Raw genomic sequence first — 144,179 nt, 5'->3', positions numbered from 1 at the left:
CCCTTAACATGTTCTCCATCTTCAATAGATCTTGTGTCGAGTGTACTTTTCGTGTCTGGAATGGGTGTTTGTACTGATTAATGTGGGGGAAAAGTGTAGAAATACACGGAGCCGAAAGCTTTTTTGAAAGGTTTTCCAAGCATTGCTTTTACTTAGACCTAGCTGCAGAACTGTAGCTCTCTGGAAAAAAAAAAATATTGTGACACACTGTTCCGTCACAATATTTTTTTTTAGAGAGCTACAGTTCTGCAGCTAACATACACCCTCTCCAACAGTTCTGTAGAATAACAACTAACTTATTTGATAAAGAACAATATGCTTTTTAAAAAATCATGTCATGTATACCCGGGGTGTTTTGACACTGCATAAGTAAGTGGAGCTCTGACTCTCGAGTTACGAAATCGGACTCGACTATATAACGTGTGAATGTACATATCTAGCCTCCACTCGCTCTCTTATTTTTATATGGGATGCGTGTTTTGAATAACTTCGTTCTCAAGAATGATTTATTCAAATGTAAAATAATTGACAGCCCTGATTTCTCATGTGGGAAATCCGAAGATAACAACCACTTCATTTTTGTATGGAACACAATTAAAGCATATAAAAGCAAGACTGGGTATTCTGAATATATTTTTACACTTAAATACCAACTAACTATTATCGATTGTTTCAGTTTATTTATTTCTTCAGAACAAATATTTTATCAATGACAATATTTTATTCTCATAAAATTGAAACAACAAACATGCATTTGTAGGGAATATTACTTGAATAATTACAGATACAAAATATATGATTGGGTTTACATACGCAATGATAATTGGCATGTGTAAAACTGCACTTGGTAATCGGTGATATATTTGTTAACGCGTGCATAAACGGATAATACATGTATAGCAATGCCACTAAATACTATTTGCATGTAGAATTGCAGCTTAGCACATACATTTTCCAAAATTAATTTTATACTTTATTGCAGAATACACCCATATGGGTCAAGCAAACAAATGAACAAATGAGGAACAATAACATTCAGATAATATATGCACATACATATGCTCCCACAATACTTATATATACATAGACATACACTCGCATGTAATATGCAATAGATGTAAGAAATTTACTCATTTATTAAACCGACGTGGAACTTTTATTTCTAGTGATTGTTTTATGAAAGTACAAACCGCCGATATAACTTTGAGTGTTGGGCTAAGTATATATTTAAGTTTCTGTATTTAAGAAGAAATGTGGAACAATGGTCTAACATGGTTTTCATAAGTGTATTCCTTGGCTGTATATTTATATTGCATTGCAAAAAGAAATGAAATTCATCACCAATGGCATCACATAAAGTGTATAATCTTTGTTGTCGAGGCATATTCTTATGTCTACCAGTTTCTATCAGAAGGCAGTGGTCACTTGTTCGAAATTTAGTTAACAATTGTCTATTCTTAAAACTAATTTCAAGCATAAGGCACTCTTCCACGTTCATGTTATGTTTTAGTTTATTCCATAAGTATATAGTTTGGAGTTTTCTGTGAATTTAGATACTTTTTCAATAGTTTTGTCTTCATAATTATCTAGTACTATTTTCTTCAACTGCTTTTTAACTGGATTTCGAATGCTGTCAAATATTTTTTCTTTGTTCTTAAAGTTATTACTATTTAAATTGTTTTCTTTAAATACAGACAGTGCGATAGGGTGCCATGAGTAAAATCCCCCTTCATGCAAAGACATATTAATATCATATGTTTCTTCAATCAAGGGGATCAAATTCTAAGAATTTAGTCGTACAAAGTACATCATAACTTGAGTTTTGATAAAAGAAGAAATTGGAAGTCTACCTAGTTCACACAATGATGAAATATTGCATGCTGATTTGTTGAGTCCTCGAATTGTTTTACAATATCTAACATGTACTTTTTCATACACATATTTTTCTTGTAAAGCTAGATTATCACACGAGTTATTATTTTTTTTTTATTGCTCTAAGCATCGCTCTGTATGAGGAAGATAATCACCCATAAACCAAACTTCACTATTAAAGCATGATATAGGGTGAACAAGAGTGTCAAATGGTTTACAAGACAAATTTACGGATAACTGAGTGAGATTAGAGAAAAATTTTCTTAAGGAGAATATTACTTTTAAGCCCTTCTTAGACAGCTCTTGTATTCCTTTATTTAAACTTCATTTGTGGTCAATTATTGTTCCAAGGAAATTATATTCTTTTACTTCTTCAAGAGGGTGATTATCATATTAGAACACAGGGTTTGGTTTATATATTTTTTGAAAAGTTAAAACTTTTGTTTTTGTAGTATTAACAGTTACTTGCCAGTTTAAACAGTAATCCTGTAATTTGTTCAGAGCATTCTGTAAACCACTATGAGACTCAGAGAGTAGGACAAGGTCATCTGTAAAGCTTAAAATAGATAATTGTGTATGTTTGAGTATAAGTGGGTCACATGATTGATCAAATGTACCATGTAAGTCATTAATAAAACAGTTGAATAGTGTTGGACTTAGACTACCCCCTTGTTTTACTCCTCTATCAAATTTAAAGTAATTGGAATGCATGTTTTTAAATTTAATAGCTGATTCACATGAACTGTACATATTGTGAATAACATTTTTAAAACATTTGGCCAATTTGATTGTTTATTAATTTATATAAAGGGCCATTATGCCAAAGAGTGTCAAATGCTTTGCGTAGATCTACAAAGCATACATATATTTTTGTCTTATTTCGAACAATATATTTTGTGATTAAAGTTTTAAGAACAAAAAGGCTGTCTGTTGTTCTGTGATCTGCTCTAAAGCCAAATTGTTGTTTTGAGTACTGTATATTTGATCATAATGTAACACTAATCTTCTAATAAGTATAGCACTGAAAAGTTTTGCTATACAGTTTTGAAATGAAATACCTCTATAATTATTTAGGTCGTTCTTATTTCCAGATTTATATATGAGAATAATGAATGATTTTCTCCATGCAGATGGGTATTGACCAGTATTCAATATTAGGTTAAATAGCTTAACTATAGATTTACAAGTAACCACTGAACTATGTTTTAATATTTCGTTTGGAATAAGATGTGGTCCTGCACTTTTATTAGTTTTAAGCTTATGAATTAATTTCTTAACTTCAGTGATGGTAAATTTATGGTCAGTAATAAGGTTTTCTTTTAGAAATTTTTTATATTGAGTTGCATGATCTTTTTTAAAATCTTTATTGGTGTTTTTACATAAACCTTGAGTTTTACAATGGTTTATAACTTTATCGATGTTTACTAATATATCCGATGTGCTATTAGGGCTATTACCTCTTTTGAAAGAATTAAGCATTTCCCAGTATTGTTTGGGGTTTGTTTCTTTCCAATTCAGTAATTTATCATATAGTTCTTTCTGAAACAAATACTGTTTTGTTCTACCATTTTTTTTTTACAGTAGGTAAAATAATCGGATCTAATTTTTAAATTAAAGGGTTAATTTTTCATTCTAGTTCCTAACATCAAAACAGTTTGTTTCAAATCTTTAAGCTGAGAGTCAAACCATGGTTTTTTTTTTTTTTGGTTTTTTTTTTTTTTGGGTGAACCTTTTTCTTTTTACAAGTTATTATTTTGCAGGATTTCACTGCTAAATCCTGTAGAATTGAGGTTAGGTCTTCAGTAGCTTTATCTATACCTTCTGCACTGGGTTCAAAGTTTGTATCTTCATAGGATAAAATTTGTTCTAGTAATTTGGGATCTGATATAGCATCTAATAATTTAGATTTTGAATGTTTTCCCATATATAAGAGCATTTCAAAAACTTGGATTGTGATGCCGTTGAATTAAAAGTAGTCTCACTATCAGAGTTATTGTACCGAATATATACAGTTATTTGTGCATGATCTGATAAATAGGTAGGTTCAGACACTTGAAAAAAGTTTATATTATTTAAAAATTCCACGTCGGCTAAAGCATAGTCTACAGAACTAGCTCCATTAGGTTTATAACAAGTAAAATTACCTACAGAATCACCAACAAATCGACCATTCAAACTACGAACCCGGGAGACAATGCAAAAATCTAGTAATTGTCTACTTTGAGCATTAATGACTGTATCTACTGAGTATCTAGGAATATCATGATCGATATTATAGTTATCTGGTAATAAGTCTTCCAAGTTTGTGGTTAAGCAATTATCATTAACAATACAGTCATTATGATCTGAAATTCTTGCATTTAAATCGCCAACAATAAGGATATTACACGTGTTTTTAGACATCATTCTAGATACTTTAATTTCAAGTTCAGAGAAATCAGCATTGTAGTAGACAGAATTCACGGGTGGAATACGCTCACACGTATAGATCTTTTGAAAAATTGAAAAAAATTTCATCTAGTTTCAACCATAATCTATTTTCTGAAGATGTTGCGTCTTTGATTTCAGTTATTCCTTTATGTAATACAGTTTTATATGTAATGATGATTCCACCGCTTAATCTCTTGGATTTTTTTCCTTCTTTCTACATTTTTGTAAAATATTATATTGTGGTATAGAAATATCAAGATCAGTACCTTTCCATGTTTCAAGAAGTATATTAATATCATGTATCAGAAATGATAGAAAAAAATCCTCATTGCATTTGTCTCCCAAACCTTGAACATTCTAAGATGAAATTGATAAATCATCTATATGCATTACGTATCTCAAGTATTCTTTAAAACCGTATGACATAATCATGGTACACTGGTGCATCTATCAAAACTATGTAATAAGCAATGATACACTTCAAGTCTCGAGATTAAAGAATACTAAGATTGATATACTTGTAGAACATGTCATATTGCTCGTCCTTGTGAACAAATGTTGCACATAAAAAAAGCAATTTTACATATGGAGGATAAGAATACATTTTAAAATTATGATCAATACTCTGGTATGTGAAAAAAACAACAACCAACAACAAATAATCAAAGTACATGCCCTATGTATGAGTAAACAGAAAAACGCGGGGTAATTTGCATAACTGGCATGGCAAAGTATACAGTAGGCTATACTGGTAGATAAAAAATGGATCACGCCTCCATTCACAAAATATCCTTATAATACAAGCGACCCAGACATCATTCATTAAACAGGTATCTATATTTCGAAATTTAATTTGTTGATATCAAACTAAAACTTCACTCAGAAATATAATGCATTGAAAATTCACACGGTTATCTGTAACGTCAGATTAGCAAAATAAATACACGATAATCATGTATATGTATAATAAACGAAGAGGTAAAGTTCAGGGCCGTAAGTAGGGTTCTAAATCAGGGGAGGCAGGGGATTGGGGGCCGCCGATTGACTTTACGACTGAAAATGACACTTTTTAAATCCCAATTTATCATGTTTGTGTTTCATTTGTACTATGTAAAGAATCGTAATATGGTGTCAAAGACAAAGGTGCTTGTCTTCATTTTAAACATATATCCTATAATATAACATTTATATAATTTTATTTTCTTTTTTGCCAAAAAATCAGACGAGGCAGTTGCCTCGTCTGCCTCATCGGCAGTTACGGCCCTGAAGTTCCCTATATATTAAGAATTTTTTTAATAAAAACCTTTTGTATATTTATTATACAAAAAAAAAAAAATCTTCAAAAGAAGGTTGTCAGTGGACTTGGGATCACATCGCTTACTAATCAATAAATACATGTATGTTCCACCGCGTTCCGTCTTCTCCGCGCGGTCCATTCTGGTTTTGTTCGTGGGTGGAAGCTTCAGTTTCACTTTCTGCGTTAGAAGTCGAGAGCCTTGGTGATGGAGATCCTGTAAGGAATTTCGGGATTCAGTTGATTGCAGGAAGTGAAAGAGTGTTTGGAAACATAAAGATATAAAGGGGAAAAAAATAAACTAAAACATTAAGATATTGGGAAACATTTTTGCTCAACAACAATGTACAAATGTTTGAATTTCCTGTAGTTCGTTACACAGGTACCCGAAGTACGGTTACTACTACCCTCCTGACGGAGATATAACAGTCCAAAGGTTAATAAAGCTTCATATACCCCGAAAATTCACGCAATATATACCCGGCATTGTTATACCGAATCTACGTTCATTTCCATTGCTTCCATTCACAAGTTAACAGAATTTTAGACTTTGATATTCTTTGTTTCTTCATACCTCCCTAGTCACATGAGCAAATAAACCAATCAGATTATTTCTGTAACAAAATCATACAATAATGATATCTCAATTCATTCTTAAAGTCTAAACTATATGAGATTGTGTGCATCTGAATTGGTTTGCTTGCATATCAGCATGGCATACTGTACCCGTGCTATTCTTGAGATTTTTAAAATATTTTGTGTGTATCGCTATTGTGACCTTGGATTTATGGTTTGAAAAAATCAGAATTTTTATTATACGTGTATTTAAAAAAAACACCCTTTCAATAAAATTTTAGTTTCTCTTGAACAGTGAAGATTTTTATTAAACATTACTAAGGATATATACTTTCGACCAAGTATGGTTGAAATTGCTCCATTTGTTTATGGGAAGAGGTTGAAGATGTGAGATATACTTCGATCAGAGGAAATCACATTAATTAAATTCTGAATGTGCATGTATACATGTCCGTAACCAGGAGTTTCTAGAGGGCGTTATACTTGCTGTTAGAGTAGAGAGGATCATCTGAGTATAAAGGAGCAAAATAGCCCAGAGCCACGTCATATCTCTGTAATCTGTTTGATTGTAAAGGGGCAATTAGCGGTAATTTTGTCACCAAAAGTTTAAAACAGGCACATGAATATGTGATTTTTGTGATTAAATAATTATTGTCTTGCAAGATAACAATTCTTCCTTATATATTTCTTTACACTAAAAGCGGTTATCTAACGTAGTTTTGTTAGGTTTCTCTTGTTTTTGTACAAAATATATCGTTTATTAGCCATTACTATACATTCCTATGTCATTGAGAGATTTCGAGAGAAAAGAGGTTGCCATCACATTCACAGCTAATGTCCCTTTAATGATGGGTGCTTCATGATCACTTTATGAATTATTCAAAGTTCTCCTTAAATATTGTAATTTGAATGTGATTTTATAAGTACTTAATAGCTGTCCAAGGGAGTTCGTGCCCCCCCCCCCCCCCCCCCCCCCCCCGACACGACTACATGTTTGACGTTCCTTAATTACACATGTAAAAAATGGGGAAAGTAACAAACAGTGATCAATTTTACAATCCTAGGTAAAATACCAAATTTAGAGCAAGGCAAACAAGGACCTCTGGAACACATGAGGTGAGATCAGGTGCCTAGAAAGAGTAAGCACCTCTTTTGACCAGTCACACCCGCTGTGAGTCCTATATCTTGATTAGGTAAAGAGCGATCTAAATATTGAGTTGAAAGTTTTCTCTCCATATGTAGATGCGTTTGAATTACTAGTGATTCTGTTTCATAAGAATACAAAATAGGCCATTTAATAAAGGATCACAATTTGTGCCCATGGAAATTCCAGGAGACTGTAGGAAGACCTGATACATAGTACTTACCTCTGACGACTCGTTTGCAACAAATACGACATATTCTGTAGAATGCATACATGACCATCAACATTGCAATCCCTCCAATTGTAACCTAAAGGGAGAAATAAGAATGTGTGCATTTAGATCCGCTCATTTTATCACTGTCTTTCGGAATCAACTGTCCCAGTATTCACCAAAGGGGATAAAATAATACCCGACAGTCATAACACAATACCGTAAATATTGATCTGGGCGGATCCAGCAAATATCAAGGGGGCGTAATAAGTTTCTAAGACACGAGTATTCTGGGTTGGGAGTTATTGTCTAAAGAGAAGTGGACAGGCATAACCTACATCCATTCATACATACATTTCTGTTGGCAAACCTTTATGTTTTATTTCTTGAAAATGTTTAAATGCCGGAAGCTGTGACGGTTTGCGCTTGAACGTTTTGACTAATATGCCTAGATTTTCGTAATAGAAGTTATTTCCATAACTTTAATATTAATGTGTGCATCTGTCACAAGGAAGTTAACGATTACTTGCTGTTAATCAATTTTCAAATGTTCCCTGTCCCTGGTGAGTTTAGTAAAAAAAAAAAAAAATACTCCCCCCCCCCAACCCCCCAACCCCCCACAAAAAACAATCGAGAATCGAAACAAAAAATCAAAAAATTTGGAAATTTGTTTCTCGAAAAGCTTTCTGACATTGTTAAAATAAGTATCCTTGTTGATATCAAAAGAAGCATATGTTTAATCTTGAAATGATTTTTAAAAAATGCATGTTTACTAATTTTTTTTCAAATTTTCCGACTTTTTTTCTACCATCAATCGAGATAAAAATGGGGTTCCTCAAATAGGGATAAACAACATGTGAAAATGGATGAACAGCCAGTAAGTGATAGATGATAGATACATGTATTGTGGAAAAAAAGAGTTTATTACTACTATTAGTTGATTCAGGCACATTTGAGTAGAAACATTGATCGAAGCGTAAACCGTCACCGATTCTGGTATTTACACGTTTTGCAGAGGGAAAAAAAAAAAAAGGTTTGCAAAGGGATTTGCTTGTCCACTTCGATAAAGAGAATGGGCTGGTGACATACATCTAGCTAAGGGATTTCGATCTACTCCGCTTCCACAAACCTTTGGCAAATTAGGCCACTATTACTGTAGCCCGCGATGGTGAAGTGGGTGTTTATAATCTAGCTAATCGAGTAATTACTGTTAGTTACATGTAGTAAACGTAAACAAATTTCAGTTAATGTTGCGAATGTCGATGTTTATTTCGAATGATGTAAATTATATTCACCACGCTAGTTTTGCAATATGGATGCCATATCTGCTTTATGTGCCTAAGGTTTGTTTTCGAGATCATAGTAAATTTTATCTAACTTGTGAAGTATGCGCATAACTGACATACTGGGACGTAATATTACACTTCAGTGTGTGCGTGTGTGTGTGTGTGTGGGGGGGGGGGGGGTGAATCAACAATAACTGTCTAAAATTTTCAATAACAAAACAATTTTGTTTATAAAATCTAAATGACCTTTGCCCATTCAAAATCCTAAATCGCGGGGTCGAGTGCGAGAGGTGGTTGAAGGAGAAGTGTGTGTGTGTGTGTGTGTGGGGGGGGGGGGGGGGTTCATCCTGGGTGTCCGGGTAACATAGTGGTTAACGCACTCGCTTCTCACCGCTGCGACCCCAGTTTAATCCCCGTGATCGGCAGTGGTTGTATGTGAGAGGTTAGGTGGTCGCCCACTCGGACACGTGGGTTTCCTCCGGGTACTCTGGATTCCTTCCACAAAAAGACACCCTGGCGCAAACATCCGTGTAAGTCGGGAAATAGCCAGTATATAGCCAATGTTCATTGTTGATTATGTATGTCCGACTTTAAAAATAAAGATTTTTTTAATTTTTTTTTTTTAAATCAGTACAAAAGTTCAGTTCAGCAGTTCAATCTTGCATTCTTACCATTCAATAATGCTATCATAAAATGAGGGCAGACAATATATCTTACTTTGCATGTGAAAATGAACGTTATCAAGAAAAGGGAGGGGATGTATGTTCTCGATAGCGTTAGTAACTGTCCCACACACAACTGATACGGATTGATCATACCCATGTTTCTGGTGAATGAAAGCTACCCTTTCATAGGATCTAAGATCGAACCACGAAGCCAATGGACACAGTATTGGTGGCTTAATCTGCCAAGGGTTTGTCGATTACGGAGTGAACCCCCCCCCCCCCCCCCCTCCAAAGGATTCTGATACAAAACAATCGTTTACCTTGTGGAATGACAGGCAGAAAGGGCAAAATTGACATTTACATGTATGAATAATTGTGTATAAGTATGGAAGAATCAGAAAGAAAATTTGATTCTTAAAATATTTTATATGTATCAATATATAAATAACTAAACAAAATATTAAATCTGTTTAAAGTTAGGTAAATATTGTACGCCATATATATTTTTTAATTTTGGAGAATTCCTGAAAGTGATGGTTCTATTGAATTTCAACTCTGACGGAAATGGCCGGCGTGTGCTCTGTCGTCGATTGAACTGGCGATTGTATTCTTGAAGAAGCTGTTTATATCAAATTATTACATGTATATCTAATAGTTAATATATAATTATATATAGCTTGGCATGGTATACTATTAATGCATATTATGCTACGCTCTATCAACAAATGGAGGGGCGTGCGTCTCTCCTTAGATCCGCCACTGTTGTTTACAAGTTCTGTATAAATTGAAATATACATACCAGTATGGTGATTTCATTAGTCGTTGGACACACTTTATCAGGGGGCTCTTGGAAGCCTAAATATTGGAGAATGCTCTCCCAAAACGAGGGTTCTGGTTCATAGCTGTCAAGAAAGTTTGATTTGATTTAATTAAAGTTATTATATCATTCATTGGAGTTTCAAATGCAAAAAAGGAGTTGATTTTATATAGGCCTACAGTGATTTATTCCGGAGTACAACACCATTTTAATTTCATATAAGAAATCAGTGCAACTTGAAAGATCCATAACAAATGTATTTTACCAATTGAAGTATTCTGTCACTCTTTGAACACCAGTCACGACAGCATCACGCCCGGATTCAAAAAATTTCTTAGGCTCGTACTAAAACCATCCATTTCAGATAAACATACCGAAATACCGTTCTGCATTTGTGACGTCATAATGCTGTTTCATTATGACGTCATGCAACAATAACTTATTAATCACGCGTAGTTATTTCTCTCACTTACGGAAATGGCTGAGTAGAACGATTGAGGCACACATAATACATGGAGTAAGTTAGTTATTCTCATGAAATCAGTAATGATATTAAATTATTTGGCAAATATAAAGGAACAGCCTGTGGATAAATCATACATCCGAAGCTACATGTACTATCTACAGGTACAAATTTAGTACTTGGTGTAAGTACCACACCCAAATGAATTTGGTATGCTTTATGTGGTCTGTATTTTGTTTATTATGTTGTCTTATACAATAATATGTAGACCTAGTTTACGTTGCGATATATTGGACACCAGGCAAATGTATACATAACTTTACTTTTGCAGTGTAGATAGTATCGTACTTTTAGAAAATAATTTTGATTATTAATTTATTCAAAGAAAAGGTGCCTTAAAGACACAGTTCAGATATTATAGAACGCGCTCAAAAATCCTAAAAATACAAAACACCTTTCGCCCAAAATTAGAAAAACTGCTTATAGGAGTTAAGAGATTGATCACTGTTCGTTATCTTAACCTTTCATTAAGTGACCCCCCCCCCCCGCCCCCATATTTTTGATAGTAGCATTGCAGGAGAAGAATATCAATTCTTAGGAATTTTTTAAAGCTTAAGAATTCGCAAAGCACCCCTTTTTGATTTAGGATTTTAATGACCGTATATGTAAAAAAAAAAAAAAAAAAAAAAAAAAAAAAGGGGGGGGGGTTGCTAGTGAACAAAACAGAGCAGACGATTTTAATAAAGAAGGAAGTAAACATTGGATTATGGGATTGGTACTAACTGATCATAGCTTGCTTTACATTTATCGTATTTATCTAATGTCACATTAACTAATGAGAGTTTAATAAAGTTCTCATACTACGGTATTTAATTAATCCATTAACTGGTGTCACATTAAGGATTGAAAATCTCGTTAGAGTTAATATCACATTTAAAAATTTAATGACTCTTTCATTCAACCGGGTCCAGAATATTTGCTATTCTTTATTCTATTTTGTTAACATATACAAATATATATATTCAATTTTTTACAAAAAAATGATGTATTGAAAACATTGTACATTTTATTGCTAAAAGTTGCATATACAGAGAACCCATTTGCTTCTAAATTGGGTAACGTTGGTTTAATATAGTCATATATCTAAAATTGGATTAAACATTGACATATTGAATTGCAACATGTATAAATCTATTATTATACTTCATGGATTAATACTAGAACATCAAATCATGTGAAAACAATGAGAGTTAAAACTGTTCTGAAGTCTGATTTGCGAATAATAATATGACGTGTATTTTTTTTTCTTTTACTGTTGTTTAACTTGTTTTGTCATTAAGTATGGTACCGTTTATTCGTATCACTTGCTCGTTATATGATAAGTGCTTTACTTGGAATTAATATGCTGTTTAAAAAGTTTGAATACCTGCACATTTCAGTGAATGTTGTCATGCAAAACGAAACCCATGAATAATTACTTGTCTGGTCTGAATTCCGATGGACAAATTCTTAAGAACCAACTTTTTCTTGAGAATGGCTCGGTACTTAACCTGAAACCCGCCTACATGTACTTGAGCACTACGATATAGCATTGTTATATTCAAATATCAGATCTTGATTTAAAACTTGTGTGAACACTTTTTAAACAGTCATTTAGCTAAAAAGAATTACAGACCAAGCTTCCCTATTCCACCCACGTGTATTTAACGGAAATAAAATTCATAATCTTATTGTTTTCGAACATTGAAAGCGTGCGAAGATAAAACTAAATCTCTATTCTAAACATGTGCCTCAAACAGAATTTTAAGATTGTCAGACTGGAATCTGATTACTTGACACCTTGCTACACATTTTTATGACATTTATTCCATGAGTATTACGTGGATTAGTCGTTCATACCTATTGTGCGTGGCGAATTGCACGATTCTCCCCCAAAGGAGGACGGTAAGTACGGTTATTGCAAGGTGCGACTCTAAATAACATGGTGAGCCCCGCCTTTTAACACTTCGGTAGTAGTAGACGGTGATGATGGAATTCGATGTCCAGTACAAAATTTAGGGATGCCGCATGATTATTTTTACATAGACAGCCGTCACTCTATGTAATTCTGGCTCATTACATGTGATTTTGTATACGACTCAACAAAACAGGAATGACCAGAATACCGTCGTCTCAAGCCAGTGTCAGATTAGGTACGTGAACAATTGTGGCTGGCCGAGGCAGGCTACTGACGAATAAGTTAATGTTGTAGGAGTATCAACAATCTTGTTTAAAGTCAGCATTCACCTTTATCACAGCTTGACAGCTCTTGTCCCGCAAGATGTCTGCCAAGATGTCCTCCTGACATTCACTGAACTGTAGCAGGTCTATATCTGGAAGTTAGATGATTGGCACCACGCTCTACGCCTCCACCAATGCTTCAGGTGTCCTCTTCAGAGGGTCATCAGAGGGAACAATCTGTTGCTCCTCCTGATTCTAGACTGATTGGTGATAGGATCCTCCTGGTCGACAGGCTCCTGCTCAGCAGATCCACCAACGGTGTTCCTCTCAGATCCAGTCGGTCTCAGCCTCGAGAGCCATACCAGTTGACTCTCGTCTGCATTCAGCTGCCTCATGTAGTCGTCTCCTACCATCTTAGGCTCTAGGTTCTTGTGAGTATAACCGCCAGCCACCTCCTTTAAGTTTTAAACCATTGTCTGCTGATGAGGCTTGTACGTTTTTCTATACTTGGTGGTGTCTCTCTCGCATTCAGTCATGTGGTGACACAAGGACTAGTAGTATGAAACCTCATCTAAGGCCAGGTGATACTCTTCTCTCCTCCGAACTTATTCCCACACTTCCTACATTCATGGTACCGTGGGGATCCGGATTAGAATAGGTCCTCAGTAACCCCTTGCTTATCGTAAAAGGCGACTAAATGGATCGGTCCTTCGGATGAGACCGCAAAAAGTGAGGTTCCGTGTCACAGCAGGTGTTGCACGATAAAGACCCCTCACTGCTCAAAAGCATAGGCCTGAATTTTGCAGCCCTTCACCGGCAATGTTGACGTCTCCATATGAGTGAAAGATTCTCGAAAGAGACGTTAAACAATATACAATAAATCAATCAACCTATATTCATAAGCATACCCTCTCTTTGCCCGCAGGTCTGGCGGAATGATAGAGTCCACAGTAAAGTCAGCTCTACATTGATAGTAAAGCTCATTTTTAAGACATTTAAATAGATACAATGCCTATCTCTCCTATCTAATGCAGACGTAGCATCTCTATTTAGTTTATTTGCTTGTTTATATTTCCAGGTATCCTATTTTGACATAGCTTTTTGTGTTTATTCTTTTGAGGGTTTTCTCGTAGCTACATTGTATCTCTTTCTGACTGTAAAGGGGTTTGGGATATTATATTTTGTGATGAAAGCAGTTTTGGTACGTATACTCTGATGATATCCGCTAGTCAGGTAAAGAATTTAAAATGTCCTAGCCCCATTTACTGTGTCTAAGCAATCGTGAATTCTGGGGGTACAGGGTGGGGGTTTAAATGCATCCTTTTGTGCAACTTCGTGTAATCGACGCAAGGTCTTATCTTCCTGTTCTTCTTCATGACAAGCACTATAGGTGATGGCCACAGTGAACTAGATTCTTGTATTATGCTGTTGTAATTTGTATATTGCCTGTTTTTCATCCTCTGTCAATGCCATAGGAACTCTTCGGTGGATATTTAATTGGCTTAGTATCTCCAGTATTAATAGCATGTTAATAAGGCTCATTACTACAACTGTATTTTAAACGAACTTTGCATAAACTCCACTTTTGGTAATCATACTTATACTCCGACTGCTCTTTCAAAAGATGAATTTTTTGAAAACCATGCTTCAGTTTTAGGCACATTTCGTATCCCAGTCGGTGGGTCGAATGAATATGAGTTACCGTATCTATACTGAATTCCTAAACTACATAAAAACCCTTACAAAGATACATCGCTGGATCCAGTAAGTGCTCTACCAAGCCCCTATTTTTGCTCCTCACAAAAATATTAACAGGTGTAAATTAAATGTGGATTCTAAAAAATTCTAAAGAACTTTTAGTAAACTTGAAATCGCAACATTTTTCTCAGATCAACAACATCAAAACCTATGACTCTTCAACACTTTACACGATCATTCCTCACGATAAATTAAAGACTAGACTTTTTGACATCATAGACAGTTGCTTCTTCAACAAACAAATGCAAAAAAGCGGAAATATTCCTATCTAGTGATCAGTCATTCAAAAATTTACTTTGTTAAACACCACTTTGATTCCACGCACAAGTACTCTGAAGTTGAAATAAAAAATGTTACAGTTCCTCACTGACAATATTTTCGTGGTATTTGGTGATCAGGTCTTCCAAAAGTCTTATGGAGTTCCCATGGGCAAGAATTGTGCTCCTTTGTTAGCTGACCTGTTTTTATATTCATATGAAGCAGAATTTATTCAAAAACTTCTACGTGAGAAGAAAAAAATCTCTCGATGTGGCATTCAATTCGACATTTAGATATATCGACCACGTTTTATCTATTAACAATAATAACTTTCATTCATATGTCGATTAGATATATCCCTGCGAGCTCGAAATAAAAGACATCACAGAGTCGTCCACTTCTGCTTCATACTTAGATATTTTATTGAAAGTAGATATCAACGGCAAACTAACAACTCAACTTTATGATTTCAGCTTCTCCATCGTCAACTTCCCATATTTATGTAGCAATATTCCATTATCACCTGCATATGGTGTTTTTATCTCTCAACTGATTCGATACGCAAGAGCTTTTTCTGCATATGGTCAGTTTTTAAATCGAGGCAAGCTACTGATATACAAGTTGATGGTACATTTCGCTAATTCTATGGTCTTTATAATGATTTAGTTTGCCAATACAACCTATCAATGGGTCAAATGCTGTTTGACGTGTTTCATACCGATTGTTAGGCCGTTCGTGGCACATTGATTTTGACTACGGAGAACTCCGTTTACCTGATCAAGATATAGAGCTCACGGCGGGTGTGACCGGTCGTCAGGGGATGCATACTCCTCCTAGACACCTGATCCAACTTCTGGTGTGTCCAGGGGCCCGTGTTTGCCTAACTATATCTATTTTGTATCGCTTATGAGATTGATCACTGTTCGTTATCTTCGCCTTCCATGTTGAACCAAATGTGTCCTACCTAAACCTTTCATCTTTTGAGAAGGTATCCGCATATTTATACAAAGTACCTCTTACAATTTCTCTCTCAGCTTCATCTGATAAACCTTGGATAGTCTTCTGGTATAGTTCTTCCAAATGTTCAGATACATTATTCTGTTTAATTCCCATAGAAGTTGTTATATTTGAAGAGACATTTTGGGATCCATTAGTCTATCCTAACTTATCATATATTTGCCTTATACTTGAATATTCTATATCGTCATCCTTGTTTTTATTCTTGAATAATACTCCAATAAGTTAAACTTCTTCTGCATTAGCCACTGTTTCAGTCTGTTTAATTGTTGCTGTAGTTGGGTTGGGGTTCATCAACCCGACTTTCATACTTTGCCTGTTGTTGATATCTATTATTTCGTGTGCCATAAATAATGGACTTCTCTCCAAAAAATGTGGAGTTGGTTATTAAAGTAGTATCTCACTAATACCAGCTAATTATCCTCCAGCATCACAATTCATATCTACTGTTACTTCACAGTAAGGGGGTACGTGGTACTCTTTATGAGCTGTGACTTTTAAAATCCTTTCAGGCATTCCAACTCGTATCCAGGAATATCTGATCCCTTCCATTTAATAACATCTTAAGAAAGTGAAATACCAGTTGGACCATATGGACTATTCTGTAATTATCCATCCCCAGACGCCCTTCATCTGATATGTCTGCAACAACAATCTCGTGACTAATTTGAACATCTAGTTCAATTCTAAATACACCTCGACCACTCTCCCTCAATTTTGTGTCGCTTGCACCTAACAACATGCTGGTAGGTCTAAAACCTGATCTTCTCTCCACTGGTATACTCTGAAATACTATATTTGATATCAGGGTCCGTGTTGCTCCTATATCAGTAATGAACATCACTTTCACCCCCTTTTTACTGCCCCCTACGTGTATCCCGTCTTCAATTAGTTTTTCCCTTTTTAATGTTTCTTTATTTTCTTCTAATTTATCTTCTGAAGGCAATATATTTTTTATCCCGGTTGATGACATTTGTAAATAATCTTTCTTCTCGATCCTTCATGGTCATCCAATTGTTTTCTCCTTGTTTGGATATCGATCTGGATGGTACTGATAATTATTGTCACCTTTACTTTGGTTCTGTGACCTTGTGTTGCTCTGGTTCCTTTCTTTCTTGTTGCCCTGACATTGATCATTTTGTCTAATCTAATTTCTGTTTTCCCATATTGTTTTTGTTTGGTTTTTGTTTGACGAGTTGATCCTCTCCTTCCTTTCCTATGACTCCTCAGTTTGTTTGGTTTTTGTTTGACGAGTTGATCCTCTCCTTCCTTTCCTATGACTCCTCAGTTTGTTTGGTTTTTGTTTGACGAGTTGATCCTCTCCTTCCTTTCCTATGACTCCTCAGTTTGTTTGGTTTTTGTTTGACGAGTTGATCCTCTCCTTCCTTTCCTATGACTCCTCAGTTTGTTTGGTTTTTGTTTGACGAGTTGATCCTCTCCTTCCTTTCCTATGACTCCTCAGTTTGTTTGGTTTTTGTTTGACGAGTTAATCCTCTCCTTCCTTTCCTATGACTCCTCAGTTTTGGGATAGTTTATTGCTTCGTTGTAGTGTGCAACATGCAATATAGCCTCTTCAATAGTTTTAGGGTCCTTACATAACTCAACATGTATTCTGTAGAGTCCCATCAAGAAGTGAGAAACTAAATCTTCCTGTTTGGTACTTATATCTCTGTCTGGGTGAACTTTGTCGTATAATCTTTTAAGATCTGCAGCATAATCTTCAGTTGATTCTCCTTTGTTTTGAACCCGACGGTTAAATGGTCAGGTTTCATTGTTTTTCTGGTTTCAATAATACCAAATCTAGATTTCATTTCCTTCACAAGTAGTTTGTAATCTGTAGCTGCAATGGGTTTTAGTTGACCATAGACATATTCTGCTGCGGCTCCTTATAGTTTGGGTAACATCTACCTTAGTTTTTGTTTCTCATTCCATCCATATAAATCTCCTACCGCTTCTTGTCGTTAATGCAAAACTTGCCATTTCTCAGTGCCAGTGTAAACTGGCAATTTACAAGTTCCACCGTTGTCGTTTTTATTCTTGTTAAAAAGTCGGCTGGTTGCCATGGAAACTGCTTTTACACTTATCGTTTGTAGTACTTTCACATGTACTGTTGCCAGCTTCTGGACCACTTTGACAATTTGGTAGGGTCTTGAACTTTGAATTGGGATTTTTAATATTTTCTTTACTTCTACTATGAATGTTGGTTGCATTTGACATAACATCTTCTCCAGACTGAATCATTGTATTCGACCGTTCAAGTCTAAAAGGCATTTTCTCCTGAATCATGCGCTTCGTAGATGTATAAGCATACCCTGCATTGTCGTAATGGTATTCATGAAGACGTCCATGAAACTTTTCATAGCCTTCCTTGCCTGCGTTAAACTTGTGGTGAGCTGATATCCCGTTTCCAGTACTGATTCTTCGTCAGTGTGTAGGTTGACTTCACCATCTATGTTCCTAACATGGTTAGATTTCCTCTTTGTTATTCGCTGTCTGGGCCTGGATTTAGATGTTGATATAGCTACCATGGTAACATCACTGTCCATGTCAGTCTGTGACATCTCTGCGATTTCATGTACTGGCAGTCTTCGTCGTGCACTGAGCACTTTTCTCTTCATTACACTGTGACCCTGCACGAGAGGAGAGCTAGCCTGTTTAAGTTCAAGTCTTCCTCTGTTTCTGAATTTGACTGTAAGGCTTCTTGCCTGGCTTTTCCCCTGGTGTACATATTGATATGTAGCGTGTCTTCTTTTTCCAATTGCTGTCTGTTGTGTCACGTAAGAAAACATCTCTGCAAGTCTGCTTGACTTCTGTTGAGGTTTAGATTCGTCTCACTTGATCCGCCTCTGTTAACTGACGGATCCCACCGCTGCCACCATGTGTATTTTATGTGACGACCATGTACTGGGGTTAATCTCCTCCAGCGGAGGTACAGTTGGAAATTCCTAGAACATCGGCGATAAAAAAAAAAGAGAAAGAAATAACGAAAAATGTTCACACAAAGAACATATACAAAAAGGCAAAAGCAAATCCCAAAGCCTAAAAAAATTAACCAAACAAATGCCTCCAAAACAATACAACAAAAACATATAAAATCACTTAACTGTTGATTTCTTCATCACTTAGCAAAGGATCTAAAGCTAACAAAAGTATATTTTAAAACTGGCTATTGATGACTTGAAACCATTGACTTTTCTGTCATTTACATGCAAGGCTTATAGTGTTGTCATCACGAAATGTGATAAAACGTGATGTGAATATGACAGCAAATTTTCGCTCCAGGAATTAATGGGTAAGTACTACAATATACTTGCAATATGATAATATATACATGGACTGTTACAATTATCCTTTCCAACAGAGAAAACTCATTATGCTGTCAAAGGTATCTGCTGTCTAGGAGTTTCTGTAAGTAGTTTATCGGAATACACCTTTCTCGGTTTGGAATGTAATCAGGATAATGAAGGTTCGAACGTCTCCGTTCGAGGATTATTACAGAAATTCTCCTTAATGACATATTCATTGGTGGTTGTGCTGTCATAAACTTGATTAAACATTGAGAGTTGTTCCATACACTCTTGTTACACTGTGTTAGGAATGATAAAGTGTACGTAAGAAGATTTTAACCAGTTCTATCATCAAAGAGTTGGAAATAATCATTGATGTGGAGGCCGGAATGAAGAAAATGCCGTCGCAAAATCTTTCAGTTAGAATCATTTTTTTTTTTCGAAAATAGTTTCTGAAACTATGGTCGCATATTGACCTGAAATTCTCCTAAATGACGCAATCATGATATTAATATTTTTTTGCATAAGGGTAATTACCGATTTGAAATTTTTCACAATGAGCGAGACTGAAAATGCATCTTGAGCTAAATATCTACGTGCTTGAGTAAGCGCATTTAGTTTTATTTTCATTTTGTACGTAATATCACGTCTATCTAGTCTAAATGTCAAATACTGGTACTATATATAGGATATTTAACATGTTAATAATACGCTTTGTTTAACTGATTTCTATAAATGAATGGTACATGTAACGTTCATTGACTACCCATAGTGTCAGGAAAATAAATACAAAAAACTATAAAAACGAATATTGGATATCGTAATGTTATGTTTCCTTTTGGTCAGGTTCAGTACCATTTTTTTTCTTGCACCCAAATATCATAACAAGAAAAAAGCAAATAATTATCATTTGTATTTAATCAAAGGAGAATAATTCATGTTTAGTTGGAACTGGGAGAACTATTAATGGCCACTTCAGTACTTTTTAGAGCTATTAAGCGAAATAATAAATTATAACTTAATCACCCAACTTCATACTTTATTCAATATCACTGTCTACATTTTCACATTTGTTACAATAATTATTTTAAAATTTGACATGTCATTGCTTACGTGTTCTATAGGTAAGGCCAGATGTGAATCTCTTGTTTTCATTATCTATCGGCTATAAAATTAATGTGAGTACTTTGGTGTATGATTAAGCACGCATTATATCCCTCGATGATAATTATTGAATTACATAGAATTTCTCTCTCTCTCTCTCTCTCTCTCTCTCTCTCTCTCTCTCTCTCTCTCTGTGTGTGTGTTTTTTAATTAGTAAACAATACTGCAGCAGAATGTTCTCCCTCTTTACGGACAACAACAGATGATATGTATAATACTGGCAGACATAAACAACGAGCATGCATCTCATAAAATTTATCCTGCAACGAAAACGCGAATTTATTTCTTAAATATGCTCAGCATGAAATGCACAATCAAATATTCAGTCTGGAATGCATACTTAAAACGCATACTTTAAAAAAAATGTAAAATTGTAGTAGCATTACTTCCTCAATAATATCAATTCTAATATGTACGTGGCATTTTAACTAGATTGTTCTGATATATCAACTTTGACCACGCATGCGCCGGATAAATCTCGTCTGAAGTATGATTGACAAACCCTGAAGCATCTATATTTAGGATTTCTATGTGAAGATTCATTCAAGATTATCATTTACTATCATTACATAAGAGGGATATTCATCGACTTCCTATAACGATCCCAGAAGACATTGATGTTACGTCAAAATCCATTAATTTGAAGACGCGTTTCACTTCAAATGTTTCCGCTGCTCCTGTTTTTGATACTGAATTTATTTCTCTGAGGACGGGGATCTGTGGTTTGGTTTGACGTGACTTTTAGCTTTACTTCATTAGGGTTACGACAGAATTTAGAAATTAATGAATGTGTTGTGACTCATAAGGAGTGCTCTAAGTCTCTTGGCCTAGAAACAAAAAATATAGTTCTAGTGATTCTTAACTCAGTTCCGAAGAAATGTTAAATTTTTCAGTGTTATAGATATTCTAAGAAAGTTCATAATTCTTCAAAGAGAGTTCTCTAACAAATCTCTTCTTTTGTAAGAGTTATGACCCCTTATAGAACGACTGTCACTCGTAATGACTGATATTGATACTGATCGCTTTTCGTGATGTCTACCGAGTCTGTGAATTAATATAATGTTCTCTTCCGTTCTGTAGGAATCAAATTATTCGGAATTTTTACCCTTTACTATTTTTGAAAAAATATCCCCTTTTTTAAAGAAACAAAATGTGAAAAGTATAACTATTTCCTAAATTGACCGGAAGTTTACTGTTTTCTTAAAAATACATAAAAGTAACAACTACAACAATTTTTATCAAGGAAAATAATGAGGTGATTTTCAACAATTACAACCTCAGAAGGATGGCGCAGGTAGAAGACATTATTCTGCGCGGAAAAGTCATTATCAGTGGTTCAAATTAATGATTGGTATTATTATTCGACCTATTATTCATGACCAGGACTTAAATTACACGATACCGAAACATCATCTACATGTATTCCGTTTTGGAGTACACTACAGATAAACACTCTCGTCCATCTTCATTAACACCCCATAAACTAGTGAAGTATTGATCACTATGACCAATACAGAGGTGACCATTAGCGAGACGACAATCGAACACGAGAATGTGTGAGTTGCTGTACTGGGAAATAGAGACTTCGTGACAGCAATGCAATACGCAGAGGGACATTCCTATCCGATATGACACTTAGATGTCCGCCTGTAGTCATTTCACTGGCCAAAGTAAGTTAATTAGACGGACTTCGTGTTATTTACATATCAAATTTTCATCGTAATGATGAAAAGAAATTGCCTCTGCGAACTATTACGTCGCATGTCGTCCCGTGTCAGTTCTCCCAGAATTTCTCTTATTCTGAGAAGCCTCAGCGACCAGTGTCGTTTAACAATTTTACGTTTCATCAGAACTGTTTGGAAACAAGCACAGAGATTAAGAACAATGACTATAATTGGTTTCTCGTGAAAGAAGGGTGTTCGATCGCTTCTCTTACGCTTTTAACTGAACATCTATTTAAAAAAAAGTGCTTTGTCATATCAAATATAACTATGCATTCTGTATGAGAGGTAAATATATATAAATATATATATATGTTAGACTGTACATCTGTAAGATACTAATTAATATGTTGCAAAGGGGGAGGGTTGGAAACTAGGCTATAATATATAATAGAAATCAAGCCAGCTTAATTGACTTCGACGAAACTTTAAAATTTTGAGTTCCATGATTTATCTTTGGGATGGCATGAACACATTGGTATGAAGTATGTCTTAGAGTTGAACCTAAATGACGTATGCACCCGTTCCGATGTACGAACGTTCTGATATTTCTATTATCTGAGAGACGAATATTTGTCATTACTGAAGCTAATTGACTTGCATGCTAATTGCAATTTCCACGTGCTTATCATAGGACATTTTATTATTCGTCTAACGACGATGTTCTACTATTGGATAAAGAATCTATGATATTAAGTAATATTGTAACAGATTTACTTTGGTAGTAAGCAAAAAAAAAAAAAACCAAAAAAAACAAAACAAAAATAAACCGAAGGGTTATCAGTTCGAAACGCTCAATTTCTTCGGAACAATAGTAAGGTAATTGCCTATGAAATACTGTCTATGTTAAGTATTTCGTCAATGTGGCGGATGTGAAAGCTACACCTGATGTTACTGGGTATCTTGTCTTCATTTAGAACTGCAAAAAATATGAATATTTGCTTAATTAAAACCTTTCAGAACGACATTGATTCATGGAAAAAAAATCTGATCTTTAATTTTTCACGTGGCCAGTTTTACTGAATGCGAAGATAAAATGTATCCGAAACGTTGAATATATACACAGTACATACATTTTTTTCATAGAAAATGAAATTAGATCAATTTTCACGTAGGTATATGTAACCTTAGTTCAGATTTGAGATGGATTTACACCAAGCGCTAAATGGTAGATCATATTTTTAAGGTGTAGATGAAATCCGTCTTAAAGGGAGAGTGCTGCAATCCACGTTACAAATCCGTCCCAATGATAGGTTTTATCATGACTTACTGTTGCTAGGAAGTCCAGTAATCTACTTCTAGTCTTTTATCGCTCTACTGGAACATCAACCTTTCAATATACCCTGGTATTAGGAAAGAAATTCACTTACTAAATAATAAATCAATTTGCACAGAGAGCGAGAGAGAGAGAGAGAGAGAGAGAGAGAGAGAGAGAGAGAAATTGAGATTCATCAGACGGTGTGCATGTACACATCCTTTTGTTTATAAACTTTGACACGAAAGGTCCCACCTCCAGGGAGAAAAGTCGTGTTTTGTAAATGAATAAAAATCTCCACAGAATTGAAAGAATACCAAAAGAAAAACAACAGGACCATTATCAGAAACGACTAGCTAATGAACAAAATAATTGCTTTCTCAAGTTCAGTCTGTAAAACCTGAATGGCGAGTGAAAGAATTATGAGACAAACTCGCATTGTTTTATTATCTGTAAGTTTCGTACAACATGTTTAAAATGTCAGATAGATACGTTAAAACCGCAATGAAATTGAGTGAAACAGCTTTCGCTTTCGGGAGATGAACCTCTTCTGTACAACCTGGTATGTGAAACTTTACAAACAAAACAAAATTAGCCAAAGTCATGCAATTTCTCTCTCCAGAGTTGAACATATAGGAGATAATAGCAAAGTATAGCATATTAGATACTGGTCTTAAAAAGAGAAAAAAAGTTGTAAGACTCTATGCCCTAAGCGTTGCCAAGTTCATGTGTGGCAAATTTGGCCTTGACCTAAATGAATGACTGACTTTATGTTGATCACAAACTTCAACTTTTCTGTTCATCAAGTATAAAGACTCTTGTCTGATTTACCTGTTCAAAAGTTATAGAGTTACAGACAAACAATGAGACATAATGAATGAGAGGCAGATCCCCCCCCCCCCCTTTCGGACGGGGACATAGAAACATATGTTATGGACAACACCTTTTCTCTCTTTTATGGTCATGTCATTTATTTCTTTTATACTCCCCCGAAATATGAGTATATTTCATCTGTCCATATCTTTAACATGGGCAGAACTTATGAAATATGAATATATGTACTTCAAACGAAAGGAGAGTCACACATATGTGCCTAATAAAGGCCAAGGCCATTTACCCATGTCAGATCCAATTTACAACAATGAGAATGTGTCGATCCCACTCGGAGCAAAGTATTTCCCAAACACATCTTCTACATGATATATTTTTAATTGATCCCTTTATTTAAATTTTTTATGGTATTTGTATTATATTGGTATGACATCCCAACAGTTTATTACTGACAAAACTTGTGTAACATGAACAACGTCCATTTTTTCTTTTCGGAGTTTTCAAGTATGAAAATTTGAATGTATATTTAAAGTATCTATACCTTTCTTCAGTAGCACATATTAGAATTTTGTCATTCTGATGCATATATCTTATGTGTTTACTTGAATCACATTGTAATTGTATGGAAACCCATAGTGACATTGTCCTGTTGCTTTATATTTAAGCAGATATAACTCATCTAATTTACATACTTAATGACATTATAGTTCTAGTTAATGACAGTATTGTTTGACAAGGTTTATTTTTATTGGTTGGTTAATTTCATATACTTATTAGATGAATTCATGTTCAAATGTTAAATGTATGGAAAGCAGTTCGTGTAATAATTCTCTATAATGTATCTTATTTTTTTCTCGTAGCTTTGTACCACACTCAGACATTCACATTTATCTCTCAGCCAATTCACATCCACCTTTAATTTTCTCCGAAATTAAAGACGCTGATTTTGGTGTGTCAGTCTCTTTGTTTGCAACTTTAATAATTTTCATAACCTTTGAACATTCCATACTTGGTGGACTGATAGTTCATAGCGAAGCGAGTGAGGGTTATTTATCGAACTGAAAGTAGCCACCCTCGGATCCGGGGATTCATTCTACTTTCTTCTCTACCTTAAAGGGCCGTGAACACGAGTTGCCAACACGCTTGTCATAGCAAGAAATCCACGTGCGGAGGAGAGAACACCAATATTTCTAATAAGCACATGTCTAAAGCATTCAACATTTCGACATACATTGATAGAAAATCAATTTAGGGTCCAAGCTTAAAGAATAAAAAACAGAAACGTTTTGTAATAAATGATTTTACCCCACCGAAGCCGTCAAGGAGTTGAGTCACGTGACACGTAAACATAAACAGGGCTCGTGCCTTGTTAGTTTAGATGTCTCAAATACATATTTGCATCAGTTTTTGAAATTTAGGATTGTTGCTATGTTTTACGAATTAAATACTATGAATATCTAAATATAATTTTTGTACCAAATTCGAGTCTATGTACATGTCTCTTTAAAAAGCGTTAATATGGAGTCTGCGAGTTGATTTACGAAACACGTATTCCGGGACAGGTTCACGGAAAGTTTGGATCTTAATCGCGATTTTGTCTACATTATGTAAAAACAATGCTTTCTCAAATACATTAATTTCTCTCGAGGGTTTCAAGTTGCGAAAACGTCATTCAAATTTTCCCAAAAGAGTCCAAATCTTCACTGAATACTGTATTATACAAGCGTGGATTGACAAATAGGTTTATCTGCAGGGAATATTAGATCTCGTTATTTGTAACCCAAGGACTGGAATAATTTCACGTTGCCATCATGAGGCTTTGTCCAGAGAGAAAGATGATCAGAGAAGAACTGAGTACGTCACACGGGGGACCGAACGTTGAGTGATGTGATTTTTCTGTCATTTATTTTGATAAATTTGTTCAGTTTCTGTGGTAGTAAGAACCACAGGGAAGCCAAAAGAGGTTTTCATATCTCAGTGAATGTTTTATGCATGATTGTTAACACACGTGTTTACTCACCGAGCCTGCTTCACAGTTACGAATGAATAGCTAGTGTAAATGAACCATACTCCTACGGATCTTGGTATTGTAGTGAGAAAATCAAATAGAATAAAACATTCCGTTTTGATTGACTTTAGATTTAAGAATAGACTCTTGTCATCATTAATATGATTAGACGATATGCCCATGTTCAGACATGACATATGGGTCATGCAGCCAGATTTCTCTTTCTCACTAACCGTTGTAACCTCTAACTCTACTTCTGGACAATGGAAATTATAAAGGACTATATTTTCAGTGGAGTGAACGGTGTTTTTCATTGTATATGAATAAATACTACTTTATTATCTCATTTGAAAAAATTGAAAGTAAAGACTTTTGTCTCCAGTAGCTGGAACAAACTCACAGCGATAAAAAAAAAAAGGTTTTCAAATCTATGGGTATAAATCGTAACTGACTAAAGTAACTGACGGCAGTAAATCTGCATGCTATTTTTCTATATGCTCCGATACCCCACTTTTTTGGTATCATTATATACCTTATTACACCAATGTTATTATATAAAAATTTCCAAAAAATCTCAGCAGTAAAAGTGTGACAGAAATATCGATCAATGCGCCAAAACACCCCTAAAATCATTAGAGAAAATTTGGTATACCTGATATCATATTGAATTCATCTGTGTTTCTTAGTATCCTTTGGAAACAGACATAGAGGTTTATAGACGGTGATTATGCTGCAAATTAAGACAATTTGTAATGAAGCACACGTATAAACGACAAATGTCTACTGTAATGAAATTTCAAGGTTATTTGGTATGAAAACGTGTGACCTTGACACAGAACAAGAACCGCGACATCCACTTTTCTGTGTGTCCACAGGAACCGGTAATTTTGTCTGAAATGATAATAGTAGGGGTCTATACCATATCACAGGAACCGGTAATTTTGTCTGAAATAATAATAGTAAGGGGTCTATACCATACCACAGGAACCGGTAATTTTGTCTGTAATAATAATAGTTGGGGGCTGGGGGTGGGGTGGGGGGGGGGTCTAAACCATACCCCGCCCTCCAGTGTTGTAAATAATTAAATATATCTTCAGTTAAAGAGATAGTCAAATCATTTATACCGAGTTCCAAATGCAACTTTGCAATAAAAAATTCCATCACATATGATGCGTGCATTAATTTTGAATTGTTGAGAGCTATAATTGGATTGATGAGCGCATCAAATAAATTATTGCTCTCATCAATTCAATTAATGAGCGTATTAAATCGGTTATTGATGCGCGCATTTATTTAATTATTGAGTGTAATAACTGAATTGATGCCTTCCTCAATTGAACTGAGGTATCAAATCAACCACACGAAAAATGTGGTCTGTAGAGCATGAAGATGCAGCATGGTAATATTGCTGTTGATACCAAAATGATTCACTAAAATCATGGTAAATAGCGCAAACGTCTTGGAGTAGCAAAATATTTTATTTCAACGTGTAACGTAACATTTTTAATCATAAAAAAATGTACTTCGATGCAAAAACTAATTAGAAAACAAGAAAGAGCATATCCGAAAATCAAATGACGTCGCAGCAGTGTGAGACAGAAAAATCTCACATGGTTGTTTCATATGGGTACAGTCGATCTCAATCGTAACTACTCGACTGTTTCCGTAACCGGTTACGGAAAAAGACGAGCGCGTGATCCGATTGCAGTCGATCTCACACTGGTGATATGAGAAAAGGATATAAGGGGCTGTAAGCTCGTAAACGAGATGACGAGAGATTTGAGTACTTCCGGTGACAAAAAAAACCTTTACGGTTTGCATGAAATCATGGAAGTTGGAAATATCCTGCAGTTTTTATCGTTTTTTTGGTCCATACAAAGAAGTGGACGTTATGGGGAAAGTTGTGCAGGTCAGTATAAATGCAATCAAATACCGGTAGTAAACTTGATTTCCATTATATAATAAATATCTTGGTTTTGTTTGTTACCACATCTAGGGCCTTCATACCGATCATCAGTCTTTAGTTACATATATACGTTCAAGTAGATCTAAATAGATTTACATTTATTTATTTATAATCCACAAATCAAGATGTACACAGTTATATGTCACATGCAGTGACGCTTGAAATTGTATAAATCAAATGCTTACAGAGGGTGGAGCATGATTTTACGATCTATAAAGATAATTTTTACGAAAAACATTCCAAGACACAGCAGTTGTAGCACTACTAAATAGAACTCTTTCCATGACCATGCAACAAAACTTCATCGCTGATTTGTTATCGGTGCCGTGCGTGCATGACCTTGATTACCTGCAATAATGTAGCCCTCTCCTTTAAAAAAAAAAAGGGGGGGGGGTCAGAGTAAAAAAACTCGGAGAGAGCTACATTATTGCAGCTAGACCTTGATAAATGTAGTATTACACAATTTTCAAAAAGAAGCGATAGTATTTAATATTATAAAACAATACATTATTGTTTTAGAAAGTGGATTCATTGAGATTCGGTTGGTACTTGATGGAAGGGGGTGGGGTATAATTTGATAACATACATATAATACGTTATGTTTTAAAGTTCGTACAACTGAATTGATTGTTTACTGGGAATATTATTATTATACAAACCTTCTCCATCCGCATTGAATTTTTCTGTCCTCTCTCCCTAAACCATTTTTAAATTGTATAAACACAGTTTTGTGTATAGAAAAATATTAGTTTATACTAAATTCAAGAATGTGGCTTTAATTTAACGTAGTTCCACACTCATGTGACGTGATAAGATTTTGCAAAGTCAATGATTTAATGACTGGAACATAAATTTTGTTGGAGTCTTTTTCAATAGTTATTTAAAAAAAAATTGTCAGCCATAAAATATTTCAAAATCTTAGTTATATTTGAATAGTCAATGATAAGTTTCAAAATATTGAATCCAAGGACAATAACTCCGTTTTCAATAAATTATTTATCAAGTCCATGATAGATTTCCTTTATTTTTCACAAACATTTTACCAAGGTGATAAGGAATCATTATCTGTGTCTTTTTTGTGAAATAAAATAAAATTTTAATCCATGAGTGATTTTGAATAGCTCAGCTGTATGGTGCCAGACTTCGGGTTTTTTAATGGGGGTATACATACTCTAGAAGCTATAAATTTGAAATTCTTAAGGAAAGGTATATTTTTTTCATAAATGACTATAATAGATGTACATCTACTAGTATAAACAGAAAAAATTATATGTAAACCATGCTATAAGGAAACTGTGTCCACATTTATTCGTTTTTTAACATTTTGGAGAATAACGCTAATTCAATAATTCTGCACTCATTATTTTAAAACTTGATGAGCATATTGAAAATGACATGTGTTTTAGTTATTGACATGTTTCTTGATAAATAAATGCAATCAAACAATTTTCTTGTTGTTTTTATTTTAAAATAATAACAAATAACTGTTTCCAATGAATTTTATAAAAATCTACATAGGGTTACGACTTCAGTAGTGTCTGTAATGAAAATTAATATGGAAATCCTTAACTAATTTGCATTTTTTCATTACTCTGAATGTTAATTTATTGATTCAAAAAAAAAAAAAAAAAAAGCTACCTAAACCCCCAAAATCCAGGACCGAGGACCCACTTTTCTCTTCCAATTTTTTAGCTCTTCTTCTGGCGTGCGGTGTGCGTCAACTTTTTGTAAAAAGGGCTATATCTCAAGAACCCCTTGGCCAATTTTTGTCAAATTTGTCACAGGGTATTCTTGGCCCAAGGGCTTTTATTTGTACTAAAAATAGGGTTGTGACCCTTTAACAAGGGGAGATAATTAGGAAAATGCAAACAAAAGTAGTGGTTGCTAAAAAAATCTTCTTCTCAAGAACCTATGGGCAAATTATCACTAAACTTATGCATGAGGATGAGGATAGGTTGTAGATAAAAAAAAAAATGTTCAAGGCATCATCTTGGGGCAAAAAAATTGTTCAAGGCATCATCCTGGGGCAAAGGGTGTGGTCTCAAGGTCACTTCAAAGTTGACCTTAACTTTTGTTTTGTTAAAAGTTTGATATTTTGCTTAGTATAAGGACTAGGATCATCAAATTTTGTCAGTTGATGCATCTTAAGACCTAATATCATGTTGTCTCAAAAGTAGGTCATGGTGACCTACTTTTTGAATTTCGCAGGTAATTATTATTAAATGGATTTTGATGCATATCTTGGACACTATCGAGCCTATGATCATCAAAAGTTGTCAGTTGATAAAATCATGGGACCATAAAGTGCGTCATGTGAAAAGTATGTCACCATGACCTACTTTCTGAATTTTTTGGCTAATCATTTATGAATACATTTGAGGTTGATATTTCAGATACCGAGAGGTTTAGAATCATCAAACCTTGTAAGTTGATGCGTCTAGAGCCTCAAAAGATATTTATAAAAAAAAGGGGTCACAGTGACCTACTTTTCGAATTTTGCAGACATTCAAATTTCACATTTTCAATTTTAGATGCATATTTTGGACAATATGAAAGCTAGGATCATCAAACTTTGTCAGTTGATGCATCTTGAGTCTTCATAGTTTGTTGATCAAAAAGTAGGTCACCGTGACCTACTTTTGGAATTTGATGGCTATATTTTAATATTTCAGATACTATTAGACTTGCAATCATCAAACTTTGTCAGTTGATGCATGTTGAGTCTTCAGAGTGTGTTGACTAAAAAGTAGGTCACTGTGACCTATTTTGGATTTTGACGGCTTTATTTGAATATTCCAGATACTATTTTGACTTCCAATCATCAAACTTTGTCAGTTGATGGGTCTTGAGTCTTCAGAGTGTGTCGACCAAAAAGTAGGTCACTGTGACCTACTTTTGGAATTTGACGTTTATATCTGAATATTTCAGATACTATTTGACTTCAATTATCAAACTTTGTCAGCTGATGCATCTTGAGTCTTTGGAGTGTGTCGACCAAAAAGTAGGTCACTGTGGCCTTCTTTTGGAATTTGTCCGATATATTTGAATACTATTTGACTTGTCAGTGAATACATTTTGAGTCTTCAGTGAGTCAACCAAAAGTAGGTCACCGTGACCTACTTTTGGACAGTTACATTTAAATTTTCAGGTACTATTTGATGAATCTTGGTTAGTGAGAAATTTTCCCTGTTCTACAATGTATCAGAAGAGCGATTCTAGGCCCATGGGCCTCTTGTTTATTTAGCTTATATAAATTAGATAGATCGATGCCAATGAGACTAGTCCCTTGAAATATTCCCGAACACCTTGATACCCAGCCCATGACATACAGTTCCTGTAAAAGCTGACATACCGTCAAAGCAGTGACTTGTGTAACACCGAATGGTGCAACCGAATGGTGCAATCACTTATTTTTATACCCCCGAACGAAGTTCGGGGGGGGGGGGTATATATAGGAATCACTCTATCTGTCTGTCTGTGCAGATTCGTGTCCGGGCCATAACTTCTTTGTTCTTTGACATAGGCATACTATATTTGACACATGAGTGTATCACCATGAGAGGATGTGTCGGGTACCTTCATGACCTCCATATGACCTTGACCTCAAGGTCAAAATTAAAAGTTTTTACAATGGATTCGTGTCAGGGTCATGACTTCTTTGTTCTTTGACATAGGCATATCATATTTGACACATGAGTGTATCACCATGAGACGATGTGTCGGGTACCTTCATGACCTCTATATGACCTTGAACTTTGACCTCAAGGTCAAAATTGATTACAGGGTTTTGACATAGTCATACCATAAAACATGGGTGTATCACCATGAGACTATGTGTCATGTACATTCATGACCTCTTTATGACCTTGACCTTTGATCTGAAGGTCAAAATTATAGGTTTATACCATGGATTTGTGTTCGGACTATATCTTCCATTTTCTTCTACAAAGGCATACCATATTTTTACACTCAGGAAAGAGGTAATTTATACCTATTATCAACACCCTTTGGGAGATTGGGGTAAGCGCGGGGGGGGGGGGGGGGGGGAGGGTATTCTTAGTGAGCAGTGCTCACAGTACCTTTTGTTCAACTTTGAATACAGGATCCAGATGTGCTCCACAGCAAAGTTCCCGCAAGAAACGGTTTAGGTGTTCACCAAGTGTGATCATTCAATTACCACAAGGTGTGTCCTTGAATATTCCAACTTTTTTATCGTTAGCTCATAAAAAAAGTTGAACTGTGTTACGTAATAGCCAAGGGGTATTTACGTCGAGAGGGCTAAAGAAAGGATAAAGTCTACATACCAGCACTCTACGAGCCAATATCAACCAAGATAAATATGTGCATGTGATGCATTAAACAGTATATCAAATATTAATAACTGTTTATTCAACCGTAATTTTTAAACATTTTCTTAAGTGACTGTTAAGTACAATGTTCTACATGTTCATATCTTCGGGAATTAAGCACTCGTTTTTTTTGTTTTTTGGTTTTTTTTTAAATTTTGATATCATTTTTTCATTTATTATTATATTTTGCAAATCCTTTATGACTAAAACAGAACTTGTGTGTCAAATAGTCTAGCATATAAATAAAAGATGCACTACTGATTGTCATTGTTTTACTAAGTATATTTTATCAATACATGTTGATTTTGAATCCATTCAGGAATGAAGATATTGAAAGTATAAATCTGTTAATGTTATGTGACCATTCAGAGTTCTTTATGATCCCGGATAATTCTGCAGTCAGCTGTTTCCAAATAATCAAGTTGCAGAAATAAAATTCTATCACTTTGCAATGTTCTTTGTTCACTAAGAGTCCTTGATGATCCGGATAATTTTGCATGCAGTCGGCTGTAGTCCAAACACAATAATTCATATTGCACAAAAGCTGGCCCTGTATCAGGTGATAGTAAGGATGGCTGGACTTAAGGGAGAAAATACTCTTCCTGTATTCTAAATGTAGGAAAAAGTTTATACATAATGTACAGTGAAGACTATAATAAAGGAATCCACAATAAACAGGCGTTAATTATACATTATACAGAAGATACACATTCTACAAATTCTCTACCACATTATTGGAAGGAACAACCACTGATATTACTCTCTCCAGCGTTTGCCTCCTGACATCTTTAGACAAGAACTGCCCCCGCCCTGTAATTTCTTCAGGGCCGTAAATTACATGGAGGCGGAGGAGGCAGCTGCCTCCTCCAACTTTTGAGCCAAAAAAAATTAAAATTTAAAGTTCATTAGAATTTATGTTGTTTCCAATAACTAAGAACATGATACCTCCCTTAAAAAGCATTCCAAATCTTTCTTTTAGAATGAGTTAGTCAAGTAACATCTTAGAAGGCCCTAGAATCAAGGATTTTGCACGAAACGTGTTCAGTGTGCACAAAATGTGCTCAGCGTCTGGGGGCCTGGGCGGCCCCCAGACCCCCGCCTAATTTCCTGCCTCCTCCAAATTGAAGGTTAATTTACGGCCCTGTTCTTGCTAAATATATACAAACTTAATCTAGCCATAGATAATCAAGTTATCTTAATACTAATACCAATTTCTGCAAATTGCTTAAACAATAATAATAATGATAATAAAAACAAAACACAGTGAAGTAATAGGCCATAATACATTGTATAACCATAACACACCCCCCCCCCCTTCAATTTTAGTCACATCACATAATTATCTACTTGAGTTACATTGTACATTTAGGCATAGTTGTTTGAATTAAAAGAGAAGTAAGTTGAATTAAAAGTATAAATGAATTGCGTAATTATCGAATAATCATTCATGAAGATGAAGGTATACTTGCAGTTACCTGGTTACTTTATACAACTTGTTCTCCATCGACACTTGAACCACTGCATTGACAATGTACTTCAACTTGTTAAACAGGGACATAACAAATGGTTGTGGTACACAGCGTTCTCTGATTTATGCATAAGCGTTGGTTTTTCGGACGTGTAGTTGGCCCGATTCTATACTCGTAATACCGAATCGGATTTGTTTGTCACCGGAAACGCTTCACCGGAAGTGACGAGAAACGAAACTTACAGCCCCTTACTACGAATATATAACATGCTAACGTGACTATCTTACAATCAGTTTTGTTTTAACTGCTGTGAAAGCTCCCGAGACAAGATTCACAATCTGACGATCGCGCTACGTTCTCTCAATTTCACAAGGGAGTTGCCAGATCGTGAGTGGTCGGATTTCTAATCTGGGGCTTGATTATCTATGACGGGATGCAAAAATGAATTCCCCCATGCCGACAAATTGCCTGTAATGATTGGAAATTACAATGTATATTGCTGTTAACTTGATCTATGTTGTTGCCTGCTTGTCAATTGGGCTAGTAAAATAAAATATTTCTACTTGTAAAGGAAATGTTTAGTGTTCAGACATGTTTATACTTGTAAAGCAAATGACTTATGATGACAATATAGTCATTCGCACAATGATGAGTAACTGTTGAAATGAAGTTTTTTCTATATACACGGTATATATCCTGAGTGAGCTTGATCTTTACAAAATTACCTTGAGTGACCTTTGCCCGAAAATCATTTGCCTATTACTTATTTCAATTGTGTGGTATATGATCAATACATGTGCCAAATCTGTTCAAATAAGGAACTTTTATGTTTTGAGTGACCTTGACCTTTCAAAAATGACCTTAAGAGACTTTGGTCCAAAAGTCCTTGTCCCAAGGAACATTTGTAATCAATTTCAGATGAAAGGTTTAGGAGATATGAGCTCGAACGGACGGACAGACACGACAACGACTGTATGCTCCCCCAAAATTTTTCGAGAAGCATAATGAAATGACAATACATGCGAGTAAGAGCTGCAACGTTTTACGACGGCATATTTTTCATGAAAAGCTAATTCGGTCACCTGAGTTTTACTTAGATATATCACTAACCCCAAGGGCTGCAAAATCTATAATAATTTTCCTGCTCTGCATATCTAACCTAAATTCTAATATTCAGCAACAGTATAAAACAAGATGTCTTTTAAAATCACAAATGCCCCCTAGAAAGCCCATACTGTCAGATGAAAGATTTAAAATAATACATGTATGTTATTCAGCCCAGTAGCTAAGTACTTCGTTACTAGCTTGAAAATACGGATGTATATTTAATTGCTGTTATAAAATTTAGAAATTCATTTCAAAATTAAGGAGTATCTCCCTCATGCATAGCTCTTATCCTTGGACGAATTTGGCTCCACTTTTTTGGCACGCTGTTGTTGGTTATATTTAGCTCTAAAACGTCATAGTTATTTCGGATTTCAAACATTTCGGTTGAGCATCACTGAAGAGACATTATTTGTCGAAATGCGCATCTGGTGCATCAAAATTGGTACCATATAAGTTTTACATTAACACTATATGACTACTTTGAACCCGCAACATACAGTGTATTCAACCCTGGAATTGCGAAATTCACAATTTTGGAACATCCCTATCTGGTTTTCCTAAACATGCATTTAGTTTAATACAGTATCAGAAAAAATATAGAAATCTTTAATATATTTAATTTCTATGACCATTTTGGCACCAACTGGTTCCAAACCCTTACCCCTGGGATCATGAAATTTACAATTTGATAAATGGCTACCTGCTCCATCAAAATGTCCATTCAATTTCAAAAGTCCGTGGGGGATCCGGGTTAGAATAGGTCCTCAGTATCCCTTGCTTGTCGTAAGATGCGACTAAATGGGACCGTCATTCGGATGAGACGGCAAAAACCCAGGCCCCGTGTCACAGCAGGTGTGGCATGATAAAGATCCCTCCCTGCTCAATGACCCTAAGCGCCAAGTCTAAATTTTCATTTCTGGTCTCATCCTAAAACCCGCCCGATTTAGTCGCCACTTACAACAAGCAAGGGGTACTAAGGACCTATTCTAACCCGGATCCTCATGGGATCGGCATTAAAAGGACAAAAAGTCGAGTCCATAATTATTATATACTATAGTAAAATTGATATATTTTGTGTTCTACAATGAATACATTATACAATAACAATCATACAATAATATATACTGTATATTCAATGTCCAAAACCCCCCACAAAAACCTACACACAAGATGGAGCGAGGTTCAAATGAAATGAAAACTATCGCTTTCTTAGTAGTTAATATGACGTCATAATGCGTATCAAACTGCCAGCATAGCAATGCAGTTCATAACCCCATCATGCCGATCTCTGCACTTTCTGGTTAGGGTCACTTTGGTCAGCTATTTCCATTCACCATAACATTAAATTCACGATACTAGGATGCGTCCTTTGAATTAATAAAATTGCAAAATTTGTTTCTTTATATTTGTTACGAGAAATAGTTGGTTCTTAAACAGACACTACAGCTCATTTTCCACATTTTAATGAAGTGGTTTCTTAAAAACATGTATTGATAAATGATAAAATCATATCGATACTGACAATTTTGAGAATTATTTCCTGCTTCTTATAATTAAATAATTATATGTCATTATTTTAACAGAAACCTTTCCATGTTCCCATTGACCAATGTTTTTAAACTAACACGTGTCGTGTTCAGACAAACATGCACTTACTTTCAAAGCAATGTTTTCGCGGCTAGTCCCAATGGTAGATTTGTAGGCGGCCAGGACCCCCTCCCTTTTCTCGCCACAAACTGTGAGTAAAACTCCAGATTTGGCACCCAAAAGGACTGAGTACTTTGGTTAACATTAACTTTTACACCCCCTCTGGAAATCCTGTCCCGTGGGGATCCGGGTTAGAATAGATCCTCAGTACCCCTTGCTTGTCGTAAGAAGCGACTAAATTGGGCGGTCCTTCGGATGAGACCGCAAAATCCGAGGTCCCGTGTCACAGCAGGTGTGACACGATAAAGATCCCTCCCTGCTCAATGGCCGTAAGCGCCGAGCATAGGCCTAAATTTTGCAGCCCTTCACCGGCAATGGTAACGTCTCCATATGAGTGAAAGATTCTCGAGAGGGACGTTAACCAATATTCAATCAATTAATCCAGAAATCCTAGATCCGCCACTGAATCCTGCGTGTGTTTCTCCTAGCTTTTGGTTTCCAACGGTCATACTGATCCCAACGTAAATTTTAGTTCACGTATGAGTTTTGTCTCATTTCATTTTTACCTCTTTTCTCACAGAATCTGTCAAAATTCTGGATCTATCCACTACACTTTCTCTCACAGGACGACATGCTGCACTGTTTACCGTTTATTGCCCATACGTCTGAGGACTGAAATGAGGAAACTCGATATTTTTTGTATAGGCCATCAAAAAGTATTAATTTTTAAGTTAAAATGAGAATTTTCCATTAACGTTAGATAAGTATTATTTTCACAAAGTTCATACATTCAACTATGCAACGAAATTTGAGAAAGAGCTGAGAAAATCGTCATTTCATGATTTTTGCGCAAAATGAGCAACAAATTGTCAGAAAGTGATATATTTGTCCTTCAAAAGTTGCAAAATTGGCGTGTACTCATTCAGGACCAAATAAACAGTCCAAGACGACCAATGGTTCTTCAATGAACGGCGAGTTCGCCATAACCTCTAGGTAAGGGTACAGAGCCCCAACAAAATAAAGTTCGATTATTTTTCATGCATATTAAAAAAAATTCTGTATCCTGGCTTTAATCTTAATTTTCATTTGACATTTTCGACTAGGCTAAAATCAGGTAATTAAAACGTTCTCTCAAGTCTGAATCAATATGAATATAAAACAGCCATCTTATGACATTTCAGAGTGCTAAAATCCGTTTTGGACAGGAGGCTTCACCCCCTAAACTCCTACCAGGGTTCTGTCCGGGACCCGGACCCCTTGCCGCGTGATGCCTACACTTCCATTTATCATTTGTTACACCCTCCGACCATGTCCTCTAAATAACGATATTCAGACTTTTATATTTATTTTATATTCATCTTTATGACAAACGGGATGATTTCAGCTTCTCCATCGTCAACTTCCCATATTTATGTAGCAATATTCCATTATCACCTGCATATGGTGTTTATATCTCTCAATTGATCGATACGCAAGAGCTTGTTCTGAGTATGATCAGTTTTGAAATCGAGGCAGGCTATTGACAAACAAGTTGCTTTTACAGGGGTTCCAACTGCATTTCGCAAATTCTATGGTCATTATAATAATCTAGTTTGCCCATATAACCTATCATTGGGTCAAATGCTGTTTGACGTGTTTCATACTGATTGTTAGACCGTTCTTGGTACACTAATTTTGACTACGGATTACTCCGTTTATCTGATCAAGACATACATATGTTGGACTCACTGCGGGTGTGACCGGTCGAAAGGGGATGCTTACTTCTCCTAGGCACCTAACCATCTATAGTATGTCTAGGGGTCCGTGTTTGCCCAATTCTTAAGTATGTATTTCTTGTGGGAGTTCTGAGATTTATCACTGTTCGTTATCTTCGGTTTTCATACTTTGAATGATTTGGCCTTCGATATCTTTACCAATTGAAATAATAACCACTTCCTCTCGAATGTAAACAATGTGCGCATGAATCTTGATAAATAGAGAACGACTATTTTATCGTCTGGGAATTCCGACAGAAATGAAAGTAAAATGTAGATATAAAAATATATTATTAACGAAATTTATCTTGCTCTAAATGCCCAGTAACATCTAAATATTAAAGATTTTTTTTTAAAATTGGGAAAGGGTGATGGAGGTGATGCTAAAAAGTCTTCCTCAATAAGTAGATCCAAATGACATAATAAAAAATTGAAAATTTAATACTGACAAGGCTTTGAAGGTTACACGTGTGTGAAAGAAGAAAAGAAGACAAAACCGGGAAAAATACAGATAATCTCTAAATATGTTCACTGAAAATTCTGTGCGCCGCCATTTTGTTTAACTTTCAGTATCCTCGTCTTTCTCCGTAGGAAGGCACACAAGAAGTTCTGAGCAATTGATTCATTAGTTGCGTCAACAATTTTCGAGTTTTAAATTTGATTACCAAAACTACAAGCCTCTGACGTGCAAAATAAAGGTGAGTTTACTGGTGTATTAAAGGGGCATGGACACGATTTGAGCTGAAAATTTTGAAACTTTGTTTTTCCATTTTTTAATGTTTAGAATGCTTAACTAAGATATTTCTAATGGTCAGCAAAAATTTTAATGTCAATTGTCGAGGTATATGGGAGATACATAGCTCACAATTCTTTGATATGTAAACAAGGCTCGTGCCATGTTTTTGTTTACATAGGTTAAATATACAAGTAAAAGTTTGTTTAAAGCAGATTTTTCAATTTACAAATTCTGAACAGAATTAAGGTAATTCCACCCTTCTAGAATTATAGGTTTAATCTTATATTTGATTGTTGATTTTTCAAATAATACATTTTAGTAACAAATAAAAATGATAAAATAAGTATGTTGCGGTATCAATAAATTTTTTTTATCAATTAACACACATATACCTGTTATCAACGTCAGAAAATTGCAATTTTCCTTAAACAGCATGATAAAATTTCACAATATCTGGTTAAAACGATATAATAGTATTCATAAAAGATATAATAATCAGTATCATGCAGAGACACAACTAATCTTATGGCTTACTTAAATGGAGCATACCACTTCAAAGGCCAGATGAAAAGTGATCCGACCGGTATAGTATCTGCTATTAGGAAGCAAACATCTGTTCAGACAATATTACCAGCTGTAATGACCTGCATTTCTAAGACAACGGATTCGACAACTGACAATACTGTAATGAGAATGACCATTGGAAAGTACTCCCGATGAGCTTAACTGAAAGTCCCTTTAATTCTTGACCCTCATCGACATTCTACATTCAAGATTGTACAGATGCACTTTTTGAATAGTATTTCTGACATTTTCATAAACTCTTGTACAAACTTTTGAGATTAAATTGATATTTTTCTTTTAGTAAGATTGAATATCATATACCTAGGTATTTACTTTTCTGTTTGAAATAATTGACCAAAATGATGATTAACGGTTAAATATATTATACAGATACAAAGTGCCTGGGCGGAAAAATCGTAGTGTCGCGTTGATGAAACACAGGAAAGAACTGATAGGAAAAGTGAAGAGCCAGCGGGCAAAGCGGTCCGATGTTGCTATTACAACCGATGGGTGCACTAGCATTCACAAAAAGCAAACAATAACAGCTCCTTGTCTTAATGATGAATGGGAAATGAAATGAGTTGTTCTGGAATCATGAAAACTAACAGGACTACACACAGGTGAAGCAATTGCAGAAAATGAAAGAGGTTTGGAATACTGGGATGGGAAAGATTTGACTGTTGTGAGATTGAATCTTGCTGTCAAAAAGGGACTTGGGATAAAACAATATTCAAAGGACAAAAGTTTGATACGTTTTTTCCACCAATCTTCCAGTGCAATATATTTTGTTCAAAGAGAAGCGGCCTTCTTCTAGAGGATAACGAAGTTAAGTGATTGCCCTACAAGATGGAACAGCACTCTGGCAACGATGAAACGACTTCTACAACAGACATTAGCCATAATTGTAATGGTCAATGATCCGAAGGCAGGGAGAACAGCAACAAAAACTACAAAGAGTTAAATCTGTACACTTTTGAAGAATAGTCCTTGGCGGAGGAAGTTGTATGCATTATTAATCCTTTTCAAAAAGCATAGACCAATTTATGTGCAATTTCTTTTAATAAATATGTAACAGAAACGGAGTATAATCGATTCTGAGGACTTCGATTATTCCCGATTAATCGATTATCAGTTTTATACAATCATCATTTCTGTAGATATTTTTACAGGTTGTTAATTATCGTTGGTGGTCTACAGTTAGTTACCATCTATTTTTTTCAATATAAGTGATTATCATTGTCACTCTGTAGCTTTACATGTAACTAAGGGAGATTCTAAACCAGAACAATTTGATACGAAAGTAGGATCTCCTTAACTTTTAGTTCATTTCTCATTAATAAATAACAGATTTACAATTACAATCATTATGTATTTGTTATAATTTAAAAAAAAAATATACCAAGCTGCGGGAAAAAACAGCTGCGGGAATCAACATTTTGAACTTTCGGTCGTATCAGATGGAATTAATGCATGAAAATATTTAATTTGAAGAAATAGCAAAATTTTGTTTGAAAATGGGATACAGACAAATTATAAGCTTTAGACATGCAACATGCATAATGAAATTGGTCTTCATGGCAATGATACCAATTTTTTTTAATTTTTTTTTTATTTTATAGATTTTAATAGGAAATCCGCCATCATATTATGACAATTCCATGTCTCAAAAGATTATTTTCTTAAGTTAGGTTGGAAATTAATATTCTTGCACTTCTAATCTAGAACTTTGTGAAGTACAAATTAAAGAATATTTTTCAATGGCGTTGTAAAGAACCTCCACGGTGTTCATCCTGTCCCGTTCTTGAACATACGATCTACCATTCTCATCAGAGCACTGTAATATTGTAGTGATAAAATGTGCTGGTGTGAATTTTAAAAGGTTTTTTTTTTCTACAGTTGCCATGTTTCTGTAATTATAAATATGAAAGCAATCTTATAAAATATTCGACATTCCATAGAAAATTCTCTAATGTTTCGTAATTTCGATCAAAGTCGCAAAATTGAGACGATGAGTTTGGCTTTTTGACTCCGTTCACGAATACTGATTTTTGGTCAATGCTAAGGTGCGCGCATACAAGAACTTTATCACTTCCGATATTGACACCATGACTGTACATAACTAAGGTGGTTATTAAATGGGATCTCTGTGACGGGAAGTTGGCAAAATGAACGATATTTGCTTTTAATAATGCGTTTTCATTCATCTGTAATATACGATTAATGTCAAGCTTAGAAAAATACTATCGCTGATAAAACGATATTTATCAGCATCAACCTTGAACAATTTATTGCAGGACATGAGAAATTTATTTTCCTCTCATAAACTGATACAATAATGAAGAATATATGTAATAATTTTGTATAACTGGGAAAATGCCATGTAAGAATTTGATTTATGACACACTTAGTCATGAATACAAGAGTTTGTTGTCTTTAATGTGCGATACAAATAACATAAAAGTTGCATCCCTTGCGGGATTTGATGGACGGATATGGGGTGTGATATTTTCTCATGGTTATTTTAAAAATACAAAAAAAAAAAAAAAAAAAAAAGGAAACAAAGGCAAATACTATTGCATAAAAATAAAATCAAAACATAGTTCAAATGAAACTAATAAACCCTTGGAATTTCGACCCTAGGGTTGATGATTGATATTGGGTTCTCGAGTTACATGTAATACGGGGCGTGCTATGGAAAAGGGTTTGCATTTTTCTCTTTTGATTGATATAAATATTCATGTAATCGAAAACATGTCACAAAACGATTTGGCAACATTCGAATATTTTCATTCACGAGACATAATGTTGACAGATGGCAAATCAGATATAATATGTTAGGACCATTGACCATAATACCATGGCATCAATACTGTACTGAAATCAGAGGAAATGAACTTGCCAAATACATACATGAACAGCCTCGAATTAAAGATATACACGAGGGTTTAGAAACAAACACGAAAAATCCATTTTTGAAATTGATACTGAGAAATAGGGAAGAACACTGCTAGGTGGTTTAATATACGAATGCATGTCGATTTCAAGAGCCAGAGATTGCTCGCAGCCATAAAAACAATCAGATTTCTTTATTGATTACACCACGTGTGATTGGGCTTAAAATAGAAATCTTTGTGCGACGAACAAATTTGTAAACCGCAGCAAATAACAAACGTCCATGTGTTTTATTTATTTGTTTATTTTGTGCGAAGAAACTCCACGGCTCGAGTTCTAGCTAAAATAGATAGGGAAGCGCAACTCTAATTCTAAAACACATTTGCTTCATTTACCATTTTCTTTTGTTTTATGTTTGTTTTACATCCAGTTGGAGAAAATTTTCACTCGTTTAGAGACGGCACCCACTGAAGGTGAAGTGCCACAGTGTTTGACCTATGCATGCAGGACGTCAAAGGTCATGTTCAAAAGTTTAAAGTTTATAATAACAGTTTCGCTTTTTCTACTCGATAATGAGAAAGAATTGATTAATTGGGAATAATAATACAAAGCTTTACCTTCAAGTATATATATGCTGTTTGACTGAAAATGAATTATTCCATGTATACCTTTTCCATATCAACAATTATATTTTCCAGCTTTAAGGACCATAAATGTTGCTAAAACAGTTTTGATTCATACCAGTTTGATTCAAGACATAATCAAAATTTAAAGATGTTGGTAAAGAGATTTGCACAACTTGCGCATGTCTTATATAAACTTTACCGTATTTATCAGAGATGATAGATATACTCTGTACACATGATCCCATGGAGATTCGGGTTAGTCAGGACCCGCTTGTTTGTCGTAGGAGGCGACTAAATAAGGCGGTCCTTCGGATGAGACCGCGAAAAACCGAGGTCCCGTGTCACAACAGGTATGGCACAGTAAAGAACCCTCCCTGCTCAAAGGCCTTAAGAGCCGTCCATAGGCCTAAATTTTGCAGCCCCTCACCGGCAATGGTGACATCTCCATATGAGTGAAAAATTCTCGAGAAGGATGTTAAACAATTTACAATCAATCCACAATTCTGTACTCCAGATTGTACGTTGGCCTGAGCGAGATCAGAGAAAGGATTAAAATTTAATTGTACGTAGGAGTATATACGAACATTATATTTTTAAAAAACCAAACAAACAAGAATCTGTTTCTCAAGAACCAGAGACACAATGTGAAATGAGTACCTGTATGCAAGCATCCGCATGTAGTGTTGATTCAAGTTTATTCACAAAACTTTTACATATACCCGGTATGGAACATTTTTTCGAGAGCAACAATAATACAGTGGATTCAATTCATTCCCCTGGGGCTAGGATGTGGCCACAATAGGTTTCAGGGATTTACATAGGATTTTTTTGATTGGTCGATTGTTGTTTAATATCCCTCTCAAGAACCTTTCACTCATATGGAGACGTCACCATTGCCGATGAAGGGCTGCAAAATTTAGGCCTATGCTTGGCGCTTATGGTCATTGAGCAGGGACGGACCTATATCGTGCCACATCTGCAGTGACACAGGGCCCTGGGTTTTGTGGACTCTTACGACAAGGAAGGGATATATAGGGAATTTCTTTGAAAATATTTTCAAGTGTGTCCACATTATGACCCCTTGGGTCAGCGTGGGCCATATGTTTTATGCAGGGAAATGGAACTGTTCGGGTGAGCGAAGTGAAGCACGCGTCTCTTGTTTTAAGATGCTGAAAGGTATTAAACTAAATAACATGCACAGAAGTATATCATAGATAAAAAGTATACATAAACACCCTTCCTGCCTAATTAGATAGACAGATTTGCAAAAAGGTTTGCGTTTTTACAGAAACTATTCCCAGATGTATTGATAATTTACAGGTTAGGGCTAAAAAGTTTATCTTCAAATCAAGTTTTGTTAAGTCAAAACTTTGGTACGACCTATCAAAATTTACGATATGGTGGTCTCAATTGCATATAACATGCTCAACAATTGTGCGGCAAAAGTAATCCCTGATTTTGGCATGCTGATTTTGAGCTCAGCTGGAGTGTTCTGGCAGCGGCGTCGAGCGTGTATTTTTTTTTAAAGACTCAACCCAATACCTAAATTCCTGTAGACCGTAGTTGAACCAAATTTGCATGGAAGTTACATCTAGGGATGCTCTCTACTATACAAGTTTTATTTACTCTGTAGGACCAAACTTGCATGGAAACTACATGGATGTAATTACTATATTTGCTTTGATTTCTGTGTATGACCCAATTTTCCATTGATAAATGACCAGCTTAAAGCTCTGAGCAACTTCCCAATCAATGTCTTAATCAAAGTGACAATATGCCATACTCGTGGGACCAAATGTGGGTAAATTTTGTACCTAAAGAGATGTTTACTAAATTCCACGTTACAGATGCTTGGAATGACCTACATGTACATTTGCAGAATGAGAGTTGAAATTCTGGTGCATATCCATTTTCAAAACTCTACAAGCAACATCTGATTAGAGCATTCAGAATCTGACCTTCGTTGTTGTGATCCAATTATACCGCTCCTTTAAAGGTACATACGTTATAAAAGAATTTTGGTTTACAAACATGGCAATAATGGCGATATATGATAATTTGTGCACCCTAAACTTATGTCAAAACTTGATTAATTTAACCTGAACATTTCGGTTGCTTTATTTGTATAATGCATGCATTGCACGTGCCTCCTTGAAACGTGGTCTCGAGGGGATCCGGGTAAGAATAGGTCATCAGTACCCTTTGCTTGTCGTAAGGGGCGACAAAGGGCAGTACTTCGGATGAGACCGTAAAAACCGAGGTCCCGTGTCACGGCAGATGCAAGGTGAAGATAACGAACAGTGATCAATCTCATAACTCCTACAAGCAATACAAAATAGATAGTTGGGCAAACACGGACCCCTGGACACACCAGAGGTGGGATCAGGTGCCTAGGAGGAGTAAGCATCCCCTGTTGACCGGTCACACCCGCCGTGAGCCCTATATCCTAATCAGGTAAACGGAGTTATCCACAGTCAAAATCAGTGTGCCAAGAACGGCTTAACAATCGGTATGAAACACGTCAGACAGCATTTGACCCAATGTGGCGCGATAAACCCCCCTATCTGCTCAAAGGCCGTAAGCACCGAGCATAGGCCTAAATTCTGCAACCCTTCTTCGGCAGTGGTGACGTCTCCATATGAGTGAAAAATATCAATCAATGACACGTAGTCAAAAAAAACCAATGGCATCAATAACTTTTTACATTTTTTATGAAATGCCTTAACTCTTTGCAAACCTTCTCGCTCGAGGTCGCATATGACGTCACAGATAATGGCGCGTAAAATATCGAAGAAAATATGCATATCGTAAAATTTGAATTCCATCGCTTTCAAACTCGAAAACTACGCAAACTGTTTCATTTAAAACACATGTAAAGTAGTTTTAGGCATGAAATGAATTAATGTTGCTGAAAAAAATTTAAAACTTTAGAAACATGCGAGATGTCCTTTAACCGACTGTAGGCATGTGAATAAGGACATATCAAATGAAATTCATTATGGGTATAGGATTGCATAGCTGCAATAATGTAGCCCTATCCAATTTTTTTTTATTCTGACGTTTTCGGGATAAGGCTACAATTCCATAGGATCTCCGTAATGGTGCAAAATAATTTTATGAATAACCGATAATAAACTCTGTGTATTAGTCCCAAATGTTGTTTACACCAAAAAGAGTACCAACTTTGTGCTCGGGCATGTCTAATAAAGGTGTTTTTCATTAAATATAATGTACAGCATGCAAAATTCTTCGTCTGCTCCGCCATGCTTGTTATCGCGAGATCTCGTAGGTGGATCTAATGAAAAACCTAAACATTGACAATCAGCGCGAAAATGTAATAACTCGAGCCACTTCGACAAAGAAAGGAAAATCATATTGTTGCAGAAAGAATTTACACTCTGCTGTTCGGTTTTTAACTTGATATTAAATTCAAACCTTTTCAATACCGACGAAACAGCTTTCGCCTCCATACTTGTCCATTGATGTAAATACTACCTTATATGGCATATGCAAATGACTTGACAATCGGAAGTTGAAACTTCAGTACATCAAACATGGCGCACAAATATGAATCGAGAAATTGGAATTTATCGAAATTGTTGAAAACGGTAGAATAGAGCCTCACAAATCTTAGGTTGCAGGTTGTAAATTTATATATTGACTAAGAAACATAGAATATCATTTTATTTACGTAAAGAAAGTCAGGAAATGTTTTAATTTGCACCATTATGGAGATCCTAAGGAGTTCTCTCCCTAAAAAAAAAATCAAAAAAAAATCAGAGAGGGCTACATTATTGCAGCTAAGGATTGCAGTGTATATACCGTCTTTATTCTCAGTGGGTCCAGGATTATGTCTACTGAAATAGAGAGGTCATTCTCGAAATCTCAGGATGAACTTGGAAGTTTTGGAAGAAATTTGGTAACAATTTTAATGAGTGATATGCTCAACCTCGTTAACAATGGTTGAAAAGGGTAAAACTTTTCAATATTACCATCTGCAACATGCGTTATTTGTTTTATTACACTAAATGCCAATATACATTTATCATACATAACAAAGTATAAGAATTTAACCGAATTTTGTTAATCTAGGTTGCCATAAACACGAGAGAAGAAAATCTTAACATGGTAATCAAAATTAATTCAAAGATAACGATTTCGAAACATTACAGTCTACATCTATTTTAAATGCTGAAACGACATCTTTGGGAAAATAGATACGAATTCTTGCTTTGGAAAACCCTCCTAATTTGACGCATGAGATGTTTTTATATCAATGCAATAAGTCTTTTGATATCCCAATAATCCATTAAATTGCTATTTGTTTTCATAATCCTCTCATCACTAAAAACACCATGTCTTATCCTCCTTCAATGAACAATAAGTCTGTAAAACAGTTTGTCGTGTGTTGCCACCTTTGTGACGTTTAATAATTCGTTTTAAATTATCAAAAGTATTATTAACAATGTCATATAATTTTACCAGACACAAAATATAAATATGAGAAATAAACCAATTTTGTAAATATACATTACCCTTTGTCAAGTTATGTTTACTGTTGCTAGATACTATCTCCATGGAGAATGTAATTTTTACTCCCTTGAGGTATATCTTTTTGAACGTTTCTCGGACAATCAGATTCGGCTACTTTATATGATACATGTAATATAATAAATATATACGATTATTGACCGAGCCCTGGGGCTGATTGATTGCTTCTTGTTTAACGTCCCTCTCGAGAATTTTTTCAGTCATATGGAGACGTCACCAACACTGGTGAAGGGCTTCAAAATTAGGACTGCTCGGCACTTACGGTCATTGAGCAGTGAGGGTTATTTAATGTGCCACACCCTCTGTGACACGGGTCATCCGTTTCTAAGGTCATCTCCAAAGACACGTGACATTCACACCTGATGCTGAGCGTTTGCCGATGGAACTGTCAATACAATGTACATGTACCTGTTATAACGATTGAGGTCTGTCGCGGCCGGGATTCGAACCCCGACCTTCCTTATGCGGGACGAACGCTCTACCTCTAGACCACCGCATTGGTTTTCCTGAGGCAGGTGTAAATAATGAAAGATCGCATTTTCGTGTATGTTGCAGAATAACCTTCGAGGTCGAGAAATGTTGTTTTGAAATCTAAAATCCGATGTGTTTGCCGAGACTTATATATTTCAAACAATATATCGAGCCCGATGAGGTTATCCTGCTTCATCCATGAAAACAAGAACTTTATTTCTATTCTACCACGACAGCTACGAATTAGGTAATCATGACGTCATGCCAATTTCCGAAACGATCGAGGCCTACATGTGCGTGTTCTTGCTGACAAAACAGCTGAGGTGATTAATTAATTGGTTGCTTTTGTGTCTCGTCGAAAATTTTTTACTCACCAGCTGTAGATGAAGTACCAGAAATTTAGATCTTTTAAGATGCTCTCAGGGCCGTAGCAGTGAGAGTTCTTTGTCGTGCCAACATCTGCCAGGACCTCCGTTTTTAAGGTCATCTCCGAAGGAACCGTGATTTTCACTTCTAAATGCCAAGCTAATGCTAAGGAGCCATCATTCTCTATTTTAACGTCTTAGGTTTGACGCGGTCATGGCACAAGCGGGGCTCGAACTCACGACGTCCTGGTAACGACCACTGGTCTACCGCGACCGGTAAACAGGTGATGTGATAAGGGTATTTAGTTTGATGTTGGCAGATTATAACTATTTTGAATACACAGTCCAAGAAAACTACACATACATGGAAGAGGGTTAACTCATCTGTACATTGAAATGTTTACAGGAATGCAGATAATGGATTTATATTGAATGACAAATGTTCTTCAGTGATTTATGAATTTGTTTCGCAAACATACATTGATTGATTTTATGATTTTGAAATTGAATTATCACTTATATACGACTTTGTTGTTGTATTAGCAAAACACGAAGTACAAGCGAGATGTGTATCAATTTCTCATGATCAGTTATTACGTATGCAGATATATCTCAGAATAATGACCACGGTATTCCTTTGATCTTTGCGAAAAGTGTGATAGAATATATGGTTTAATTATTTAAAACGTCCAAATTTGCTACTAAATCCTACGAAACGGATCCCCCCTTTTTCGAAAGATGCGTATATCGAAATTTGCTGCCAGTCTTTGTTTGCAGGTAGCAGAGGACAGTTTTGCACTATAGCCCGGTCAACATATTTGAAGTGATATTACATGTGTAAAAATGTAAACACTAATTCTAAGATGCATGTCAAGTGTAACTGAGTGCTTAATGAAAAAGTTGATATACAACATGTACAGGTGCAACCATGATTCGTAGCATATAGATGGGTGCAAATACGAAACTCAGACATTTGGTGAGTTGTTGAAGAAATTCATTGAAAACATGCATGGTCCAGCAAAATGTCTGTAGCTAAGAGGGAAGGTGGATGGCCTCATATGAATGGTAGATTTTTTAAAAGTGCAGGCAGGGTTCTTGATTGTGCACTGTGTCTAAATCCCCTCGTTCGGCACTGTGATGATGTGTGGGTAGAATGAATTAGCTCAATTGAGAGAAAATCAAAGCGAGAAAGGGGCACCTGCTCAGAGCATGTTTTGTACACCAGCACCAGAATGTATAGATTACATGTAATTTAGAGTCATAATTTATTAACTACACCAATATGAAATACAAGTATTGACATAAAAGGGAAATATGATTTTTCATTATTCTGTCATAATCTGACTTTGATTGATTGCTTGATGTATATTCTCTATCCACATGTTTCAAAAAAGAAGAAGACCAAAACAAAAACCCAAATAACTGTTCAATGCCACCTACAACTCAACGTGCAATAACGTTAACTTGTACCAGGGATGTTTAGGTATGGGTTCTATTACTTCATAAAAAGTTGGCGTTCATTGATGGTCCGGGAATCGCTAGCTAAAAGTCTCTAGAATTTAGGATTAATTTATTGCTAATAAATTATCAGCTATATAATTAAACGTTATATGTGTCTTAGGTTGTTGGAATTCAACCAATCGGAAAGCACGGAATTTATGTGATCATATGATAAAGTATATGTACGTATCATATGATAACATCATGACTGTAATATCATACTATTCATCTAGTTGTATTTTCTTTTCCCTTGTTTTTGCCTTCGATATCTCTACAAATTGTAGTGATAGCCATTTCCACACGAAGTCGTTGCAGATGTAAAAGAAATGCTCGTATGAATACAGATAAGTATAGTACACGTATGTCTATTTTAACGGCTGGGAATTCCGACTTAAATAAAAAGTAGAATGTAAGTATAAGAAATAAACTTTATTGAGAATACACGAGGGTATGAACTGCAACACTTCACGCCTGTATACGGTTCATGACGCGTGAAGAGCGATATTACATCCTACACCACAGGACAGTGTAATGTACTGAACATTTATTTTGTCAGTCTAGACCCTCTTTATCAATGTATTTCGTGTAGATGGGCTATGAAGACTTTGTCCGATGTTTAAGATACGGCGTGGTTTTAACTTCTCTAATAGACATTCTAGTCCTGTTGAAAACTATTGTTTTTGCATTATTCATGCAATAAATGTCATTTATTGGCAAAACATCATTTCTTTCTGTAAGCTATATGCATTTTACAAGTCTCGTGCGGCTATTGGATTTAATAAGCATAAAACAAATGGCATCCTATGGGATTTTCTCCATCCGATGTTTAAACCTGGTGTCAAAATGTTTCAAAGCTTATTGACCTTTTGCTTGTATAAACATTTTCTATCAAATTTCAAGCTCTCGTGGTGAATTAGTAATCGGCGTTTCAACTAAATATGACTCTTTTATCTTTCTTCTCCTAGGAAAGTATGTGTTTATTTTGGTCAGGGATGTAACCAGTAGTATAATTAAGGAGCAACCGAGGAAAGAATGTTTGCCAATACATTTCCTATGTTTGTTTTGTAAATATTTCAGTACTTATATTAGCAATAATGTATAACAGTTGCCACTTGTGTGATATCGACGCGAAACAATTATTATATCATCGTTGAGATATTTTTCTCTTGATGTAAAAATAATATTTTTCTTTTAACGAATCTATAATTGATACGTTTTTAACACTCCGCTGCTAAAGAAGTCGTAAAATTTGTAAGAGGCATATAAACGACGCAAAAACAAGGCAGAACTGTATGTTAACGTATAGAACAGCGACAAACGGCTTCGAACGGCTATGAAAATAAGAAAATATTGATGAAAGATATTAAGGCTTAGTTTGATTTTGTATAAGTATTGGTGTTGTTAGAGCAAAGTGATAGATGTGGAAGAAGGCACTTGACATTCGTCCAGGGAGGAAGCCGTTTATGCTTGAAAATAACTGGAGCTATTTATGTGTGTTTCAAACGAGTTGGTAAATACTTTCTGATAATTGTAGCAATTTGCTTATCTTTGGAAGCCGTATTGTATCTGCATTTAGAGATTATCTTAATAAGCCACCAAGGAAGAAGTTTTTGTTGTTGAAAGAATACACGCAAAGGTAAGCATTGTAGATTACATGTCAATTTATTTTATACGAAACCTATTTTGTTTATCAAATGCAACAATGTCCTTTGAGCACGCGCATTCCCATATTTAAATATCCTAATGTGCCGATATGATCCTTAAATGAATATGCTATTTTGCTTTTTATTCCTAGGCATTTTAACCTCCGATTGGTTGGGTTTTTTAATAATATAACTTCGTTATTTTCAAATATAAAAAACAAATTTTCAATTCACACCATGTACTGTTTTTACTGCCTTTATCAAGGAGGAAGCAGCGGTTTACTTGGCAAGATCTGCATATTACTTGAGGAACATAAATTAAATTTTGGGCAAATTTCAGTTTTAGAATTATTAAACGGTAGTTTAATACTGTTGATTAATTGTATTAGTGGATTATGTAACTCATTAAATTACTTGAACAAAATCAATTCGCACGCAATATTCAATAAATTTCAACAAGCGTGATTAAAGTATGTGAATGAATTTTATTTCATGACCGAAATTCACATTTGATGGTTGTTCCAAAATTCCGTAAACAGAAGGCAAAACTTTCAAATTATCCAGCGCAATTTCAGTAAACTATTATATTTTTCCCTTGTGCTTTTGTAGAGTACTTGTGAGTTTCCGTCGTTATGTAACATACGCGTAACATTAATGACCCCAGCCCATTTTATTCAGTGAACCTTGATCTTTAAAATATTCTCTTAATGTACTGGAATCTGAGCACGTGAAACACGTAAACTATAGTATAATGGAACATCAAACTAGATTTCCTCAAAAGTAATTTGTAAAATTGTTACCGAATACTAAAGTGCTCGAAGGCGTCATTCGTGCGATGTCTTTTTAATACTGCGTGTATTGAAAATTGGTGGTATTCGTTGATCATTCACTGGGTTTATGAAAAAAAGTCAAACAAAATATTTTCAATTATGCAAAGAAATTCAATAATACTAAAACTCTTGTTTTACAATAGAATAAAACGTGTCGTATACGATAGATTAATAATTGATGTCATATCGCCTAGATTCAGAGGAGGACGGGGGCTTTCAAATAATGCAGCGCCATAATTTTGTTGTTTGCAGTCAAATAAATAATATCATTGGTATATAGAGCGACAGGTGCGAGCACTTGTTTCGATTAATGATGGGATGCAATCGAATACAGTCCGCCACACAATGCCCCAATAGACTCACCGACTTTGCGTTATGGAAGTCAGCCTGCTTTCAGTTAGAGAAATAAATAATTCAAAGCGAGCTGCGGATGACCACTCTATGAAGAGTTTGGCACCATCCATTCAACACTGCTGATTGGAAAATCTGGCAAATGAAATTATCCTTTTAGTGTTTTATGATCTGTAGCGAGGTTATTTATGGTGTGTTCGGATTATAACATTTTTTTAAAATTTGGAACAAGGTAAGTTTAGTATATGTTTCAAATGGATAAAGTATAATGACTTCATTTTGGTACATGTAAATTTTTAAACGTACAGATGTTATACATTCCCATGTTCTAAATATATATATATCAAAACAAAAGGTGCATCTAAAAATATTCATAGATAGAATAATCTTTCTTCTCGTCCCTACGATTTAACGGAATTTTATGCAGTTTTTTTTTTTCACATCTCGCATACCTGCATGATTAAATTACTTAATACACGCATACTAATTAACAACCATTAAAGTTGAAAATAAACCATCATTTGTTTTACCGTTTGATGTTACCAAAGATAAGTACGGTATTATGGGAAGTAAACCCCGTCTAACGCGGCATCAGAGTCATATCATGCTTACTAACTATTGATTCCCGGGTCAGTTGAAGTAATTTGCATAACCCCCGAGCTCAAATCGGTTGGTACGTCGTACAATCTGTAATCGATGCTTATAACACCACGAGGGGCATTTTTAAAAACCTGATTAAAAGTAATATATTCTTTTTTTGTCGAGGCATGCATCTAGTTACACACAAAACATAAAATTGTTTTGTCTACATATAAATGGAGCATACATAAATTACAGGTTTTATTGCCATCTATGGGAAGTAATTGTTATCACCACCGGTGATTAGAGAATGGAATTAATTAGAATAAGGAAATGAGAATCAGTGTATTCAGGTATTTCGGTTCAACGTTTCACACGCGGATACGTTTTACGACAATAGCATTATTAGATTTGGGAGTTTGTGTTTAAAACTTGAATTCAGATGAGACCTAGAGAAGGTACTGGTCATTCTCTTCCTATCCCCGCGATAGACGTTAAAGTCAGAATATCTATACTGTTCTAAAATCATCATGCAGTAGGAAGAGTTCAAAATATGCACATAATACATTGTCAAATTATCTCACCAACATTTTATCGATTATAAATTTAATTTTCAGTTAATATGCATATTTTGACTTAAGTTTAAGTCTATTTCAATATCCCTAAACTCGCGACCACAAAGCCCGTGTTCTCTCGAGCTCCATAGGGTAAATATATTTTTCTGGGACGTAAAAATGCATAGAGCCATTCAATTTTAAGACCTTTAATGAACATTGTATAATGAACGTAAAACCGAGTAATTCAACATCTATCTGAATATAATGTTTACTATTTCTTAAAAATAAAATGAAACAAGACTAGCAATCTTGTTATGCAAAAATAGCAGATTTAATGTTTGAGAAATATTATATTTTCACTTTAAAGATGCAGAAACTTTTACGTTTCTTGATATTCTTGTATTGCCGATCATTGACTAAATACATTTTTTAACTTGACTGAAAAAAAATTCTAAACATGTCACGATAGTCAAGATTCTATCTGAAGTCCATTTCCCCTATTATGTCTGCTTTTTATGGAAATTAGATCGTATTTTCAAACGTATTTGCAAACTTTTTTCACTGTTCTAAATCTTAACAGACAAGAAACCGGAGTCTATAAAAATGGCATGTTCCATATAGAGATTAACGCGCCCACTGTCGCCCAGAACCAAGGTAAATCTGCTTAATCTCTACATACAATTAAGCGAAACGATTGACAATTTAAAAGCAAGCTAGACCAGGCATAAATAAATAAATGTTCTATTGTTATGTTACAGTTTTGAATTCAAAATTGAATTTTAAACATATCACATATCATACCAATGAAATTTTGATATTTTTATCCTAGAGTACAGTGTATATCGACATCCAGAAAGGAAATGTTGTGTTGTTTTTTTAATTCGTAAGTGCTTCGATCGTCAGTGACAATGACCTCCAACAAACAATAGAATTCTTAAGCCGCTTCATATCTTCTGCGAAAGTATTTATCTTTTTTACTCTCACTCTAAGAATGAAAGCCTGTCACGCTTTGCGGATAAAAATGCAATCATTATCGAGATGCAAGTGATTTTATGTTCTCTATGAAGGCTGTGTAAATCTAGTTTTACAGTGTTAAAGTGTGCATGAAGAGTAAGCGGATATCATTATGTTAAACTTCATCAAAATCTGTTCGTTTAGCAATTTTTATTAAACAAAACCAGTCTGTTAAAAAGGAGATCGTTGACGAATCAATGGGCTTTCAATATTGCTTCCTTTACATGTAGTCATGCTGTACCGGTTCTTGTTCTAGTTTTTGAATAATAAATATACAACAATTAGAACATTAATTTTTATCAAGTAACTCGCATGAAAAATAATTAATCATGACTGCGGCCGAATACTTCAACTACAAATGAGGTGTTTGGCTAGGTATCTTGACATTTATTTTTTATATTTGTTACTGAATATTTAATTGGCCGATTTAAAGATATTTGCTGCAAACAAACATATTTTTGAAATATTTGGTAATGATTGAATATCTATGTTTATTGATTCTAATTTTCACTAAAACGCGATTTCCTCAGCTTAGAAGGTATACGTTTTCTTTGTTATATATGTTGATTGCCGGTCAACCCCTTGGATTTACATATCCGTGCTCTACATTTAACATTTCTGTCTATGCTAACTATTTCCCCACAAATATATTTTTAAGTTGAATATTTTGGAGGAAGTAATTCCAGTTCAGTTTGTGTTCAAGATAACAACAAGCCTGCAGCGAAACATGTAGTATTGGAAATATACGTAGATACAGGTACAATAATCAACGGAATTCGAATTAACTGGCAATCTAAAATGGCTACGTTTATTGAAGGTGAGAATTTTCAGTTGGAAAAGGGCTTTAATAATTGTTTGAAGGTGTTTCTTGACACCAATGTCTTGAATTGGAAAATTATCTAATTTTTTTGTTAAAATTTTGTGGCGGCGCTGTAATGATATAGCTACGTGAGAATGAAATATTTCCACCTAGATTAAGCTTAAACACCTTTTTCATATTATTAGTGTTTTTAGATGTATATCGGCTGGGATCAATTATTGTAATTCACATGCTTGTCTGCTCATTTGCAAACCTAGTCATTAGTAAACGGTTGTCTATTACGCCATTTGTTTGAACTTGGTTTATTACGTCATTTGTTTGATCATGATAATAAATGACATGTTCACTTAAACTGCTGTATTATTTCATTAGACACTTCAATGATTATCCAGTAACAAAAACTCAGCTATGGAATGCCAGAGCTTTTTCTCACATGCATGGGTTTTCTATTTCCAAATTGCTGAATATAAATTCAGGTATCAACATTTTTGTTTATAGCTAGTTTTATTTTATTTTATTAATTTTTTTTTTTTACACATGCTCCGACCCTATTCGAATCTTCCAGTAATCTGCATTTATCTTCTCTTTGGGTCCACAGTGATTTAGGAATAAATGTACATGTCCACGACATCCAAACAAAGCCCAGGGCTATCTTCTAGACAATGCAACAATCTATCTGAATATGCTTTTGATAAATTGTTATGAGAATTAGTATTTACAACTGCGATATTTTGAAAATTATAAGAGATGGCCCAAAAGTACACATATGTATTTATATAATGTACGTATATCGATCTTTCTTACGGTGCTAATTATTCCAGATATGCACCGGGGACAAACTGACAATAAGTGAATGATCAAGGGAAACTGTTTGCGAACCATATATCTATGATGGCAGAAATCCCCTTATGCACGGTTTGACCAAAACGAGGCGAATATTTTACCAATATGTTCCCGTAATGTAGACAATATGAATTAGTTTCAGTGCACGCAACATTTGGTTGCACTGTGTGTTTATATCAATCTGGCTACTGTGTGTACATAGACTGTAAATAATTAGTCTATGTAGTTAGAAATAGACGAGAATGGTTATTTTCATATCATATAGTTTGTAAAATCATCAGTTATATTTGAGTAATTTTACTTAGAACTAGGGAATCCGGAATATTGAAACCATTATTTTATGTCAGATTCTGTCGCGATTTAGTATATCCAACGAGATCTCTTTAGTAAACGAGCACACGTAACTATTAGATAAAGAGTACCCGCCTGCAAATTCTTGTCAAGCAAAAAACGTAGTTCTGCCCAAACATCAAAATCATGGAGGGGGTGGGGTTGCAGTAAAATATCCTTCAGTTTACTCAGTGCAAGAGTTCAATTCATTTATCCATTACCATTCACCATTACTAGAACAAGTGACCCCCCAATAAATTGATTTTGCATGTAAGATTAACAACCGTTCAGTTTGCTTGTAATAACTACAGAATAAGTACATTTTCAAGCAGAGAGTTCCCCCCCCCCTCCCCCGGACGGTACGTGCCTGGAGATTGCATATGCATAGCGGTCGGTTGTTGAATTGACTCGAGAAAATCTAACAGAGTAAATATACACGTACATGTACGGTACACAAAATACCCGGTATTTTGATTTTTTTTTATACATTAACCTTAACGTACGTGGCTAAAGACGATTCATTCCCGATACAAAATTATCTGCTCAATCTAGATACCTGGTATGTTGTAAGCGAATATCTGAGCATGCACCAAAAATATGAGTCATTTAGCAAATTTCTAAAATTGGTTTATTGATGGTGGAAGACAACTCAAAAAAATTCAAACCTGCTGGGAAACGGGGCCTCGGTTTTCTGCGGTCTCATCCGAAGGACCGCCTCATTTAGTCGCGTCTTTCGACATGGAGGGGGTGCTGAGGACATATTCTAATCCGGATCCCACGGGATTCAGGCTTCAGTGAACTAATGGCATTGACCTTTGACACAATATTAGGCGTCATCCGATTGAGATCAAAACGCTTACTTCAATTGGTTTAATTGATAAAGAGTGCTCGAAGTATTCACAAATTATTTCTTAACGCGTGACTTTGTGATCTTTGACATTTTACCTCAACAATAATGTCGTTCTTGATATGTACTTCATGTGAAGCATCTGTTCTAAAGCTTAAGTATTGTTTGCAATATCATCCAGAAACCTTTCCTTTCACTAGTGAGATCTAGCGACCTTGGACTTCAAAAACAATAAAGGTCACCCTAAAGCTCTCGCTAAAGTGGGAGACAATAATTAATGTAAAATAAGCAAATGAAATACTTAGACAACGCAATTTAATGACAGAAATATTGCGAAAGCACTTGTACAGCTGTGCAAAACATATTGAAGTATTTTTTATGCTTAAAGAAAATGTACTATTTAAAATTGAACAATTCAGTCTTAATGTCATTTGCATCGTCGTAAATGCTTTGGCGCAGCACAGCTGCAAAGCGAACGAAACTCGTCTCGGTTGTCTAGGAGGAGGGCATTATATTTAGACAGTCAATATTTAACTTACATGTATATTAAGACAGTCAAAACTTAAGTTACATGTATATCCATGGCCAGTTTGATTAAAATTGCCGAAAATTAAATTCGGGATCCGTCCACACTGCCGGCAAGTCATACGTAAGTTCCGGTAGATGAACTCATCTATATGTCACAAGTGCATTTAGGAATACTTTGGGCGCCCAATCGGAACGAGTGCATTTATCGTCGGTGGGGAAGGCGATAAAATATGATAAACGACTAGAATGTTTGACAAAATGATGGAAGGAAATATAAAAGATAATCGAAATAAATGTTTTGCTGATAAGGAAATAAGGAATCAATGTCAATTTGCATGTGATATCCTAGATATTGTATCTGCAGGCAACAGAATAAGGTGTTATGATAAATATTATTTGCTTTTTTTCACCTGAGTGACTCAGGTAATCTATTGCCGTTGATCTTCGTCCGTCGTCGTGCGTCGTCCGTTAACAAATTTACATTTTTAACTTCTATTAGAAAACTACAAGGTCAATTGTCACCATTTTTGGTCGGAAGCATCTCTAGGATAAGAGGAATATGGATTGTAAACTTTTATGACCTTACCACCCAGGGATCTCATGGGCGGGACCAATTATGCTTAAAAATGCCATATTTTCAAAAATCTTCTTCTCTACCCCAACAGAAGTTGGAGAAAAACCTAAATGCATGGTGACATCCATGAAGCCATCTATCAAACTTGTGAAATTCATGGCCTCTGGGTTAGGGGTTCAGGTCGTAGGGCAGGACCAATATGACCATATAGTGAAAATGTATAAAATTTTCTCTCCTCCCATTTATATTTGAGAAAAACAAAATGCATGATTATGATGTCCACAAAGCTCTCTACCTAAATTGAGAAATTCATGGTTCCTTGGGCAGGGGTTGAAGCCATTGGCAGGGCATATATGGCTACATATGTAAATGTATAACGATTTCATTTTTATCCTGATCTACTTTCACAGTTATGGGAGATAAACTAAATGCATGGTTCTGATGTCCTTTTCTCAAATTCTGAAATTCACGGTCCATGGGTGAGGTTTAAAATTTCGGGGTTGGGGGTTGGATTGTCAAAATGATTTATATGCTTCAAACTTCCACGTTTTCCTTGTTCTGTAATTTAATTGGAATTGTATGCATATTTTAAAAGATCATAAACATATGCCCAAAAGACCCCACATTGAGGCTTAAATGCAAATATGGGTTATGATATCCAGGTGACCGTTAAGGCCTACGGGTCTCTTGTTTAAATTCCCCGTAGGAATGAGTATAAGCTTACTTGGATTGTGTTTCAATCAAATGTTAGTGACGAATGGTGAAGATGACGAACAGTGATCAATCTCATAACTTTCCTCTCAAGGATTAAATTGCATATGGAAAAACAATGTATACAATTACACATTTTGTCCTAACGTCTGCGTAAATAAAATCTTGTTATGCCTTGCAGAGTGCGAAATCTCTCTAGAGAGTATCCCGAAACTTGAGTATTCAGGTGGCAAGGGCTATTTTCGAATTTTGTTTTGTCATAAATATGAGATTTAATTTGTTTGAAGACGAAGATATGTAGTATGTAAGTCATCACTGTAAAGTGTTTGTGGGTCAGAAGTCAAATGCGAAACTAAGTGTTAGCTGTACAGATGACTTTAACCATTGTGAAGGAGAAAATCAAAGTCTCGTGACTTTCTGTGAAATACGCTGAAAAAAGAGATGAATTAAGAAGATGTGAAAAGGGGAAATTAATTCTTGTCTAGACCTGAATTATTCTCATTTATATATATTTTTGTGTCTAGAGTGATCTGCTGAGCTTTTAAATGGTATATTGAAAAGATTTTTTAAAACATTGCTGTCAAATTATTTGTTGTTTTAGTGATTTTCTTTAATGCAATGCATTAGTAAGTGGAATATTCAGTGCTCGTCACAGAATTATTTGATTTATAAGAACTTCACACACTTTCAGATTCAAAGTGGAGTATTTTAGGAATTTTATATTGGTAGAAGGTAGGAATCGCAAAATGAATAATTTTATAACAACTTAATCCTTCTGGTTTTCTCAAAACATATTCACACTGCTTTGATTTCTGTCTAACCGAAAATAAAGTCGGGGTTAATTCTTGATTACTGATTGTACCAGTATTAGGACAAAACATTGCAGTGTTTATTATCCCATCGCAATGTATTGCTGAACTTGTAGATACTCTACAGACCACATTTTTTGCTCGATTGATTTGATACTTCAGATGTATTTTTGCTCTTATGAGAGGGAGAACCCTATTGATGTTGGAGTCAAAAGGTCAAGGTCATTACGGGACTTCACAGAAAAAAATCATGTAGACACTCTACAAGTTCACATTTCCTCGATTGATTTGGTACTTTCATGCATTCCAGCTATGTATCGAGAAAGCAGATTGATTGATTGATTCTTGTTTAACGTCTCCCTCGAGAATTTTTCACTCAGATCGAGACGTCACCAATACCGGTGAAGGGCTTCAAATTTAGGCCTATGATCGGCGCTTACGGCCATTCTTTAGCGTGCCACGCCTACTGTGACACGGGACATCCGTTTTCAAGGTCATTTCCGAGGACCCGTGATATTCAGACCTGATGTCGAGCATTTCACGATGGAACTGCCACTACATGTTTTATCGACTTGGGTCTGTCGACCCTAGTCGCGGCCAGGATTCGAACCCCGACCTTCCGCATGCGGGGCGAACGCTCTTACCTCCGCGGCGTTTCAATGAAGAAAGTTAACCCTATTGACTTGGGGGTCAAACGCCAAGGTCACTAGGGGACTTGTAGACACATCTTGTTGACCCACCTTGCGGAGGTCTTGTTTCACCATGGACGTTTAAAAAACCGCTCATATACATACATGTATATGTACATGCAGTGTACCTCTTACAATATGATGAGTATACCCCTAATTCCAACAAACCAGGTAGCAATGGTTTTCATTTCTCCATTCTGTCTCTAGACAGTCATATTTTGAAAATAGTATTTCATTTTAAACGCCAAATTGAAAATCATAGTGGTAAGCAACTAACTTGCATTTTGATACAGATAGAACGTGGAGTGTTATTGACGAAGATGTGAGACTGGAAAGAAGCTGAGGCAATTCAGAACCATTTACCTCTGATACGATTATTTGCTACTACAAATGAATTAAGTTTGAAATTTTATTCTATTTTCAAATAAGTTTACCTGAGCCGAAGGCTTAAGTGAGTTTCTGATAATGTTTAGTATTGTTTATTCATACTGTCATTTTCTCAAAAAACTATTATGCCAATTTCAGTCAAACTTTACACAGAACCTTCTTGGATAAAAGGGATTCAAGCAATGCAAAATGAACGCGAGCCGCACAAGGAGGGGGGGGGGGCATCGTTAAGCTAAAGTAAAAATAGGATTGAGCTGTTAAAATTCTCCCATAAAACTTCCCGGTCTAATGGAGATTTACATTTCTTAAAGATAACCCTTGTGGTCAAGACAAGACCACTCCATGGGTCTGAATTATTACGTTATAAATGTATAGGAACAGTCTTTTAAAATTGTTCTTCTCAAGTATCACTAGGTTACAATTAAGATGTGTGCAAGCATCCAGATGTAGTGTAGAATCTAGTTCGTTCACACCTTGACTCATGAGTTCAGGGCAGAGCTACTTCAGAAGTTTAATCTAGTACATAGGATTATATACGAAAATTCTGTTTAAAGTTTCCCTTTGCTTAAAGATACAATCCACTACATGAATTAAGAAAAGTATGCAATGCTGTGACCAATGGAATGAAAATCAACCTGCAACCTTCAAATAGAAATTCTTTGTTCAACAGGCATTCACCAAATAAAACTGTTGCCATTTTTTGCAGAGTTTTGCCAATATTTTTTTTTTTTCGGTCGTTGTTTTGACACATCAATGAGACATGTCGATATCGCCTTTTTAAAATTCTAAATATGGAATGATACAGTATATCTGTCTCATGAATAAACTGTTTTTCTAAAAGCATAAAATACAATTTGTGTTGTAGAGTGTTTAATAATGCAGTTCTGACAATACCATCAGACGAATAGACTACCATCAAGTGAAAGTTTCATTTTTGTAACATAATCGCAACAAACCATTTCAATGAAATATTTATGATTGTGAATCAATATTTTGCAAAAAATGGTTTCTGTAAGTTTTTAAGACGAACATGTTTTTTTGAAATTGTAAGAATGCTACACATAATAAAATAAACACAAATTGACAAAGAACGTCACAATGGCGGCATGTTAAGGTAAACCAGCATTAGCTTTCATGGAATGAGATAGAGATTGGTTGTCGCCATTTAACAGTTGCATTTTCCAATTTTCTTGCAATCCCAAGATATATGTCTCTGGCAAACATAACGATTTAGACTTTATTTTAAGTGCATACAAAAATAATGCATTTTTTCCATTAATTCAACCTTGTGGAATTTATTTCATTCATTTGTAGGCCATAATGGTTCCTTAAGTTAGCCTGGAAATGGTCCGAAAGGTTCCGCACTCTATTTTGCCACTTAACTTGCATTTCAAATTAAAGTGTATACGAAGTGATCGCATTTGCATAAAGCCGTCAAAATGTGAAAGCCTGAATAAGCTTAATCATTATACATTTGAGAAATGGGTATACGAAAACAATAATAAAAGTTTGTAAATACCATCGTACAAGTAGCAACCCCCCCCCCCCTTTAGCCATAATCATCCAATTCATTGATTAAGACGACCGACGGTGAACGGAAGAACATGTCAACGGAGAAACACGCATTTTGTGTTCACTTGTGCTTTAAAAGAATTTGAAAACGGATGTTCTAACAATGTGCCTGTTTAGTCTGCGGGATAGATAAGTCCTTAGGGCTGCGTAAAGTTAGGTACGTAAATAAGTTTTGCTTACAAATCTACTTCCTTTGAATCTTGAAAAATCACGAGCCCCCATAGATAGCTCCAAACGTAGTACATGTACTAGGCAACTGTGCGAATCATAACAAGAAATGTTTGTATCTTATTCATGTTTACTTCCTTGTTTCCAATTATGCAACTTGCGTCAAAATATGTACCCTGTAAGGGAAAAGTTGACCAATTCAAGTTTGCTTCTAGATATTTACATATATATTTGGTGTGATATTGCTAAATTGGACACGTCATACCCGATGAGTTGCCGTGAGGCTGTGATTGTACATAAAACAGCTGAGCGGAAAATGTGATTGCGAGAAAATTGAAATAATTTGGCCAAAAATCCAATCACTCTCTTCCTAATATTCGTATAAAGTTTCCCTACAACGTAAACTAGATCGTCTTCTACAGAATTAAGTGACACAAATAAGCAACACTATGTTCCGGTATTTTAACCACAATGTTCAGTTTACAATACACTTCCTCATCTGTATAGCCCTAAAACTACATTGACATGAACTTGACCCTAGTTTTGTTATGTGCTTGCATCCTTATACTGCAAATGTAATTGTTTCTGTGGCATTAATATGCAAATTGAGTCTCCAGTTTTGTCCTTATTGACGCGTCTCCTCTTGCAATCTATCAAAAGCTTATCGGGTTATCATTTTTCATCAGTGACAGATTTTATCTTTTCCAGACGAGATGTCCCGGCTAAAAACCCATAACAACTATGACCGGAATCATTTTACAAAAATAGTGTGTTCTTACGTTTTCAATTTCACACAACAGTCATCAATGAACAATGCTGCTGCTAACAAGACGAGGTAGTTCAACTGATACCAAAGTGAAATTGTATTCACGAGAAGACTTTTCCGTCAACACTACATTATTTGTACAGAAATTTCACTAGATACTGACTGCACAGTGCACTACTGGAAGGCAATGGAGAGTGTGTGTCTATTTATCCTGTATTTTGTTGGTTTTCTCAGAGCTTCAGATCTCAATAATGTTATCCGTATTGGATACATTACTGGGTCCAGAGCTAAAGAAAACTTTGGATTTAATAGTCGTCACGGCCAGAGGATTTCAGGGGCGATAACTTACGCTAGGGACCAAATTAATAATGACACGGGTGTTCTTCCAAATCACACCCTGGAATTCGTCGTGGCTGAGACCTACTCACAAGAGATTTACAGCATCAGAGAAACCGTGGAATTGATAGATAAAAACATTTCGGTATACATAGGACCCCAGGAAACCTGCATCCACGAGGGAAGAATAGCTGCTGCTTTTGATTTGCCCATGATATCCTATGTAAGTAAATTTTATACTACATTACATTCAAAGTTGCACGTGTTGAGAAGTGACACAACACTTCAAACTACTTGACGACCTCTCCAATTTCTAATCCAACTTAATTGCTCGTTCTAATTTGGGCTTATGCAAAACAAGTCCTCATGGTAATTATAGCGGCTGTAGACATTTAAAAAAAGTAAAATATTGTTTTAAGCAAGACCCTATCCGGGAAAATTGAAAAAAAAAGAGGTTTATAAAAATCAGGGAGGTACTGGGTTAATTAATTTCAATCAAGTGATGATGATGATGGTGGTGGTGAGTATAGGCGAGGAAGAAGGAGGATACGAATACCTAATTAGGAACACTATTCCCTGACATTTGACATGAGCAAAGTATTATTCGTTTCAGTTCACTGCAGTGTTGCACACAAACACTACTTACATATGTACATAGTTGATATAATATTAATTTACGTGTTAAACAAAGCTTGTATATATGTACAGTGTATATGTAGTTAGTGACGCCAGTGTCGTCGTATGAAATAAGATCTTTAGTTCACTACACTATGGGGCGTTTGACTTGTGTTGTGTACATGTATGTGACCCCGAGTGTCGCATCGTTTCATCCTCTGAATATCTTTTCTGATGTGGAGAATCATGGGGAGTACATGTATTTCAAACTTAAAAGAAAATTCATTAAGATTGATTGATTGATTGAATATTGTTTAACGTCACTCTCGAGACCTTTTCACTCATTGCCGTTGATGGACTGCAAAATTTAGGCCTATGCTCGGCACTTACGGCCTTTGAGCAGGGAGGGATTTTTATCGTGCCACACCTGGACCACCTCATTTAGTCGCCTCTTACGACAAACAAGGGGTACCGGGGACCTATTCTAACCCGGATCTTCATAGGAAAGATTCATGAGGGGAAAAGGGAAAAACTGAAAGGAAGAAAAACCAAATATACTTTTTTTCCGATGTTGTGAACTGTTGTCACTTCCAGGTCACTTCCAGGTCCTGTTGATATTTTACTTAAACGTTACGCAACATTTTTATTTTCGTTTAAGATGCTCTCAGTCATTTGGGGGAAAAAATCGAACAATGTTGCCACTCGAAGAAAATCGTTCAGTATATTATACTTGGCTATATACTTGCATTGCCTACCAAAGAGTGAAAGTAAGCATAAGAATATTGTTCTTCATTGCTTGAATCGTGATCGTGTTGGTGGTACATTGTATGCTTTTTTGTAAAAAATAGATCCTTTATCAGTTAAAAGAAAAGAAATAAAATGGCCCAAAGACCCCCCCCCCCCCCCCAAAAAAAAACCAACAACACACCGACCACCATAAAACCAAACGTCAACAGTTGCTTGTCATCACAGACGAAATGATTCTTTGTCATCAAACTGAAAATGGGAGCAGTTTACAGTCAGTTAAATATTTTCATAATCAGAAGCGAGTTTAGAACGTCCAGAATGAAAATTACTTTTTATCAGGGAATAATTCATAGTTTTTTCCTGAAATTACGATTAGATACACCAAACACCATCATTAAATCAAATAATCGTGTGAGAAAATTTGTTGGAAACAACCATAAAACTAGAAAACTGACAAGTTAAAAAGGACCCCGCGAATCAATAGAGGTCTGTCTACTCCAAGCATTAGGTCCCTATGTGTAAATTGTTTGAAAATTTTCCCAAGGAAACCCAAGTTATTGCGAGCCATAGAAAGTGTTAACGGACGGGAAAATAGACAGAGGGACTGAACATTCCCTTTAGATTCTATAGTTATATATCATTAGATTTGTACTGTATATAGGAAGTGCTATCATCTTTAACGATCTGTAAAGACGAAGCCGATAAATATTAAATTGCGGACAGCGATTAGAGCACCCGCCATATGAATATTAATGTAAATTTACTATAATGTTTAACACTGCCAAATACACACAATGTGTAATTTAAAACGTCGCATATTCCGTAATATTTACATTTCCAATGTGTTTGTCCTTGAAATCTTTGCAGATTGTAATTATAGCCATTTCCACATGAATGCTTTGCAGTTGTGAATAATGCGCTTATAGATCTTGATAAATATAGTACTTCTAGTTTTACGGTTGGAAATCCCACCAGAAATGAAAGTAGAATGTAAATATGAAAAAATGAATTTTATTTTTGAAAATACATGAGGGTATGGACTTCAATGCTTCATGCCGGCATATCTCATACACTCATGTATTCAAACCTTAATGGTGAACATCTCACGAAGCTTGTAAAATGCCTGATGGAATCATAGTTCGTAATCTGTTAACTCAAAAGGAATGCATCTTGAAAATACTGTCTTTCTAAAGAGAGAGAGAGAGAAGAAAGAAACACTGTCTTTCTAACAAAAATAAACCTTTATTCCTGCCACTTTGCTAAAAAAAATTTATAAGGGATAAGATACATGTAATTATGTGAGACATTTCTGAAGCGAGTCTTTGAATTATAAATCGATGTCCATATTGGAAACATACAGTGACGTGTCAGTCCGACAGTTTCGAATAATGGTCTGAAATAAACTTTAGTATGGACTGACACAATTTTCGAGATGTTTTGACGGTCTTTTGTGAGGATAAGATTTTGACATCTCCGTCACAGACTATTCATACATTTCTTTGATATGACCCGGGGGAAAGTTGAAGTTTCAAATAATCACCCTCCACAGAAGTCGGGTAAGAAAAGTCGGGAGTCGGGAACTCCTTACAACAATGTCTGATACGATCTGGGAGTAAGAGATAATTGGAAATTTTCCCAATGAAACTCGCGTTAAGAAAGTAACTAAGCCTGATATCTTCAATTAATATACAGAAACTTCTCACAAATATTACCCAGAACTCTGTAAAGACGATAAATCTGAAAATCGAAAGGGGTCTTCTTCTGCCCAATCCAAGTATTCTGTATAACATTTATGAAAATTATCGCGTGCCAAAGAAAATACTGACAGACGGATAGACGGACGAACAATATATGTACTGGTGAATTTGTTAAGTCCCTACAGCAAATCCAACAAAACATAACACGAGTATTGTGTGAATATTTTCATTTTTATCCGATTACTAAGTGGAGGTCCAGACAGTAAAAACAGCACTTGTAAGTGTCTGATATGAAAGGCGAAGATAACGAACAGTGATCAATTTCATAGCTCCTATAAGCAATAGAGAGTTGGGCAAACACAGACCCCTGGATATACCAGATGTGGGATCAGGTGCCTAGGAGGAATAAGCATCCCCTGTCGATCGGTCACACCCGCCGTGAGCCCCATATCTTGATCAGGTAAACGGAGTTATTCGTAATCAAAATCAGTGTGCCAAGAACGGCCTAACAATCGGTATATAAACCCTTGTATGGTGTCCAGGTAACCTCCCCTGTTACAAAACGTAGCTGTAAAACACAACCAAAAAATACAACATAAACAGGGCTTAAATAGGCTATGCCTGCTGCCCGATCCCATTCACTTTGTGAATAAAATATAGTTTAAATTAAACATAAACATTACCAAAAAGTATGCATACAATAAAAAGTTTGTCACCCAACTTGAATAAGCTCACCTTTGTGCCCATAGTCTTCTTTGTTTGGTGTATACGTCAGGATTCCACTAATTAGTGATTGTCCGTGATATATTTCATTATTTAGTACACGTATATCAAATAATTCATACTGTTACAAAGTTAAAGTTTCAGTTATGTTTTTCTTAAACAATGCTAGAATCATTGCATACATTTCTTTTATTTCGATGTTGCTGCATGACGATTTTTACCTGCAGTGTATGGTGAATTGCATCTTACTCATGCTTTCATTTCGAAGATTTAAGTTCCCGTGGGGATCCCGGTTAGAATACATTTTGTAGGTCCCCAGTACACCTTGCTTGTCGTAAGAGGTGACTGATGGGGCAGTCCTTCGGATAAGACCGTCAAAACCCGATAAAGATCCCTCCCTGTTCAATGGCCATAAGCGCTGAGCATAGGCCTAAACATTGCAGCCCTTCATCGGCAATGGTGAGGTCTCCATATGCGTGAAAGATTCTCGAGAGGCACGTTAAGCAATATGCAATAAATCAATCGAAGAATTAACCAATAAAAAACTACTTACATGTACAAGTATCATAACAAAATCATCTTGGTTTATAAAATTTCAATTCTGCAAATAAATGAGGGTATGGATTGCTACGCTCCACACCGGCACATTTCATGAAGCACTTATTTTTTATATTTAGATTCTACTTTCATGCCTTTTGGAATCACCAGCCATTAAAATAGACGGACTATATTTATCAAGATTCATACGCGTATTGTTCGACTGTAACGCATTCATGAGGAAATATATAGCTATCAGTACATCAAAGGCAAAAACCTTGGGTGTTATTTGATTTATAAAAACATTTTGAGAAAACATCTGTGTTGTATGAATGGAATCAGAACTTAGATCTAAATATCAAACAGACATGAGACCTAACATCACCATTTACGTCTATAGTTTGATAATGACATCATCAAACCAACAGTCACTGTACATGAAATTATCCATTAACTTCAGTCATGGTTAGCCTTTGTCACCTTTGTACTAAGAAGGATGTTAGTCAACTACTTAAATGGCAAGATCAAAGAGTTTCTTAAGTATCATCATTGAATGTTGCTAATAAGAACATAGTCGTTAGATGTAAATTGATGGTGTTAGCAATACATTGGGGAATTTTTAAAAAAAAATCACCACTAATTTTATTTAATGGAACTTTTTTGTCTTCAATGCTGACCAAAATCTATTATTGAAGTTTAAATGCAATAAGAAGTTAATGCGAATTTCCGCTAGTCGAATATGAAAACATTCAGAATTTTTCAACTGTCCACAAAGTTAATAATGATAATGAGAAAAAAAAAATGAAATAAGATAGATGCCTTAATATCTTAATCAAACTTTATGTACATTTTGAAAATATTATTTTTACATTGTTTATCACTCAAAACAAAAACTAAACGAATATTTTGTTACTTTTAGATAAAAGGTTAAAATTCCTTATGCTAAAATGGAAAATGTATCAATTTTCATAATGACCATAATTTTCTTATCATATGAAACTGGAAACTGAATTTATAAACAAGCATTTCTTTAGAGGAATAATAATATCTAATAATTGATGTAAATAATCATATTATTTTTTCTTATCATGAAATAGCACAATTATCATCTTTGACAAATCTTTCTTTTTTCATAATTCACCCTTCCCTTTAACTAGAAAGGTTTTCATAGGTGCACATAAATTTTAAGGTAGGGATTAATTGTAGAAATAAGTTTGACTGTTGGAATGAACATGTATTTTCCCCCAAATTATTACCAAATTCGTGTTTTTAACCGAATGTACGTTATTTCCCCATACTCAAATAATTGACAGTTGCTTTCTTTGAAATGGAAGCACCGATATAAACCAAGTATGTAATCACTGAAATGCAATTTTCATGAGATAGTTTTCATCAGTAAGGGAAATTCTATATATTTTTGGATGATTCCTTGAAGGATGGATTCACTTGATATTTATTGGATGCATTGAGATGTGAAATCTTATATACAACAACAACAGAATGAATATGTTTATAACATGTGTCAAGGTTAGGTCAAGACCACAATCGTTTCATACCAAACGACATTGCAACTCCAATAGAGCAGACGTAAATTGTATATACTCGTGATTTATTACAACTGTTGTCCTAATTTGCTGCATCAACGCCATCTATAAACACATTTCTGTCTATTTGCAAAACAGAATAAACAGTTAAACATTGACAAATTCAAGAAGATATAAGGTAACTTTTGCACTGGTTCAGTGGTATGAGCTTTTGCTTCGTTGTCGGGAGGTCGTGAGTTCGAGCCCCGCTCGTGGCTTAGCCGCATCAAAACTGAGACTTTGAATTACATAGTGATTGCTCTTTCGCCAAACGTTCGGCGTTTAGAAGTGAGAGTCGCAGGTCTTTCGGACGAGACCTTAAAAATGGGGGTCCCATGTCGCGACAGTCTTTTTCACATTAACGACCCCTCATTCCAACGGCACTGAGCGCCCAAAAATCTAAATTCGTAGCACTTTACGTACAGCATTTTGATGTCGCAATATGAATGAACAATTCTCGAGGGGACGTAAAACCAACCAATAAGATATAAGGTAGACCAAATTTCTCCTGATATTTTTAATTTCTGCACACTGATCGTAATTTTTGTCATATTTCAACTAGATAGATTTTTTTTTTTACTATTTCCATATAAAAAAAACACCCTGCAGTAAACTGATATATAATGAAGAAGGGGTATCAGATCGTAAAAGAAAGACAATTATTTTCCCAATTACAATGCAAGTTTACCATTTTCTGTTACTTTTGACAGTATCATTTATTTCCTTAGTTTTGAAAATCTTTTCTTGCTGTTTGGCTGAAGGTGAATTCTTCAAAACGGAATGAAGTGATATTTGATACGTCGTTGATTTCACTGAAAATATAGTCCCCATGAATTCAAATTCCCTAGAATCCATTTTAGCGTTAAATCTTACAACTCCAAGTAAAAAAAGATTAAAGTGAGTGCATGACCCACTTGTTTCACCACTAAAGAAAATGCATGCACAAATAGCTTAATTAAGAATCACAATGGATGTGTTGGTTTTATTTTCTTCCTGCAAATTATTTTTTAATCTAAAATATTTGCATTTAATGAAAAAGATTAATAAAATATTTCATTTTGTGTCTCAGAAGATTCCTCCCTTTATAAAGAATAGAGAAAAGGGATTTTTTTTTCGGTTGCTAATAATCACCGAAAGTATTATCATTTCTCCTGGATGATGGATGCAAAATCCATCTTTCGGGTATTAATGTGTAAATACAATAGTCAGCTGCTGTATTCTTACCACCAGTGCTTGAAGGGGTTTACCGGATCATATTTATAAGCAGCGGAAATGTAATTATCACTTGATCAGATTTGAAGAGCTTAAGAGAGGTATTGTTTTGACAAAGTGTGTGGACTTATTAGTTATTAAGAAACTCAATCTGTTATTCACGGAAATAGGTTTAGAGAATATCCGAGGGAATCGTTTACGGTCCGTTTTATAGACCAGTCATGACATTTAGTGATCAATTACTAATTTTGGGAAACGATTTTGTTTGTATGTCAACTTTGAAATATATTTTCATTGAATACAGAATAATGTCATCTGATTATATGATACGTACGTTACAGCGCTAGAAACTACTAAAACTGAGAAGGCAACATAAGATTCAACTGTATACATGGTAGCAAGAAGTTCAAACACACAAGTATAAAAGACAACAAAAAGTTCAAACACACAAGTATGAAAGACAACAAAAGGTTCAAATATACAATACAACAAAAAGTTCAAACACACAAGTATAAAAGACAACAAAAAGTTCAAACACACACGTATGAAAGACAACAAAAGGTTCAAATATACAATACAACAAAAGGTTCAAATACACAAGTATAAAAGACAACAAAAAGTTCAAACACACAAGTATAAAAGACAACAAAAAGTTCAAACACACATGTATAAACGACAACAAAAGGTACAAACACACACGTATAAAAGACAACAAAAGGTTCAAATATACAATACAACAAAAGGTTCAAATACACAAGTATAAAAGACAACAAAAAGTTCAAACACACAAATATGAAAGACAACAAAAGGTTCAAATATACAATACAACAAAAGGTTCAAACACACAAGTATGAAAGACAACAAAAAGTTCAAACACACACGTATGAAAGACAACAAAAGTTCAAATGCACAAGTATAAAAGACAAAAAAAAAAAAAGGTTCATACACACACGTATAAAAGACAACAAAAGGTTCAAATATACAATACAACAAAAGGATCAAATACACAAGTATAAAAGACAATAAAAAGTTCAAACACACACGTATGAAAGACAACAAAAGGTTCAAATGCACATGTATAAAAGACAACAAAAGGTTCAAACAAGCACGTATAAAAGACAACAAAAGGTTCAAACACACACGTATAAAAGACAACAAAAGGTTCAAATATACAATACAACAACAGGTTCAAATACACAATTTTAAAAGACAACAAAAAGTTCAAATACACACGTATAAAAGACAACAAAAGGTTCAAACACACAAATATATCAGACAACAAAATGTTCAGACACAAAAGTATACAAGACAACAAAAGGTTCAAACACACAAATATGCAAGACAACGGAAGGTTGAAATACACAAGAAAACAGGAAATTCAAATACACAAGTATACAATATATACTTTATAAAACTAATCCTTACGGAGTGAAACCTGAAACACGGAAATAGGATGTCCGTTTTATTCTTATGCATTACCCTAGGTTTAGCAGAGTGTGTGCACCTTATAACCCCTTGTAAGAGTTTATATATATATATATATATATATATATATATATATATATATATATATATATAACCCCTTGTAAGAGTTTATATATATATATATATATATGTGTGTGTGTGTGTGTGTGTGTGTGTGTGTGTGTGTGTGTGTGTTTTGATCTGGAATCATTGAATATTGAAATATCAATGTAATCCTAACTACTGATGTAGCCACAAAAAAACAACAACAAAAAAACCACCCCAAAAACCAAAAAAATGGATAACCAGGTCTATAACTCTGCAATGATCTCTGATTTGACGTGGTGGTACTTCAATGTTAGCGAAATCGATGTTTAACAGTTTGGATTCGTGATTAACTCAAAGCGTGATCTATTAGAATCTGATTAATGAACGGAGAAAAAGTAGTAAATGTGTTAACAGTAGCGGAGATTATCTAAAATTAGGCCAATGAATCTGTCAGTGACAATTGTGCAGAGTTTGTACGCTATCAGGCATACTTCAATGAAATAACTCCTATTTTGACAATCGCTTTACTTATGTTTTTGTTTTGTATTTTAATTTTTTTCTTATTAGATTTGTTGATGTAATTTGCAAATACAACCTATCACTAGGTCAAATGCTGTCTGACGTGTTTCGTACTAATTGTTAGGTCGTTCTTTACAAACTAATTTTGACTGCGGATTACCCTGTATACCTGATCAAGATAGAGGGCTCACGAAGAATGTGACCAGTCAACAGAGGGTGCTTACTCCTCCTAGACACCTACAGTAATCCCACCTCTGGTGTATCCAGGGGTCTGCGTTTACCATACTCTTAATTTTGTATTTTTAAAAGGATTTGTGAGATTGATCATTGTTCATTATCTTCACTTTTTCATTTATTCCTTCTAATAACCTATGTTTCATTTTCTCAATAACATTCTTTTTCAAACTCCTACAAATAGTTGATAATAGCATTCACAACAAATTACAATGATTATAGAGTCATTCAAGAAATAAATCTCACCTTTCAAATTACATGAGGTCATGAACTGCGACGCTCGGCATTAGCGCCTCATGCAAAGTATGTGGGCGTGAACCGTTGCAGTTCATACCCTCATGTATTTTCAAATCTTATCTTTACATTCTATTTTCATTTCTGTCGGAATTCCCAGTCGTTAATATAGACATACATGTACTATATTTATCAAGAGTTCACTACTATAACGCACACTGAGGAAACAACTATCATTACAATTCGTACAGAACATTGGAAATGTAAATATTTCGAAATATGGTCATATTGATCAATTTATGCCAGTATCATATTTGTTTCCAATCAGTCAGTAAATTTGAAGTTTTTAATGTCAATATCTCATGATTTCACGAGACATTACAACCAAAATCAACAGAAAGAAAAAAATCCCACCCAATAAATTCACGCCATTGCAATCGAAAGTTGCTGGTAAGATCCAATTTTAGATTTCAAGAAATTGAATGAAAGTTATAGCGGTCCGTTGAATGAAGAAAAACTGAAGAGATAAATTAGACCTTCGTTACCGTAAGCCGACAAAACATCAATTGTATCTGTCATTTCATGCCATTATCTAAACATTTTCGACAATATGAGACCACCATGTCTCCTTAGAGAGTTTCTTCGCAAGCTATAGCTAACAACACGTTTTATTTTCTGCTGGGGACTACATATGATTCTGAAGTACCATCTTACTTAGCTTTGAGTTTCGCTGCAGATCATCATACGCCTATCATAAAAATGATCTTCGAACAAGAAGACGATTTGTAGATTTTTTGGAGTATTTACCGACATAGAGATGAGAAATGATGATGGAAACAAAAGCCTACATTATGAGGTATATGCTACTCGTGTTATGTTTAAAATGACAATATCTGCAAAATAAAGTACCTCCCCACTTTAGCTGTGACATATGGCCTCCGATGATTTAGTCAAATATCAAAGTTCGCATTATGCAATTTACAATGCCCCAAGATGTTCATCAATACCTTAACTCAGAGGTTTTGCATTTTATTTTACTAAAAAAGTTCGATAACATTAAGAGATATGCCGTCTTGAAAAAAGCGTTTGTTTGTTTTTGTTAAATCTCTATTGATGTTCACTGAATGACCAATTTTTAAAAAGCCTCTGTTTATATTGAGCACAATGTTGTCCAGATTTCCCTTTTCTATCATAAGTCGTTTTTGTAATAAAGAAAGGCAAGATTGGACAGTGTTGTGCTGGTGATGAAAATCATTAGAATAAATACAACAAAAATCTACAAAATTATACGTTTCCTTTTTACCTCATTTACCTGTATTGACCTCTGGAAGTGATTCTGTAGTTTTCAGGTTTAGGGTGACCATTTAAAACTTAAGTTTTCTACCACTATATTCCAATATTCATGGGGAAAAGGGTTGTACACTTACTGGGGATACATCAGTGTTCAATTATTACCAAGAAATATAATCGATAAATCATTTTTTTTCTTTGAAAAGAAGGATGATAAAAAGGGGCCACAAGCTACAGCTACATGATTTTGAAATCTTCATATTATCAACAATATTTCCTCAAAATTCTACCCATCTAACAAGATACCATTAACACCGTAACAATATACGATATAGAGCATTATATGTAAACTTGTTCACTAAGATAACCTGTTACAGACAATATTCCCCATTAGACTTTGCCTATTTTACAAGATTAGTTTAATGGCATAACGTTTTTTAAAACATGTTTTTGATAGTATATATTAGCTCACCATACCAGTCTACAATGGTAGAATATTATGAGATGCATGTCTATGCGTAATCAAAAGCGACGCATGGAACCACAAAAATATCTCATTTTTTTTCTTTTCTTAATCCCTTTTTTGTACAAAAGTAATATCTTTTCCACAAGCCAAATTGCTTCATTAAGTCACTGTCACTTGGTATGTCCTGGAGGTCAAACCGTGTCCGACAAAAGTGAAACACGTTCCTTCAAAAATAGTCTGAGTTTTCGTGTTTGTCTTTCATGTGCAAGTACAAAAATGTAAGAGATGTAAAAAGAAATTTAACCAATAAAAAGGCGTGAGAAAAGTTCAAATAAGCTTTACTCATGTTGGCTCTACTTTCAAATTTTAAAGATGAAAACATCAACTCTCTGGAGCAATCGTAGGAGCAAAATTATTTTTGGTTCTATGCAGACAGTCTCTCGTGTTGACTTAGATTTATTCGCTGATAATTCACTGTCGCGTGAGAGAACAATGAGAGGAAATGAAGACGAAATCGCTACAATGCAGTTAAATCAATGCCTCCGCTTCCTAGAACTATAAAGCAGATAGGGTCTCATCAGATTTTGTACAGAGTTAATGAATTCGTTAAAAGTAATTATCAAAGAAAACTTGTCGACTTAAGCACTGATCTTCGCAGACATTATTTATCGAATCATCGACTGTAAAATCAAACATAAAATGGGGATGCTGATGGACAGTGTTAAGATGTGTTAAAATTTACACGAATTTAAGAATGAACATTAAGAGATATGTCGGTTACAGAGCTTAATCAGCGATAGGATTAATGGTGTAGATTATGAAGCAGAATTTATACAAAAGCTTCTATATGAGAGGAAATCAATCTCTTGCTATTGCATCAAGTTGACATCTAGATACATCGACTATGTTTTATCTGTTAACAAATTCACTTTCATTCATATGTCAGCTTGATATAGCTCAGTGAACTCGTAAAGGGAATCGCAGAGTCTTCCATTCTGCTTCATAATAACAAAGACGTTTTAACGGCAAATTAACAACTCAACTTTATGACAAACGGGATGACTTCAGCTTCGTCACCATCAACTTCCCATATTTGCGTAGCAATATTCCATTATCTCAACTGCATATGGTGTTTACGTCTCTCAACTGATTAGATACGCGAGATTATGGTTGTTTGCGTGTGACCAATTTTTAAAGCTACTGACAAAACAAGTTAATGTTACAAGTGTTTAAAAAATCTCGTTTAAAATCAGCATTTCGCAAATTCTATAATCATTATAATGATCGTATTCGCAAATACCACCTATCTGATGTGTTTCATACCAATTGACCTACTGATTGTGACTACAGATTACTTCGTTTACATAGTCGAGATAGATGGTTCACGGCCGAGTGACCGATCACCTGGTGGTGCTTACTCGTTCTAAACACATGATCATACATGTACCTCTGGTGTGTCCAGGTGTCCATCTTTGCTCTACAATCAGTTGTTTATTCTTTATAAGGTTTATTAGATTGATCTCTGTTCGTGATCTTCATATTGCCTTAGATCATAACGATGTAAATGGTGATAATTTGATTAGTCTAAGATAATTTATAGAAATTCAAAAAATTAAGAAAGTGAAAAAAGAAGTTTACCAGTCATTTGTCCCCACCTTCTCTAACTGTAATCAGTTTCACAACTGTAGCGATAATCCTTAGTGATAATCTTGTCACTAAGATCGGGGTTACGCGCTATGGTAGGGTAAATGTCAAGCTTAAGTTCTATAGATAAAGACTAGGGTTAAGATTTGTAGTCCGAATTAGGCTGAGGATTAGGGCTAATGGACAAAACGCCAGGATTTTGGGGGAAGGGGGCATTTGGGGTTAGAATATATAAGGTTATTGGAAATGCTGGGCGCCAGGATTAGAGTTAGGGTTACCATCGAATAACTTAATTGGGTTATAATTATGAGCTGAGTGCAATGGTACGGATTACCATGCCTAATCCTGATATTGCCTTGTATTAAAACAAGAATATGACACCAGAGAAAGGAAAACTAGCGAACGAAAAGTTATAGTAAGTTTAACTTCTTGCATACAAAACCTGCAGTTTTTCTTCATTAGACAAAATCATGCTTGTAATAGAGAGGCAGTATTCTGTGGGGGGAAAAAATTCGCTGAAGTACAATTTTAAGTTACATATCATATGTAGTCGCTGACGGCAGACCCAATTATTAATATATTTACCTATGGGACCCAACATATGTTATATTGAATTTGTTACAGATTTATTATAGAAATGAGTATCAGCGGTTCATCTAAAAGGTGAATGGTAATGAACACTGAACAGTGGTTCTCCAGGCAAATATTTTCACGGCTGAATAATTGTTGCAGTCTAAAGCTATGCACTACAGACCTTCGTGGTGTCTTTATTTGTTGATTTTGATAGAAAAGAGACCTATATCAAGTTTATCAAAACAGGTAAATGATATCCAGTTTTGAAATTCAATGAAAATCACCTTTAACATTGTTTTCAGTTTTGTGCAGCAGACGACGTCAGCAATAAAGTTGAATATCCAACCTTTGCCAGAACGAAACCAACTGCGTCACAGATATCTGCAAGTGTCGTCTGCATTTTAAAGAAGTTCAATTGGGAAAAGATAACTTTCATCCACACAGCGAATCAAGAAAACGGTTTACCAGATACCGTGGCAACCATTGAAAGTGTAAGTGTGATATCGGGAAATCAGCGAATTGATTTTCAATACCAGTTAATCAAACCACCTTTCTTAGAAAAGTTTCTATCCTTTAGTCATATTTCCAGTTTTTGTTTCGAATCCTTAGTTCTTATTTTAGGTTCTTTGAATTCAGATCTCAATTGATGATCATGGTGTCTATATCGTCATGTGTATTATTTTATTCAATCAATATCCCCTGAAACGTATCATGAATGAAACACGCACGTATTACCACGAATATGGATCTTTTTCTTGAAACCTAAATTCCACTTCGTATTTTCACATGAAAAGTGTAATCAATGTTTGTATTTCTATAAATGAAAAGAGCGTTGCAGAAACACTATTTACGGAAGTTGTTCTATTCAATGGCACTACATATAATTTCTGAAGAATAAAATTGGTACATGAGATACACACACACACACACACACACACACACACACACAGAGAGAGAGAGATATCCGGTATTTGTGTGCAAGTTTCAAGCAGATGTGTTTACAATTAAAAATAGTTGGTTTACATAATAGTAAAGTTATCTCGTACATACGACTTAGTTATCTCGTGGGTACGACTTATTTCGTTCGTAAGACTTAATACTAAGTCCTATGAGTTATGATCTCGTGTGTGCGACTTTGTTATTTCGTAAGTACGACTTAATATGTAGTACGTACAACTTTGTATCTCTTACGTACAACTTCTTCAAGTCGTACAAACTCAGCTATTTCGAACGTACGACTTAATATGTCGTACATCCGACTTAATATCTCGTACGTACATGCCAAAACATTTTTCTTTTGGCAGTAATACGCTTCCGTAATTATTGATAACGTTATTATTACAGCTGATGAGAGATGAAGGCATAAAAATTACCTACAAGAGAAGTTACATTTACCCGTATTTTCACGGAGAGACAGAAAACCCCTTTACCAGTATAGTGGCCTCAACGCGTGTGGACACGAGAAGTATGTGAAAAATTACAGCCAATGTGTAATGCGTGTAGTTTGGACGACTAGTTCCGAAATTGTCAACTAATAATGATTTAATATCAGTTGAAAAATTAGGTTATGAAATTGTTTTATTTTTGAGAAGATGGTTTGCACATATTAGAACTCTGCAAATTTACAATTAATAAGATAAACGTCATGTGTTAAAGATTGTAGTGGCTTGTGAAAAAGCGTCAATAAAAACAACTACCCTCCATTGAAATACTCTTAACGTGTTGTTATTTTCTGCTCTATTTACAGTATACGTAGTCCTGGCCCAGTATTATGAGTTCATAGGATTGATGGACCACTTGTATGAACTGGGACTTTTGGACACGGGGGAGTATTTTGTTGTTGGAGTGTGCCTATCGGAAAGTGACACCATCACTCCTGATGCATATCTTAAAGGTAATTGATGAATGCATGTTTGAATGTAGCTGCAATAATGTAACCCTCTCCGATTTTTTTCTTGGGGTGGGTGGGGTGCTACAACTCCTTAGAATTTCCGTAATGGTGCACTCCCGCAACTTTTTTGACCATTCTGAACATTTGCTGGAATTCTTTATTTAAACAAAGTTGATATTATAAATTTCTTAGTCAATATACGAATATTTAGAACCTACGATTTGTGAGATTTTATTCTGCCGTTTTCAACAATTTCGATATATTCCACTTTTTCGATTCATATCGTTCGCCATGTTTGAAGCTGACCTTCCGGTTGTCAATTCATTTGCATATGGCCATATAAGGTAGTGTTTACATCAATGTACAAGTATGGAGGAAAAGCGATTTCGTCGGTATTGGAAAGACCAACAGCCGAGTGTAATTTTTTTCCTGTACCATATGATTTTCCTTTCTCTGTCGAGTCCGTGTTAAACAACTACGTATTTACGCGCTGTATGTCAATGTTTTGGTTTTTCAGTAGATCCACTTACGAGAGCATGGCGGAGCAGACGCAGAATTTTGCAAGTTGTTTGTGATATTTAATGAAAAACACCTTTTTTGACATGCCCAAGCGCGAAGCTGGTATTCATTTTAGTGTAAACAATTTTGGAGACAAATACACAGAACTTATTACAGGTTATTCATAAAAATAGTTTGCACGATTACGAAGATCCTAAGGAATTGTAGCCTTTTCCTGAAAACGTCAGAATAAAAAAATCGGAGAGAGCTACATTTTACTGCAGCTAGTTTGAATGTATTGCAAAGCATACATCAATGATGTGAATAACATTGCACATGGAGATGATTTTTAAAAAGAAGTTTGTTTTTCATTGATTAGTCATTATTATTCAAGGGGGTAATCTAGCGAACTGTCAATGAAATGACTATAAAACCAAGTCATTAGAGGAAGAATGTAATGTTCTTTGGTTTTTTTTTTATAAAACACAACTGTTTTTCATTAAAATGCTTTAGTGAAAATCACAGGTGGAAGACATTCCATGTAGATTGAAAATAAAGTCACGTTACGTCCGATACTTGAGATGAAGGAACTAATTCACCGAAATTTTAGCGCCCACATCGATTTACCTATAAACAATATATAATCCGGGAAATGTGAAGAATTCGACTTTTACCACTATACTATATCAGTCATATACATTTTTTCACTGTATATATATATATATATATATATATATATATATATATATATATATATAAACATTAAAACACTTTTCGAAATATTTCAGCCGTTTCACCAGCCTTCATCAGTCGTGTTTATTAAAATGCATAGCAACTAACGTTGACATAACAAAATAGAGACTTTGGATATATATATATATCCATCATAATTTGTAATGTTTTGTGAAATCTCTGGTCAACTATTTCTAAGTCATTAGTTAATATTCACTTTGTTCAACTTATCTATTTATGCAATTTTTAGGCCTATTGCAAGTGGTTGTCGTCTGTCGTGAGTTAACAATTGAACATTTTTAACTTCTTTTTTATAACTACCAGTCCAATTATTTTCATATTTGGTATGAAGCATCTTTGGGACAAGGGGGACGTAAGTTGTAAATTTCAGGACTCTAGCACCCCTGGGACGTTAGAGGCGGGGCAAAAACTGCCCAAAATTGCAAACTACTTTTTCTCAAGAACCGCACATGTGTAAGAGAACCTAAATGCGTGGTGATGTAGACCATGAAGGTCTCTACCAAAACTGTAACTTTCATGATCCCCGGGGTAGGCGTTCTGATCCCAGGGCGGACCAAACTTTGGATATAGTGTTTATGTGTAAAACACTTAAATAACATCTTTAGTGCTGTTGATGCTATATTGAAACTAAATGGATATTTAAAAAGATCAGGTAGTCCTTTACCAAAATTGTAAATTTGATGATCCCCGGGGTAGGGGTTTTGGTATCAGGGTGGGGCCAAAATGGTCAGTTATTAAACGTGTGAACAATAGACATTTTTAACTTCTTCTTGATAACTGTCACTCCAATTCTTTTCATATTTAGTATGAAGCATCTTTGGAACAAGGGGGACATAAATTATATATTTCAGGATTCCTGCACTCTTGGGGCCTTAGAAGCGGGGCCAAAACTGCCCAAAATTGACCAATTTTCAAAAATCTTCTTCTCTAGAGCCGCACATGTTTAAGAAAAACTAAATGCATGGTGATGTAGAGCAGGAAGGCTTCTACCAAAATTGTAAATTTTATGATCCCCGGGGTAGAGGTTCTGACCATAGGGCGGGGCCAAACTTACTTTATAGTGTTTATGTGTAAAACACTTAAACAACATCGTCTTGAGTACTATTGGTACTAAATTGAAACTAAATGGATATTTAGAAAAAACAGGTAGTCCTTTACCAAAATTGTAAATTTGATGATCCCAGGGGTACGGGTTTTGGTATCAGGGTGGGGCCAAAATGGTCAGTTATTAAATGTGTAAACAATAGACATTTTAAACTTCTTCTTGATAACTACTATGCCAATTCTTTTCAAATTTGGTTTGAGGCATCTTTGGGAAAAGAGGGACATAAATTGTAAATTTTAGGATTCCTGCACCCCTGGGACGTTAAAAGCGGGGCAAAAACTGCCCAAATTTGACCAATTTTTAAGAATCTTCTTCTCTAGAACCGCACATGTTTAAGAAAAACTAAATGCATTAAGATGTAAAGCAGGAAGGCTTCTACCAAAACTGTAAATTTCATGATCCCTGGGGTAGGGGTTTTGACCCCAGGGTGGGTCCAAACTTAGTATATAGTGTTTATGTGTAAGTTTGCTGATACTGTCTAAATCTAGATCTAAATGCAGACTAAGGAATAGCAGAAAAGATGTACAAAAAATGGTGAATTTCACAACCCAGGGTTTTGACTCTAGGATGGGTCCAAATTAGTCATATCTTTTAATGTTAATACACCTATTATATTATGTGAAGCCTTTCATCCGTGTATGCACTTATGAGGGCATTGAAGTTGTAAGAACACATCTTGTTTTATACTTTTGCCGAATGTTAAAATTTATCTTAGATATTCAGATCAGGATGTTTTTTTTCTTCTAGATTTCATAGCCCTTGGGAGTAGTGATAAATTTTCACTAGTACTCAGGTGACCGATAAGGCCTGTGAGCCTCTTGTTTACTTCGTCATTTATTTTCAGTGAATATAAATGATATTAGCTCACTTACAGTGTTACGTATCTGTTCACATTTATACCAGCTCGTACTAGCTGCGATAAAAGCATAATAATCGCCTCTTTGTGAATGCTATGACCGGGATATCTTTCTTAATCGTGTAGACTACATTCCCCCCTAATGTTCATGACTGGTGACCGTTCCAATCTTTAATAACGTAGAGGGACATTATTGTACCAATAGCTCAGCGACGAATTGGTCATAAAATGATGTTTTATGCAAATGTGATGGAGCACAGGAATAGTTAGACACACTATGTCCATCGTCTCTATCCATTGATTCGTTTCATTGCATGCTTACATACATGTATCTCTCATTTTCTCTGTGTTTGCAGAACTGATAAAAACAAACAGAGGGAAGGACCAGACAAAAGAAAGGCTAGAAGCTTTCAAGTATTTCATTGGGGTCGTGGAATCGCCCCCAAACTACGATGAATATGAAGAATTTAAACGGATAGTCAACAAGTATCTCGAAGAACCACCTTTCAGTTTTCAGACCCCTTTCAAGGTCAACAAGACCATTGAGAAACGAGTAAGTGATTTGTTGGTGGATATATTACGTATTCGAAAAATACGCTAATCTATTTTTTTCCTTGGGGATTTTGAGTAATTATGTATTTGGTTAAAAACCAGGGGCGGATCCAGGAATTGTGGTTACGTGGGGCGCCACTTTACGAGGCAGTGGGTCCAGGGCGAAACCCTGGTGGGGGTTCAGGGGGCGAAGCCCTCGGAAGTTCATGGATTTTACAGATTTTATGGGGCTTGAAATATTTCTCATATTAAGTCATTTGTACTATTTTCTATCAATTTATTAAGGTGAAATTAATAAAATGATCCAAATTTTAAGAGGTTTTGGGAAAAAATTAAGTTCTCCAAATAAAGTAATTCAAGAAATCAAAGGATTTTGTCATTTATTTCTCCTTGAGTGGAAGAAATTATTGCTTCTTTTATCGTTTAGAACATTTTCCGAAACAAGATACAGCGATTTACCTTAAATTTGAAAAATTTAGGGGGGGGGGGGGGGGGCGGTTGCGCCCCCTCTAAATCCGCCACTGAAAACTGTATCTCTGAATATGTATTTCTAGCTGGCGATTAAATTTGATACAACACCTAAATATTCAGAAAGAATATTCAGTAGAAAACAATTACACAAATGATCTTGTGAACAATGAAAATTAACTTCAATTATTCATTATTAAAATATATACATATGTATACTGCATATTGTACTCGTGTTTTGTTACAGCTAAGAACGGAGGCAGCCTATCTGTATGATGCAGTCTGGCTTTATGCAAAAACTGCGCACAAAATTCTGGAACACGGAGGAGATATCAGAAACGGCACTCACATCATTGAAAGTCTCATCAATACTACCTACAAAAGTATGTTGACTAAATTAATTCCAAATTGATTAATTCGAAAAGTATCAATTTACATTTTGCTTTCACCTGAAGAGTTGCATTCGCTTTAGTCATTCTTTTCATTGTGGTTTTAAGGACACTTGGGCACTTTAAAACATTATATGAAAACGGACTGTGAATATTATTTGAAAAGTCGCCTGTTGAACAGAAACACATGCACAAGGCGCTGACATGCGTTATTATTCTCTCAACAATTTGCAAGTGCTACACGTAGCGTAACTGACCCATGCGTCAAAATGTGACAGTCAGTGGTAAAATGTAACAATGTCAATACTATACGTTCCAGTTTCTGTTTTGTACTTACTATTGGGTGAAAATAATCCTTATTGATTTTTTTATCAAAAGGTCATAGGTCAAAACCAGTCAGTGATTGACAGCAACAATGTTCTGGGTATCATACAAAAAATGTGTGTCCAGTTTTCTGTCTCATACATGCTACAGAGATAGCAGGTAAGGAGAGGCATATTCCTGTATATTTCTGGATCAAAGGTCATTAGTTCAAGGTCAGAGTAAGTAATGTTGGGGACTCTGTATAAAGACTACCACTCTGTTTTAGGCTTACACTTGCTCGGAGTAGCAGATAGGCATTGGAAGATCCCACTTGAATCTCTCAGTATCCTTTGCTTGTCGTAAAAGGCGACTAAATGGGGGCGGTCCTTCGGATGAGACTGCAAAAACCAAAGTCCCGTGTCACAGCAGGTGTGGCACGATAAAGATCCTTCCCTGCTCAAAGGCCGTAAGCGCCGAGCGTAGACCTAAATTTTGCAGCCCTTCACCGGCGGTGGTGACGTCTCCATATGAGTGAAATTTTTTCGAGAGGGACGTTAATTAAACAACATACAATAAATCATTGATTCTGGATCAACATATCATTATATATTGACGAAGATCACAGGTCTAGATCATAGTCAATAATGCAGTCCTTCAAACGCTGAGAATATACCGGGTTTTATTAATTTGTCAGTCTTGCTACAAGCATGGTAGATGGGAGGAAGGGTACACTCGCAATAAAGTATAAAGAATGACATCGTCAACTTCCAACATTTATGTAGCAATATTCCATTATCACATGCATATGGTGTTTATATATCTCAACTGATTCGATATGCAAGAGCTTGTTCTGGGTATAGTCAGTTTTTAAATCGAGGTAAGCTACTAACAAACAAGTTGATGGTACAGGGATTTCAACAGTCTCGATTGAAGTCAGCATTTCGCAAATTCTATGGTCGTTATAACGATCTAGTTCGTCAATACAACCTCGCATTGGGTCAAATGCTGTCTGACGTGTTTCATACCGATTGTTAAGCCGTTCTTGGCACACTGATTTTGACTGCGGATAACTCCGTTTACCTGATGAGGATATGGGGCTCACGGCGGGTGTGACCGGTCAACAGGGGATGCTTACTCCTCCTAGGCACCTGATCCCACCTCTGGTGTGTCCAGGGGTCCGTGTTTGCCCAACTATCTATTTTGTATTGCTTGTAGGAGTTATGAGATTGATCACTGTTCGTTATCTTCACCTTGTATTCACTAAATGCCCCTTTTTGTAGTTCCCTGGTTGAAAAATTCATCCAACAGACATTAGTTCTATAGGTTGGTTATGGTATGATAATTTGTGTTTAACACAAAATAAAGATATTTTAAGTTGTAATCTCCGGACAATACTTTACATCCAACGAAACAATAGGGTCAGGATGATATGACGTCTCGTCTTTTAAATCATTTAGTGCAACCAGATGACGAATTGCAGAATAAGATATTTTTACAATTCCTTTAGAATTAAGAAATATGTCATATTTATGCAACCGTCCTTTGACGAGACGTATTACAATACAGCAATACCCGTAAGTCCTTCTCTTCGGTGTTTTCTGTATCAAGCTGAAAATTGCAGGAGTTCCCCTTTATTAGAAATTTGATGTTTTTTGAGGGTTTATGATTTGTCTATCTAACTCCTCCCACAATTTTCAAGTGAGTATCTTCTTATTTCACTTGATGTTTGTATGGGTGTTGAAGATGTGCACTTGGCAAGAATTTTGATTGTCTTCATTTTTTGAGAATATTACATGTTGATCTTGGAGATCTTACAAAGCGAGCCCTGTCCGTCTCACTCCTCTCCGTTTTCACGCTATGACCCTTGTAAACAACTTGAAAATGCTTGTATGCCAAGAATTTGGATTCCCAACAATTTCCTAATTTTCTTTGATATTTGAATAAGAAATTAAAGGTTGTTGAACATGGTCAATTTTCGCTTTGTATGTATACTCCCTGTCACATTGTTGAACCTATGACCTTTTATTTATGCTATGCAAAAGAACGTCTGTTGCAGCGTGATGATGGGTACTACTGTCTTAAGAGAAGTTCCACAACTCATGCCTTACATAAGCTTTTGACGATTGTATCATGTTCCGTTTCCAGTACAAATAACAGATGATTCCTTGAAATAGTAAACCCATAAAAATAGGGATGTGAAATCTGATATCCTTCTCTGGTTAATGGCAGTATAGCAAACGAAGAACCGAACCGTTTAGATTTCAAAATCGTTTTGTTAAAATGCTTTTCAAAATTCTCTTGTGAATCGACTGTTATTCATTGAAATACTTTTAATTCGTAATCGATATTTGTTACAGCATAATTTTGCAGAAAAGTAAATGGAGATGCATATGATATAAGATTTCAATTTAGTAATGGTCCTTGTATTTCAAGTAATTTGAAAACAGTTTTAAATTACAGAAAAGTGAAATGCAATGCTGGTCTCATTACTAAGTCATGGGTTCGTGTAAATGCTTTATACGTGTTTACTTGCATCTAAAATGTAACATGAATCAAATTCTATATAAAAAATTCATGAAATGCAATTCCACACACCTTAATCTAACATCTGTATGAAGAACGAATATTATTTTTATGTCTTTGTTGGGGGGTGGGGATGGACTTGCACATGTCGGCAGGTATGTCGGTCGGTAGACCATTTTGTTGTATGCTTAGTATCTTAAGAACCCTTTGCATGACAGACATCAAACTTGGTTTCCTCTAAGGGGTTAATGACCCCAGTTGATTTTCAGGTCACAAGGTCAAATGTCTAGGGTTGAACTACTCTGGACATAGGAATATATTGTCCGCTCAGTATCTTGAGAACCTTTTGTTTTACAGACATAAAACTCCTAAGAAGTAGATATCCTTGTTGATTTTTAGGTTAGAAGGTCTTATAGGTTAAGGATAAAACTAGGCATATCAAGATATTGTGTGTGCAATATCTTGAGAACCCTTTGCACTGGTTCCTTAAGAAGTAGATGATCGTTATTGATTTTGAAGTCACAAGTTCAAGGGTCAAACTGGATAAAGTAAGCTCAATATCTTGAGAATCGTTTGCTTGGCAGACATCATGCTTGGTATACTGGTTCTATCTAAGGAGTAAATCACAAGGTCAAAGGTTAATGGTCAAACTACCCTGGACATTGGACGATATTGTCCGCCCAATATAATGAGAACCCTTTTCTTGAGAGACATTAAACTTGGTACATTGGTACCTCTTAAAGAGTTGATGACACCCATTGGTTTTAAAGTTTAAAGGTCATGATTGAAATGGCTGGTTATTTGGGAATGTCTGCTAAGGATGTTGAGATATCAAATTTAGTATTGTGGTTGCCTTTGACTTGTAGAAAATTATAATTTCACTCTCATTACAGATGTTTCAAATTCAAAGTTTATCAATCCTTTTCAATATTTCTACATAGGGGAGGGAGCATATATGTTTCTAAAACAGTTCTTGTTCATAAACTGATTGATGTATTTAAAAGACAAATGACCTAAGGTGTACACATTCGTTGCAAAATTGCGAGAGAAAGTCGACAGCTGTGAAAATTTTCATCCAGTTATAAATATTGTTGCCGATGAACATTCTTCCCTTTCCATAATTGATATTCTTTTTTGATAGCATGTGTTGTACAAAGATTACAGACATGCACCTCATTCGAGTATTTTTCTTATAAACAGAACAGAAACGGAACAGATGTCATTGCTTTTGAGTGAATAGAAATAAATATTCTTGTCAATTTCGTTCTCTTTGAATTCACAATGAATAGAAAATGACACTTCTTTTTTGTATTAAGGTATGACCCAAGAGTAAAATGACAATAATGGAAAATTCGTAATTAATAACAATTTGATTTATTGCAGGTATTAATGATCTGTTAATTAAATTCATTTGGAAAATTTTATTTACTTCCAGGTGCCATGGGATACACAACTAAAATAAATCAGAGAGGAGACTCGGAAGGAAATTTTACATTGTTGGCTCTTAGAAAGGAAAAATCCATTTGGGGCCTATATCCCGTAGGGGTTTTTAGACAGACATCCGATAAAATGCCCGTATGTATAGTAATATCTATTGTGCAATAGGGAAAGTGAAATACTTTTTAATTAATTTATATTGATATGAAAACATGATTTGTTGTTAGTGGAGATAACAGATGGTTTTTTAAAATTAAATTTTGTGTTCATTAACTTTGAAGAAAGTTGTTGTGATCCATATGTGGGTTCAGTACCTCATATAAACTACACACGTGCGCGCGCACGCACGTAAACACACTCACACTCACACACACACACACACACACAGAGAGAGAGAGAGAGGAGAGAGAGAGAGAGAGAGAGAGAGAACCTGTTATCGGTGGTGCAACTTTATTTGCGTAAAATACAAAATACCTTCCCCCCATTCATAATCCATATCTCTGTAGGTGTTTCCAATGCTCACCTAATTTGTAGCGAAATGTTGTTCAATAAAGAATAATTCAATGTTGTTATAGGACTTCGAGTTTTACGAGGGTAGAAACATACCGTGGCCCGGGGGACAAATTCCAGTAGATGAGCCTGCCTGTGGATATAGAGGTGAACACTGCATTGAACCCAAAAGTAAGTGAAATTAAGTGGTCTCAGATGTGCAAAATTAAATTTAGATCACTTCAGGGGTGTAGCTAGCACTTGCTATTGAATAAAGAATTCCAAATTTCTAATAAATTAAGGGAATGAAATTAATGACTGCAAATTGTGTTTTTCAGAGTACATTCTAGAGATGGGTTTAGGGATTACTGGCGGGGTCCTGTTGATTATCATCATTATTGGAACTCTATGTTACAGGTGACTACCATTGTTTTATTCATATTCAAAAGTTGCTTTTTTAAAACAAAATGAAATAGAGGTCCATTATTGATTAATCATGTAAATGTTCAAATAATAATTTAAGAATTCTACACAACATATTATCGAAATAGCAACAATAAACATGAAAACCCCGAACAGTAATGAAGTATCACGAAATATTGGTGTTTAATTTTATTATCGTCAATTTTCGTTTTGATTTTGATGGTAATCATACGCTTGTCGCTCGGCTAGCGACAGAAAGTAGTAAAATATCCGATCGTTAGAAGTTTACTCCTGGAGGCAAGCAGGAAAATATCTGACTGACAACTGCTGATAGGATATTTCTGCAGTATCAAATTTTAAATGAAAAAAGGACGAAAATAGGTAAAATTACACCAGTACCGGAAGTCAAGAGTTCCCGGAAAATGTCTTGTAATGATGAGTCTATTAGGAAAACAGTTGATGACTTTGGGGAAGAAACATTTTTTCCATGATAAATCGTACTTGTTAGCTTCTGTCCCGAGAAGTAACCTTCCTTATCCGTCTACAAATTGATATTTAGCTTTTCCGTTACTTATTTCATCCTATTTTCCATATTCACATCTATAACTATAAAATTATCAACTTAGCAATAAATGCCTTCAAAATAAGATATAAAGACTGTCACATCATCCAATTTAGTGTAGAAGCAGAGGAATGTCTTCTGGCAAGCATTTCGTAGAAAGGAATTATGACCAAGAAATGTATGATTGTTAGTCTGAAGATGCAATTCCGATTTGTTTTTCAATCTTTGATATAAGACGTTTCATTAAAGTCGATCATTAAATCTGTTCGTGCATGAGGTTTAATTGATACGTACAACAACACACAGTATCATTTTTGTATAAATATAATGTAACATGAGATCTAGTGTTCTTTCTCATACAAACTAATTTCATTAGATGCATCTCTATAGAACCCCGACCTTTTAATACTGTAAAGGTTCAAGTGTTTGTATATTGAACTGAAAAACACATAGTTAACGAAAATGATTATCGCCTCATGTTTTCAGTGGCCGATTATTAAGAATCAATTTTTGATATATTTTATAGAAATTGGAGATATGAGCAAGAACTTGCAAGCTTGTTGTGGAAGATCGACTTCAAGGACCTGGCGATTGACTGTATTGACACCGGCACATCAGTAATTGTGCTATATTGTACACATGACATTTGAATTTATCGGTTGAAAGTAGATACAAAATTTACAATGTGTATTTTGTATTAAACTATCATCCGAGAAATTCAAAAGTTATGCGACATCACAATTGTAGTTTCTTGAATTATATAATGGGAATTGGTGTAGTTTATGATATGGATTCCATATATGTTAAGAGATAAAGTTCTTCTTGCCGTGGATGTTGCAGGATAGCCTCCGATGTCGAGAAATGTTTTGAAATATAATACCGAAGCGTTATCCGCAAGACTGTTATATTTCAAACAACATTTCGAGCCCGAGGAGGTTATATTCTGCATCATCCACGGAAACAAGAACTTTAAGGTGGCTCACTACAACATGAAATAGTTTCTCAAATCAGTACGAATTGATTTAATCATAAGATATATGATATATAATAAGTATATAGACCAAAAAGGTATGCAAATTTGGATAAAAGCATGATTTTCAAAAAAAAATATCATTTCAACACATATGAACAAAGGACTCTTGTGGATTTGAACCCGAGATCTGCGGTTCACCAGCCCATTGCTTTAACCACTGAACTACGATGATAGACAAAGGTATCGATCGATACAATAATTTCACAAAACATTTAAATCGCCATCTTGTGACATGGTGTCATAAAGAGTATAAGTTTTAGTGTAGTGAGCTACCTTAATTCTATTCTAATACGGCTCTGAAATATTCAGCCGATTGTTTACCTGTGTAGAAAACTACACATACATGGAAGAGTGTTAACTTGTCTGTGCATCGCCATGTTTGTTTACAAGTGTATCTATCTCGGATTGCAGACGATTAAATCATAGTGGATGACAAATATTTTTCAGCCATTTATAAATTTGTTTCGCAACATAAATTGATTAATTTTTGTGATTATGAAATTGAATTATCAAATACGAACCGCAAGTGAGATGTGTATCCATTTTCTCATAATCAATTATTGCATATGAAGGTATATCGCAGAATAATGACCGCGGCATTCCTTTGATCTTTGCGATAAGCATGGTAGAATACAATAAGGTCGGTGTCTTCGGAAATTAACATGGATTTCAATTTCTATAAAAGCAGCATCTTTTTTATATAAAGAGTCTGTTGGGTATATGGGGATGATTAACTACAATGGAAATCGTGATAATTTGCATAACGGCGAAATTATCACATTTTCCATTGTACTTAATCACCTCACATACCCAACAAACTAGATGCTATATTTATATTCCTTAAGTATATATCAGGACAGTTAAAGTAAAAAGTGTTCCTTTCAGGTGAATACACCCTACTTCTCCATATCTTTTTACATGAATATAGTTTGTTTGGGTGATTAAGTAACACGAAATGGCTATAACTGGAGAAGCCTTTTAAATCCTGTGTTGAGGTATATGGCATTGACAGTTCCTTTAACAATGTAAAGAATGTAAGTGGAATATCAATATTGTCCATTAACCAAAACTTTGTGTTAAGAAGCGGCAGCTAGACGCTACAATGTGTTAGTAGAGTGAAGTTGTAATTTTTTTCTATTGGCGGTGATTTGTATTGTGATCTCCTACAAAAATTTCTCTGAAATAATTTTTTCCCCACACTGCTTGGATTTTTTTCTTTCCAAATATAGTCCTTGTAGCTTTTCGTCAAAAACTACATGCATGTAGTGATAAATATATTTTCCAAACCATGAATGCTGAAAAACTATTTCCATTTGTAGATGTACTTCAGCAACATAACCAGAGCCTCAAGTACAATGTCCTTGACCTCGCAATCTGACATTGACAAGAGGCAGCTTTTTACGTGTGTCGGTACATACAAAGGCAATCTTGTTGCCATAAGAAAAGTGAACAAAAAGAACGTAGAACTCACACGGAGCATTAAAAAGGAATTGAAAGTGGTATGAACATAGAATTTGTAAAGGTAGTTTTATCTTTTCAACAGATTATCGATACCTGTACGAGTGGACAATACTAATCAATTTCTGTCATAAATGTACAATATTTGAATGACTTTTGCTGAACATATTAGTGGTAAGAATGTCTTTTATGTAATCGCGTAAACACTTTCAGTACATTCAAGGTTGAGGAACAGACAATTTTTAAAATTAGTGAAAGTAACAAAACAGCAACATCGAAATAAAATATTATGATTTATCTTTCTTAAATTTTTCATAAAGAATCACAAGGAGGCTCAATGGAATATATGCATACATCATAAACTTTTACATATTCAATTCTAGACGTCTCCACATGAGTGAAAAATTCTCGAGAGAGACGTTAAACAATACATCATCAATCAATCAATACATTTTCATTTTTTTTTAAAATCATTCAATAACACCAAATTAGTATTGTCCATCTTTAACGTTGCTAAAAGAATACATGTATATCACTATTTGTAAATGAATTTCCAGCTTTAGTTTATATAATTATGATATATGTAAACAACGATTTCTATTCTGTTGGTGGAACAACTTGAAAATCATTTCAAAGCATAATTGTTTAACGTATTCAACGGTGTAATTTGCGTTGTTTATTACAGATGAGAGAATTACGTCACGACAATGTTAACCCTTTCATCGGGTCGTGTATTGATGCGCCATACATCTTAATAGTGACTGCTTATTGCTCAAAAGGCAGCTTGCAGGTAATAAAGAGGATTGGTTACATATGGCAGAACTTATTCTGTTTTGATATACAATAGCAGACTGAAAGAGTCACGAGAAATTAATCTGCCTAATTCTTTGTCATCCCTCGGTGTAGTTCTCACGAGAAATTAATCCGCCTAATCCCTCGTGTAATTCTGTTCTATTGTCCTCTGAAACTTCAATGTCATCTTGAAAAAAAAAGCAACATTCCTTATAATCAGACCATATATGATTCTGTGGATCTTTATCACTGCTGATGAATGTAAATGTTTTTGATTTGTTTATTCCATCTTAATGGAATTGTCAACTAAATCTGTTTCATTCACTTCCTGGCAACATAGATGATCAAACAATTTTCCCAAATGAAAACGTTTGGCTGCATTGAAATTGTCTTGAGTCTTAAGAGTATTAGAATTTATTGATGAAGATTTTGCATTATTTGGAATTGATATACCGTTATTTTTCATTTGACAGGATATTCTAGAAAACGATGACATTCAACTTGATTTAATGTTCATTGCATCCATCGTCTTCGACATCATTCGGGTACGTGATTTTGGTCATCTGTACGTTTGATAACATTGAACATGGACGTGATGTAAAGTAGATAGCTATGAATTGGTTAACACAAGTTTAACGGAAAATGAACAAAGAAAGTTTACAATTATGAAACATTCCGCTTGAATGTCAAGTTTTTCATCAGTAATTTAGTTCTTCAAACGCAAAAGGAAGAATCTTTTCTTCTTTTTTATTTTGAAATTCTAGGCATGCATCACTTGAATCGTCCATGAATATTGTATATTTTATGTTAGGAACTAAAACAAAAGATTCTGTTTTATTGCATTGACTTAATCTATATTCTGCTTTAAATAGAACAATTAATTTTTTATATCCTTTGGGACGTTTCATGACATTTTCGAAGAGAAAAATTAATTTCGTAATCGCACAGAAATTCTCTTGACATTCTTCTCATTGACGATCTCGAAGTTCCAAATACTGAGTATTCGTTAGAAGAAAAAAAAATAACGTCATATGGTTCTTAAAGTATTCTAAACTAACTTCTGCAGTTTTAATCTTTCAAATTCAATTTTACTAGGGCATAACTTACCTTCACGAAAGCGAAATAAAATCGCATGGGAAGCTGAAGTCGAGTAACTGTGTTGTTGACAGTCGGTGGGTTGTGAAAATTACAGACTTCGGGCTCACAGAATTTATGTCGGGTACGGAGGAGCCTTTGGAGGAATATGCCTATTATAGAAGTATGTCCCGCACTTACGGTAGTGGTACATGATACTAAGAGTTTTTCCACATGGTAAACCTGTATACATGTACTATGAGATAATTTAGTAAAATGAACTTGACACAAATGTCAGGGTGGAGTCATCGCAATTTAATGCAAATCTTTTTTGTTTTGTTTACGTAAGTTATCTTTCCTTACTAAAATAAGAGAAATTGAATTTCGCCAAATTTTGTAGGGTGAGCTACAGTTTTCTATAATTATATATCGTAGTAAAGAATAGTTTTATGTGACTTTTTGCGAGACTGGACTTTGATTTATTTTACATGTCGAAAACATGTATTTCTCATATGGTTCAATGTTAAAATTAGGCAATATGATTTAAGTAAGTGAATATTTTTCTAAAATTTCCTGGTGAATTATTATGTATGTCGATGCCCTTTAATATAAAACCAAGGATTTTGATATCTTGTTTTCCTTTGATAACATTTTTGAGGGACTAATTATCTATCGGATACTTTATTTGTGTTGCACTGTACCAAGCCCTCATCCCTTTCGTAATTCCATTTACACATCTGTGTGAATATTGCATATGTTCTTAATTTCTCCTCTTATGAAGCTGAAGGTTTCATTGTTTTAGATTTGTTATGGACTGCGCCTGAACTACTTCAGTTAAAACACAGGGGTGGAGGTACACAAGCAGGTGATGTGTATTCATTTGCAATTATTTTGTACGAAATCAATGGCAGGAAGGGGGCATACGGAAACTGCAATCTAAGTCCCAAAGGTGTGTCTTTGCAAGAAAGTTATATACATATCAAACATGTGAACATGATGATTTTTATTTATGATATACCATAATCGTAACGTAGAGAAACCTTTATACAGCTGATTTCAATAGTGTACTTATAAGTGTGGTGACACTAATACGATAGAAAATATGTAGTGACTATTTTATTTGTCAGTGAATTCTATTAAGTACTTTGACTGATTTTGAAACGAACAAATGTGTTGCATGAGAACTGTGTTTTGATTCGAAATTAACTGATTTCTAGAAATTATTCTTCGAGTGAGGGATGACACCAAAGAAGAATTTCGGCCACGGCTTGCAGAACTGGATAAGGCACCTAAATTCGTCACTGATGTCATTAAAGAATGTTGGGCTCGGGATCCAGAAAAGAGACCTGATTTCAAAACTGTGCGTTCAAGATTAAAGGAATTGCAAAGAGGAATGTAAGACACAGAAAATTGACCGAATGATTGATTTTAACATGTTTCATTGTATGATCAATATTCAAAAGGATTAGAAACAAGTTCTAGCGACTTACAAGTTTCTCTCCTGAATTCATAGAATAGTGCTAGTTCAAAGGTATGAATGATGTTGAATTGTATAGAACGTACATATGTCAATATATGTTTTTAGGTTTTGATATCAACTATAGACATATACCTTTAAAACCTTTTCCTATGCAGTACGCACCTTTACATAATTACAAGTTCGTCTCCGGAGATACTATGATGAAGGCGCGTTACCAGCGTAACATTTTGCAAAACGGGGATCATTTGTATGCTCTTAAACGTAGTTATTTTTGGATCAAGCCTTCGAAGATCCGTTACATGTCTTAACCCTATTTAGAAACAACATTTCAAAAGATTGAGTCTGGTGTCACCGATTAAAGTAATTCTGTCTTCGTTGTGCAGGAAACCAAACATTTTAGACAATATGATATCCATCATGGAGAAATATGCCAATAACCTAGAAGCCGTGGTGGACGAGAGAACGGAGCAGCTGATTGAAGAGAAGAAAAAGACGGAGGAACTTCTTCATCAAATGCTACCAAAGTACGAATTCGGAGGAAATCAGTCTCTTTAAAGGAGAAACATCATTAATTATTAGAAACTAAGTCGACATTTGCATAAGTCTTTGACATTAAAACATGTAAATAACATAATTTTTAACAATTTGAAAGTTTGGAATTTTCGTTTTTATTGTGTGGTCTACTATACATTTCAAAGAGACGAATTAGTTTTCCCCCAGATAGCTTTATTTTGTAGGCAGTTGTTGCATCAATCATTTAAAATTGTTTCGTTGTGATGTAACTGATCATTAAATCTCGCACACTAAAGACGAAAATAGACACGTAAAATGTCTAATACACTCTCGTCAAGTTATATAAAAATGCAGTCAAATTTGTTAACCAGAGACAAAGTGCTCTACCGATCCTATGGAATTTTAGAGCATTCTAAGAATTGTTATATGTCGTATATCTGTTGTACAGATCGGTGGCAGAACAGCTGAAAATGGGTAAAGAAGTGGAGGCGGAGTCATTTGACTCGGTGACGATATATTTCAGTGACATCTGTGGCTTCACCGCCCTGTCGTCTGAAAGTACTCCGATTCAGGTTTGGCATTTTATAACTTTTCCCTGCAAAACACTTAAATTTCATGAGCATTACTGTTACATACATAATTCATGTTTCCAAGAAGTGTTTATTTCAATGAAACTGTTCATATGACTTTGCGTTCGAAGGTCTGATTTTTTAAATCTACATTACCTCATCATGGACATTGCACAATGCTTCAAACCGTAAACTTGTGTAGAAAATCTTTTGCCTCTGTTCTCTTATATAGCAACAAACTTTAGTTCGTGGTTAGGAACGGAAATAGCATACACTTTTAGGTATCGTGCCTCAGACGAAATTATAGAAATTTGATAGGGTTTGGTTATGCTATGTGACTCCCAATATAATACGAAATAGACATCTGACTGCTTCACATGACGTCACAATAGTGTAAACAATATGGCCGAGAGAACTAGGGCTGGGACGATTCAGGGTTAGCTCGATTCGGTTCGGTTTCGATTCAGAACAGCACGGTTCGGTTATTTTCGATTCGGTTCATGTTAGGTCCAATTTATCTAATGACACCACAAAAATTAACAATTTTAATGAGTAGTATATTTGATTTGATTTAATTCAAGTTATATAACTATATGTTGTCATTTGTAAACATCATATCTATTCATAATGGCATTTTATAACTTTGATAGAAAAAAAGAAAACACTGACAGTCTATCAAAATTTGTTATATTAATGTGCTGCATAAGTTTTGGATTATTAAACAAATCTATAGTGAATCTAAAATGTATATGATATTGTTTTCATTGATATGCAAAAATTCAACAATTCTATCAATTGAGAGTCTTTGAAAATCTCTCCTTTATTGATTTACTTCTCTCATGTTAACTGTCAAATCTGTGTCATTACCTACGATGTTGATTTCATTCCACCACTGACAGAAATGCTATATGTCATGTAAAGATAAACTGCAATGATCTTACGGACCATATTCTGTTGGTATCTGAGTGGTGAAAATGCTAACTCTTAACACAGTAGTGAATTAAATCTCCGTTGCATAAAAAACCACATGTTTTCAACATCACTCGGACGCCATATTTGTTGTTTTGGTGTAAGTAAAATCTAAACCGAACCGAACCGAAATCCGGAATTTGTAATCGGTGCATCGAATCGAATGGTATGAATCGCGGTGCACCGAAATTTTTGGTGCACCGCACAGCCCTAGAGAGAACATACTGACTGCAGTTGTTCTAATGAAAACATGACTATTTTGGAGAGTAAGAGAAATATTGTGTATTGTATTGCTTTATGGTATAAGTTGATAAAATTGATTGATTTATTCTGTTTTACGCCGAGTGGGTGATATTTCAGCTAAACATATCTATTAAACAGTATATCATTTAATTATTGTACAATCTACAGGACGGTCTTCGGTAGAATATATTGATAAACTGTAATATACATGCAGTTTGTTAGGGATGGTATGTGAAAGTATACGGTGCAGACCAATACTCACATTGGGGGAAGCGTACACACAATCAGCGTGTGGAAAGTCCAGGGGCTTACACTTCCTCCAATGGGAGTACTGGCTGGTCCCATATATTTCCATACACCATGTAACTTGAAATGTGGAAAATTCTGTTATGACCTTCTTCTCTTAACACCAGAAACCCAATTTTCGTGGATATAGAAGGACATTTTTTAAGACACTCCAGTTTATCCGTATTTGTTTTATTAAACAGCTGAATTTTTAATTTACAGGTTGTAAATTTGTTGAATGATCTGTATACTTTATTTGACTCCATCATCGAAAATTACGACGTTTACAAAGTAGAGACAATTGGTGACGCGTACATGGTTGTAAGCGGGCTACCCAACAGAAACGGAATCGTCCATGCTGGGGAAATAGCTTCAATGTCGCTTCATCTCCTAGAAGTCATTGGGAATTTCAAGATTCGTCATCGTGAAAACGATACGATAAAATTAAGGATAGGGATTCATTCAGGCTCTTGTGTGGCGGGAGTGGTGGGGCTGAAGATGCCCAGATATTGTTTATTTGGCGACACCGTGAACACGACGTCCAGGATGGAATCCAACGGCGAACGTATGTAGCTATTGCTTTTGATTAAAAAGTACGTTATAAACGTATAGTTTCTGGGATATCATTGCATGAAACGATTAGGGTGCACGATAAAGAATTTGTAATGTGAGAGAACAACATTTGATACATTTTAGTTGCTTTGCATTTTGGTTGCCATGACAATGGATTGAAAATTGGAAATTAGGTTTTATATCAATTTGATTATGCAGTGTTACATTTTATACCAATGTTAAGATAGAGATGACTGCTTATAATCTTATCATGAAAGGTTGGTTGGTTGTACATGTACGTTGTTTATCGTCCCACTCGAGAATTTTTCACTTATATGGAGACGTCACCATTGCCGGTGAAGGGCTGCAAAATTTAGACTTAAGCTCGACGCTTATGGCCTCTGAGCAGGGAGGGGTCTTTAGCGTGCCACACCTGCTGTGACACGGAGCCTTGGGTTTTGTGGTCTCATCCGAAGGACTGCCCCATTTAGTCGCCTCTTACGACAAGCAATGGGTACTGAGGACCTATTCTAACCCGGATCATGAGATAAAGATTTCAATTTGACATAAAACCCCTTCAGTATTTCATTCTGAAAACGTGTTCATAAAAGGTTTATTAAAAATGAATTCAAAGACGGATTTATTTCATAGAAATTGTATTGATCTATTGTGCTTTTTACAGCTGTGTACAGTAATTATAGTAACTAATATGTGACGTCAAGAACCTCAATCTTATATGTGACGTCAAGAACCTCATTCTAATATGTGACGTCTAGAACCTCAGTCTTATACGTACCGTTCAGAACCTCGTCTTATTGTCGCTGATGATGTACAGTGTACGTGTATAAAGCATTTGGACATGATTTAAATAGAAATATAAGCATGATTTCAGTTTGATAACACTTTGAAATTGATGGAAATATTGAGTAATTCAAATAACTTTCCATCACGGTAAATGACTTTTAGAATAGATTAAAATACGCAAATCGTTAATACGATAATGAGAAAGAAATTATTAAAGGTGTGATCGCACCAAGAATTAAACAAATCTACCAAAAAAGAAAACTAGGCATAAAATAGCGACGCTATATGTCCTTAAAAAAAATAACACGTATAACTGGTAACTGGTGTGTAGAGACGAAAAAGATATAAATTTTGGGAACAATGACCATTTACTGCCGTCACTACATGTATATAGAATTTACGTCAATTTAATAGGAATGGAAACGCTATTATCCCCACCCTCCTCCAGTCGTAATGTTCAAAACATCATGTCTGGTACGTCAATCATCACTGGGTACTTGTTTATCTACTCGGATATACAAAATAACTGAAATCCGAACTACTATAGACAGTTTCATTTAATCTAATAAAGACCCCTCTAGCCAAGGGGCATCGATAGCGACCCTGAAGTATGTGCTACATGTAATTAGAGTTAAGATCTTACAGATCCATACTTGCAATGTAAATTAAATTGATCAATGTAATGCGAAAAAAAGACAACCAGAATTTGTTTTATTTTCTATATTTCTTAATAAGTGTTGCCATGGGAACACATATAATGAAATATTCCACCTATAGTTTTCAGCCATATGATATTAATCCAGGCTTGAACTCAACCAGAATTTGTTTTATTTTCTATATTTCTTAATAAGTGTTGCCATGGTAACACATATAATGAAATATTCCACCTATAGTTTTCAGCCATATGATATTAATCCAGGCTTGAACTCAATAAATCAATGATTATAATCTTTTCTGATATCATGTTCATTTCAAAATTGTTGTGCATGATTGTTATATTGATGACGTATTCTAGGACAGTCTAGGACATCAAGATATCTTTATGAATCTAATATCATAATCTTGATTTTCGGTATCAAGTGTTATTATTGTCAAGTTTGAGGAAAATATGTGATAATGCATACCACAAAAAGCTTAAGTTGTTAGAGGGATCAAATGTTAAAATTTTGCTATTAACTTGGGATTAAGTAAACTTTTGTTTGATTTTTTTTTTTTTTTAGCTCTACGGGTGCATTGCTCATCTCAGTGTAAAACTATACTGGATGAGCTTGGTGGATACCAGATGGAAGAGAGAGGTTTAGTCTCAATGAAGGTGCGCTTGGTTACATGCATATTCTAAAAGATTTCAAAATCTCTAATCACATTAATACGAAGATGATTTTTGGATGATTGATTGTATATTGTTTAACGTCCCACTGGGGAATTTTTCACTCATATGGAGACGTCACTATTGCCGGTGAAGGGCTGCAAAATTTAGGCCTATACTCGGCGAATACGGCCTTGAGCAGGGAGGGATCTTTATCGTGCCACACCTGATGTGACACAGGGCCTCGGGTTTTGTGGTCGCATCCCAATGACCGCCTCATTTAGTCGTCTTTTACGACAAGCAAGGTGTACTGAAGCCCTATTCTGACCCGGATCCCCATGGACCTTATTTTTGGATATTGTATACTGTAAATAAAATGCTTAACAATTACATTGCAGGGAAAGGGTGAGGTGTTGACGTATTGGTTGATTGGAGAAGACAAATCCTTCCGTAGGAAGCGCATATCGGGTGTAGAGACTCCTCGCAGCAGCCCCACTTTATCCGGAAATAATAACCAGAACCAGACATTGTGTAACTGTGAGAAGTCAGACTTCATTTACATGGACAATCGACTTAACCGTACGTTTATTCGAAGGCACTCTTTGAACGATCCCTCTAACGTCAATGGAAATGTGCCTTCACAGTTTCCCCTTCACACACACAGAATTTCAAGTTTCAAACACAGGAGCTCAAATATGCCTTCCCCAAGACTGGTAAAACAAATCCAATTTAAAGAGATCGAGGAAGATAAGGGCAATGCTTGTGATCACAACTTAGAGTTAATTCCCTTGATAACCATTGATACAAGGAAATGACTGGAAATGTCAGTACAAGGATGAAGATCTCAGGAGTTATCTCCATTTAATTTAGGAATATCCATTTGTAGATCCACAAACTTAAATTATGCAATGTTTGTATGTTTATTGTTTCCCCCCGTTTTTGTAGTTTTACACTCTGCTGTTTCTGATTCTATTTTTTTTTTACACCCGGTGAAGTAGATTAGCTAAAATGTTTTCGTTTTACTTTTGTGTTCATGCACATTTGAAATTAGAAAGAGTGTAAGTTTTATTTACTTGTCTTCATATAATTTACTGCTGGGTGCACCAACATATTTCTGTGATATATTGTATAGTGGTTATTAAATTTCTCATCTATTAAAGCGTACATAATTGAGTATAAAAATGATAGAAACACAAAGGTATTTCTCCACGAAAAAGCATTGGTAAGAAATATAAATCTAATTAAAACACGTTGCACATCAATCCTTGTTCTACCATAAAGCGCGTTGGCGCTTCATGAAAAGTATGGCCTCGTATAGTGATCAGTTCATACCCTTATGTATTTTCAAAAATGAAAGTTTAGTTCTTTTATTTACATTATACTTTCATTTCTGTTGGAATTCCTAGTCATTGAAATATACTTTCTATATTTATCTGTATTCATACCTACATTGTTTACAACTGCAAAGCATTCATAAGGAAATGACTTTCATTACAATTTGTAGATATCAAAGGCAAAAACATTGCATATGTAAACAATGATAAAAGAATTACAAATATTGATGTCCTTTTTACATACAGTGTATAAACATCTACAAAATAAGAAGAGACAAACAGAATAGAAAAGCAACAATGAAGTTCAATCGAGATTAATACAAAAATGCAAATAAACAGAAATTCTATTCAAAACTCGCTCGCATAATTTGTTAAGGTGTTTGTATTGGGGAAATGCATGTTTTTCTCTTTATTTTAAAATGTAGATGCTATCGACTAAGTAACACTACTTCTTTCAGTTTTAAAACAATGTAAGTGTTGAACTATCATTCATTCTTAAATACAGTCTATCAAAATTTCATTATCATGAAATGTTTCGATACGATACAAATGCCCGGTAGGCACACAAAAGTCATATCGTGAATAAGTCACCATGTCAGCTGAAACAAATGCATGTTGGATCTGAAGCTCATCACACTTTACCTACTGAGTTTGGCAACGGTTTACTCCATTTACCTGATCAAGATATAGGGCTCATGGCAGGTGTGGCTGTTTAACAGAGGATGTCAACTCCTCCTAGGCACCTTAACTAACCTCTGGTTTCATTTTTGTATTATTTATAGGATTTATGATATTGACTACTGCTTGTTTTCTTCACTCTTTTATTTACGCACACATATGTCATAACCCTGCTGATAGTACGTCAACTAAAATGAAATTTAGATTTGATCTACAAGTCTTTAATATTCATCGTCAACTTCCCAAATTTATGTAGCAATATTCCATTATCACCTACATATGGTGTATCTATCTCTCAACTGATTCGATCCGCAAGAGCTTGTTTTGCGTATGGTCAGTTTTTAAATCGAGGCAAGCTACTGACAAACAAGTTGATGGTACAGGGGTTTCAACAGTCTCGATTGAAGTCAGCATTTCGCAAATTATATGGTCGTTATAACGATCTAGTTCGTCAATGCAACCTATCATTGGGTCAAAATGCTGTCTGACGTGTTTCATACCGATTGTTAGGCTGTTCTTGGCACACTGATTTTGACTACGGATAACTCCGTTTACCTGATCAGGATATGGGGCTCACGGCGGGTGTGACCGGTCGACAGGGGATGCTTACTCCTCCTAGGAACCTGATCCCACCTCTGGTGTGTCCAGGGGTCCGTGTTTGCCCAACTATCTATTTTGCATTGCTTATATGAGATTGATCACTGTTCGTTATATTCACCTTTCATTAGATACCAAAAAAGGTCAGCTGAATATATTTGCTAAATAAAATCTTTTCTCGTTCATAAATCTATACAAGAAGACACTTATTGAGACAAGCTCAAAAAGCGACTGCAAACTTACTCTATTTTAACAATTCTATGTTATCTCCGGTTGTAAGGGGACATGGACCCTGAACTGTACAAACTTGAATAAACTCTTCACTTAGGCTTGTCCGTGCAAAGTTGGGTAAAATGGACACATGTTTTCAATATAAAAACATAAAAAGTATTTATGATTTATCCCGGTCATTATTTTTAGGCGATGCTGACCCTAACACATGGTAATAGTCTCGCACTTCAAACTCTCTTTTTAATGCATGACATACTTTCAAAAACAAATTTTTCCATTGATAGATAAACCTATAAATATGTTTTGATAAGCAACATAGACATCGTATAATGTGCGTATGGTATATACGTTTTTATTGTTACTCATGTATATACAAATGTAAACGCATACACAGACCAGGCGACCGGTAACAAAGTCCCGTCTATATCGTAAGGATACAGCACTATCAGGTCAAGAGGTTTACAACTAAGCGATTCTATGAGGTGCTGTTTGTGGTATTTATTGCCATTTAGTATTATCACCTATTCCAATAAGTTATGTCACCTTTTCAAAATGAATACGTAATATCACATATTTGTATAAATGATATTACTTATTCGAGTAGGTGATAGCTTAAAACGAAATATGACAGCTGCCAAACCAAAGGTTGATATTTTCGTAAGCTTTCAGAGAACTATTCTATCTTCTCAGTATTGCTTCAATAGCATTTCTGTAATCGGAAATAAAATAGCACATGATGTATGCCACAATACAAACAATTACATGTAAACTTTTCTCTTGCCAACTAAGTAAATGTTTTCTCCGATTATCACAAACATTATGTTGATGCGTCTTCGTGATCGAGATTAATAAACAACAACGGTGAGTACATCAAATAGTCGAGGGAAAAGTTCTTTCAAACATTGTTTGAATAAGTGATATCTAATTGAATAATGATATCTAATTGAATAATGATATCGCCTATTTGAATGGGTGATATCATTTATTGAATTTGAATTGGTGGTATCACCTGTTTGAATAAGTGACATCACCTTTCCCAATAGGTGATGCACGGTAATGGTATTTTATAACAAAACGTCCCCCATACGATTAAAAATTACCGTGACCGTTGACAATAACAACAGCGGTTTTGTATGAAAGGTACATGAAGCATGATATATTCGCATTAAAGGTTTTGTAATTACGAGAAAAATATGTACATGTATTTAAAATCAAGTTGCACAAATTATGAATTGATATGGAAGCGTTTGATTTGGTAAACGGGAAAATCTGCGATATGATTTTGTTTGCAAAATCTAGCATCTATAATGAACTACATTTTTGGTATTCATAGTTTTAAATGAAAACAACATGTGTTTGTGGAACACTGATGCCCTTGTATGGCCAAATTCCAAGGCATTTAAGGTCCAAAACTGTGGTACGAAAAAGTCTTATCACAAGGAATACACATATTAAGTATGAAAGCCCTATCGCCATCCATTAAAAAGTTATGGACAAGATTAAAGATTTTGCGGATGAACATACATACCAAACCTATATTCTCCCGAATCTCTTATTAAAACCGGGGGGGGGGGGGGGGGGGGGGTTGGTTAAAAATGGGTACACTATATCCTATCAAGGTGTACATATCGAGTTTACTTAGTTTAGTTTATTTCCAATATATGGTAAATGCTCTTCCCTTAGGGTGCAAGTAATAGACATATACGCCGTGGGAAATAGAAAACGGAATCCAAGATTAGTCAAACATATTTGATATAAACCCTATGAAAATGTATATTAGACCATAAGGGAATGAACTAAACATGAGTGTGGTGGTTTGGGAGTAGATACCCCCTCCCGTACAGGAGGCATTTTTAAAATTTTAAATATACGTGTAATTTGTGTCATTTTAAGTACATAGAATTTTAATCTTTGAAAATGATAGGGGCGTGTTCCACACACACCCCTTAAATCCGCCAATGAAAACCATACACATCTTAAACTATAATATGGTACATGTCAAAGCATGATGATGTCAGAGCATAGATGTGTACAAAAGGCATGATTATTATGTATATGTCAAAGCACTATGAGGTATATGTCAAAGCATATTAATGCACACACTAACATATTCAATATATATTCAGTGACAACAAGTGCTGTGATTAAACTTTATTCAATAAACATTTGAAATCATACAAAGACATTCATAACAAGTGACATTTCATCTGCTAACATTTGGAGACGTTTGGTTAATAAGAAACCTCATATATCTTGCATAATCTATTACATGTACTTCTGTTAAAATTATCACACAAGAAATGGAAGGAATGCCATTTTTGCAATATCTTGGTAAATACGTTCCTAAGTATCTTTGTACTATTGGAGATAATTTCAGTTCCGGAACAATATCATTTTGACCATGACGTCAGAGAAAGGAATATTGATATTGCTGCAGTAATGTGTTTGTCTGTCTGTCTGTCTGTAGATACACGAGTGGTTTTCGTTTCGTTTAAAACAGAACACATCTATCTACAGGATTCATAGAAGACCCAATCCGGCAGTTGAAATCTTTAGAAAAGTGCTCAAAATTCGATAACATTCCCTTTACCCTGTAAAACAGAATATGTGTTAGGTAAATTAATACATATATACGCCTTTTTAATTTTGGAAATTTGTTATACGTGACAAGTTGTGAATCAATTATCTTTATCAATAATTTTTTTTTTTAAAGTTTGACCGACAACTATTAATAATTTAGGATTAAAATGAATTAAATGCTCATATTTAGTAGTATATACCTATAAAACGGAGAAAACATGAAGATAAAGTATGCGAATCATCTGTTTAAATTCTAATTAATTCACTGTAGAGATATACTAACCGTAAATGTCTCGGTAGCGTGACTGTTTTGTCACTCTTTAAGTAAAAAATCTCTATACCTCTTGGGCTTACTCTTTCACAAAATGTCTACAAAAGAAGAAAACCCTCGATCGAATGATGTCCTCACACATGTTGGTAAGATGCTAAAAAATTTAAGCCTGATCACGAGCACGGATCTTTATGCAACTAACGTGTGTTTAATAGAAGCACACTATTAAAGTTCCATGATCATTACATATGTGCGTTTCTTTGTGGTGTATACTGAATATCTATACATATACAGCACATCCTGTAATGCTACTGTGGAACTGATTTTACCCGTGCACCTTATTCTTACCAGATTTCAGAATAAATTGCTTGCTCTATGGGAGAAATGTATAAAAATGACTTTAAGCCCCAAATATCCAACGATTTAGGATTTAGAAATTTTGACAAAAGAACAAGGCGTTACTTAGACCAATGTGAAGCCTCGCCACTGCTCCTTTGTAAAGACGATGCTATGTTCCTACAGTATTCAATGTTAGGCTCAAGATAAAACATTGTACATTTTATTCTTTTACTTTGTGACCCACCATTTTAACCTATAGGAATGCAGGTATGAAAACTTTAAATTTTGGGACCGAGAATGTTACTCCAAAACTTCATAGTTATTTCGGATTTCAAACATTTCGGTTGAGCATCACGGAAGAGACATTATTTGTCGAAATGCGCATCTGGTGCATCAAAATTGGTACCGTATAAGTTTTACATTATGACCCCTGGGTCGAGGCCTCTGCTGGTGGACTATTAGTCCCCGAGGGTCTCTACAGCCCAGTAGCTAAGTACTTCGTTACTAGCTTGAAAATACGGATGTATATTTAATTGCTGTTATAAAAGTTAGAAATTCATTTCAAAATTAAGGATTATCTCCCTCATGCATAGCTCTTATCCTTGGACGAATTTGGCTCCACTTTCTTGGCACGCTGTTTTTGGCTATATTTAGCTCCAAAACTTCATAGTTATTTCGGATTTCAAACATTTCGGTTGAGCATCACTGAAGAGACATTATTTGTCGAAATGCGCATCTGGTGCATCAAAATTGGTACCGTATAAGTTTTACATTACTATTGATCAGTAATTCATGGTTTGACAGGGATAATGTACCCTTTGATAAAGAGATTGTTTTCAGTTAACACTTTCTGAAGGTTTTGTATGATGATTGATTTTATGTTGTTTAACGTCCCTCTCAAGAATTTTTCACACATATGGATATGTCACCATTGCAAGTGAAAGGCTGCAAAATTTAGGCCTATGCTTGGTGCTTACCTTTGAGCAGGAAGGGATCTTTATCGTGCCACACTTGCTGTGACACTGGGCCTCGGCGTTTGCGGTCTCATCCTAAGGACCACCCCATTTATTTGCCTCTTACGATAAGCAAGGGATACTGAGGACCTATTCTAACCCAGATCCCCACGGGAATCATATGTTGAAATCAAAAGAAAATAATTTTCTATTTACTGATATCAGTGAAATGGAGGGTTTATTGTAGGCTTATCAAGAGTCAGGTGCACGTTTTATTGATTTATATACAGTACATGATATTACGTATCTTTGGAAACAACTCAGCACCGAGAAGTGGAAAGTGGTGAGGACAAAAATAAACACAGCGGCAGAAAGTGAACGTAAAAGATGTAGAAGATTTTGTCTACCTTGGATTGACAGTCCGGAATGACGGGAGGAGGAACTAAATATATGTCGAAGACAGACTGAGTAAATGAGCGGAGCGTTCTATAACCTCAGAAAAGAAAGCATGAATGGATGAGATGAACGTTCTAAAACATTATGAAAAGAGGCCTCAATAAGTGATTGGGGCGTTCTAAAACCTGATAAAAATGAGCATCAGTACGAGAGAAGAGTGTTATACATCTTAACAAAAAGAAGTATGTACAATGTATCAATAGGTGAGATGGGCGTGGAATAACCTGATAAAGAGAAGCATCAGTAAGATGTCTACAACCTGGTGAAGAGAAGTATCAGTAAGATGTCTACAACCTGGTGAAGAGAAGCATCAGTAAGATGTCTACAACCTGGTGAAGAGAAGTATGAAGTTGTTCAAGACACTAGTGCTGCCGGTGTTACTATGTGAAATCTAAATAATTACGAATGTTGAAGAGCAAGAAAATGGATAAATTCTAATTCACAGGGGAACCACCTGTGATAAGATGGTTACAGAAAGTGAGAAATGATTGAACAGAACACGAACAAGATCGTCCACAAGATTAGAGAGGGATGCTGGGACTGGATAAGTCGGATCCTGAGGAAGGATAGGGATGATAACGATAATAATGGTTCTAGGTTAGCAGTCAAAAGGGCGCGAAAGGCCACATGGAGAAGAATAGTGGAAAAGGATATGAAAAATGAAAGATGGAACAGATAGAGAGAAGACAGGGTTACGGTACTCGACATTCAGGAATTAAATAAGAGAGTCTAGGACATACGTCTGGTCTTGAAATTTCTATTGTGTAATATCTTTTGCATTGCATTTCATTTTGATGTATATTCAAAATACATGCATGTCCACGATCATACGCAAATAAAGATGTCATTATCGTCACACCAAAGAACGCTTCATTCGTAACCCCGGCCTCGATTTATATTGCTGTATTAGAAACAACCTCAACTCCAGTATTCTGAACAATGAAGCATACAAAGATCGATAATTTGAGTCTTCAACATTTACAATTTTCTACCTTTTTGTCTCCACGTGATGTTTAGATTTATTGTGTGTTTGAATAAAAAGTCGAAAACTTTATAATGTCAAATGTTTGAACCACTGATCGGACGTTAGTTTTCATATCAGGAAATCTTATAATTTCAATTTCTTGTAAAAAAGATACAGCGAATCAGCAAATGTGTAGCCTTAAATTATATAGATTTTTTTCAACTCGCCTGTTTTTATATTTTTACGAGGCAGAGTTTGTTCAAAAGCTACATGAGAAGAAAAAATATCTTGCTATGGTCTTCATTTCGACATTTAGATGTATCGAAGACGTTTGATCTATTAACAATGCTCATTTTCATTCATATGTCGATTCGATATATCCCAGGGAGCTTGAAATAAAGGATACCACAGAGTCTTCCATATCTGCTTCATACTTTCATATATTGTTGAACGTGAATGTTAATGGCAAACGAACCTTTAATACAAACGATGTGACTTCACTTTCTCCATCGTCAACTTCCCATATTTATTTAGCAATATCCCATTGTCACCTACCTATGGTCTTTATGTCTCTCAACTGATTCGATACGCTAGAGCATGTTCTGTGAATGATCAGTTTTTAAATCGAGCTACTGATAAATGAGTTGATGTTACAGGGCTTTAAACAGTTTCGTTTAAAGTCAGCATTTCGCAAATTCTGTGTTATAACAATCTAATTTACCAATACAAACTTTCATTTGGTAAATTGCGGCCAGACGTGTTTCATACCAGTTGTTAGACTGTTCTTTACATGCTGATTTTAACTACAGATTACTCCGTTTACCTTATCATGGTTTAGGGCTCACGGTGAGTGTGACCCGTCGACAGGAGATGCTTACTCCTCCTGGACACCTGATCCCACCTATGGTGTGTCCAGGGTCCGTGTTTGCCCTGCTATTAATTTTGTGTTCTCATCACACATCAAAAATATAGAGAACTAGACAAAGTACAGTAATTAATTCAGTCAACCATGAGACCAATTTTTACAATTTTTGTGGGAATAATCCAACTGTAGCGAAAGTGAAACTTAATGTGTATCTACTTATTCGATAACTACTTGTAAAATTTCCGATTCCTAATATAATGCTTTGTAGAGAAAAGTCCGTAAAACTACCTTCGACACACAGTCCAAAGTCCCATAAATCTCGTAAAATTGAGTCAACTGTGACGAAACTTAAAACTTCATATGTAATGTTAGTAAATGACATACCAAAAATTAGCTTCCAAAATCAAAGCATAGTGAAGAAATGTCGTCTGGAAAACAAAAAGCGAAGTTCAATTCGCCATGAAGATAAATCTTAATTTTTTTAAAGCATAGCGAAAAATGTCCGCAAAACTATATTGGGCACAATATCCCATGCATCTCGTAAAAATTAATCCACGATAAAACTACATTTGATCCGTAAACATACAAAAGTAAACCACATACTAAATTTCGAATTTCTAAATTAAAGCACGATGAAGTGCGGACATCAAGTGGGACAGACTTACTGACAGACGAACAAAGATGAAACCTGTGATCCCTACGGCTTCACCGGTAGGGGATTAATAAAAACATTTCCTACCTGTGTAAAGGCCACGAAAAATAATTGTTTCTCTGTTAGTTGTAATGCTGGAAGCCGATGTTTGTCTTTCCAGTTAATATTTGATTGAAAGGCCTGAAACAAAACCGAATAAGTTAAATGAACAGTATAGCAGTAATACTTTACACCAGCTTGACATCGACGTTAATACAACTACACCAAGAATCTAACAAGGAAAAAAATCATTTACATTAAAAAACAAATGACATCTATGTTTTACAAAGTAATGCAACACGAATTAACTGCAATGGATGTTTCTCATAATTTGATAAACTGTACTATCAATGTAAGAAACACGATTTATGTTGCTCAATTTGATTTACTTACGTTATATGCTACCTGTAAGGCCAACATATCCCTAAAATTCTCCCCTTTCGTTAGAGCTCCATTTGCCTATTGATATATATTGATATTTATTACAGTAGAGCTACAAATCTAATCACATTTTACAGACATTATCAGACTAATCCTATACTTATAGATATAAAGTGAACATATTTTTTGATTTGGAAATTTGTTTAATCTGGCAGTGAGATAGGATTACCTGGTGTTTAATCAGGAGTGAGATAGGATTACCTGGTGTTTAATCTGGCAATGAGATAGGATTACCTGGTGTACTTTTCCGCTAAGGTCTGTGATCGTATATTTCGTAAACGTTTCGACGAGACATTGGAAGTGATGAGCAAATGTGAATACAACTTCTTGTTCTATTAAGCCATTTAGATAATGCGAGAGAATAACTGTAAAAGACAATTTGAAACATTTCAACCTAGCTTTAGAAAGAAAAAACTACCAAACTGGACGCCAATGTAAGCGGAAAAGATATCCAATAAAAAAATCAGAACAGTCTCATGTTATTTAGACTGTATCTCTGGATGGAAAATTGAGGTAATTACGTACGATTCAAAAATACAAATGGGGGTTATTCTATAAATGATTCTGAATTTGTTATAATTTTGCCAACATTTTAAAATAAATAGCATGTTAAGCAGTGTCAAATACACAAAGCGTTTTATATTCTTATAAAACATGTTGTTCTACTTACCATCAATATCGAATACCCTGGCTAGAATTTGCGCTATAAAAGCCCCCGTTGAGCCGAATAGGAGAGCATTGGACGCAAAGTGGTAAAATACAGGCTCTCTGTCCGCTATAGGTGATAAAACTGAAAAAGAACAACTATTTGTGATACTTCCCAGATTAGACTCCAGTGTAAACAACTTAATGCATATTTTCTGTAAATATCCGATATATTCAACTGTGTAAGACCAGAGTCTCCAAATTACACGTTATTCTTTTTCAGCAGAACTAAAATTTGCAATTTTTTCGGAAAATAACATCGGAAGTTTTTTCTTTGCATGTTGTTTAAATCTCATTCGAGAATTTTTCACTCACAGACGCAATTAATGAAGTGCCATATATTTTGACCTATGCTTGGTGTTCGGGGTCGTAGAAGTCAAGGTTCTTTATCGTGTCAGTGCCTACCCTGACACGGAGCCTCCGTTTTTAAGGTCATATCCGAAGACCCTTGACCTTCCCTTCCACTGGCGGGCACATGTAAACGTCCTCGGATTGACATGGCGCCGTAGTGACAAATCGAACCAAAGTCCTTCCGGTTGCGAAGCGAACATCCTGACTACTAGACTACTATAACCGGTACAGTAAATAAATAACGTCAGAGGTATGTTTAACATTATTCATCTAAAAGAATGAATATTATAAAACAGGTATTGATTTCATATTTGAAGAAATCTAATTTGAGAATTCAGCAGCCTGGTAGATGTAGAAATACGGTGCCATATAACCCGTTGGTTTTTTTGGGGGGTGGGGGTGGGTGGGTGGGAGTGGGGCATATATTTGGCGGATTTGGGTCAATAATATATACCATTAATTTCCATAGATAAAATTTTGGTGACCTTATTTTCATTTATTCATACAATTTATATGAATACTGATGTACTTAAGTTTAGTGATTTTTAATTTGGTGAATCTTTAGAAAACGCAAAAATTATATACCCGCGAAAACGGCTATACGGTAAATCACTATATTTTGGATACATGTACTTTGTATATAAATATAGATATTATGTACCCGATGTTTCGTAACGTTAACTAAACAGTAACTTTCAATTAGTCTTACCAATATTTTGTCTCAGACCATCATAGTAGGACACTGCATTGGTAAATAGTGGTGTAATGATGTATCCATCCATTTCATAATGATGTTTCCGCTTAATAGCACCAAAGACGATTTGGTAAAAGTCTGTGTTATTGGATAATGACGAATACACAGAATTATCATAAATCTTATATCTCATATCAGTTGTGAATAAAATACCGGCTTCGTTGGCATGCGAGATGAATGTTCTTCTCTGTTTAAATGGTATCCAGTACATACCATCAATCACTTTTATCAGGGATTTCTTCAATTCGGAAAAAGTGAATGATGAATTTCTGTTGAAGAATATGTCCTCTTTTGATTTGAAGATAGAACCTAAAGGTAAAACATTTTGCACACACATGACGCATTTCGTCTCTTTTGTGGAATGTTTCACTGAGCTTAGCTCTTCATCTTGGAATGGATTGATGAAAATGTGATTTGCGAATGTTATGTCCGAATTCAATATTATCTGAAGTTTTATAAAATTCTTTATCACATTAATTTGAGTGTCATAAAGTATATCTGTGACGTCATATGAAATATCTGAATAGCAAACTGCAAAATTATCAGTCACATTTCGGTTCAGAAGTATGCTGAGGAATGTTCTCCAGTCGATCTTGTAGCCAGCAGAAGACCGTTGAAGTTCACCTATTGTATATCGCTGTGTGCAGTTCAACATGGCACCAAGTGAACCAACCGTTGACGGTGCGAACATCGCCTTTAAGTGTGAAGAAATGAAAAAAACATTCTTAGTACACAACCGTAGTCTTTTGATAATGTTGGTTATAAACCTGAGAAAAGTATAATGACCGGAGACTTGGTTCGAGATCAATATTACTTTGAAATATGCACAAACTCTACTAGAATAAAAGGTTGTAATTGTTTTCTTATTCTATCAATCCTTTTATGAACGTATTTTACACTTTCTTTCTGGGTTCAGAATTTCAATAAATAATTGTTAATTGCTTTGAGAGAATTAATTACGACAGCGGGATAATTTGGCCAACCATTTGAAGTTAAAACCAAAACACTATTACATGTACAAACGTTGATTGTAGAAATAATTTTAGATGTCCGTTTCATAATCAGTATTGGGGCTAATTAGGATAACGTGCAGAAGTCGAAAGAAAACATTTATACAATATTTCGACAAAATTTTTATACCTTTTACTTCAAAAGACTTACCTGTATCGTGTTTTCAGACATAAACTTATCAGAAACGGTTTATAAAATGTATAAATTTAATAGAGAGGATAGCTTGTGTGTGTGTATTTTGCTTTGTTTTTGTTTTTTAAATTTTAAATGCTGTAGGACACAATTATTCAATATTTTTATACTGCATTCATGATATACACTATACTACTATTCGATAGTGAAATTGTAAGGGTATTACCTTGTTAAGTCGCATTTCAAAGTCTAACACTTCATTTAGTGTCAATTTAAGGTAGGCAACAGAAAAACTGCTGGTACCATTCCCGAACACCAGTTTTACCACATTCCTGACGTACTGTCTGTAAGCAATAATTTTCTGCAAAAAAACCCATCTAAAGATAAATACAAACTAAAGATATATACGATCTAAACATGACACATACGTATTTTTCAAGAGAATGGGAAAAAGTATAGAATAGTTAAAGTTGAACACACTTTGATTTAATTGGGCATTTCGTTCAAAATGTGAATATGTCAACTGCATCAATTGAAACACATGCATTCAGAACCATACATGTGAAGTATAATATCCTGATTAAAAGAACGTGTTATATTACTATGTTGCAAACATGGTATTTTTCCCGTCCCTTTAGCAACAACAATATTTCTTCTTAAATACACTGTAGTTTAATATGCCCTATCTTAACACCACACTTCCTAATCAACCTACCGTATCACGTGGAGTTAGGTAATAAAAGTCACGTGGTGAGAGATGTCGGAAAGATGAAACCGTTTGACCTATTCTGGAGAGATCCAAAATTCTTTGGTCCGAAAATCTGTTTATAATCTGGAAAAAGGTTATAAGTATGATATACACATCTAGCTCAGATGACGATTGATAAATGTGCCTAAAGTAAACACAACATAAAACATGTGCCCCGTCAACAGGGGATGCTTGCTCCTCCTAGGCACATGATCTCATCTCTGGTATATCCAGGGGTCCGTGTTTGCCCAACTCTATACTTTGTATTCTATAAAGGATTTTTAAGATTGGTCACTGATTGTTATCATCACCTTTTCATCTAAGATTTTAAAATCTGCTGAAAGGTTGTACTCAAAATTATGACATTGTTATCATTTCAAATTAACTATCTGATCGACATAATATCCGAACTGCCAAAATAATGTTTTGTTTGATTGTTTTACGTCCCTTTGAGAATTTTTCACTCATACTGAAACTTCACCATCTGTAGGTGAAGTATGAGACAGTCACGACATGAACGCTCTAGGCAGCGCTGATCGAGCTACCGCAACCGGTAATGTTTGACCAGGTATCAATTCATGCTGGATACACACAGAGCTCAGGAGAAACGTTTCTTAGTGCTCCAACGTTTATTTTCTTTAAGTTATAAGAAGCCAGGGACAAAAATCAATCATAAATGGTAAACATTGCTTAATACTGCTCCCCTTACTGATAAAAAAGATACTCAAGGATTAGAAGCAAATGTCACTGTTGAAAAATATCAAACTTATTATTTTCTCTGTGTAGACACATTCACTGATTAACCAGCGATAAGTGCCGCTATTATCATATTAGGATGCTTAACAAATCGAATGTACACATATAGCATACTTTATTTATTTATCTTAATGGACGTCAGGATGTTTGCTTAACGCGTCATTATCTACTCCAGTGATTACTATCAAAGACTCCCATGATTTACGTCCACATATAAATCAAAAACGAAGAAAATCCACAGTAGACAGAGAAAATGCGAGTGAGCTATTAACACTAGCTTACCGTTATCGAAAACTTGTTATCGCAGGACGTATAATTCTAATAAAGATGTCGATATTGGCCAAGGGCCTCTCTCTACTCACCATTCTATTGGAATTTTCACACGTCGAAGGAAAAACTTGCATTAGCTTTATTGCATTACGGAACACACACACAGGAAAAAAATAAGCAAAGACTTGAGAAAGCTTATAACCTATTGTAACCGTTTTGCAGTTGCGCGATTCATTCAAAAATTTCATTCCCAGTAGTGTAACCGCATTCTCTCTTTAAATAGGTGTGTAGTGTATTTCAAGTTAATATCGTTTTAAGAAGGAAACGGTGATGATTTATTAATGACACTAGGAATCAATAGGGTTTTTCTTTGAATGCAAAAGTCGCTTACCGACTTTAACTTTTGGAATAATTTCTATGGAAACTCTGAGGCTAAGAGACATTCGTAATACATGATTTGATATATTTACATACAGTTGAGTAAATGTTATGTTTTTACAAGAGTAATGAAGCATTATTGAAAATGAAAACAACTAACGTGGATGTTATTTGATGACACAGAAATATTGTACATCTGATCCTTGTTGATGTAAAGCCGTTTCATACAAAATCATATATATATAAAATATGGATCATGTGTACTTAATCATCGTTGGATATATATTTGTATATATATATATAACACTATACAGTTGTCATCGAATCAACATAAAAACTGCAGACTGTACTCACAGCAAATTTATCATTTTCGAACCGTATGACTTTAAACAATGGAGATACTCCATAATATTTCACAGCATGGGCCAACAGCCTGGTCAGTGAATGTCCATGTCCTAAATTAATTTCCATTGGCTCTCCTTCTAAGCTGTCAATCAGGTCTTCAACTGGTAAAAACACATAAAACAATTTGCTTTCATAGTTTTCAAGCACAAAATTCTATCCTTTCGCTTAAATCAAATAGAAATATAAGGAGATATTGACAGTATACATGAAAATACATATAGCTATGTTTTCAAGCATCTGATTCAGAGAAGAAACTTAATAAAAATTCTCAATTTGTACAGGGTTTTTCAATTAGATATCAGAAATACCAATAGCACAAATAGTATAGATTAAAACATTTAACAACGTTAGCCATTTGTTGCAAGATTTTTTTCTCTACATAATTCTGGGGAACAGCAAAAATCTGCATGAGGAAACAATGACTCATTGATAATGATAATGAATAAAAAAGCTAATTAATTAAAAGGATACCGCCAATCCACGAGGAAAAATTGAATATCGGAATTCGATTTCCACAGAAAAAATGATTCTAATCTAAATCAGCAGTAAACATATTCAAGGAAGCGGAATATTCCATTTAAGCCAAATATCAATGTCAATATTTGTGATAATGTTGTATTTCTACATTAGATAAATTCACTTACAGTGTTGCTGCATATTTCTTTTTGGTGCCATGACACAGGATTGAAAAGCTTGTTTTGCAATCTTTACACCAGGCATATCTGAACTTCGAATTCTTGAAGATAATTTATCTGCATAGAAAACACCTGCAGTTTAAGTATTTACAGTTTTGTTTAATATAATTTGAAATCGTTTCTATAACATTTACAAATTTGAGTTATTACACACACTAGTACACACATGTGCACGTGACATTCAGTCTTTCTAGGTAATCTAACACAGGCAGAATGATCGGCTAGACAATTTGCGGTGTTGATTTCATGAAGGGGAAAAGAAACCCATGTTGATTGTAAACTAATCTACAGTGCTGCGTTTTATCGTATTGGTCAACATTTGTTTAGCTTGTAAATTTATTTGAATGCAAAATTAACTAACTATTGAAATGTTGCAGTATTCTTTTGTATTTAAATACAGGACCTAATCAATGACGTATCTCCATCTACATGTGTTACGTTCCGCAGCTTCATTGATAATTTGAACATCAGCCATGGATAAATTCTTCGAAACTAAAATCCCAAGAGGGTTTTATCCAGATATACACATGTATAATCCTAGATACATTTACAATACTGTGGGTGTGGGTTACACCAGATTCAACCCACTGCAATACTAGAATTTTCTTTAAAACTCAGTTTTCACAGCAGATCTGCAACAATCAAGAAATCGGATAAGCCTCAGGAGGCGTCAAAACTTTAGACCTCATTGTTCAGGATTATGATAATGCATTTCTAAATAACGTTCATTAACATGTTTACCCAACAGCTTCATCAAGACTGTAAACCGCAATATATGTTGTGACGTCACAACTACAAGTATGATGTCCACCCTAAGCGGCGGGAAATTTTAGAATTCGTCTGAAAAGATCTTAAATGAAGTTTCGGTTGAGCATAAAAATGCTGGATAAGAATATAATATATATTCATCTGCATGCATATTTCATTCTCAGATATTTTATTGAACATATACGTTAACAGCAAACTAACTACTCGACTTTGTGACAAACGGAGTGACTTCAGCTTCTCCATCGTCAACTTTCCATACCTTTATAGCAATATCCCATTGTCACCAGCATATGGTGTTTATGTCTCTCAACTAATATAATTCGAGTATGGTTAGTTTTTAAAGTAAGGCAGGCCATTGACAAATAAAATGATGTTATATGGGTTTCAACAGTCTTGTTTAAAGTCAGCATTTCGCTTATCTTATGGTCGATGTAACGATCTAATTGACCAATATAACCTATGATTGAGTAAAATGCTGTCTGACATGTTTCATACCAATGGTGGCCATTCTTTAAACAATGATTTTAAGTACAGATTACTCCCTTTGCCCGACCGAGAAATAGAGCCCGTGGCGAGTGTGACCAGTCGACAGGGGATGTTTACTCCTAGGCACCTAATCCCACCTCTGGTATGTCCAGGGCTCCGTATTTGCCCTACTCTTAAGTTTGAATTTGAGATTGATCACTGTTCGTTATCTTCACCTTTTCATAAAGATAATAAGAAAAATAACATAACAATATACACTTAAGATTATGATAATAATAAGTTCACAGGGTGTCCTTTCTGCGATATAATACTAATATCTCAAGCAAAGCAAATACTTGATTGTTCAATATTTAACAGGTACCGTCTTTCTCTAGCATACCTATTATCATAGACCTATAAGATTGTGTCAGAGCATCGGGTACCTCGCGATATCTTGGAGTCGTCCATGTTAACGGCACGGTGTATCCACCACAAGCATACTCGTAGAAATTCTATGAAAAAGAAGGTATATGTAGAAATTTTATCAAGCTTTGGATGTCGTCCTTTTACTTGGGAACAAAAAAGCACCATAATTTGATAAAATAATAAATCTAATTATGTATTAGTAAAAATAAATATATGGCTCTTCCATGACTAGATCAGCTCAAACTGGGGGAAAATGAATGAAACTTGTTGGGATATAGAAATATATTGCTTATACGTGTAACAAAATATTCCCAAGAAAAAGAAAGTTGCATTAGTATTTGGAGTGATAAAATGAAATTAACGCGTCTAGGCCTTTCCGCCGTTTCTTGCAATTAATGCATCTCAAAATAATAGAACTTCTGAATAATATCAAATTTGGGAGATTGGTCCAATGTAGAATTGGACGGTTAATCGCGTTATCGATAAGCCTCCTAGACAGCATATAATAGAGGTGTAAAGAATTGGACGGGTTTCTCTGTTGTAACTTTGATCAATACGAATTCGTCATGTCATACCAATTGTATATTTAGACATTGTGTATAATCAGGCAGTGGAAATCGGACCTTGTCAAAACTAGTGAGAAAAGCCATTTATTTTTTGAAAAATTCTTATTGACCACTACACATTAAATCCCCAGTGGGTCAAAGATACGTGGTGGGAAGGCACTGGCCACCATCCACAAAAGCGCGCGAAAAATGTCAATTACCTCACACGGATCAGCACTTGTATTCATCCGCGAGCGAACTTCGGCTGACAAGCGAACACATTCTGGTGTGTAGCAGACCTATAAAAATAAAAAGGAACACAACATTCATCAATTATTTAAGCGCTTTGTTAAATACTATGTGTCCAATAAGATGAACCCAAATACTACGCGTGCGTTTAATACATTGGTCGGTGTTCGTTATTATTTAAAAGCCCAGCTTATGAAGCACTTAAACGAATGTATTTTAGGATACTGAAAAGCACAAAGATGCAATCAATTTTGCATCAATGATAAGACAAAACCGTATTTGTTAATGAAAGGTGTTATTAAGTTCATCACTCATTGCCAAACGTTCGTCCTTGATGCCAAGTTATTAAATTTTCATCTCACAGAGCCAAACGGAAGGGATAGTAGGTTTAGAGAAGAATGCCAGTGATGGAAAGCACTTGCATACTTCATTTTGTACAATTACTGTTATTTCAAGTCATTGCAATCTATCTTTTGTTAAAACCCACACAAAATGTGTACAATTCAGATACTAATTCATATCATTCATATTCTCCATAATCAATTGAATGTTTTAACAATAACAACTGTCTTATGTCTAACTCCCGACAAAATTAAAAGACTGACAGTTTTATTCTGCTGCTTTTGAAAATTAATACTTTTTTATTAACTGAGGAATATTGAAAGCAAAACAAACTACTACGCCAATGATCTATCTGTAGTTCCTATACTATCGGTAATTTTCTGAATAGAAATGCAGTTTACAACCGATTACCTTGAGATTACTTTATGACACTTCATATGACGATCGGTTATCTTCTGAAGATGTTCCTGTAATTGGCATGACAGACCCCTAAGGAATGACTAGCCGTCCAGGATTGACCAGAATCAGTAATTCACTTTGATTTAGCGGCTTGACTTCCAAACTCGCGTCCTCCACTTATTTCCCCGCCGTGCAGGATGGACAGAAGTTAATACGTGTCATTCCTTTAAGACAGTTTCGCCAATTACAGTCATAACATTGAGAATCACATTCTTTGATTTCAACTTATTTCCGCAAGAACTGTTCGTTTGCATATCATTCGAAAATGGTGTTGAATCTCCAAATACGCACTGACATTTTCGCCTACTTGCGGATGATGGGGGGGTTTAGGGTTTACTCAATTGAAACTTCAAAACCTAATAAGGGGCATGTAATATCCCTCTCTCTATCTTTGTCTTCATCTCCCTCAATCGATAAAAATGAATAATTGAGCCCTTTTTATATTGCTGCATAGAGTTACATACTCCGAAAGCAACGGTATTATCAATCCTGAACATTTCCATCAAGATAACAAAATACGTAACGAGGGTAATCGAACGAGGCTTGAAATTTCTTCATTTTTGGTATTAAGAATTCCTGAAGATAGATTAACAAAGTTCACGGAGAAGAGATATTTCTCATAAATCAAGTTCTCATCATGCTTACATGCACATAACTGTGTTATATTCCTTAACATAGGACTGATGGGTGTCTTTTGTGGAGAATTTCAGAATATCCCTGAGCAGCGTCATTTCATACATGTATTCAACGCATTAATGTCAGAATCAGCGTGTGTTATAAAAGATATAATTCATATTGGACAGAACAATTTCTTACTACGACTTATTCAATCTGCATAGAATCTATCTACATAAATAGCTAGTTTGAACGCTTAACTTGAAATATAACTTTGATTAGAATATATCGTTGTTTTTCTCATCACTTTGCGGACTACAGTGTAACACCCTACATCGAGTCGTTGTTTTAATTTGGGCATTACCTTCCTCTTAACATAATTCCTAGTTACTTCCCTTAAATACAAACATAAAATGGACCAAGAATTAAATTTTCGTTCGTAATATCCAACCTAACGATTTAATTGATTAAAACCCTTTAATGAACGTAAATTTATTCAGCCACCAATAAAACGAGAAACTTGATTATTGCATTCTTTCATTTCCTTTCGTACAAATACTATGTAAAGTTAATAATTATATGGCCCATTGTGGAATAGGCATAATCATTTTGATTGTGTATTACCATATAGAAAACAGCATAGCGATTCATGAAGTTTTCAACAAAGAACTTTATTTTTATTTTTTGGCAAACGTATATACAGAGAAAAGCATATACCTTGCTTAATTTGGAGTCCTCGGTTGAAATCGTATTTGGAACGTATATTTCTGAGAGGTTCCAGGTGTAGTTTGCATCAAACGAACCGTTATTGGCACTTCGCTTCGTTACGTACACCACAACAAACACAAGAGCTCCGATGGCCAGAATAAATGTTATATTCCACAGACAACAACATTTTTCTCTTGTTGACCAGTATGTACTCCATTTAGATGAATCTGATGAGTACGACCTCAGAGGTCGGTGTGATGGCGATTGTTTGCCGTTAAGCGAGTCCATTTCGGTATCTTTGAAATTCACATGTCCGTCCTCTAGTTCCGTGCTACTGTCGTCCGAAGTAACGGTGTAAACCACGTATTTACCGGAGTCGGGACTCTCCTCAGGCATCGTCAGGGTCATGGAGGAAACTGGCTGCATAGTACAATTCATAAACTTTAATAAAACTAATAAAACATTGTAAAATATGATAACATGAATTATGTGTGTAACTTTCGCAAAAGAAAAAAAAAACGAATATGATTTTAGAAAAATTTCAATCCCTCAAAATGAAATACCGATACATTTCCTTACACAAAGCCAAAGGAAGTATACAGGGGTCTCGTTTACCTTAATAAGGGCATAAAGTGCTGCCGGATGAAAGAAATAGAGCAGTCCGCCTGTCTATCAATGAATCAGCGGGAGGACTGGGCGATCGCCACTCCGAGTTGAATCCATCTCAAATGGAAATCAATTTCGTAATTGTATGGAAAGCATCCACCACTCTGTAATTTTCCAGGTAAAGCATTTTAGTCCAAGAGTGCAGGGAATTACTCACGCAAACTATATGTAAAACATGCACAAAATCTTTACATGCTGTCTTGTCTCGGCCGTCAAACAACGGGAAGCCGTGGTCATTTAGAAAATTTCATTATACCAGTTCAGGCATAGTCTTGGGAAGAAAACCCCCAAATAGCCCAATTATCCAGTGACGCCAACATTTATTCCCCAAGAACAATAGTAAAATTTTCACGCTTACTATTCAATTACCCTACACTATTTCGTTTCTAATATGGAAAAACATCAAACTCGTTCTAGGAAATGCAACCAAAACACCTGCTCCTTTGACAAGGGTGCGGGGAAAAACTATAAAGTCCCGATCTATATGGTTCTCTCCAGAAAAAGTTGTCAGTCTACCAAAAATACCACAGTCAGTATAAATTGGGAGTAGTCCAACGCATCTTTTATGTCACTGGCGCGAGATAGATCTCTATTTTTATTTTTACTGTAACTGTATCGATAGGGAGACCTTCCAATACGTTGGTTTGTTTATCTCTTACCGTTAATTGCATGGCTTGGATCGATAAATGTCAATTTTGAAAGGAATGTGATTTCTTGTGATTTACCAAAATATTAACAACATGTCAAGATATATTTATTTACTGCAGTTATGTTGTCATCCAACACTTCCACTTCATTTATATGTAACTTGCACTTGAAACGATACAGAACGGGTCGGTTGCACCGCAAGTGTTGTGGTTGGGGAAATTGTTCCAGTGAATAAATTCTTAATGAAAAAAATGTGAACGTTTCATTCTGAGCCTAAAAAGTCGTAAGCTTAAGCTTAGTTCTTCGGTGGTATTCATGCATGTTTCTATATATACTGAAATATACTTATACGTTACATGTAACACCAAAAACGTCTTCCGCGTCTTTGTTTGTATGCGTTTATTGCGCCTTCCAATTAAGAGATAATAAAAATTCGCTCTATGGACTCGTTCATATCTTACAAGACTAAATTTTGATTTCCTGCTGAAAATTCTTGTATTAATTCAGCATATTGAGGCCTCCAGAAGGACCAGGAATGATGATTTATTTAAAGGAGTTCGTCGCTTCCGACTTGAGTTAATTCCAAGTTGTATACATATTTCATGGTTTGTAACACCTCTCCCCCAGCACAAAACACATCATAAAATTTGACAAAGAGTTTCCTCCTCACTTGATCCATTGTTATTCATCTTCGATTAAATGGGTAAGACAATTTTTTTTTATAAAGTTTAAGCAACCAGACACTGACATCCAAGTTCGAATTAAAAGAAATTACGAGATTAGAATTACTGACACATGTGTAAGTTTCGCACAATAAGATTTTGACATTTAAACCTTTCTCTAACGTTATCAATATAGAAAAGAAATGAAACATACCTTTTCAAATCAATTTAAGAAATCTCCTGATATTTTGATTAGAAAGTATGAACAATTATTTTATGTACTAATAGCTGAACAAAAAATATTTTGGAAATAAATAGTTCTTATATATACATTCATACTAAATATTAATAACACTTATCACGATCATTAAAAAAAATTTTGATCACCGTTAAGTTATTTATGTCAAAGACAATGTACACATATGCATCTTTTAAATCAGCCTATCTCAAACATTACTTTGATTCTCAATGATACTCAAGTTTTTATAGTTTCATATCTGTATGTAAATTAACTGTGGTATTGTCATGCTTTATGATATATTATGTTCTTGATATATGTGAAAGACAGGACCACAATGTAAGCTAGTCTGTATAACTAATTGTGCAATATTGTATAAATAAATGATATCATTATTACCATTAATAAATAATATTACATGTATTATGTATCTAAGGATGGGGAAAAAGTAAACAGAAAAAAAACCTTTCTGTAAACCTTTAATTTCTGTCAGCGTAAAGCACCCCTCTACAAAAAAAAACACAACGAAATTATTATCTAAAAAATGTATAGGCTGTTGAATTTTGCACTTAGGATCTTGTCTTTCTGTTTGACCCAGTATTATGAGACATCCAAACTTAAGTTCTATGGGCTCTTTAAATGCTTGTGAGTTGAGAGCATTTTCCTGTTCGTGGTGAGACGTATGTATGATAAGTATAGTATAGTTTACTGGCTATTTGCATCGTTCTAATTCAAGAAATAGTTAAACAGTATAAAAGGAAAATGAGATTGTTCCGTATACCTACTGGTGTGTATGGACTAGCGCTTCTAATCTTCACAGACGTAGCAAGTGGTGAGTTTATGCAATACATCGCTAATATAATTCACTCTTACAAGTTTGTTACAGACAAAAAGCAATAGAGGGTTGGTTGATTGTATATTTTGTATCGTCCCGTTCGAGAATTTTTCACACATATGGAGACGTCACCATTGCGAACGACTGTATTTTTTTTGGTTTATGCTCGGCGTTTATAGGCTTTGAGCAGTGAGGGATCTTTATTGTGCTACACCTGTTGTGACACGGGATATCGGTTTTGCCGTCGACCTATTCTAACCCGGATCCCCACGGAATAAAAAAAAAAAATAGAAAAAATAATGTCTACGTTGGTAATGTTTTTTTTAATCGGTATTCAAAACATACTAATGAGAGTGTCAGTTATATATTATCTAATTGCATTAACTTTAAAGTGGCTCATTACAGACAAATGTATAGTATATTATGGCTCTTTATATTCTGAACGATTTTAGCTGAGCAATGAATAAATATTGTGGGTTACTGTTATTTCATTTAAGTGCTGTTCCTGTAATCAATTCCGTTGTATGGATTATGATTTTAAAAAAAATCATTAACTATGAAGTACTTTTAAATGAAAAATATGCAAATGTATTTTTCGTTTGACTTTAAATCACCAAACACGGCAGTCTGAAGAATGGTGTTTCGTAAGATCAAGAAATGTTTTGTACATTTTCCTGCAGAACTAAAGTCACACGAATGCATTTCCTTCCGCTTTATATAAATAAAAAAAAAAATCGGTTTACGTATTAAGATGCACAGTTTTAGGCCGTGATTGGTGGGTGGGGTGGGGGTCACAAAGCAAAAAAAAAAAAAAAAAAAAACCTGATGTGTGATACCGTGAAAAGAATTTCAACTACTCTACAAATTTCCATCTGTCACCTTGGTAATTCGACTTATAAATGTACTACATATACATGTATTTAATGCTTTCTTCAGAACATTGACCCAGTAAAAAAATATCCACGTTTAATGTATACATGAAGCAGCTGCATAATATTTGACTCTTTCCATTTATTTAATTTTATAATTAAAGACTGTATGGTTATAATATCCATTCCATAAAAAGGTAATGTTGTTGTTTTTTTTTCATTTCAGGGCAATGTAAGAATACCGGAATTTGCGCATGTCACTGTCCAGTCTGCCAACCAGAAGGCAATTGCACTTCCTGTGAGAAAGGATGGAGTGGGAGTCTGCAGAACAACTGTCAAAGACGTGCGTAATTTGATTAATTAATGCTGACTCATTAATGACATCCGAAAGCATAGAAATCAGAAAATATATGCATCATCTCCCAATAACGAATTCATGATCTCGTTATCACTAGCTAGATAGCGAACAGTTACGACGATTACTAAATTTTCTTCATAGCGAGATCTCGTTATAACTCTCTACTTATCTCGTTACGTGTAACTAGTTAGAAGGAGATTATCATATTATAACGAGAAATGAATTTGTTAGGACAAGATAACTCCAGTTGAACGTAAAGGAAGTTCTGGTCAAATTTCACAAAAATGTTATACACAACTGGCCTATAGTTTGTTGGTGAACTTTTAATTAAACTATAGTTATACGAGTTTCATACGAACACTTCTATTTCGTGCCCGGATCCTCTCTTGTAATTGACAACACACGTAAGCGTACATTGCTTATCAACTTGTTGACTTATTTTGCAATCATTCGACACACATTAGGTCGTGCTATTGGCTTATAAATTAAATTGTCGACTTTAAGGCATTTTTATGCTATTACACAACAAACTATTTATTGCATGATAAAACATATATCATAATCATGGGTGGATAATATTTAAAATATAATTAGGAAATTTTCTCAATATTTTTTTTTTTTTAAAAGACGGGCGACCGAAAGCATTGGCTTTAATAAGCCACACATAACTGTTAGAATTTTCCACACTTCAATCTTGAACCCTAAAGTCTATAGCTAAATTATTATTAAAGAATATATGTACATTTTATAGTTTTTCATATATATTATTATATTATTTAGTTTTATATCATAGATTATCATAAAGAGGTCAAATGTAATTAAGTGCATTACTTTCAAATTGATTCTTTGTTGATAAGTATTGCACACTCATTGGTTTGCCCCCTTTAAAAAAGAGGAGCATATTGCTTGTACTTGTCGGTCGGTCGGTATGTAGGTCGGTCGGTAGACCACATGTTATTGGACATAGGAATATACTGACCACTCAATGTCGATCCGAGAATCCTTTGATTGACAGACATCAAACTTGGTACAATGGTACATCTTCAGGAGAAGATGACCGCTATTGATTTTGAGGTCACATTGTCAAAGGTCAAACTGGACATAGTAATATATTATCTCCTATATTTTAAGAATAATTTGCTTGATTGACACCAAACTTGGTACACTGGTGCAGCACAAGGAGTATATGACCCGTATTGATTTTAGGTCACATGGACAATCCACTTTGGATATAGAAAGATATTGTTGTCTGCTCAATATTTTGAATTTGTTTGGCACTACTATCATTTAAATGATGCATTTGTATAACCCTTTTCAATTTTGCACCATAGGGGGGGGGGTGTATGTTTTACAAACATGTCTTGTTTTTGTATATATCTTACAGACATATTTTGACAAATGAATAAAAACAACTGTTAAAATACTACAACACATAGTACTATAGTGAAAAACATGATACATTTTTTGACATAATTTTGCTGTTCGACAATAGTATAACTGATCTCCGCATGAACTTTGTAAACGTTTCACATTATTATATATACAGTAAATCTTGCCTACAAAATTGCACTTGCCATACTTACATGGTATTAAAATGCATATTAATTTGACTCAATACATCTTTTTTTGCATAAATAAGTCATGATATATCACCCCCCACCCCCAAAAACAAACACCCAAACAACTTTCAGTACACGCAATACATTTCTTATCATGAATTTGTCTAAAAAAAAAAACAAAACTCTGATGTAAAAATGAAAAAAGATCACGCATTTTACAGCTTTTTTTACACGATGAATGCACCTTTTCTAACAATTTCTCCATCTCTATATAATGCCATTTCTTGAAACAATTTTTCTCATTTGTGAGGTTGTTGATTGATTGATTGTTTATTTGTTTTACATCCCGTCGAGAATTTTACACCCATTGAGACGTCATCAGCTGTAGGCGAAGTACCACAGAATTAGACCTATGTCGCGACCTCCGTTTTGAATGTCATATCCGAAAGACCCCTGATTCTCTCTTCTAAATGCCGAGCGTTTGGCGATTGAGCAATCACTGCATGTTCATTTGTGATACATGGAAGAACTTTACATGATTGACAAAAACAGAAGTCTTGTAGCTTGGAAACTTTGTCTTTAAATAGTATAATTGCTTCAGTAATCTTTTCTTTTGTCTGCAAAGTTTGGAAAACATTTACCAGCAGTGTCCGAATTCACAGATGTCTTTCAAACCCATAAGTGAATATGATAATGACTCTGGTCATTCAAAGAGTCCAAAGCTTGATTTAAAGTTAGGGAAATTGTTTCCATGAGCATTTCTAAATCCTTGAAACAGTATGTATGAAATCTTAATGAAGGTATCCAGTAAGTGAATAAAGCCTAGAACTTTCCTCCAATATACTGTGTTGTTATATACTTGTAAACTGGTATGAAAAATCAACAACTCCCATACCTTTGTTGAAAGAACGTGCTACTAATGGTTGTACGAGTTCCCCCCCCCCCCCCCCCCCCATGTTCTAGGTTTCATGATACGTCGACAATCCCCGGTGTAAAGGCGACGTAAAAGTTACAACTTAACAATCTTTCCATTGCACAAAAACTAAATTTTCTATTCGAAACGACTTAAGTTTATAAGTTGTAACCCTGATGTAGAGGTTCACGCATTCTATGCAGAACCGCAAAACTAATATTCTTTTTACCCATCTAAACCAAAAAAGTCATATATTTCATGCTACAACCCACAACTTGATGCCAAATCGTAGCATCTTGTGTTTAATAAACTGTCAAATATCGGTAAACTTGTGCTTTAAAACCACCGTCCTCCTCATCTACCGCTATGTCCCGACGAGGCTGGTAAAACTCCTTGGATTTCTTTTGGACATAGTCAAGTAGGGTCTGAACGTGGGCCGGCTTCTCTTTGATATAATTCAAATTAATATTATGATAAACTATAACTATGAAAAGATACATGTGGTTTGCAGTTAAATTTTACATTTTATTCTAGAGAAAGTCATTCACAATGTATATGTAAAACTGATTTATGATTATATGGTTATGTGTGTGTGCGTGATATAGATGTATTCCAAATGTTATATCGTAAGACAAAGTTGTATATGAATACATGTATCTACTGGTCATAGAAATCATTCACATAAATTGGCTGCATGTATACCAATTTTTAAGTAGGTGCAATCTCAAGAAGGAACTACCGGGTAATCGCGTAATGTTTCAAGGGTGCCAAATGTCGCCCCAATGATTTTGAAAAAATGGAGAGAGGATGAGGAAAAAATGATACACTTATGAAATTGTGGTGAAGTTTGAGCGGCGAACACAACCAAGAGGAAAAGCAAAAGGTGAAATCTTTATTTTTGCACAAGCTTATCAAATATCGGAAAATATTACTATGTGCAGGTATGAATTAAAGGAAGACACCGTAAATTATGTTAAAATCAATGTATCTAACACAACATCAGATTATTTTTCAAATCATTATTGTCACTCATATTTTTGCTTTCTTTCCATGTTCAAGAAGAGGGAGTGTAGGGGTTGGGCTAACGTGCATTAATCAATCCATTCAATCAACCATTTCAAATTTCCTATACTAAGCGTTCTTTCGACAAGAAAAATAAAGAACTGTGTCCTTTCAACGTCAGAACAATCAATACTTGGATATCTCTTCTTCAGTATTTGAACCGAGAATATTCAATATTTTGACCGCCGCGGTGGCTTAGAGGTTATAGCGTTCGCCCCACATGCGGAAGGCCGGGGTTCGAATCCCGGCCGCGACAGACGTAAGTCGTTAAAACAGGTAGTGACAGTTCCATCACCAAACGCTCGGCATCAGGTGTGAATGTCACCGGTCCTCGGAGATTACCTTAAAAACGGATGTCCCGTGTCACAGTAGGTGTGGCACTCTAAAGAGTCCTCACTGCTCAAAGGCCGTAAGCGCCGAGCAAAGGCCTAAATTTGAAGCCCTTCACCGGTTTTGATGACGTCTCCATATGAGTGAAATTTTTTCGAGAGAGACGTCAAGCAAGGTACAATCAATTATTTACTTCATACTGTGTCATCAGGCTAAAAGGAAATAATATCATTAAGATGTAGGTGGACACTCTTCCCTTTCCAATTCGTCTCTCCAATGATACTTTCCAACGCCTCCATATTTCCATATATTGGAGAACATGTGCATTAACTCAAATGAATGTAAAACTTTTACATGCATGAACTAATAATGAATAGTCAATGTACATTGAATGCATCATGGACATGTAAAATGCAATTGGCACGCCCTCATCTGTCGACGTGTCGTTCAAGTATGTAATCTTGTTCCCCACGGATTCATCTGTAAAGTTCAAATTATCTTCAACTTTCCCTTTTTACAAAATCAACTTAAATATGGCCACAGCTGACAAGAACGCCCAGGAAGGATATGATATCGGATATTTTGAATATCGCTGTGTAAAAATAAAACCGATATCGTTGAGATATCATATTTCGGAAAACGGAAGCGTGGTTCCGCATTTATTTTTTATGTTGGCGTTGAGCGATGGTAGATGATTTTTTCCCGTGACTCGACATGTATCCTCATTTAGGCATTCAACATAAAACAATAATATTAGCATAGATAATACATATCATTCAAGATTTTAAAACTTACTTGTGTCTCAAAGGTGTTATGTTAATCAATTTATAAATATTTTTATACTTATACATGTGCCATTCCTCTAACGTAAGAAGAGGCGTCCATAGACCATGACGTGCACGTGATGATTTGTCTCCTCTCCTGATGACCAACTCTGCCTATTAATTGACGTCGTCGCAAACCACGCCTATTGTCTCCGTTCACACTATGTCATGGCCGTGGTTGTTTGATTGAGAAAGCCCTTGACCTTATGAATATTTAATTTTCATTGATATATCAACCAATCGGGGAGTTCCCTTAACTTTTTGCATGAAAACAAAATCCCCCCCCCCCCAATGTTAATTGTTTGTTTTGGAGAACAAAATGTGTATTTTACATTATTCGTAATAACTGTCCAAGCTGAATACCTGTTTCTCCATGTTTGATTGTCTAGTGACCAAGAGTAGGTCACAAGAAATTTTCATGATATGAGCCAAAGTACTCCATCATATCAGCATAATCCCCAGAACAGGGGCCATGAATATCACAATTTATTAAATAGAATTGACATCTTTTATGCCCTTACCCCCTCTTAACCTACAATATAGCTTCTTAATAAATTCTGGTTGACACAATGAAATCATATACTTCATAAAATTGTTACTCTGAAAAGCACCTGAGAATATATGCTGACTGTCCTATGGAAAAGAAGAATTAGACAAGTTTTGAGAAACAAGCATATGTATCACGCCCTCTCTCTCGGGCAATTGACTATCTATACATGTTACTTCAGCTGCTATTACATTTTCACTAACAATACTTTAATGTAACTGTTTGATATATATCATTAACGAATGATAGTGAAGTTCTATTAGTTCATGTGGTACACTATAATTTATTGTTTTTGCACATTTACAAATGACGCGAAAACTGGGAAAGAGTTTACTCACTCGTGGTCTATTGACCAGTCAACAGTTTACGGCTTCGGGCAACAGACCCGTTCTCGGGTCAAACAAAACAGCTGTTGTTTTTTTTAACCCAGTCAATAACTGTATGTTATACGATATCAACTAACTTAGTGCAGTTTACTCTTTATAATCCGCGAAGTAATCTTGTTATAGGGTATAAACACCTTACGTATAGGTTAACTACTATTGTGTGAAGTATGAAGTCTTTCTCTGGCTAATGACCATGATGACTTTAACTTTTGAATACCAAGCTGATTCCATTTCATTTCAAAGTAAAATCTCCATCAGCTATTTGAAATGCTACCAACTTCTGATTTATTAACAAAGATTAACGTCATTACAAAACCGTCATGGTAGATGTAGAACTGTTGTCCGAAATACTACATAGCACTGGAGGCAAAGCACCTTACATAAAACATTTTGGCCGACGGAAAAACGTACGAACACGAGACAAAAAATCATATGGAAGTGGATAAATGCACACTCAATGTGTGAATTATACCATTGTGTTTCAGGAAACCTAGCATTCCAGCAGGGCACATTCCTAAGTAAATCGTCAGATAAAGGAAGGTCTGCTGTAGATGGGGATCCTCGTAGCTTTTCAAGATCAGCAGAAGACGAGAACCCATATTTCACCATGACACTGGATAACACATACGCAATTAAATATCTATATATAGACATTAACCTTGGTGAGTGATGCAATTATGATTATTTCTGTGTATGCTGAAAAAAAATTACAAATATTTCATAACTTTCAGAGATGCGCCAATTTTCGAGATAAAACGTAGTGTTTACGTTACTGGGTCGACCTGAAATTCCTTGTTTGCAAGATTTTTTATGCTTTCCAAAAATTTCGAGGGAGCATATAGCCTAGTCGCCGTCATATCCGTCCGTCCGAACTCATTATCTGCTAAACCTTTCATCAGAAATTGATATAATTGATCACAAATGTTCCTCGAGGAGGACGTTTAGACCGTGGTCTTTCAAGGTCATCTTGGAAAGGTCAAGGTAAATCGGAATATATGAAACTTTCTTATTTCAACAGTTTTTGATATCAAAGTTCCCATTTCTTAAACTTTTCATCAGAACTTCATCATAATTGATCACAAATATTCCATGAGACAGGGACTTTTGGACCAATGTTATTTTGGAAAGGTCAAGGTCGCTCAGAACACACACCATACATAGCTAGGTAAAAAGTTCTTTATTTCAACAGTTTTTGAACATGTATTGATCATATATCACGCAAATATGGGATAGGCAAATGACTTTACTCAACATATACCTTATATGTAAAAAAAAAAAACCAAAAAAAAAAAAACCCACTTCAATAGTTATTGATCATGGTGTGAGTCATCCGTACATGTAATATGAAGTAGTTTAAACTTAGTTAGATGCATTTCGGGGAGCACCCATCAGTTTTACTGATATTCTTGTGATCCAAGCAAGTGTCTTTAAATTAGATATGAAATCCACTTGTTATTCTGTAAACACAAAGAACAAAGAGTTCTTTTGAAATAGATATAGATACATTTTCGAGATTATATATAAATGATTAACGTAATATAAGATACTGGCGGAGAAGTTCAGGAATGGGTATATCTTGTTTACATATATAACACAGGTGCTTGTGGACAGGACTTCCGGTACACCCCCCCCCCTTCTTGTATTTTTAAATGTTTAATTCCTTGGGTATTTCGGACGTATTTTTGATAAAATATGTAACTTCAGAGTTTATGTATTTCAATGGAATACACAAATCTCGCATAGAAGCCGTTTTTAAAAACGTCATATCTCCGATCATAATATATGAACAAGGTGTGCAACTCAGCCAGCGACATGTTGAAAAAATCTACACCTCGCTGAGAAATCCTATCGAAAAAACACCAATAATGCACATACCAACTGAAAAGAACAGTCATTCTAAATCTACTGATGATTCGTGGATTAAATGCATCGCTGTTTGGTGCGCAATAATTACTTCACATCGCTCAATATCATCGTTTTAACCTCGCCACTTCTTATTTCTGACTATAACATTGGTGAACATAGATGTTAATGGAAAACTAACTTTATGACAAACGGGGTGACTTCAGCTTCTCCATCGTCAACTTTCCATATTTATGTAGCAATATTCCATTATCACCAGCATATGGTGTATGTGTCTCAACTGATTCGATACACAAGAGCTTGTTCTGCGTATGATCAGTTTTTCAATCGAAGTAGGCTATCTAGAAATAAATTGATGTTATATGAGTTTCAACAGTCTCGTATAAAGCCAGGGTTTTGCAAATACTATGGTCGTTATAACGATCTAATTTAGCAATACGATCTGTCATTAGGTCAAACGCTGTCTGGCGTGTTTCATACCAGTTGTAAGACCGTCCTTTACATACTGATTTTAACTACGGATTACTCCTTCAATTTACTCAGGGTGGGTGTGACCGGTCGACAGGGGGCGCTCACTCCTTCTAGACATCTGATCCCACCTCTGGTATGTCCAGGGATCCGTGTTTGCCTTACTCTTGATATTGTTTCACAGGAGTTATGAGATTGATCACTGGTTGTTTTTTTACCTTTTTATGGAATAGGAATATATATTTTTTTTAGGAAATATAGGGTGTAAACCTGAACTGAATCACAATGGAATAGAAAACCGAACTTTTTTATGAATAGGAATCTTGTTTGGGTTGACGACATCTATTCCTTTTTGAGTGAAGTTAAATTTAAGGAATTGACAGCATGCTTCGGAAGGATTATTATTCATAAACCGCAGTGGTTATGGACAACATCTATAATTATAGAATTCAATATATTTTCTGGTGTTGAAAAATAAAAGTATGGACTAGCTTTGGCTTCTTCAAATAACGTATTAAAAAGTTTGAATATTCTTGTGCGAATATGATGTAGACCCAATTGTCTGTTGATGCAAGGTAAAAGTGAATCAAGGTTGACATTGTGTGTATTTGGTCTTTAATATATCCCAAAACAACTGTGTTTTATAGTTACAAAACCTATACAAGGTTCGTTACGAAATTCTATAGCACATCCAATCAAGATTGCTATAACCATGGATACCCTATATTATTTTGAATTATGATGATAAGATTAACATGAATGATTTATTTTGACAGAAAAAAATGTGTCCTACTATGTATACGTGTCTGACTCATCCGTGTCCTCACTGACCAATGATGTTCTCTGTAACAAGATTGTAAATACAATAACTAAACGCTTCCAATGGAACGTGACATGTCGAGGAGAACGATATTTCTATGGAAACCAAGTATCCATTTATATGACAACGCAGATCGGACGGTTACTGATTTATGAAATTGCAATATATCGTAAGTTTTTTTCCTTCTGATATTTGGTAGATATTTATTAATATCAATGTTCTGTCAAGTAAACAGTAAGATAAATAATTCTGCTGTATTATTTATATGATACAATGTAGATGTTCTGGTGTAATTTAATTACTAGTATATTTCAATGGCAATATCGTATATTTTCGACAGAATGCAGCACTGGGACTTACGGTTATTTCTGCGAGAAACACTGCTCTAACTGCCTCTATGATCATTGTGATGACGTCACTGGACAATGTATCAAAGGTTGTAAAAGTAATTGGTTTGGAGAAAAATGTGATCGACCGTGTAGAAATTGTACACAGTGTAAAAAAGGGTTTTACTTTCATACGTCTCGCCAATGTTTGAAATGTCCTCTGAACTGTTCATCGTGTACAAGTGAGTCCTGGTGTACTGAATGTTTACCTACATTTACCGGAAAGCAGTGCGATAACAGATGTAGTGAGCATTGCATTGATGGAAAGTGTAATATATTTACCAGAAGTTGCAATAGAGGATGCAATAATCAAAAATATGGTGTTGGGTGTTACAGAGAGTGTCCTAAGCAGTGCTTGCTTTGTTTTGCCTGGAACAATTGCACTATTTGCAAACCCGGGTTCTTTGGGAGATATTGCAATCAAAAGTGCCCAGTAAATTGTTTCAATTGCAGCTCTGTTGAAAACTGCTATACATGTAAAGAAGGATATTTCGGAAAGAGATGTGGGAAAATATGCCCCTCACAAACTGTAGGAGGTCCTTGTGGTAACACTACCTGCATTGACGCTGGGATTTGTTCAGGAGGCTGCAAAACTGGATGGTATGGAAAGTATTGTAACATAACTTGCAGTACAAATGGAAACTGTGTAGAATGTGACCAAATATCTGGATCGTGTACACAATGTGTTGATGGCAGATACGGTGAAAACTGCAGTTTGGACTGTGAAAATTGTGTACAGTCTGCTTGTAATCGTGATGGCATATGTATGTCAGGGTGCATACCTGGCTTTTATGGCAGAATGTGTAAGATGAAATCGCAAGGTAACTAAACTATGAAAATAATAATTATGTAACAATATTATCTTTAATGAAACATACTACTGTTTATAATCAACTGTGGTATATTTACTGAACATTTTACACGTTGTAAAATATGGTTTTCATGGAAACAAAAATAACAATTGGAAAATATGTCTAATGCAAGGTGAGGATAACGAACAGTGATCAATCTCACAGCTCTTATAAGCAATACAAAATAGATAGTTGGGCAAACACGGACCCCTGGACACACCAGAGGTGGGGTCAGGTGCCTAGGAGGAGTAAGTATCCCCTGTTGACCGGTCACACCCGCCGTGAGCCCTATATCATTAAAAGACAGAGGATTCAATGAGACCCACGAATCATACAAATATAACATGCCGTTTCATACATGATCTTGGATACAAAGTTCCAATCCCTATAATTTATTTATTACTTTTACTTCGGATCACGTAAAGATGAAATTTTTATGAACATTGTTGTACTTGTTTTCAGTTTGCAATGACCAGCGAAACAAAATTCAGGGAATATTTTAAAATCTTCATCCTTCAACTTGAAAACTGGGGGGACCATTGAGCTGAAAATGATTATTAATTTTCCACAATAGATGACATCCTTATCATAAAAAAGGTTTCCGAATTATTAATAGATGAAGAAAATGTGTATGTAATGCAGAAAGCACCATGATCTTAGAAGTTACGTCGTTACTGGTTGAACAACAAATATTATATATGTCATGACCGATAGTCCCATGAACTTTAACCTTTTTCACATGAATATCAATAGGGTTACATTTACCAACTACGTGTAGTAATGACCAAACTCAATGTGATGTTTGGTGACTAACTGATAGAAGTTCTATAGTTATTAATCAGTCCACAGATCAACTGACTGGTATACAGTACTTAATGCAATATCTTTTACCTAATGTTTATGTTGGATTATATTATTCCAGGAGTAGGAAAGGAGACCCAGCATGAAGAGCGCTGGACGTATATAATATCAGGAATAGTGGGAGTCTCATTCTTGCTTTTGACTTCCTTGGTAGTGGTCATTATAAAGAAAAAAAGGTAAGAGTTTTGCGTCTCACACTGTGTATACTTTAGTAGAATTTGTGTCTATTTTCAGTACTCCACCCAGGTCCAGCAGAAGGCCGTAAAAGAGATGCATGGTTTAGAATGGTATTCAGTTTAAAGAGGAAATTCGTATAAAATCTTCTCAAGAACCAGAGGCCTATCTGAAGAAAGGTCACATGACTTGCGATTAAGACATAACCAATGTTGCACTTTTTAGATCACCTGACTAAACTCAGGTGACCTATTGCAAATGGCTGTGGTCCGTCGTCCATTAACAATTGAACATTTTTAACTTCCTCTTGATAATTACGATTCCAATTCGTTTGGTATGAAACACCTTTGAGACAAGGGGGACATGAGTTTTAAATTTCAGGACTCTTGCACCCCTGGGGACTTAGGGGCAAGACAAAACACTTTCCCAGAATCGTATTCTCTACCAACGCACATGTGTAAAAAAAAAAAACCAAAAAAAAAAAAACAACCAAAAAAAAACCAAAAAAAAAAAAACAACCCAACAACACTAAATTCATAGTGATGTAGATCAGGACGACCTATACCAAAATTATAAATTTTATGATCCCGGTGGTAGAGGTTCTGACTCCAAGGAGGTACCAAACTTAGCTCCCAGGGTGGAGCCAAAATTATTTTAGTGATATATTTTCTTTATCATTTGAAATACTTCTTGAAGTTTGCTGATATGGTATAAAAATTAAATGCATATTTAGGAAAAGCAAAAAAGGATGTTCTAAAACTGTGAATTTCGCAACCCCAGAATGTTGATTCTAGGACGGATCCAAATCAGTCATTGTGTTAATGTTATATATATTATATAAAGCCTTTTATCACTCTAGGCACCATCAAGGGAATTTTTTAAAAAGACGTGTTCATAAAACGTATACATGTACTTTTATTAAAAATCATTATTGAAAACGGATTTTTCTAGATTTCATAGGCCTTGAAGCCCATTGGAATCATTGTTAAAATAGGTCTTCCTTGTTCCTTGCTTGTTGTAAGAGGCGACCAAGGGAACAGTCATTATTTATCAAAATGTTCACCTTCTCGTACGACCCCCCTCCCCATAAAACAGGAAATGTTCATGCCCGCTATGGTCCATAATTTGCATGTACATTTGTATGCCTCCCCCTTCCCCTGTTAATTTTGGATAAAATCATGACAAAGTTAATCATGTAGACCTGAAAGTTTAATGGTATTATTCAACCTGCATGTACTTGTAGTTTACATGATAGTTATTACATACATGTACAAAGATTGATTGTCTCATTTGAAGAGGACAACTATTCAATTTTAAAAGATTCTTTGAATTAAAATATTTGTTTTAAGGGTTGAAATATTATTTTTACGTAAGCCAAGTCAAATCATTTATTTTCATTCTTGATCCCAGATCGGGCTAAATCTTGGAGATAACATTATGTTTTCTCCATAAAGAAAAAATATATATGGTTCCCATCAGCCACGTACCTCAAATCACCTGAATCTACACTAATTACAGGCAAGTGTTTCGCGGTGTGAAAGGAGGTTATGATTTTGACCTGATTGATTTGATTGATCAACAGATTGAAGTTTAGCTGCATGCAAATCTGTTTCATCAGGAGTCTATTTGCACTTTATAATTATCATGCAGTTTGATTATTTTACAATTGAGGATGTGAGCATATCCCTAGATTTTTGTTGCCATTATATGACACGATGCGTACAACAGAGAACACGCCTTTGTCTCGCTGGAGGGTGTGCCAGGATTTTAAAAGCGTTTGCTTTATTGTTGGAATTCCAGGGTTGTATTTGGTAACAAAAACAAGAGGTATAACCCGTATTTTGCATTTATTTACACCTGATACATGTAACAGAGGTAGCTCGATCGTAGTTATCAAGTACCACTTGTATGTTTTGATTGATTTCATTATCACTATAACCCCTCTTTAGAAGGTTTGTTTTGAAAGCTGTAAGAATTTCTTGAAGTACATCACCATCACTTATGTTTCTAATATGGCGTATGGTTTCACCTTTAATAAATCCCTTAAAACTGAAGGATTATGTGCACGTTTTCGTTCCAAATACTGGAACGTGTTCGTTGGTTTGACGAACGTTTTAAAATCTAGGATGTGAGTTGCCCCAAATCGATTTTCTTTATACATCGTAGTGTCCAAGAAATGCCTTTCATTCAATTTAAGTATACTACGAAACTTGAATTTAGATTTCGCAAAAATCAACAACCCTTGAAATCTTTGTCTCGTGTCCTCTATAAGAACAGAATCACTTCTCTGTATGGAAACTGATGTTAACAATACTATAGAATTCCTGTAGTTTTCGTTGCTCAGTCCGTTTTTCAGTATAAGTTTGCTTGACATCAAGTGAAAATAAATCATCATTTAAGTGCAAACTCTTTTGTAAATCCATGTTAGTAATAAGCAGTCAATTTAAATTTCACAATGAAAATCATATCAAGGTAATTGTATCCTAAAAATCTATCTATAATAGCTTTTATATGCACTGAGTAGAAAATGTCAAGTGTGATGAAAATGTTTACAAGATACAGTAACATATTATGTTTGCATCCTGAAGAGATACAGATCATTAAGGCTATTGACACGTGGTTTTAATTCCAGGAGGTCGGTAATGATATCACCAGATTAATTACCTGTTGAGTGTTGTAGAACTTGACTGAACTATACATGCTGAATAGTCTTCCGGTGACTCCCCCCCTATGAACGATAACTCCCCAGTACTTCATAAATGTTACGCTTGACCCCCCCCCCCCCCTAAAATACTCCACCCCACAGCTGATAAATAATGACTGTTCACTAAATGGGACAGTCCTTGGAATGAGACCGCAAAACCCGAGACTTCATGTTACAGCATGATAAAGATCCCCTGCTGAAGCCGAGCATAGGCCTAAATTTTGCAGCCCTTCATCGGCAATGGTGACGTTTCCATATAAGTGAACGGCCCGTAAAACAATATACAATCAATCATAGGCCTTATAGTTAATAATCAGGTGACCAATAAGGCCTGTGGACCTCTTGTTTTGTACCCAGTCATTAGATTTATTGTTTGCCAATGAATATGAAACAGTTTGCACATTGTTTACATGTCTTTTTACATTGTTGATGACGCGTGGGAGCCAGGACGGAGTAGTAACAGGGGTCTTTAATATACATGTACCAAGGAATATATGATATGATTTATTGATCATTTAAGTAGCCCCAAGGGACTATAATATACAAAGAACATTTATGATTAGAGACATATACAAAAGACATATATGCACATACGAGGGCTGTTCGAAAACTTCTCAAACTGTAAATTACGAGTATGATAAAATGACTGCGTGGATGGGAATGTGGGTTTTATAAAATCTAAATTCTAGCAATTCATGATAAATATTAAAAACATTATGCATATCTACAAAAGCCTATCGAGCTCATTTTTGTAGCTGAGAAAAAAAATTCTCGTTAAAACGCGTAACTTAAGCTTCGCAAATTAACGCGTATTTTTCGCCAATGTTAGCGTATCTTTCACGAATTAACGTGTAACTTTCGCGAATTAACGCGTAACTGTCGCGAATAAACGCGTTACTTTTGCGAGTAAACCTGTATTTTTTGCGTCATAAACGCGAAATGTTCTATATAAGTACAGTTATGTAAAACTCGAAACCATGATTTGTACAATATACGAAGAGTGATGTTTATACATTTATAAGTAACCTTAAAGTAAAGAACTCTATACACACACGAACCCGCCTACATTTTACACACGCATATTCAAAATTTTTGGAATATAAGCTATTAAAGTTTTATTGAATGGAAAGTAGAATTCATATCAAAGGTCAATAAGATGATCTTCTTAAAACAGTCATATTATATCAAGATATATGCTTATACAAAATTACAAAGTACAGCTGGACGAGTCTACGTTATTTTTCTTCATTGTAAAGAACAAATTATTTTATGCTACTTTTTTTTATTGAGTGCATTCGATCCATGAATTCGTGTTTATAAGCAAACTTTACGCTTTATAACGTAAATGTTTCGCGTTATAACGTGAAAGTTACGCGTTATATCGCGAAAGTTACGCGTTAATTCGCGAAAATTACGCGTTAATTCGCGAAAGCTACGCGTTGATTTGGAAAGTTTTGCGTTATAACGCGAAAAATTATTTTGTCAGCTACGAAAATAAGCTCAATGGGCTTTCGTACTTATCCAAGGGCGGAGTAAAGGGAAAAATTCCAAAGAAGAGAAAATAAACACCTAATATAATTTCAATGAGTATAAAAACTTATCAAATGATATCAAATGGTTAATCAACAGATCGGTTTGCAAAACAAATATACATGAAAGCAAAATTAACGATCTGGTACGTAACGAACATACGTAATGGTAAAGGGAACGGTTATCTTTGCAAAACAAACAATACATAAAAACATATACATAAACCACTTAATACACAGCAAATGATATCATGTGCTCAACAGTGTTATTTTTCAAATCAATGAGAATAAAATCAAAATAAACGGTTTCTCACCATATATACATATAGTATGATAGAAATCATGATACATAATCGCGTGATGAACATACATACCATAACAAGAGTACCGCCAACGGTACATAATACGCCCGTGAAAAACTAATATAGGGTATCTATCTAACAACACGATTTGTAGAACTTGGCTTCAAGTAGTATCAGCAGTCATCAGGGTGTGACATACTTTCTTTGCATCGAAAAAACAAGACAAATCATGTACTCTTTGTAATATTTTCACTTGGCATAAGATGTATGTGTATCAAATTTGATGGTCCTTGACCCCAACGAATCAGTCTGTATCCTGCCACTGCGACCTTGACTTTTGACCTAAAGAAACAATAGGCATCCTCCACCTGGCATAAAGTGTATGTGTACAAAGTCTGATGGTCCTAGCCCCAACCATTCGATCTGTATACTACCTACAATGTTTTCCTATTAAGTGATACTGTAACCTTGGCCTTGAAAAATAATAGGCATCTTCCTCTCTTTATGATGATCAAATGTACCAACTTGCAATATCTTGGAACTTACGATGTGGTTTGTATTCTGCCTACAAGGTCTTCCTACTGTGATACTGCGACCTTAACCTTTGACTTCTAACCTTGAAAAACAACAGGCATCTTCCTCTCAACATGGTGATCAAATGTGCTAAGTTGCAATATCCTGGTGCTTACAGTTTGTATCCTACCTACAAGGTTTTCCAACTAAGTGATACTGCGACCTTATCCTCTAACCTTAAAATAAAATAGACGTCTTCCTCTCATCATGGTGATGAAATGTACCAAGTTGCAATATCCTGGAGTTTAAGGTTCGGTTTGTATCCTGCCTACAAGGTTTTCCTACTAAGTGATACTGCGACCTTATCCTCTAATCTTAAAATAAAATAGACGTCTTCCTCTCATCATGGTGATGAAATGTACCAAGTTGCAATATCCTGGAGTTTAAGGTTCGGTTTGTATCCTGCCTACAAGGTTTTCCTACTAAGTGATACTGCGATGTTGACCTTCGACCTCTAACCATGAAAAACAATCATGGTGATCAAAGGTACTAAGTCGCAATATTCTGGAGTTTACGGTTCGGTTTGTATTCTGCCTACAAGGTTTTCCTGCTAAGTAATACTACGACCTTGACCTTTGATTTCTGATCTTGAAAAACAATTGGCACCTTCCTCTCATCGTTTTGATCAAATATATTAAGTTGTAATGTCCTTGGGCTTACGGTTCGGTTTGTATCCTGCCGACAAGGGTTTCCTACTAGGTTTTCCTACTAAGTGAGACTACGACCTTGACCTTTGATCTTGAAAAACAATAGGCATATTCCTCTCATCATGGTGATCAAATGTACCAAGTTATAAAATCCTTGAGGTTACGGTTCCGTCTGTATCCTGCCCAAAAGGTTTGGACGGACGGACGACGCCACACCATAATACATGAACGTCCCGTCTTCGATGGGCGTATAAAATCCTAATGAACGGACTCGAAAAAAGTCGTCGGGTGGCACTCCATGATTTGTACATCGCAGAATTTTCTACCAAATTTTTAAAATGACAATTATCATACTACAAATGTACCTGTGCTTGATTTGTA

At 35.1% G+C, this 144,179-nt stretch overlaps 3 protein-coding genes, 1 long non-coding RNA gene and 1 other non-coding gene across 12 annotated transcripts in view; 3 read left to right on the top strand and 2 right to left on the bottom strand.

Moving 5' to 3' along the window:
* Window positions 1–32,807: 32,807 nt before the first annotated feature.
* LOC130054229 (uncharacterized) lies at window positions 32,808–34,459 on the bottom strand. Its single transcript, XR_008802520.1, has 2 exons — window positions 34,068–34,459; window positions 32,808–33,201 (listed from the first exon to the last, which is right to left on the bottom strand). It is a non-coding gene; the product is annotated as an uncharacterized LOC130054229 (long non-coding RNA).
* Window positions 34,460–51,569: 17,110 nt separating this feature from the next.
* LOC125669644 (receptor-type guanylate cyclase Gyc76C-like) lies at window positions 51,570–102,700 on the top strand. Of its 5 annotated transcripts, none has more exons than XM_048904327.2 (22): window positions 51,570–51,910; window positions 64,235–64,851; window positions 78,517–78,705; window positions 79,559–79,679; window positions 79,962–80,108; window positions 83,674–83,870; window positions 84,585–84,720; window positions 88,988–89,127; window positions 89,565–89,670; window positions 89,817–89,895; window positions 90,990–91,080; window positions 92,816–92,995; window positions 93,640–93,744; window positions 94,220–94,291; window positions 94,842–95,004; window positions 95,623–95,769; window positions 96,038–96,215; window positions 96,684–96,824; window positions 97,262–97,385; window positions 99,102–99,444; window positions 101,456–101,547; window positions 101,940–102,700. In XM_048904327.2, exons 2-22 carry the CDS (start codon window positions 64,480–64,482, stop codon window positions 102,354–102,356), a joined length of 3,540 nt encoding a protein of 1,179 aa, XP_048760284.2. In that variant the 5' UTR covers window positions 51,570–51,910; window positions 64,235–64,479; the 3' UTR covers window positions 102,357–102,700. The 5 variants fall into 5 exon arrangements, with proteins under 5 accessions (XP_048760284.2, XP_056019225.1, XP_048760286.2 ...); XM_048904329.2 differs by lacking the exon at window positions 51,570–51,910 and adding an exon at window positions 52,096–56,065; XM_048904330.2 differs by lacking the exon at window positions 51,570–51,910 and adding an exon at window positions 52,936–53,330.
* A 3,906-nt stretch (window positions 102,701–106,606) lies between these two features.
* On the bottom strand, window positions 106,607–123,515 carry LOC125669646 (neprilysin-11-like). The gene is made up of 15 exons (XM_048904331.2): window positions 123,339–123,515; window positions 122,733–123,143; window positions 120,572–120,649; window positions 119,780–119,891; window positions 118,096–118,203; window positions 117,401–117,552; window positions 115,610–115,726; window positions 115,121–115,255; window positions 113,707–114,445; window positions 112,612–112,731; window positions 112,176–112,306; window positions 111,894–111,959; window positions 111,549–111,641; window positions 107,245–107,330; window positions 106,607–106,972 (listed from the first exon to the last, which is right to left on the bottom strand). Exons 2-15 carry the CDS (start codon window positions 123,129–123,131, stop codon window positions 106,873–106,875), a joined length of 2,436 nt encoding a protein of 811 aa, XP_048760288.2. The 5' UTR covers window positions 123,132–123,143; window positions 123,339–123,515; the 3' UTR covers window positions 106,607–106,872.
* Window positions 123,516–125,596: 2,081 nt separating this feature from the next.
* Window positions 125,597–144,179, top strand: part of LOC125670775 (multiple epidermal growth factor-like domains protein 10) — a 22,341-nt gene continuing 3,758 nt past the window's right edge. For 2 of the 4 annotated variants that reach the window (XM_056163246.1, XM_048906142.2), the window contains exons 1-6: window positions 125,597–125,769; window positions 126,868–126,984; window positions 133,106–133,282; window positions 135,728–135,940; window positions 136,112–136,978; window positions 137,931–138,045. In XM_056163246.1, coding sequence (XP_056019221.1) covers window positions 125,700–125,769; window positions 126,868–126,984; window positions 133,106–133,282; window positions 135,728–135,940; window positions 136,112–136,978; window positions 137,931–138,045 — 1,559 coding nt within the window. In that variant the 5' untranslated portion in view covers window positions 125,597–125,699. Of the gene's footprint in view, window positions 125,770–126,867; window positions 126,985–133,105; window positions 133,283–135,727; window positions 135,941–136,111; window positions 136,979–137,930; window positions 138,046–139,453; window positions 140,817–144,179 lie in introns of those variants that run through there. The other 2 variants (XM_056163248.1, XM_056163249.1) reach the window with 2 other exon arrangements.
* Window positions 130,718–130,789, top strand: Trnav-cac (transfer RNA valine (anticodon CAC)). The gene has a single exon. It is a non-coding gene; the product is annotated as a tRNA-Val (tRNA).

The sequence above is a fragment of the Ostrea edulis genome, chromosome 4 (genome assembly GCF_947568905.1).
Source record: "Ostrea edulis chromosome 4, xbOstEdul1.1, whole genome shotgun sequence".
In the NCBI taxonomy this organism is placed as follows: domain Eukaryota; kingdom Metazoa; phylum Mollusca; class Bivalvia; order Ostreida; family Ostreidae; genus Ostrea; species Ostrea edulis.
Note: the sequence above shows the minus strand (reverse complement) of the source record. Positions and strands in the feature narration are given on the sequence as shown.

Coding starts and splice junctions, on each gene's coding strand:
- LOC125669644 (XM_048904327.2), top strand. CDS start 64,480: ATGGAGAGTGTGTGTCTATTTATCCTGTATTTTGTTGGTTTTCTCAGA. Junction 79,680..79,961: donor AACGCGTGTGGACACGAGAA/GTATGTGAAAAA, acceptor CTCTATTTACAG/TATACGTAGTCCTGGCCCAG. Junction 91,081..92,815: donor GTATTGACACCGGCACATCA/GTAATTGTGCTA, acceptor TTCCATTTGTAG/ATGTACTTCAGCAACATAAC.
- LOC125669646 (XM_048904331.2), bottom strand. CDS start 123,131: ATGACCCTGACGATGCCTGAGGAGAGTCCCGACTCCGGTAAATACGTG. Junction 112,307..112,611: donor CAGGGTATTCGATATTGATG/GTAAGTAGAACA, acceptor TGTCTTTTACAG/TTATTCTCTCGCATTATCTA. Junction 106,973..107,244: donor ACGCTACCGAGACATTTACG/GTTAGTATATCT, acceptor TCTGTTTTACAG/GGTAAAGGGAATGTTATCGA.